This window comes from Amborella trichopoda, chromosome 4, assembly GCF_054954075.1.
Source record: "Amborella trichopoda isolate Santa Cruz 75 chromosome 4, AtrichopodaSantaCruz75HAP2 v2.0, whole genome shotgun sequence".
NCBI classification, from domain to species: domain Eukaryota; kingdom Viridiplantae; phylum Streptophyta; class Magnoliopsida; order Amborellales; family Amborellaceae; genus Amborella; species Amborella trichopoda.
In genome coordinates this window covers 38,465,435-38,592,534 of record NC_142339.1, presented here as the reverse complement: position 1 = coordinate 38,592,534, position 127,100 = coordinate 38,465,435, and the positions used below count along the sequence as shown (strand labels likewise).

Genomic DNA, 127,100 nt, shown 5'->3' with positions numbered 1-127,100 from the left:
TATAATTAATTGTGCCATTGCTAGGTTACTTTGAGGATCGTCGCCCTGCCTCCAACATGGACCCCTATGTGGTGACATCCATGATCGCAGAGACCACCATCTTGTGGAACTCTTAATCATTATTCAAGCGCAGCTACAGATGTCAAAATAATTATATTCATGGGCCTTGTGTTAGACCTGGGGAGCCATACATTGTTTTTTACTCTTTATTATCATTATCATCATAGCATTATTCCAATTATTTGGGGTAAATAGCAAAAATGATGGCTTGTGCTTTTTATTTACTAAGAATATAAACTTGTGTTCCGATATTTGTCCGTGTAGATGCTATTTGCTTGTGATACATTATTGTTAATGTGCATATGGGAAATGCTTGATAAGAGTTAGTCTATGCATTAGGGAACATGATTCCTCAACTAAAAGTTAGTCTTATATAACAGTTTTTATTCCATCAAGTGGACTAGTTTGGTCCAGGGTGGACCACAAAGGCAATCAGTTGCAGAAGCGATAGTGGCTGAAACATTTGGCGCCATTCGGACCTCGCAATTTTCTTTGCCTCCCATTATTCGGAAGAATAGATTCCTTCTAGGACAGTATTTAGAGGACTTGAGAAAGCTCACGATTTTATACGATATGTATATGTTCAATCAGCCTTCGCTAAATCGAACCGGGGTCTGGAATGGGTTTGGAAGCGGTTTAACCGTCCTAACCGATAAACCGGCCGATTCATTCGTTCTAACTTGGCAAGTCCCGGACAATCAAAAAATTGTTGAAAAAAATTTAAAAAAATACAAAAAAATCTACTAAAACATGAAAAGCATATAAAAAATAATTAAAACAAAACATATTCAAATGAAGTTGAAAATTAATTAAAAAAAAAGAAAAAGATTTTAACCCGTTTTATATTTTCTATGGGCTATTTTTAAAATTTTCTAAAAAATTATAGAAAAATCTAAAAGTGAGTATTAATAACCAAAACAATTTTACATCTTTACCATAATGTAAAGAATATTTAAAAATACATTACAATTTAAATTTCTTATTTTTGAGAAATTATATACATTTTTTTTAAATTTTTTGTTTTTTAAATACCAATTGATCACCCTAATTGCCCAAAACCGGAATTGGACTATGCAGTTAGCAGTTAGATCGGGCGATTTTGCGCACAATGTGTTCAATAAATAACACGCATTTAGTCACTTTTTGTTTAATTTGGGGTTCTATGGGTTTTTTATGGGATGAGGAGGTTATTTCGGATAATAATTTTAGAGAGGGGCCCAATGCTATACAGTAATATGAAGCATGCGGTTAGCATATTCTAGAAATACAGGCTTGGCAATAAATATAATTTTTAAATCTTTAACAGGGCGATCATGAAAAAAGAAATGAAAACTAGAAATGATAATTATATTAAAAAACATTTGGATCGTTAGTTACAATTGTTTTTAGATGGACCACCTATTTGCATCCATCTTTGAGATCGATGCTTTATACCTCTGGACCGCATCTTGTAGAAATGCAGTCCACCCCACATTAAACAATTGTTCTAATATGAAAGCTCAATGTAAAGACTCACAACCGCCTCCCGTAGTTCACATTGGATGGAGTAGAGCCTGGGCTAAATTGGTTACGTCCTAGGCTCAATTCCTACCCAAGGGTAGGGGCCCTCTCCCACTGGCTCACCCAAAAAACAAACTAGCATATTATTCGAGTCCCAAATTATATCGTAGCATACTTTTCCTAATGAAATACTAGTAAAATATATGTAATATTAAGTATTAATCATTGAAAAATATTTTCAATAAAGCACGGCCTTAAAGAGAGAGTGCAATGAATTTATTTTCACAATTGAATATCCAATAAAATATTTATAAAATTGATATTAAACATTAATTTAAAAAAATATTAATTAACACTTATCTATTTGACATATAATTGAAATGGAAAAAATGGTAAAGTTAATACCCAATATATTAGTTCTTTAAGACATAATATCTTACTACCGCCGATATCCCATGCGTCGTTAGTAATCAATGCATACCAAAACCATTGATCTTCTTATAAACAAAAGGTAATAAACAGTTCTCTATATCGATCGACACCTAACTTCAAAAAGAATTATTCCCTACCTATATTTATTGTATTATTAATTTAGAAAGATTTTTCAAAATTCCCACAAAAGATCAGCTATTTCATGGTATTATGTCGCTTATTGAAAATTCCCGTAAAAGAATTACAGTATTATGTCGCTTATTGTATGATTTTTATTAAATATTATATTGTTTACTAGTAAATTTTATGGAAAATTATAAAAAACCCTCAAGACTATACTTACGATGCAACTTACCCCCAACCTAATTTATTCTCTCAGTTTTTTCCCAAAAATATGCTTTCTATACAAATACCCCCCAACCAAAAAAGTTCCTTTTTTTTTATTTATGGAAATGCCCTTCCCGTACAAAACTAATCAATTTCACCACTTATAAGGCCTTCACGTGTGGTACTGCGAGTGACAGTACTTCTAGAACATCTGCTATCAGACCGCGCTTTGAAACTGCCAGAGCGGCATGACTAATATAACCTTTTCTGCCGGAGCTCTTTATAACTGTCGGAGCAACCACTGCCAGACCGTGCTTTTAAACTGCTAGAGCAATGTGGTACTACCGGAGCATGCATTGAAACTGCTGGAGCGACAGGACTTCTAGAACATGTAATGTCGGACCGCGCTGTGAAACTATCGGAGCGACATGACTAACAGAACCTTTTCTGCCGGAGAGCTCTTTGTAACTGCCGAAGCGACAACTGTCGAACCGTGCTTTCAAACTACCTGGAATGATGTGGTACTACCGGAGCATGCATTGAAACTACCGGAGCAACAATACTTCTAGAACATGTACTGCCGGACTGAGCTTTGAAACAGCCAGACCGCGATTCGAAGTACAGCCACTCCGACAGTTTCAATGCACACTCTGGAAGCACCACACGTGAAGGCCTTGTAAGTGGCAAAATTGATTATTTTTGTACTGGAAGGGCATTTCCGTAAAAAAAAAGAACTTTTTTGGTTGAGGGGGGGGGAGGGTGGTATTTGCATAGAAAGAATACTTTTGGGAAAAAAGCGCGAGAATAAGTTGGGTTGGGGGTAAGGTGCATAGTAAGTGTAGTCTTGGGGTTTTTTTTTTGTAATTTTTCCTAAATTCTATTTATGCTATTAAACATAATTTTTATTAATTTTTATTAAAATATTATTAAATTTGTATAAGCCCTTGAGAAAAGATAAATTCAAAAAAATAAAATAAAAATTATTTCCTAAGTTATAAGCTATTAGCTCCCAGCTGTCACATCTTTCATCGCATTGTTAAAAATTTATATCCCCATTTTAATTTTAATATTTTTTTTATAATTCAGATTAAGATGAAATTTTGGTGTATAGATCTAACACTACTTCGCACCAAATAAAAATATAAACCAATTACTTTCAATAATTTAAAATTACCAAATTACCCCCCTCTTTTTTCAGAGGTATTTTGATTATATATATATATATATATATATATATATATATATATATATATATATATATATATATATATATATATATATATATATATAAGATTCTAGGGTGAGCCCATGGGCTCATGGAACAGTGTAAGCCCAACGACCTAGATTGAATCTGGATCGATCTATTGGTTCGGATTGTATATCGGTAATATAATTTTAATATATTTTATATATATCAAAATAGCATGAAATTTGGAGTGTAGACTCTTCTTATCAAGGCGCACCTAATACAAATATTAAAAAACTAATTCACATAAATAAATTGATCAAAATACCCTCAGAATTTTTTAGAGGTATTTTCATTAAGTTAATTTATGCAAATTATTTTTTTGATATTTTTATTATATTCTAGTTTTCTTGAAGAACTGATGTTCCAAATTTCAAGTAATTTGGGTATGTACAAAAAAAATTAAAATTTAATTACGAAATACAATTGTGATCATTGGATCAGTCCATATTCAATCTGAGCCGTTGGGCTTACACTGTTCCATGAGCCCATGGGCTGACAGGAGCTTTTTCCATATGGGAAAAGATGTCGTACACCCAGGCATATTGTTACAGTAAACGCCCACGGCCCAGATTGAATCTGGGCTGATTTGATGCTCACGGATGTTCAATAGTGTTTGAATTTTAATATTTTTTCTACAAATCCAAATCACTTGAAATTTTAGACGTGTGTTCTTCTCATCAAAGAATACCTAATAAAAATATAAAAATAATAATTCATAGAACAAATTGACCAAAATATCCCTTGAAAATTTTCTATATCAATTCAGCGATTTGTTTGCACCCGAAACCATGGTGGGAGTAAAATCCCCTACCTGCAATTTCGAGTATAAACAAACATCCAAAGTCAATCAACTTGAGAGACATCTCAATGCTCTAAGTCAGTTAGAATAGTCCTAAGGGCTTGTACCTCAGAAACCTTATGATATCAGAGGTCTCGATCAAAGTGGATTAAGGATGGGGACAACACTACCAAATACTTTCTTGTCATCATAAATTCTAGAAAGAGAACTAACAACTTGGATGGCATCACTATCCTTGGTATCAATGAAGGAGACTGTAAGGTTAGGGAGTCTAACATTGTTGAGTTCTTTGAGAAAGTATTTTCTTCTCAGTCAAGACTTCTTTTTTCAATGGAAGACCTTCCTTTTATTTAAACAGGTAGAACTCAGAATTCAATCCCAGTTGGAGATGCCTTTCACGATGGAAGAACTTAGAGAAACTGTTTTTTTTTTTTTTCTAAAGATAAGGCCCCAGGTCCTGATGGATTTTAGGTGGCCTTCTTCCATCCAAGAGTTCTAGGACATAATGAAGGAAGACCTAAAAAATTTCTTTGATGAATTCTACAATGATGTCACGGTTATTAAAGCCCTGAACTCCACATTTATTGCCCTTGTGCCTAAGAAGAATTAGATTGAATCCCTCCAAGACATTAGGCCTATCAGTCTTCTAACTTCGGTGTACAAAATCTTAGCTAAAGTCCTTGCCAATGGATTGAAGAAACTCATTACCATGGTTGTACAAGGACCCCAATCAATCTTTATCAAATGAAGACAAATTACGGATAGTAATTTGATCACTAGGGAAGTGATCCACTCTACTAGGAGCCAAGTCGGCTCTGGTATTCTTTGTAAATTGGATTTTGAAAAAGCATATGATCAAGTTGAATGGGGATATTTAGATGACATCATGAGATTAATTGGCTTTGGGCTAAGATGAAGGCAGTTGATTAAAGGATGTCTGGTTTCATCTCACTCTCAGAGGACTTAGGCATGGTGATTGTCTGTCATCGTACATTTTTACTTTGATAGGCCAGTCTTTTAGTATCATGATGAGAAATGCTGTGGAAGCAAATGTTATTCAGGGACTGAAAGTCCGAGGCTATGGAACTTCTCTCTCCCACCTCTAATATGCAGATGACACCCTCTTGTCAACCAGTTCCTATTTCGATCAGATTTAAATTATTTGGCTATTCGTTAAATGCGATGAGCTGATTTCAAGAGCAAAGATTAATCTATCCAAGTCTCAACTTATTGGGATTAACTGTAGAAATGAGGACTTGTGAAGATGGGCAGCATGGTTAGGATGTGGGCTTGAGTCCCTCCATTCAGCTCACCTGGGGTTTCCACTCTTTGATGGGAGATTGTCTATTGCTGCCAGAGACCCTATCATCTAGAGTATAAATTAGATGGGTGGAAGAGTAGATATCTTTTTTTGGGTGGAATGATTATCTTGATTGATTCTACAATGGCTAACTCGCTAGTTTATTTTCTCTCTTTTCAGAGCTCTTGCTGCAATTGCTTAAAAAATTGGAAAGATTAATGCGAAACTTCTTGTGGAGTGGTTCCTCAGAGCAGCACAAGTACAACCTGATTAAATGGGAGAATGTTTGTCGACCAAAAAGGGAAGGGGGTTTAGGTATTCGGAGGTTGAAACACTTCAACGATGCACCCCTGACCAAATGGCGTTGGAGGTTAAGTTCAGAGCCAAGAATGCAATGGCAAGATATAATCCTGGCTAATTATAGAGTTGATCAGGCAAGGCAGTTCCCCAAAAGATTACCTATAGGCAAATCAGCTTACACAATCTAGAAAGGTATCGATTCAGTTAGAGGCTTATTCATGACATATGCTAAAAAGAAAGTTGGGAATGGTTGTTCAACAAAATTCAGGCTTATGAAATGGTTAGGGAAGATGTCTTTAAAAACAAGCCATTCGGAAGTTTGTAAGCTAGTTGTGTCTAAACATGCGACAGTCTCAGAAATGGTGGAAGGAGAAGGCACATGCTGCATATGGAATATTGCATTGAGGAACAGAAGTACAGATCTCATTACTGAGCAGAAGTACATGTCTCTCTTACTGATGTTGGACTCTTTTGTTTTTTTCCCTCAGAGGGGTGATGGACTCATATGGGAACTCACAACATATAGCTCGTTCTCTGTTAAATCCCTTCTATGATGAACTCAGTAATGACATAATTTTTAACTCTATAAATCGACTTACCCAAGTGTGGTCAATTAAGGCTCCTCTTAGAATTAGAGTTTTCTTATGGTTGTTAGAGCAGGAAAAGGTTTTAACTGGAGACTAGCTTAGAAAAGGGGTAAAATTCTGATGAATGTATGTATTTTGTGTAAGGAAGACGCAAAGGACTGCAATCACCTCTTCCTCCATTGCCCTTTTGTTCATTCTATCTGGAGTTAGTAAGCCACCCTCTCGAATTGGTAGTGGGTTATGCCTAAAAGGAACTTTGGATTTTTTTCAATGATCTTCCCCCCTTTTAATTGGATTTGCATTCCACTGTGGAGAACACTGGTGGCTGCTATTATGGGGTTTGTCTGGACGGAAAGGAATTTGAGAACCTTCGAAGGAGTCACTAAAGACGCTAATTCTATCAGACAATAGGTGATGAGAGGAATTGTTTAGTAGGCTAATTTTCTTTTGAACTTCAAATGCTACTCCAAAGAGCTCTTCCTCCAAAGTTTTCTTATCTTTCACTCCTCAAGCCAAAGAAGGTTATCAAATTAGCTTGTTGATCCCTGCCCTTACGAGATGGTTGAAATTGAATTTTGATGGTAGCGTCAAGTCTCAAGTAAGGGAGGCCAACTTTTGGGGCATTCTATGCAATCACCTAAGTGAAACTATCTTTTCCTACAACGGCCCTTTGTTGTATTGTGATAGTAATGAAGTTGAACTCCACGCGGTTAGGGAAGGAGTGGTGAGGCTTAATGATCACCATCAACATATTATCATTGAGGGTGATTATGCAAATGTGATAAAATGGTGTAATCATCCACTCTCCACTGCATAGCTTTGGACTTCTATTATGGATGAAATTCAGTTGGCTATTACAGAAAAAGATGTTCTTTTTTGCAATATAAATCGAGAGAAAAATGGTGTTGCAAATGCATTAGCTCATCTCCTTCCTTAACTCTCACATTCCTCTTCTCTCACTTCTCTCTTCCGTCTCCCCTCTCCCTTCTCTTTTTTACCTTCTTTGCACAATTGTAATTCCAAGCTTTGCCCTTTTTAATGAAACTTAAGTTAACCCTAAAGAAAACATAGTTGTAGTAAACTTCAAAAAATAGTGAAACAAAAGCTAATTCTATATTATTTAAAATGAAATATAACCCATGTCAAAAAATCGAACTAATTCTAACGACAATAAAAATTACAAATAATAAAACCATTAATAAAGCATTGTATGAATTTAAAATTAAAATTACCAAATTAAAATTAAAACTACCTTAAATTTTGAGTCCAAAATCTGAATATCTGTGCTTAGGGTGAATTGGACCGTCATAGCCGGATCTACCTTTGAAATTTTTAGGTACTTATATTAATGTTAACATTGTATTTAGGCTTATCCTTGAACCCATAATACTATCGCTAAACAATTCAAAGCCAACACCTCGAGATAATAGACGAGGTGAGGTACTAAATTGAGAGACTAGAGCCTAATGAAGAGGCTCTTTTATAAATATATTTTAATAATCAAATATTGTTATTGTTTGGAACATTATCATGAACTATGTCAAAATTGCATTTTGAAATATTCCATATAGAGGATTGCACAATGTGCTTTTCGAAAGGAACATGGCCAGGAGGACACTAGATAAATTATACTTTAATTAGTTAATAACTTCATGGCTTAGTAATTTCTAATATAACTAATATGTATGGTAGACTAATTGTCACACCCCATGAATTTACAATACTATTATTCCTGAGATGTGACGGACAAAACATATATACATCTATTGATAGGACAAATTTACAGTGGCGAGGTCTTACATAGTAAATAAAGAAAGCTAGCACAACAACAGTATCTTCCAAGGTTGATCTTGACTAGCACTCAAAATGAATCCGTAGTTATCCTGAAAAAATGTTTACTATAGTTTGATGAGTTTGGCTACTCAGTAAGTGATCATCATAATCCTAAAAATAATCATGATTGAAAGATATCAATATTTTCCAAAATGAGATCTATTAACAGAAATGCATCAACAGTTTTATTTTCAATAAATACATAATTAAGTATAATCCGTGTAATTGAAATGCTTATAACACTTTTAACGGCAGTACATAATTCAAAGGATTTCACAAAATACCCTACTGGCGTCCCAAGTAGGTCACCTATATACCCCATCAGCGTCCTGATAGGTCCACTTAATCCCTATCGGCGTCCCAGATAGGTCCACTTAATCCCTGCAGGTCCACTTATACCACACCGGCGTACCGGATGAGTCCACTTAATCCCTACCGGCGTCCCGGATAGGTCAACTTATACCTCACCGGCGAACCGGATGAGTCCACTTGCATACTTAAATTATTTCTAAATCTCTTTAAACATTCGAAACCAGCAATATCATGTACTCAACATATCACTGAAACCATTAATATGAATTTCACTTAAACCATTAATAACAATCACTCTCTATAATATTTCAAAAATAACCAATCAAATATTTTGGGCTCAAATTTAGAAAGTTAGCAGTTTGTAAAGGCATTCTAGCATAATTGCCAATTTAATATGTATAGAAAAACTCTTATAAAAATTCAAGAATACGGAATTATCACAATTTATGGAATATCAATTCACAAATAAACATTTCACAACAATACTATAATCAATTGCAAAAATGTCAATTTTTAAATAATAAGGCAGTCATTTGCACATGAATTTTACAATGTCTAAATATTCAAAACAGTAGAAAGAAATATCACAATTTTACTAAAAGCAGAAATATCACATTTATTTCTAACAATAGACAAGAAAAATAAATAAATTTATTTTTCTAATTTACAGCATTCAAAATTTCTAACATAGATAAAATATCACAATTTTTATTAAAAAGATTATTTTTCAAGATAATGAGGTCACGTGCGTATAAAATTTATCGCGCCTAAAATTCATGATAATAAGCAGAAATAATTATTTCATTTTATTTTTAAAAAGAATGGATTATTTTTCGAGACAATGAGGTCACTTACACACAAAACTGATAAAATAAAGATCCTTGACGGAAATATCACTATTTATTGAAAATAGACTATTTTTCAGAAAGACGATGTCACTTACCCACAATTATTTGAGAGGGAGCTTCCGATAAAAAAATTCGGTTCGAGAGAGAAGTTCACTGTGTTTCGACCAGAGAGAGAGATCTCAAAATTTTGTTTTAGGGTGGAAGTGCTCACATCCCCTATTTAAATTCTTATAACGTATTATTATATTATTTTATTACGTTCTACCTCATACCTGAGGTGTCGCGTTAAAAGTCTGCTTTTATCGTACGAAAACCACGTTCGCTAAAGGACGTTGCCAGCTGCAAGCAGCAGGAGGCAAAAGCAAGCAAAGCAAAAGTTAAACCAAAGTAAAAGTTTTGAAAATAGTGATGGTCCCCAAGGACCATCATACTCAATCAGACCATCACCTATTAAAAGCATCATTTCCCCCTTTTTTTTTTTTTTTTTTTTTGAAATTTTAGGATTGTTACATTCTTCCCTCCTTAAAGAAATTTAGTCCTCTAAATTTGTGTACCTGATTACTGAAAAAGATAGGGGTATTTTTCTCTGATTTCGTCTTCTCGTTCTCAAGTCGACTCTTCTCTTGAATGGTACTGCCATAATACACGGACTAAAGGAATCTCCTTGTTACGCAACACTTGCACCCTTCTATCTAGTATCAAAATTGGCTGCTCAATGAAGGATAGGTCCTTCCTGATCGGTAAAGGTTTATATTTTAAGATATGGGACGGGTCGGGCTGATATTTTCGTAGTAAAGATACATGAAAGACATTATGGACATTTGCCAATTCGGGTGGTAAGGCAAGTCTATAAGCGACACCTCCGATTTTTTTCAGGATTTCAAATGGTCCGATGTAACGTGGGCTCAACTTTCCTTTCTTGCCGAATCTCATAATGCTCTTTATTGGTGAGATTTTTAGGAAAACTCGATCACTTTCCTCAAATTCAAGATCTCTCCTTCGGTTATCGGCATAACTCTTTTGTCGACACTGAGCTGTCCTGAGCCTTTCACGAATTAATGCTATCTTATCTGTGGTTATCTGGACAATTTTGGGCCCCAAAAGCTTTCTTTCACCAACCTCGTCCCAACATATGGGTGACCTGCATTTCCTTCCATACAGGGCTTCATATGGTGCCATCTGAATACTGGCTTGGAAGCTATTATTATAAGCAAACTCAATCAGAGGTAAATGGTCATCCCAGCTTCCTGTAAGGTCAATAACACAAGCCCTCAGCATATCTTCCAAGGTTTGGATGGTCCTCTCCGATTGTCCATCAGTTTGGGGGTGAAAGGCAATACTAAAGGCGAGTCTCATCCCCATGGCTGACTGTAGTCTAGCCCAAAATTTAGAAGTAAACCGAGTATCCCTGTCCGATACAATACTGATAGGAACTCCATGCAACCGCACTATTTCTTTAATGTACAGCTGAGCCAGTCGATCCAAAGTGTACGTCGTGAGAATCGGTAGAAAGTGGGCAGCTTTGGTTAACCGGTCCACAATGACCCAAATGCTATCATGTCCTGAATTTGTTCTAGGCAAGCCAGAGACAAAATCCATAGAGATGTGCTCCCAGTTCCATTCTGGTACGGTAAAGGCTGCAACAACCCAGCGGGCCTTTGATGTTCAGCTTTTACTTGCTGGCATGTTAGGCATTTAGACACAAATAGTGCTACCTCTTTTTTCATATTATTCCACCAAAAGGTTTTCTCCAGGTCCTGATACATTTTAATACTTCCGGGATGTATCGTATAACGAGAATGATGTGCTTCTTCTAAGATAGCTTTCTTTACACTCTCATCATTCGGGACACAAACCCGATTTTTGAATCTTAGCAAATCCTCACTACATATAGAGAATTCATCTCTCTTTCCTTGCTTCACCTCTTCTATAATTGTTATAAGCTGAGGGTCTTTCTTTTGTGCCAATCGAATCTGTTGGATTAGTTGGGGTTCCGCCTTAATATTGGCAATCATACTTACCACACCATTAATGGACGGAGTTGGATGCCAATCCACTATTTCTTCTAACAATTGCATTTCTTGGATCATTAGATGAGCTAAGACTCCCGTAGATTTTCTACTTAGACCGTCGGCCACAACGTTAGCTTTTCCTGAATGATAATGGATTGTACAATCATAATCTTTTAAGAAATCCATCCATCTTATCTGCCGCATATTTAAATCCTTCTGAGAGAAAAGGTATTTCAAACTCTTATGATCCGTGTATATTACGAATTGCTCACCATATAGATAATGCCTCCATATTTTCAAAGCGAATACTATTGCAGCTAGCTCCAAATCATGAATTGGATATTTTTTCTCATATTCTTTCAACTGTCTGGATGCATATGCCACTACTTTCCCATATTGCATTAATACACAGCCCAAACCTTTATGTGAAGCATCACTATAAATCACAAATCCCCCACTCCCCTCAGGAATAGTTAAAATAAGTGCTGAAGTTAATCGAACTTTTAGTTCTTGAAAACTCTCCTCACATTCACTTGTCCACTCAAATTTGACATTTTTCTGTGTCAATCGAGTCAATGGGATTGCGATTCTAGAAAATCCTTCTATAAATTTTCTGTAATATCCTGCCAATCCCAAAAAGCTTCGAACTTCAGTCACATTACTTGGCTGTTTCCAATTAACAACGGCTTCAACCTTTAAAGGATCAACTGATAGACCTTCCTTTGATATGACATGTCCTAAAAATGTCACTTGTTCAAGCCAAAATTCACATTTACTAAGTTTGGCATATAATTTCTTCTCTCTTAATATTTGCAATACCATTCTTACATGCTGCTCATGTTCCTTCTGATTCTTGGAATAAATTAAAATATCATCGATGAATACCACAATAAATTTATCCAAGAAGGGCTTAAAGATCCGATTCATCAAATCCATAAATGCAGCTGGTGCATTGGTTAATCCAAAAGGCATGACTAAAAATTCATACTGGCCATACCTTGTTCTGAAAGCTGTCTTGAGTACATCTTCACTTTTAATCTTAAGCTGATGGTATCCAGATCTAAGATCAATTTTTGAAAACACTTGTGATCTTTGTAATTGATCAAATAAATCATCAATTTTAGGTAATGGATACTTATTTTTCACTGTCATTTGGTTCAACTGTCTATAATCAATACACAATCTCATAGTCCCATCTCTCTTTTTGACAAACAGTACTGGAGCACCCCAAGGTGACACACTGGGCCTGATAAAACCTTTATTTAATAATTCTTCCAATTGTTGTTTCAGTTCTTTAAGTTCTGCAGGAGCCATTCTGTAAGGTGCCTTAGAAATTGGTGCTACTCCTAGCAATAATTCAATGGAGAATTCAATTTCCCTGGCAATTCTTCAGGAAAAACGTCGGGAAATTCTCGGATAACCGGAGTGGTATCCAAATGTATTTCTTCCTTCCTATCTTCTTTGATATAGGCAAGAAAGCCTTGACACCCTTTTCGAAGGAGGCGATTAGCTCGAATACAAGAGATTAAATATGATGGGGAGTCTTCTTTGACACCATTGAAGTAAAATACTGGTTGATTCGGAATACTAAAGGTAACAATTTTCTTATAACAATCAATACTTGCATGGTATGCAGAGAGCCAATCCATGCCTAAGATTACATCAAAATCTTGAATTTCTAGGAGTATTAAATCAACCAACAGTTCCTTTTCTTCTATCTTTATTACACATGATTTGTACATTATATTGGTGTTTATTGAATCTCCCATCGGTGTGGCTACCTCTAGAATGTATTCTAATTGTTCTGGTTCTACCTTTAAGTGGCATGCAAAGTGTTGTGACACAAATGAATGAGTAGATCCAAGATCAATTAAAACATGAGCTACTTTTTGGAAGATAGTAAGAGTACCTTGGATCACTGATTTTGAGGCCTGAGCGTCTTGCTCGGTAATCGCAAATACTCTTCCCTTCATCTGAGGCTTCGGAGCTATCTCTCCCTGCTTTGGAAGCTGTTGTGTCTGTAAGCTAAGACATTGTTTAATCTGGTGTCCCAATTTTCCACATTTAAAACAGGCTCCGGTATTCCAATAACAGGGCTTGATCCATGATTTTTTCCACATTTTCTACATGGTTCTATTGGGTTTTGAAATGGCGAGGGCCTTGGCTTCTTGCTTGGCCTTTCAAACTGTTGTCGATTAGATGATGTAGGTCTAACATGACTGTTCTGATTTTTCGTCTTTTGGTAATCTTCAAAATCTTTTTCGACAATTTGGGCACGATTCACTATTTCAGCATAAGTTCTTAATTTCAAGACTGATATTCTGCTTCTAATAGCTGGCTTGAGACCCCTTTCAAATTTCTTCACCTTTCTTGCCTCATTATTAATCATATGTGGTGCAAACCTGGCCAATTCAGTAAACTTGGCCTCGTACTATGCTACTGTCATATTTCCTTGAATTAATTCTAGAAATTCCATTTCTTTTTGGTCTCGAATAAAATCTGGGAAATATTTTTCATTAAATGCCTCTAGAAATACTTCCCAAGTCAAGGTTTTATTTTCTTTGACCAATACTCCTTTTGCCATTCGCCACCAGTGTTGTGCCTCACCTTCTAACATAAAAACTGCCAAGGCCACCTTCCTATCATCAGAACATTCCATAACCTCGAATATTTTTTCCAGTTGCATAATCCATCCCTCGGCTTCCAGTGGGTTTACAGCACCCTTAAAAGAAGGTGGGTTTAATTTCTTAAATTATTCGATATTGCTCCCACCATTTCCTATAACTAACTGCCTGGGTGGATTGTTGTTTTCCATCTGATGTTGCATTAGAGCAACCATATTTTCCAAGGCTTCGTGAATTCCTTCCATATTGGCTTCAGCTATTCTGGATCCTGACTTTATCCCGGTCTGTACACACAATAAATGTGATTTTAAGTACATTCTTTTTAACTTTCCTAAGGATCTTAAACCTAATGCTCTGATACCTTAATTGTCACACCCCATGAATTTACAATACTATTATTCCTGAGATGTGACGGACAAAACATATATATATCTATTGATAGGACAAATTTACAGTGGCGAGGTCTTACATAGTAAATAAAGAAAGCTAGCACAACAACAGTATCTTTCAAGGTTGATCTTGACTAGCACTCAAAAAGAATCCGTAGTTATCCTGAAAAAATGTTTACCATAGTTTGATGAGTTTGGCTACTCAGTAAGTGATCATCATAATCCTAAAAATAATCATGATTGAAAGATATCAATATTTTCCAAAATGAGATCTATTAACAGAAATGCATCAACAGTTTCACTTTCAATAAATACATAATTAAGTATAATCCGTGTAATTGAAATGCTTATAACACTTTTAACGGCAGTACATAATTCAAAGGATTTCACAAAATACCCTACTGGCGTCCCAAGTAGGTCACCTATATACCCCATCAGCGTCCTGATAGGTCCACTTAATCCCTATCGGCGTCCCAGATAGGTCCACTTAATCCCTGCAGGTCCACTTATACCACACCGGCGTACCGGATGAGTCCACTTAATCCCTACCGGCGTCCCGGATAGGTCAACTTATACCTCACCGGCGAACCGGATGAGTCCACTTGCATACTTAAATTATTTCTAAATCTCTTTAAACATTCGAAACCAGCAATATCATGTACTCAACATATCACTGAAACCATTAATATGAATTTCACTTAAACCATTAATAACAATCACTCTCTATAATATTTCAAAAATAACCAATCAAATATTTTGGGCTCAAATTTAGAAAGGTAGCAGTTTGTAAAGGCATTCTAGCATAATTGCCAATTTAATATGTATAGAAAAACTCTTATAAAAATTCAAGAATACGGAATTATCACAATTTATGGAATATCAATTCACAAATAAACATTTCACAACAATACTATAATCAATTGCAAAAATGTCAATTTTTAAATAATAAGGCAGTCATTTGCACATGAATTTTACAATGTCTAAATATTCAAAACAGTAGAAAGAAATATCACAATTTTACTAAAAGCAGAAATATCACATTTATTTCTAACAATAGACAAGAAAAATAAATAAATTTATTTTTCTAATTTACAGCATTCAAAATTTCTAACATAGATAAAATATCACAATTTTTATTAAAAAGATTATTTTTCAAGATAATGAGGTCACGTGCGCATAAAATTTATCGCGCCTAAAATTCATGATAATAAGCAGAAATAATTATTTCATTTTATTTTTAAAAAGAATGGATTATTTTTCGAGACAATGAGGTCACTTACACACAAACCTGATAAAATAAAGATCCTAGACGAAAATATCACTATTTATTAAAAATAGATTATTTTCAGAAAGACGATGTCACTTACCCACAATTATTTGAGAGGGAGCTTCCAATAAAAAAATTCGGTTCGAGAGAAAAGTTCACTGTGTTTCGACCAGAGAGAGAGATCTCAAAATTTTGTTTTAGGGTGGGAGTGCTCACATCCCCTATTTAAATTCTTATAACGTATTATTATATTATTTTATTACGCTCTACCTCATACCTGAGGTGTCGCGTTAAAAGTCTGCTTTTATCGTACGAAAACCACGTCCGCTAAAGGACGTTGCCAGCTGCAAGCAGCAGGAGGCAAAAGCAAGCAAAGCAAAAGTTAAACCAAAGTAAAAGTTTTGAAAATAGTGATGGTCCCCAAGGACCATCATACTCAATCAGACCATCACCTATTAAAAGCATCATTTCCCCCTTTTTTTTTTTTTTTTTTTTTATAAATTTTAAGATTGTTACACTAATCTTTGATCTTCTTTCATTTCAGTTGAATGGTAAGATTTATATGGACTTCTACCCCTAAGATATAGAAGATTGCAATGATGGCCTTACATCGAGCTTGTTCTGCCATAAAGTGAGAGAGATACTAGAGGACATTCTAATGGATTCAGGCATCAAGGACGAACATATTCAAGACGGAGAGCCTGCACAACTTAGTATGTGTCCAATACAATCTCAACTTCACGAAGAAGCATCTGAGGGAGGCCACTAGATATAACATGATCAACATCAATCAAGAGGAACCTTCAAAGGAATGGCTCATGGAACGGGAGAAAGCAGTATTAAACAAGAGGATCTGGAAGAAAAGGTTACCGATTAACGTAATGATGTTGAAGTGCTAGGGACCAACCACAAAGACATGCACATGCAAGACGAACAGGTGGAGGGGTACGAGGTTGCACATGATGGCAGGGCATCATAGATCATCTGGTGAGCGATATAGCCAGAGACTAATCCAATGTTGACATAGCCAGCTACTCAGCAAGGGTGTTGAATAAAATAAAAGCATAAGAGGGAGGGACATTGGCCAAGGTGCAGGGTAGCATGGAGGCTGGATGAGTTTTAGCGACTATGGCTTTGGGACTAATTTAACTAATATTCCTGTCTGACAAGACTTTTACCTATTAATAACCAACCTTTTCTATAAGGCAGAGGGCCTCCTCCTCTCAGGAATCGAGTTTAAATTGTTCATTTTTCAAAGTTTAGTACCATGGATCCGATCGCATCAATACCAATCCTTTTTTTCTAAGGGACTGCTCTTGCTATCTCACATATTTATGTCAAGGCCCAGAACCCCTTATATTGTGACCTAGGAATACCGTAATTTCACCAACACAGCTATTATCTATAATTAATCTTGCATTGGAATGATATATGTGAGATATAAATGCATTTCCTACACATTGTATTTTGTGAGTTTGAATTTCACACCATATTACTAAGGTATTGTGTAGCATTTTCTATGCTGAATTTCTCTTGTTAAAATACAAGGAAATTAATGTAAATATACATTTAAAAAATATCTCCAAAGTTTTTTAGAGGTCTGTGTCAAAATTTAATGGTGATCCTTTGGGGTCCTACTCACATGGGTGTGGGAGGGTCTCATAGTATCATTGCTATATATATATATATATATATAATGATTTCATGCAACAGTTGCATAGTAAAATTATGCAACATTCAAAAACCATGTTATGTCCATTTGTTTGATCCAAAATTTGCCATATACACTCTTTTCGTTCTAATGAACAATCACAAAAGCTAAAAAAATTGAAAACACAACGTAGAAAGTATTTTTTTAGCCCAATTAACATAGGCCGTTCATTTTGGTGAGATGCTTAGATCTAGGTCTTAGAAAGATTTTTCATTTCCAATTTTTTTGGATCGTTTTATTATAATGTTAAAAAATAAAAAAATGATTTTGAGCTTATAAAGGCCAAGATCTCAAAATTCACCAAATGAGTTGTCTAGGTTCGTTTTTGGAGGGGACTCATTTTGACCATATCTAAGGTTCAAATTGAACTTTGTTTTTGGGGGGGATTGATTATTGAGATGAAAAGAGTGTGCGTGAAAAATTTCGGGTTATACGAATGCCATAAACATGGTTTTTTAGAAGTATTGTTGCATTATACTATGATACAACTGTTGCATTAGACCATTGCTCTCTCTCTATCTCTCTCTCTCTCTTTCTCTCTCTCTCTCTCTCTTTATATATATATATATATATAGGGAAAGTCTTCCCAACGCCTATAAGCGAAAATGAAGAGTGATTTCGCCTACCCTCATCATCTTCTAAAGTTTATCACACGGTCACAATTATCTGGTAGTGTTTCATTTTTCATTTGTTTTATACAAATCTGAATAACCTGAAATTTGGAACATGTGTACATCTTAGTGAGGCGCACCTAATAAAAATATAAAAATAATAATCCGCGAAAATAACTTGACCAAAATACTCTTGAAATATTTTGAGAGTATTTTGGTCAATTTATTTCATGTAAAATATTTTTTTGATATTTTTCATAGATTCGCCTATTTTTTAGGAACACACGCTCCAAATTTCAGGTCATTCCGATTTGCAAAAAAAATGAAAAATAAAAAACTACCGAACAATTGTGACCGTGCGATAAACTTTGGACGGTGATGAGGGTAAGCGAAATCACTGTTCATTTTCACCTATATGAAAGATACTACAAAATGCCTATAGGCGAAAATGAATAGTGATTTCTCCTACTCTCATCACCGCCCAAAGTTCATCGCACGACCACGATTGTTCGATAGTGTTTCATTTTTTATTTTATTTTTTACCAATCAAAATGACTCCAAATATAGAGCGTGTGTTCATAAAAAATAGGTGAATCTATGAAAAATATAAAAAAATTATTTTATATGACATAAATTGACCAAAATACTCTCGAAATGTTTTAGGGGTATTTTGATCAATTTGTTTTCACAAATTATTATTTTTATATTTTTAGTAGGTGCACCTCACTAAGATGTACACACGCTTCAAATTTCAGATCATTTTCATTTGCAGAAAAAAAATGAAAATGAAACACTATTGGGCAATCGTGACCGTGTGATGAACTTTAGACGGTGATGAGGGTAGAAGAAATCACTGTTCATTTTCACATATAGACGTTGGGAAGATTTTTTCATATATATATATATATGGAAAATGTTGGGATTAGCCCAGCCTACTAGCGCATATGAACATATGAGCCCAACGGCCCAGATTGAATCTTGACCGATCTGAAGATCACACCTCATTTTTTATTTGAATTTTTATTTTATTTTTGTGAATAAAAATAATTTGAAGTTTTAAACGTGTATTTTTAAAAAATAGCAGAATCTAATAAAAATATCAAAAAAATAATTTACAAGAAAGAAATTGATCAAAATACCCCTGAAATTCTTCGGGGGTATTTTAATCAATTTATTTTTTACAAATTATTTTTAAAATATTTTTATTATGTGCGTCTTGATGAGAAGAATAGACGCCTAAAATTTCAATTTATTTGGATTCGTAGAAAAAACATTAAAATAGCACTATCGAACATGCGTGATTGTCAGATCGGCTCAGATCTGAGCCGTTTGGCTCATATGTTCATATGAGCTAGTAGGCTAAACCTAGCTTTTTCCTATATATATATATATATATATATATATATATATATATATATCAAGACGCACCTAATAAAAATTTATGGGCAAGCTTTCTTTACTTCCCCTATAGCATAGAAACTCTATCCTCCTCTTTATCCAATCATCCATTCTGAATATAATGCTAAGATTGCCCCATTCACAATGTCACATCTCTACACTATTTTATTTTTAATTTTTTTCTATAAACTATTTTGACACCAAATTCTAGACGTCCATTCCTCTATTAAATTTGCACTAGCAAAAAATATAAAAAAAAATAGGCAATGATTTAATGCAACTGTTGCATAGTAATATGATGCAACAACATTAAAAAACCATCTTATGGCCACTTGTTTGATCCAAAATTTGAAATATACACCATTTTCATTCTAATAAACAATCACAAAAAAAAATATTTGAAAACACAATTTAGAAAATATTTTTTTAGCCCAATTAACATAGAACGTTCATTTTAATGAAATGCTTAGATCTAGGCTTTAGAAGGATTTTTTCATTTCCAATTTTTTTGGATGGTTTTATTATCATTAGATGAACAATGTTAAAAAAGAAAAAAAAATGATTTTACATTTATAAAGGCTAAGATCTTGAAATTCACAAGATGAATGGTTTAAATTCATTTTTGGAAGGGACTCATTTAAACCATATCTAGAATCTAAATTGAATTTTTTTTTTTTTTTGGAGATTGATTATTGAGATGAAAAGAATGTGTGCAAAATTTGGTATCATACAAATACCACAAACAAGATTTTCTAAAAGTGTCATTGTATTATACTATGATACAGCCGTTGCATTAAACTCAAAAAAAATATTTTCAATAAATAAAATGACTAAAATACCCCTAAAAATTTCAAAAGGCATTTTGATCATTATATTTTATCAAAAAAACATTTTTAATATTTTTTATAAGTGCGCCCCAATGAGATGATGGCACATACCAAATTTCATATTCATACAATTTGTATAAAAAAAATAAAAATAAAATACTTTACGATGTCAAATCTAATATCAAATGGTGGGTTACTCTCTTGATCAAAATTGAACCGTTGGATTGTAAGAAAAAATAGAATTTCTATACTGCAAGGAAAGCATAGAAACCTTTCTATATATATATATATATATATATATATATATATATATATATATATATATATATATATATATAACATTTGCTTTTAGTACAAAGGGATCACAAGCAATTTTGTCTTTCAAATTTACTAGTGACTAAACTCAAAGCCCAACAAAAAATGTCTCGAATTTTGCAACATCCCAAACCATCTTGAACATCTAATGACTACTATTAATTGTGACCTCTTTGTACTAAAGATAAAAAATCTCATAGAATACAATCTCTTTTATTATATATTGCGAGAAGAATGACAAAATTTAAAGGAAAGCCACAAAAACCGGGCAAGAGGTTAATACAAAGTGGGAGGCTAATCCCTTCATATTTCCTCCTATTGATGGTTACATCACCACGGTTTAATATCATTTTACTTCGAAAAATAAAACAAAAAATAAACATGTAAAGCTCTAGATCAGATCCAACAGTACACAAAATTCATCAGGTCTGCCAAAGGAATTCGAGCCAAGGGGACAATAACACCCAATACACAGTAAACTGAATGGAATACTGGAATCTTACAATGTACACCAAAACCTAACGGATACAACGCCACTGGATTCCTGATCCAAGTTTCTTCTCCTGGCTCACATGGTCACTTAAAAACAAAACCACATGAGCAATATGTACGTAAAGAATTAACAATGATAACAGCTTCAGCAAGTGCTCAAGCTTTCCCTCCTTCCCATCCCATTATTCCATCACCCTTCATTGTCAACTACTAAGATTTACACTTCAAATACATCCGACCTCTACCCAGCCAAAGTGGTGGATGACTGGGCTTATCGATAACAACCTTAGAGAGAAGATGGAACCAATGGAAGCGAATTCCAAATCAAAGCCTAGGCATTGGGTACAGTAAAGGGTGTAGTTATGATGGTGCTTTCCATGGCATTCTAGATGGAGGAGGATTGACATCTGATCCGATGGGGGCCGGTGGGCCTCTTCTAATCTGTGACTCCTGCACACTCGCACAAACCATTCAGTAACTGATGATACTAGTTGAAATCAGTCTAATTGGAGAGAGAGAGAGCGCAAACAAATATAAGAAGAAAAAGTTTATATAAGGTTGCAACCTTAAAATGTAGAATTATAGATGCACCTCAAAAATCTATCGGAAAATGTTGTTTTAATATTGGAAAACCCTCTAATTGATCATCTCGACATCAAGATGAACGAATATAAAAAAAAAAAACGATTTTAAGTGCCAGAAATAGTGCATCTTGCAATACATTATCTAGACCGTCCATTTTCAAGATTTTTATATGTTTATAGATCTACTTGATTTTAACCATTTCTGGAGTTTAAAATTTTATAATTAGATATAAAAATAGATTTTCAAATAATCCTAAGAATTTTACACCAAAATTACATATTATGATAGAATTTGGAGGTGCGCTTTAATTTGATTATTTAAGGTTGCAACCTTATAGAAACCGCACCCATATAAGAATGAACAGAATAAAGAGAGCAGTTTTCGTAGTCAATTACAATATTCATTAGAATTTGTAAAAAGAACATTTCAATTAGTGATGATTACAGAAATAGAGATTTGTCAATTTCAAAACGAAGGGGGTTAGTAGAACAGTTATACTTTCAATGTTTGTGAAAACTTTCTATTGCGTTTTGTGTTTAGCTTTTCCAATGCCAAATAGCACGTTCTTGTCATTGCATTGAGGGAAAGCCTTCCACTCCACCACCCCCTAATAACACCCCCCCCCCCCCCAAAACCCTCCTCCCCCATCATCACCCCCCAACCCCCATAAAAGTAAAAAAAAATAAAGCCCACGAGGATATAAGAAAAAAACTGCGTTGCAACACATGTACAGGACTTTTCTTGTCACCATTAAAGGGCTGCAAGACAAAGCACTCATACACAATGCATGCACCTGCATGTGCACATACACACGAGCAATAGGATTGAACAAGGACAGTATGAGAGTTCAGATTGTAAACCTGATGTAAGTTAGATGAACTAGGCCGACGGGAATGCATCATACTCTGAGCTTGTAACTTAGAATGCATGCGATGCTGATGCTGCACGTGCTCAAACTGTTGAAGCCTCGATGCAAAATTGATGGCATTATGCATGCTCCCTGAATCCTGGTTCTTCTCCCCATCTTCAGAACCACCCCCAGGGGTGTAGGATAAAATCTGGGTGTAAGGATTTCCAGATGCTGTTCTCCTGACTGTGCTCACAGTACCACTTGATTGATCACCACTGAAGGCGTATGCAGGTACAGTTCTTAATCGAGTTCGTAAAATTTTAAAAGCTGCACTTTGCTACATTAAGCAATAAAAAAACAAGTAATAGTAAGTAGCGTATTTCCCAAAGCAAACACGCTTCCATGAGAAGAGTTGTACACTGAATGATTAGAGCAGCTGAAATTTCATCAACGCCAAAACTCATGATTCACATGAATAAAGTCACAGAAGCTTCAGGTAACTGCACAAATGCACTTAAAGCTGCTGGCCTCATCAAGTATAACATTCCCAAATTTTGAGGAATTTTAGCTCAATGCTACCAAATTTAGGATGAGAAAATTAGTTTCTTAAGAGATGTAAACTCTACTCCCTTTTCCTTCAATTAACCTCAGACTATCTAATGTTTCACAATGAACATGATGAGATTGTATATGAACCACTGGTGAGTAAGATAGATATCGCATGAACCCACAAATGCTGTTGACCATATTTTATGACTAGGACTGCATAACAACAAATGAACCCCATCTCATAATTAGAAAAGGTAGACAAAATGAACAGTTTCAACAGTTTCCTACTTCAGCATATTTTAGTATTTCAGAAAGGGAAAAGAAGATAAGTTCTTCTCAAACAAAAGAGAAAAGAAGATAACTTGGAATCTATATGAGGTCCAAAACCTCATAGATGATTCTAGTATTAGATTCGAATGGAAGTCCAATGTCCCCAAGGCACTTTAAGGACTTATATTCAAGTTTGGCAAGAAGAAATTGAGATAATTTGGATCGGAAGACTATATCTTCCAATTCCCTATATAATATCCACATCTAAAACTTGCTGAGCTACCACCAAATGCACGCTTGACATTTCCAACTTATCTAATCTTCTATCAAAAAAAAGTCATTTACCAATATCAGATGTTTTTCATACATTCCACCACCCAAACAACTACCTGTCATTATTCACGAGCAGTGATTTGAAAAGCGGACCGCCCAACGCCTAGGCGGTCCAGAAGGCCTGGGCACATCGCCTAGGCCTAGGCCTAGGCCTAGGCCTAGGCCTAGGCAACCAAATTAGGCGGACGGTCCCTGGGTGCCCGCCCAAGGCTTGCTCGCCACCCAAGGGCGGAAATGCCATTTTTTTAGGGCATTTTTTGGGTTTTTTTGAAAAAAAATTTAGATTTTGTGATTTTCATTTGATCGAAGTGTTTCGCAAAGTTACGGGAAACGGATCCAAGCATCACCCATTAAGATTAGATTTAGTTTTGGAGTATTTTTTGGCCTATTAGAGAGTGTTTTTTAAGATTTTAGCAATAGAAAACATCTCAGAGGTGGAAGTTCAGAGATCAAGCAATCAAAGTAAGTGTAGAACTTTATTTTTTAGATTGCTTGTATTATTTTGAGATGTCTTCTTCAGGATCAAGTCGAAGTGGTGATCCGGGTTATAAATATGGATATAACCTAAATCTGAATGATAAAAATTGCATAAGATGCAATTATTGTGAAAAGAATACAAAAAGAGGCATAAATCGATTTAATAAACATCTTGCTGGTATTAAGGGGAATGTTGCCCCCTATAAAAATGTTCCTAAAGCTATCAGAGAGGAGATTAACCAATATAGGAGTTCAGTAAAAACACAAACAGGAACAAAATCCTTGTCATTTGGATAGGTCTATTTCTGGTTATGTTAGAAGAAGTGATTCGGTCGAAAGTATGGTTATAACCCGAAACCAAATGTTAAAAATTGTAGAAGGTGTAATTTTTATGAAAATGATACCAATGGGGGTATTAACCAATTCAAGAAACACCTGGCCGGAATTAAAGGGAATGTTGCTTCTTGTAAAAAGTTTATGAAACTATTCAGGATGAGATTAAACAATATTTGAATTTAGTAGAACCAGAAAAGGAAGAAATGAGCCTTGTTCTATGGAAATATCCTCTCCAGGTTCTTTTAGAAGTGGTGATCCGGGTTGCAAGTATGGTCATAACCCGAATCCGAATGACAAAAATCATATTAGGGGTAATTATTATGGAACAGATACTAATAAGGATATTTACCAGTTCAATAAACACCTTGCCGGTATTAAAGAGGATGTGGCCCCGTATAAAAATACTCCCGGGGCTAGCAGGGAGGAGATTATACAATATTTGAGGTTAAGGAAGCAAAGAAAGAAAAGGGTGAAGAGGCACCAGGGTGAAGAGGCACCAAGTAGAGCAGCCAAAACTCCTAGGGCCTCATCTGCACAAAGTAAGTGGGAGGTAGAAGAAGAGGGAAAAAAAGCAAATTCAAAAGAAACAGAGGAAGACGAGCATTATGTTGAAGAGGGAGATGACTCTGATGATGATGGCCTCATATTTGATGCATATGATGAGGCTTACCCTACTCCTTTTGATGATGATAATAATGACTTAAGAAGGAAGGCGCTTGAGTGGCTTGACTCTTGGTGTTGACTATTGAGTCTTACACTGTATATTTTCTTTTTCTTATTTTTAATTTCTAGTTTCTACACTCTAACTCTTGTGTGTATGCTTTTATGTGTATGCTTCTATGGTTCTAGAATTGTATGGAAAGATGGATTATGGACTATCTAAATTCTCCTCATTCATGAAAATATGGACTATGGATTATGTGTTAATATATTATATAGTTATACTTTTAGACTTAGATACTTAGACTGCATACATTTTTTTTTTCTACTATGCCGCTCAGGTTATAGGCGCCCACCTAGGCATTGGGCGGACCACCCCCCCTCCCGGCCGCCTAGGTGCCGCGTAGCGCTTTTTGAAACAATGTTCAAGAGTCTATTCTTTTCCAACTGCTAATTAAAAATTGTGGGCAAAGGATAGTGAGTTTTCAAAATTCCTTATTTTGAAAGTTGGCTGTGAGTTTAATGTCATCCACTCCACGAAAGTTTATTAGAATTGGGCATTGGATACTTGCAAATTCTTCTTTTTTAGGGAAAGAGTATGGTGGACTTGCGGGGAAATTACATTTGGTCTTAAGGGAGAACTACCAATCTAGGAGGTTTTTTATGACCTGAAACTTTATGAAACAACTGATTTACCTTGTGATTGATTTCCACAAAAACTGATTTTGAGATCGTAAAATGCTAGGCCAGATTGCATCGAATGGACAGTCCATATCAATCTTGATGGAATTGATTTGGAGCATCTTGAGCTCCAAATCAATCTATAAAAAAAATGACCTTACAGATGAATAAAAATCATTTGCTAGTTTTGGGAACAAAAAAAAAACCCCTTAATATGGTGCTTTGGCCGCCAAATGCATAATTTGACCTTAAGGGAGCAACAAATCCTTCTTTTTTTCCTTTTGTTTCTCAGTTGTATCATTGTAAGAATGCTAGCCACTTCTTTTAACCAGGTTCACTCCTGTCACTATGTTTCAAGATCAAAAGGATACAAGCCTCTAAGTTCCACTGTATTGAAGTCAACTGAACCAAAAAGTGATGATAAGCTCAAAAGCATTAGACAAGGGGACAATAAACATAATAAAATTGAAGCAATCTCTATAACTCTTAAACAGTATATGACACTTGGAAAGATGTCCACATATATCTTGGAAACAACAAAAAAAACTAAGAAATTACCTGTGGAAGCAACATCAAAAGGCCATACAAGGACTTCAACAACCATGTGTATCTTCCAGGATCAAGAAGCTGCAGTGATTATAATTTCACCATTAGCTATTAGCCAAACATTCAGCTTCATAGAGCATTGAGAAGTTATTCAATTTGTGGTATAAAAAGAAAGTAAAACAGATACCAACTGATCCTAATCTAATAAGTAGAAGTTAATCAGACAAAACCCAAAGGATGTCTTCCTAAATTTCCCAACATGACAATATAACAACTGCATCATAAGTGTAGTTCCTAGTTCATTAAGTTTTAACATTTAATATAAGGAAAGTTCAGGTGTCAAAAAATAGATGATCTATCTCATAATTACTCGAATCTCTCCGCTGAGGTCACAATTCCAGTTCGGAATCCCGATTCGGCAATTCCGATGAGGGATCTTCACAGAAACCACTTCCTGGAAGTTAAGAATCCCAATTCCGTAAGTTAGGAATCTCTTTTCATACCTATTTAAGAATCTCCATCCCATTATTTGTGGAATCTCAGTCCCAAATTTTTTGAATCTCGATTCCAATATTTATTGAATCTTCATTCCATCTGATTCCACATGTGATGAATCTTGATTCATTATGGTTTTGAATCTAGAATCTACAACATAAAATACCTCAATTCGTAGGAGCAACGAACTGTGATTCAATCAACATGGAATTTTGCTTCGACCTCCATAAGATACTTGTTCTATGTCAAAATCTCTCAACCTACATGTTGTTTTTTAATTCATGCAATAATGTATCCATGTGTGTGCTTGATGTCTAAACTAAATTTCTTCCCTACCACAATGTCATAATGTGAATTAAAGCAAAAAAATAGAAATAAAATAAAATAAATAAAATGATAAAAAAAGCAATTTAAAGTACATAATGTCCAATTTCCTGAATGGTTACCACTTTTTAAAGGTAAGTGGAGTAGAAATCTTCATTCAATTCGAATGCTTCTAATAGTGCTAGGAGTGGCTCAAATCACATTTCTAATAATACTAGGATGGACTGCATTTTTCTTTAAAGTATAATTGGTAACTACATCACATACAATAAATACCATGGCATAGAAAATCCTATTTTGTCTATATAATGATCAAGTCAAGGTCACATTTAGAAATACATGGGATAACATTTGTATCTTTTGTAAAGTTAACACTTTAAAGAAAAACATTTGTATCTTTTGTAGATAATTTCCCTAGTGGACTTTCAAGAATCAATACATGGACTTCAAATCTGAGGAACCCTTCTACAAGTCTAATAAGAGACATTTGATATCGATTGCTTAAACTGTGAGATGTTGTAGATATAGGAAACTTGTTCCTATGGGGCTTCATACTTGACCCCATAGAGTTACAAATCTCGATAGCCAGTTCGGATCACACTCGATTCTAAACTAATATGATTCCTGATTCCAAACTGGTATGAATCTTGGTTTCACATACATTAGAAACTCAGTTCCAAATATATCACAATCTCGATTCCAAAGTGGTGCGAATATCGATTCCACATACATTGGAAACTTGATTCATAAGATTTCAGAATCTTGATTCCTTTGGGGTTCAATTCCAAGGAGGTCAGAATCTTGATTCCATATGTAGTGGAATCTCAATTCCAAGGAGGTCAGAATCTTTATTCCATATGTGGGGGAATCTTAATACTATATGTGGTGGAATCTCGATTCCATTTTGGTCAATTCTCAATCCCCAAAATATAGGAATCTCGCTCCCCGCAATTCCAATTTGTACGGATGTCGATTCCAAAAATAAGAATTTTCTAATCGGCTGCGATTCCACGATTCCGATTCCGATTCCTAAAACGATTCGGGTTTCCAAGTACTTCCGACAACTATGATCCATCCAATAACATCAAGCAAACCAATCTCAATCTCCTCTGTCATAAGCATAATGGTATCTAACTTTTCATAATGTAACCTAATAAATGGGACCCAAAAGTTTGCCAAATTCCAGTGACTAAAATATAAGAATGCCATCATATTAGATTACATGTATAAAAAGTATAATGGTATTCGCGTTTTGGTTTTTTGTTTGGAGTAAGTCAGTGCTGCGAATAAATCAAGCCAAGTGGTGTATCCCCATGTGGGTATGAAAATATCAATTATGGAAATTTCTTATGCTGAGTAACTTACTTGGAATACTTTTAAAATGTTGCTTTTCTAGAAAAATCCCTAGGAAAATACATACATACATAGATACATACATACGCATGCACATACAAAAACTACAATTTACAAAAAGGTAAAGCAACAAACAAAATGGCATTCATAGACTTTTTGTTTATTAAATTTCAAATGAAAAGCTTTACAATAAGTTTACAACTTAAAAGTTCAATTTTATAAATTATAAATTCCAAGTTCTATAAATTTTGACAATTATGAAGAGACTTGTTAGGTCATAAGAAGTTCATGTCCCAGGAGCAGCTTTTATAGAATACGTTAAAGAAAAACGAAATCTGTCACTGGCCAAAGAAGGGCACGTTCACTGTTAAAGGTAAAGGTCCAGTGACCTGAAGCATCGTCCCGATTAGATGCAAGTTTCAAACCCATAACACTCAATAAAGGTTGTTGGTATACATTCAATGGGTTTAAGTATTTCAGAATTGGATCAAGTTCGAGCCCAGTTGCGTTGGATATTCTACTTTGCATATGCACTCCATTTACAAAACCAACATGCAGCCAGTCATTGCTTCATGAGGAATGACAAGACACTTGTACAATATAAAGGGTAACGCAATCATGAAAAACGAAAAAACCTACACTAAAGGGAAAGAAAAGACAAAAACTAAGGAAATCAACCTCGGTTTCGCCCCAGATGCACCCGAAATGAAAAATCTAAACCCAGATATCCATTGAACATGACAATAGACACAGGCTCCTGACAACAAGACTTGGATATCAAATCATCAATTCCTGTGATTATAGGCTAGATAATGAAATATGGCATTGTCGGCTTGGAGTGTATAAACTCATCGCTAAGAAGGCAGTCATGAATTGTCTGCAAGGTAGATAAAAGAAGGCATGTGATCACGGGGATCAGGAATTCTGATATTATATATGTTGGAAGGACAGAAATGAAAAGTGGGTCCAGGGGGTGGATGATTGACCTTTGCCAGATTAAAATGGACCGGCCTCAACATCCTAGAGAACACCCAAAGTTTCATCTACAGCCCACAAGGCCTCCTTGCTTTTATTTACAAATATCAATAGGCCATTTTGCTGTACCACAGGGTGAGCTGTCAGCTATGAGTGGCAGATGAATACAAGTTTCAAATAATTCGAAGTACTATCAGACATGGACATTATCAACTTTCAAGAGGAACAAAATATCAGTCAGTAGCAGGTTGCCATTAGGAAGTGATGGAATTAAAGATGTCTACTGTTTAAGGTTGAGGATGGATTTGGAGCACCCTTAGGATTGGATTCAGCAGGAGTATGGTGGGAGTATGAGGGGCGGAGATGATATAGAAGGCAAATAGGTCTTCAAGACCATGAGGATAAATAGTTGATGGGCATCAAGACGGCCAAAAGGGTATTAGGTATAAGACAGACAAAGGTAGAAAGAATAACCTCGTACCAGCATTACATAGACACGGTCACAGCACCAAACCTATCAAAATTGCACAAAATAAAAATGTCATCTTGACACTTCTTCTGAAACTCCAGTAAGTTGCTCATGCTGACACTTCGGATGAAGTGACTTATACTTTTTTAGAAGTAAATGGCAATGTCCATTGAAACTACAGACAAAAATTATCAGACACTTTCAATAGAAGTGTGGGCAACTTCTTTTGACACTTTATTGATGTGCCTGGTATTTCCAAGTGCAGCACCCAGGAAACACCTTGTATCATGGGTGGAAAGCCTCTGCTAGAAGAATCACACACAAGTGTCTGACCTTTCTACTCTTACATGGAAAACTCCCAAAATGTACAGGTTGAATGCAGGAAGACATGGCAGCAAGTGTCGACACATGACACCAAGAATAGGGTTGAGTGTTGGAGCAACATTGCCCCTTACAACTTTCCTGATTTATACGGTGTAAAGTAACTAAGATGCACAAAATACAAGGGATTATTTCTGCCATTAGATTTCACAATCTACCAGGAAGCTACTACATGGCCTCCACAAAGACCAGCATTCAAAGAAGTCACAATTATAAAGGTACATCAAAATATTACCTTTAGGTATATGATATGCAGAGGAAGAAGGCTTTGATGCTATGAATCTCTCCGCCTAGAGGGACCATTAGGCTCCATTTTCCTCAATGCACCAAAGGCAACCATGGACAAGCTGGTTATCCAGGAGTGACTCATGTTGAGTACAGTGAACTTGAAAAATGCTATGTGGGGCTTCTAGGAATTATCCATTCAAAATGGGATAGCACAATCACAGGAATTAGATTACGGAAGGAGAATACAGAAAAGCGATTGTTATTGAAGGACACGATCAATGTCATTACATGGATAAAAGAAGGATCTGGTGCATGGAAATTGGCTCTCACTTATTCTAAAGCCAAAGACACCACGACAGAATACCATAGTCAAAGTGCCTCATGTTCTGAGAGAAGCAAATTCAATAGCAGATAGACTAACAAAGGGCTACTAAAGGTGGTTTTCTGCCACATTAAATGATAAAAAAATTTTCTTATATCATACACTTAGATTGTAAGTCCATTTCCAATAATGAATTATATTTACTTATCAAGAATAAAGCTCAAATGGGTATATCCTCCTGGATACGCCTGCGTAATTTTGCCAGTTTGCAAAAAATAATCAGAGAAACAAATTTAAATAAAAGAGAAGTCCAAGTGGCCCTACAGATAACAAAGACATAACAAGAACAACCTCAAAGTTGCTTGTGTTATGTCCAATTGTGCTAGACCTGATGCATCCGACACCAAATGTAAAGTAAATATAAAAGAGAAAAGTAAATATAAAAGAGAAAAGTAAATATAAAAGAGAAAGATATAAACTTGGCTATTTCAGGTGACATAACCCCAATCTTTAAAAATTACAACTGCTCGACCCATTAGAGCAAAGGGAGAAAACATATCATTTTGAGTTTTTTGTAAGATTATATTTTTACAGTCAACAGCTTTTCCTGAATAAAGTTAGTGGTACTTAATTTCCTTTTAGTTTCATGATTTTCACCAGGCATACCGATAGCTATTAACAAGGTAAGGTTCCAGACACAGCCCAAGCTCAGATAACCTGAATAATCCCTAATTCTTATATACAGCACATTAACAATGTACATGCAGGGAATGGGGTTGGGGCATCATCGCTTAGGAGGGTTGATGCCTCAACATAATGTCCCACCCTCCAATCTCACCGTTAACATATCCAAAACAAAACAAAAACAATGTACCTGCAAACGTAAGTACGCAAAGATTGGAGTTTCCAGCAAGCGTATCAACTTGTCTAGTTGAACCAAGAACTTCACGGTTATGTCCTCCTCCACAAGGGACTGGATTACAGAACTTGCATGGTGATAAGCCTGCCAGAGAGGCCCAGAAATTTCTTTTTAATAACCATAAAGGATGACTGCAAGAGTTAGAAAGAAACAGTAAAAAAGAAAACAATGTGCCCACCTGAGCTAGAAGGCAAAGACTTATTGTCGCCATGGGTGAATGGCACCACGAAGAATACAGTGCTACAAATAAGTCTTTACCAGTAGAGTTCATTAAAGACTGCTTAAGGAGTGCTCGAAGTTCAGATAGTTCAGATGAAGTAAGTAAAATCAAGTTCAGAGCCTGAAAAATACCCAAAAAAAAAATGCAGGAGTTAGAAAATAATTCCGACATTAAATCAACATGCAGTTATTAATAAGCATCTAATATGATAAAACCTGAACCAAGATGGATGCAAAATCCAAGTCATCTTCACCCTCTAGAATAGTTGAAAACTCTCTGTAGACCCGTTCGGCATCCAAGAGAACACATAGATGACGCACTATAAGTGCACCACGTCTAGATAAAAGAAATTGTTAGTGAAAGCAGTCACAAGCAGCATCTCCAGTAACCTAAAGTGAACTAATGTGACCAGAGAAAACCACAGTAAGAACCTCACCTCTCAAGAAGAGATGGCTCATTCCGAAAGTTATGGACAAGAAAAACAATAAGATGGCGGAAGTGTGGTGCATCTCGTGCTATGCATGCATGCACCTCAAGAACCAATAACACCACCTGCCAACGAAGCCAAAGAAAAAATATTTAACAGGGTTTGGCCACAAATTAAGTCCAGAATTTTCTATAATCATGTGAACACTATTATTTAAATTACTAAAATGTATAAATGTTCAATGAGCAGTTCTCTCAGTCAAATAATGTTTAGTTCTAACACGTGCGGGGAATTGGATATTCAAATAAGAGAAAAGGTATTTTCCTTTAAAAAAATAAAAAATACCAACAAGAGAAAAGGTCTAATCTGCTTATATGTAAGACCGGCTGAACAAGAAATGGGGTATGCAATAATTTGAGAATCATAACAACACTCATCGACCATGCAACCTGGCCCTCACAACAAGTATGATCCATGTATATTTATGTACATTTCTTTAAGTTAACCACCAGATTTACGCAGTAATTGAATGGTAAATTCCTCTGACAAATAATGGAATGGCAACTTGAACTCAAGCTCAGAGCATACAAAAAATTGTTTCCACGTATAAATTCGATTAGTACGCTCCAAGTGACACTACTGGATTCATTGATAGACTCCATCTTTCAGAAATTAGGTGATAACAATCACAACCATCACTGACTAAAATTGTTAATACAGAGGACAATGCCTGCAGTGAACTTGAAAACTATCTAACTGTGCAGCAACTAAACTGCTTTCATCAAAGATAACAAGAACTTAAAGCAACCTAACCAGATTATTTTTCCAGACAGACAAAACACAGTGAAATGAAGAGCTTATTTGCATTAATAAATTCGCAAGAACAATTAATAAATTCACAAGAATACAAATCAATAAAAAAAGGACCCGGTTTTTATGCGGCCAAGCCCGCATATGTAGAAATGCGGGCTTCGCAATAAATATATTTTTTAAATATAATTTCATCCATTGATTTAAAAAACGGACCACCCAGAGCCTAGGTGGTCCAGAAGGCCTGGGCGCTTCGCTCAGGCCTAGGCTGTAAAACTGGGTGGTCCGTCCCTGGGCAGCCGCCTAGGCGGTACGGAACCCGCCTAGGCGGCCCCCTAGTGGCCAGCCCTGGGCGGCCGCCGAGAGCCTACGCCCCGCCCAGAGGCGGAAAAAATGATTTTTTTTTTTCGTTTTGTTATTTTGAAATATTTAAAGGTTAAGAACAATGGCTTTTAGGTTCATTTGAACCCTAAACCCACAAGAAGTCCCTTTAGACTAAAAAAAACCTCTAAAAAACTACATTTCATTGGATCGATCATCGAAGTCTTTATCAAAGTTTTGGAGTTCAAGCAACCAAAGTAAGTGCATTTTTTAGATTGTTTGCTTTATTTTGAGATATCTTCTTCAGGAGTTAGTCGAAGTGGAGATCCGGGCTGAAAATACAGATACAACTCGAATCCAAATGATAAAAATTGCGTTAGATGCAATTTTTACGAAAAAGATACAAAAGGAGGCATAAACCGGTTTAAGAAACATCTTGCCGGTATTAAGGGGGATGTTGCCCATTGTAAAAAATTTCCTGAAGCTGTCAAATAGGAGATTAATCAATTTTTAAGTTATGTAAAACAAAAACAAGAACAAAATCCTTGTCATAAATCTATTTCTGCTACTCCTAGAAAAAGTGATCTCCTAGAAAAAGTGATCTAGGTTGGAAGTATGGATATAACCCAAAACCAAATGATAAAAATTGTATAAGGTGTCATTTTTGTGAAAAAGATACCAATGGGGGTATTAGCCAATTCAAAAAACACCTTGCTGGTGTTAGAGGTAATGTTGCTTCTTGGACAAAGGTTCCTGAAGCAGTTCGAGATGAGATTAGACACCGTTTGAATTTTGAAGAATCAAAAAAGAATGAAAATAAGCCTTGTTCTATGGAAGTATCTACTCCAGCTTCTAGTCATCGAAGTGGTGATCCGGGTAGGAAGTATGGTTATATCCCGAATCCAAGTGATAAAAATCGTATTGAATGTAATTATTGTGGAAAGGATACTAATGGGGGCATTTACCAGTTTAAAAAACACCTTGGCGATATTACGGGAGATGTTGCCCCGTGTAAAAATGTTCCTGAGGCTACCAAGGAGGAAATTATACAATATTTGAGTTCAGAAAAGCACAAAAAGAAGGGTACAGCAGCCAAGACTCCTAGAGCCTCATCTACACAGACTACACATACTAGTAAGAGGAAGGTAGAAAAAGAGGAGGGGTAAGAGGCAAATTCAGAAGAAACAGAGGAGGATGAACGTTATATTGAATAGGGAGATGACTCTGATGATAATGACCTCGACTCTGATGCATATGATGAGGCTTGCACTATTGATATTCCTTGTGATGATGATGATGATGATGATTGAAGACTCTTGCCTCTTGGTGCTAAGTGTTGAGTCTGTTGACTCTTGTGTTGAGTCTGTTGACTTTTGTTGGACTGTATAGTCTAGTGTTAAGTGACTTGAGTCTGTTGACTTTTGAAAGACTGTATATTTTCTAAATTTCTGTATATTTTTGTTGTGTTGACTTTTATATCACTTGTATGGTTTTACAGTTTACTGTTTTAACAATATGGATTATCAAAATTCTCTTTTCGACTTCTTTTTTCTTTTTTCTTTTTTCTTTTTTTTTCAAGTTGGATTGTTGGAATATGGTATATTGGAACAATGGGATTTTTATTTTTTTTCAAATGGGCAACCGCACAGGTTCTAGGCGCCCTCCCAGGTTCTAGGCGCCCGCCTAGGCACTAGGCGGCCTGGACGCCCAGACCACCTAGGACCCGCCTAGTGCTTTTTGATACACTGATTTTATCGTAATTTTTATAAAGTATATAATCTTTAATATAGAGATCATGAATATGATAAAAAAAATTGAAAACTAGAAATACTAGTTAGATTAAGAAAACATTTGGACCGTTAGTTACAATTGTTTTTAGATGGACCACCTATTTGCATCCATCTTTAAGATGGATGCTTTATACATCTGGACCACATATTGTAGAAACGCGGTCCAGCCCGCATGAAACAATTTTCCATATAAAAAAAAAAGGCCAAACCAGAATGATTTGTAAGCTCAAGAACCATGCATATATTAAAGTTTAAAATCCTCAGAAATCTAAGTATATTTTCCCAAGAACCTCATCTTTGTGCTTCGTAATGCTTCAAAGATTTAAACTACATCCTTATGAAACTTAGCTACAAAGCTGCTTGAAAGGAATAAAGAATGGAATTTTTTTTTATATAATAAAAAAAAATTGTGTTTCTACTCTTCCAACACTGTAGCCACAATAATTGAGTCTCAAAAAAAAAAAAGAAACATTGGAACGAAACAATAATTGAAACATGAATTGCACGTGCCTCTTGCTAATAAGATATAAACCGACATTTCATCATCACCTTTATCATCATCATCCGAACCTTATCTCAACTATTTGGGATCGACTACATGAATCTTGTTCCGCCATTCTGCTCTATCAAGGGCCCTACCCTCAATCAAACCATAGGTCACAATATCTCTTCCATTACTTCCATCTTTGCCCTTTTGGGCCTTACTCTTGCCGTTTTAGAGCCTTCCACTTGAAACAAATAGCCCCTCCTAACCGGTATTGTTCAAGGGCAACATTGCACATGGGCAAACCACTTAAGGTATAATCCGACATTCAACAGTAAATAAGAAGAATATTAGAAGAGCATATCTACTAGCACCTGCTCTAAGTAAATATCTTGCCACTACATTAGCGTTTTAAGGGTAATGCTGAATGGTATTGACTAGCATTTTAATGGAAATGCTGAATGGGAACCTTCAATTTCTTGAACAATTTCGGAATGTCCTCAAATATGTTCATGTTTTAATAGATTGGACCTCGTTTGCTAACCCAAAGAGAGGAGTTCAAGGAATCCCTGTATATGAGCAAACGGTTATAGGGCTCCATGAAGATCCTGACCCACTGAGAAGAGACTAAGCCACTGTCTCGCTAGAAGCGGCACCCCTAATAGCCCGACATGTGCCTCGTTATCTCTCCTATACCAGCCTGTCCCAAACTCTTGAAATAGCTCCAATAAAAAATATCCTTCAAAACCTCCCAAGAAGGTAGCCCACACTTCCATGACCCTATATTGACAAACATGAGGACAAAATATTGTCCTTCCATCCCCACAAATAAAATCCTAGCCCCACAAGCATGCAAGACTTTGGTGCTACTCACATGTAAGATATCCAAATGCCTATCTTGCAGGTTCTACGTTACTTTCCTTATTCTAGGTTGAGATTGTCAAACTAACCATGCATAACCCAAATAAGTATAAAAAAGATGCCTACCAAAAAGAAAAAAGATGCTTACCAAAAAGACCTTTTGGAAGAAGCATCGTAGCTTACACATAATATAAACCAAATATAAAAAATTACGAACTGCTCATTTTTAAGAAAGATATCAAGTAATCTATCTAATTTCATGAATATTTCCAAAATGTTTTGATGATAAGATAATGGCATAAGTCTCTCTGAAGAATAATCCTTGGCTAGCAAAATTACTTCATCTGAGGGATCTGATAGAGCCTTGAGAAGAGGATCAAAAATAGATTCCAAGAATGATAGAACCTGTTCCAGACAAAATACAAAAGTATAAGTATTTCCCATATTTGAAACAGTTTACCTACAGAAAACTCAAAAGGCACAATCATACAGTGATAACAACATTTAAGTTTCTTTCATCAACAAAAGCTGAACAAACATGCACCACATATGTGATATGGGGAAACAAACAACATACTGCTGCTGCAAAAGAAGGAAAGTTCCAAGATACCTAAAGCACTAACAAAGTACAAGTACAGCATCTCTAAATGCCTAAATATACAATGCAAGAAAGGTGAAAATAAGCAGACAGAAGATGCAAAATATGTCAATTGATTACTACAGCACAAATGCCACCAGTGGCTATCGTGTCTCTATATAAAGGTAAGAGCATTGAAACTAGGCAGAGAGGAATGCAAAATATGTGCATCGAATAAGTTTACCTTACCCATGAAAAAATAGCATTAATACAGAACAAAAAGCAAACCACCATCGACAGATAGCATTATTACAGTACTCATAATGACATATCAGTTGAGGGGAACTTCAGAAATTGAAAAGACAAGGGCATGGGCATTCACATTAAAACAAAACAATATTTACTGGACAACATTCATATGATATCAACTAAAATTAATAAAAGGAAAGAGGAATAGGTTGTTAACTGTAGAAGATCTCTAATCTAAACAAAAGAGTTTTCAGTGTTAAGGTTCGATTAGAGAGAAAGATAAAGTTACTGACTCTCAAGGAAAATAGATAGATGGTCATGACCATCATAATTACAATCTTTAATGTCCTACAAAAAGTTAAAACTTTCTTTTTTGATGAAGTTGCACTTTTCTCTTATCTCTGAAAAAAGTGGCACTTTTAGGTTTGGGAACATTAATAAAAAAAATAGTCGAAGCAGAGGCATAAGACCTCTACAAGCATCAACAGTTGTTCCACGAAATCTCAACTATAGTTTGGAGCTACTAGAAATACTTCAAAGCACTAATAAGAAACACTAAAATTCAATCAGAAACCGAAATAATAACATTTTAAACTATTGATTCAATTTAGTTATATTGCAACAGAGAATCTCGTACAATCAATTAGCTTGCAAAACATCTCATCTAAGTATCTAACAAACCCAACGACAAAGCACCTATAATCCATCATATTCCAGATAAAGATCAATAAAAAATCACGTAAATCGGGTGTGAAACTGTGAATGCATGAAAACTTCATGCCCAACCACCCAACAGTGGAGGAAAAACAATTAAGTTAGCAGTTGTTTACATTATTCTGGCAGAACCTCCAGTTATCTTAGAGTTTAAGCTAATCCATTTAATTCACAACAATCAACAGAACAAATACAAAACATTATATATATCCTTTTTCCAAAGCCAGACAAGCAATAAGGACCCCGCACAGATGATGTACATAGACATCCCTACTCTTTACTCTATGAGATCAAAATGACGAGGAGACAAAGTAGCACAAAACAAAAATTCAACCAACATACAAGGTGACCAGAAAGGCAAAGTCAGAATAAAATTACCTCTAATCGATGTCTGGACAGAAGGGTCGAGATCCAGTGCAATGCCTCAATTCGAGTAGCCTCCCATTCACTAGATAATTGTCTGAAGTGCACAAATTAATAACAGTAATGAATTACACACTGTGATAAGTGATGTAAAACCATGACAGATATCCACAGTTTCAGAAATCAAAATACACAAAAACTTTGATGTATAACATAGCCCGGTGGTCTTTCAAGGACATAGCAGGCATATTATATCATATACTATAGAGGTTTAGTAACCTTTAAACCTAGCTGTTTCCCAGATGACAAAAAATGCACCTCCTTGCAATCGAGAGAATAGCTCCTATATCGAATCCCTCAGCCGGATCAGCCTTAATTGCACGGAGTTCTTCATTTGTTTCACGAGCAACCTAAGTAAAGATAAAGTAAACAATATCGAGGGAAGAAACATAAAATTTGTGTCACACGCTATACAAAAGGATCATGAAGCTATCAGAGTTTGCAGTATGGGGAAAAAGAATATCAAACATACCACTCTAATTTTCTCCTCTTTATCAGATATGCAGGGAAGAATAGCACCCAAAATATCAGCATAATAAGGAACCAGCTGGTCTCCACCAAGCTTTACAAATTCATTTATCTGCATGTTATTCCCAGAAAAAAAGAGTGAGAAGTTAACATATGGAATGACAAAGCAACACAGATAAATTTAATACAACAAAAACTGTCTCCCACTATGCAACATATTTATATCATCACGTGGATAGTGCCCATCACAGACTTGAACCGGCCCCCCTTATTGCTCCAGTCTATATTTGGAAAAGAACATTCTAGGAATCCAGTCAGAACCTAATTTTTTTGAATTCAGTGATAAACTGGGAACTAGCCAAACTTAATCCAGAACCCATCATTTCTTAACGACCCCATCGGGCCATTAAGCCCCCCACACAAAAGAAAAATTTTCTTCTTCTGAATGTTAACTTGACACCTGGTGAGAATGGGACTCTATACGTCATGTCGCAATTCTGACCACCTCTGTCTAAAGCCGGTTCTCCCTCATCTTTCCTAGTTAGATACAAGAAGCAATTTCTATTAGGTGGCTCGTTTTTACACACGCTTTCAAGAACAACACCCATTTGTACAACTTGGATTATTTTTTTGAGAAATCAACTCAGATTATTCATCTATATAGATGGGTAGATATGGAACATGCAAATATGTGCGACTTTTACAAAATAGGTCTAAAAGCCAATGTTGCAAAAAATGGCCCACCTAGCCCTACGTGGCCACACCACACCACCTCAGCCCCTAGGCCTAGGTGGCCACACCACCTCAGCCACCTAAGTGCCCCGCGTAGGCCTAGGTGGGCCTCCTGCATGCCATGACCTATGCGTGTGCCCAAGCACCCATGGTAGCACTCAAGTAGGAGCATCGTGCCGCAGCCGATGGGCATGCCTTTGTCTCCGAACTATCTTTAGGATTCATCGAACCAAAAAATAAAATAAAAATAAATTTTTTGGATTTCTCAAAATTTTTTGAGATAAAAAATATAAGAAGTTCAAGAATTTATTATAAGATAAAAATTTGTTTTGAGATAAAAAGTATTTTTGATTTCCACTATACTGAGAATTGGAATGTGTATGGAGTCTATGGGCTAATGCGCTTGTGGTTGTGGTCATGCATTTCGGTATTTGGGTACTTTATGTGTATTGGACCCAACATGGAGCCGTAAGACACAATTTTTAGCCATATGCATTGATATTCCAGTTTTGGATTTGTTATTGCTATTACTTATTACTCTTTGTCGTTGCCAGTTTAATCTTACATTCACAAACTTATTACAACTGTGAAAAGTGCTTCAGAAATTTCAATGTGTGTGTGCATGACAACTATATGTGCAGAGTGTTTTAAAATGTGGAATGCACACGCAGTGCTCTAGAGGTCCGATGCGACTCGGTGCGGTCCCAATGCGGGCACATACCTCTAATGTGGTCAATAAATTTTAAAAATTAAAAATTAAAAATTACAAAAATATACTAATCAATAGAAAAAAAAACATAAATACAATTTATGTGATAATAGATATTTTAATTTATTCAATACCTATAATATATAAGTTGTCTAAAACTTTGAGTCCCCTAATAGCCTAATAAAGAGTAATATAGTTTGTTGTTCTAACTTCTAATCTTTAATAATACAAATGTCTAACACAATTAACATGTAAAACAAAGAAAGACATTCCATCTCATATTTTAAAATATCCAAAATTTTAAACTTTAAAGTCTGAATTCCAAAGAGGCAAAGACGAAAAGTTTATGATATATAAAAGAAAAAGATAATCAACTCTCAACTCTCAATTAAACAAGTCATCAAATACTTGAATTTCTTCCATCAATTTCTCGTCTCATTTTCTTTTTTTCTCTTCCCTTTTTGTTTGGGGGGCTATTTATGTATGCTCTAATCTCTTCCCTTTTTTTCTATTTGCTTGGAAATACATTAGTATTCCTTTTAGTTTAGCATATTTCCATGCCAGATTCTTTTTACTTGAAGAATGATGAAGACAATGCCCCAAAAAAAAGTATTAGAAAATGAAAAACTTACCAAACAACCATAGGAATCTCAATGTAGGCAATGCAGCCGCATATACGGGTGCTGCACTTTAGGCAGCATATGCATCACATTTTTCCGCATATGCAGCATAATGTGCTCGAGGCCGGCCGCATTTTAAAACAATGTATGTTCACTTGGAGCACACATGTACTTAAATATGTGTGTGGGGCCACTAAGCCTAGGCAGCCTGACACCACACATATCATCTAGGATTTGTTTAGTGTTCTTTTGAACATAGATAAAAACAATCTCCTAATTTTATTACCATTAAAATACTAGCAAGGTATTATCAGTTAGTCTTTCAAATATACAATATTTTGGTGACATTACTTATGTACAAATCTATTTTTGACAAGGGAAAATTTCAAGTTCTCCTGTAGGAGGCCCAAAACAGTGTCCTATCACATTATCTAGCCATTTTGGCCAGAATTTTCGTCCATCTCCTGCGAGCTAGTTGAGTGATTAACAGAAAAATTTCGCCTCCACCACGATTGATAGAGGTGAAACTCGCACATAATAAGACTTCCTCCAGTTAAAACCAGGAAACACAAAGCAATAATTATCCAAAAACTACTCACGCGCTTCTTTCCGAATCTATTAAATAGACCCTTCCTAATTTAAGAGGACTCCTAATTATAATGCAGCTTCTAATCATGAATTGGTAACTTGCCCTTGATATAAAAAAATAAAAAATAAAAGATAATAAGACAATTCGTCCTTTAAAAAAGGATTATTCTACCCCTAAACAGCCACTACAGCTTCCAAGGGCCATAACGTTGTGTCTATATCAAAAACTATTATTACCCCTTTCTGAAATGGATTTGATTTCTGAGCTCTTTGATGCCCAAGCCCACAGTGCCGGTTTTGCCCAACAAACTTGGCATAGAAGAACTTCTAAAGCCCTAAAATCAGTCTCTAGAGGGTGTTGAGCGAGTTTCACATAAATAATTGGAAACACCATTCCCTCACCATCATTTTGGGGACTGACTGGTCATTTTCATCTTTATTTTAACTTTTTCGCAACTTAAACTCTAAAGGCTAATAAATGGATGATGGAAATGGGATAGGATAAAATTGTGTTAGTCCTCCAATAGGAAGAACAAAATTTTTCCTTTTCATTAAATTTCAGACCAGAATATAAAACTAATACAATGAGAAGTTATTTGTGAAAGCATGTGTGTAGATATTGTTAGCCCATTAGGTAAAAGAATAGTATCAGCCCTACAGCCCCACTTCAAGCTTGAAAAGTTTGAGGACCACAAGTACAAACATTGTTTGACTTTTAATTTTGCCATAAGTCAGTTTGACCAGAAATTTCTAGGACATATGCTTCTAACATAGGCAAACAAAACAATAAAAAAATAATACTCAATAAAAAATTGACCTAAATACCCCCACCCTTGATGGCGAATAAAAAATTGACCTAAATACCCCCACCCTTGATGGTCTATTAGCCTAATTTACTATTGCAGTTTTTTTTTTTTTGGTACCTTAGATCAGGTCAACATGCCCCCAAAACTTCAGGTCTATTGGATTTAAAAAATAAAAAATAAAAATTAGATAGTGAACCAAGATGCAAGCCATTAAATCTATCCAGATTCAACCTAGGCCAATCAATTGATATTGTTCCATCAACTAGTGGGCTAACAAAAGTTACTAGGTGTGTGTGTTAGATCTCAAACTTCATTTTGGCAAGTCCCAAGCCCGGACAAGAAAGGAGGAGGGTTATGTTAGGTCAGCAGCCAATATAAAACTTTTGCCACATCCCGATCAAGAATTTTGATCCAATATATTATATGCTCACTCTAGTGCGTTGTCTGACGTGTTGCACCAGCAGCCACGTATAGTGAGAAATGAGCAAAGGTTAACTAGGGTCTTCCCTAGAAGAGATGTGCCGTTTGAAGCCTGATTGAGGTGATAAACAGCCCATGTTATTTTTGACCAGCACGGGTAAAGAAGCTGGTTTAAGAAACTAGGATTCGTATGGCTACATAGGATGTAGGAACTCTATCAATTAAAAATATGAAGTTAGTGGATAAAAGGAGTGAAAAGTTAGTGGATAAAAAGAGTGAAATGAGATTTAACATTGCTTACTAAGTGGAAAGGGATAAAAGCGAACGAAATTTATGGGCATTGTAACAATCCTAAACTTTAAAAAAAAAAAAAAATAGATAAATATAAATAAATAAATAATTTTTTATAGTGTGATGGTCCATATAAGTATTATGGTCCATAGGAACCATCACCACTTTTGTTAACTTTTTCCTTTCCTTTACCACGTCCTTTAGTTGACGTGGGCCTTAAAGGTTTCACGTTTAATAGTATTGTCACACCTCATGTATGAGGTGGAGCTTAATAAGATAATATAATAATGTCTTACGAATTTAAATAGGAGAGGTGAGGACTCCCACCCCAGAAAACTTTTGAGATCTTTCTCTCTCTAGTCAAAACACAGTGAGCTCCTCTCTCAAGCCTTTTATCGGAAGCTCCCTCTCAAATATTTTAGGTAAGTGACTTCATTATCTTGAAAAATAATCCGTTCCTTTTAAAAATGAAATGAAATAATTACTTCTGCTTATTATCACGAATTTTAGGTGTGATAAATTTTATGCGTAAGCGACCTCATTATTTTGAAAAATAATCTTTTTAATAAAATTGTGATATTTTATCTATGTTAGAAATTTTAAATGCTGTAAATTCTTAGAAATAAATTTGATATTTCTGCTTTTAGTAAAATTATAAGATTTCTTTCTACTGTTTTTGAATATTTAGACATTGTAAAATTCGTGTGCAACTGACAGCCTTATTATTTGAAAACTGATATTTTTGCATTTGATTATAGCATTGTCTGTGAAATGTTTATTTGCAAATTGACATCCCATAAATTGTGATAATTCGGTATTCTTGAATTTCTATAAGAGTTTTTCTATACATATTAGATTGGCAATTATGCCAAAATGTTTTTACGACCTGCCACCTTTCTAAATTTGAGCCCAAAATATTTGACTGGTTATTTTTGAAATGTTATTGAAAGTGACTGTTATTAATGGTTTCAGTGAAATTCATATTAATAATTTCAGTGATATGTTAGTATATGATATTGCTACTTTCGAATGTTTAAAGAGACTTAAAAATACTTTAAGTATGCAAGTGGACTCATCCGATTCTCCGGTGAGGTATAAGTGGACCTATCCGGTATGTCGATAGGGATTAAGTGGACTCATCCAGTACGCAGGTGAGGTATAAGTGGACCTGCAGGGATTAAGTGGACCTATCTGGGACGCCGATAGTGATTAAGTGGACCCATCAGGACGCTAATGGAATATATAGGTGACCTACTTGGGACGCCAGTAAGGTATTTTGTGAAATCTTTTGAATTATGCACTGACGTTAAAATGTTATACACATTTCAATTATTCGAATTATACTTAATTATGCATTTTTTAAAGTAAAACTGTTGATGCATTTCTGTTAATAGATCTCCATTTTGAAAATATTGATATCTTTCAACCATGATTATTTTTAGAATTATGGTGATCACTTACTCAGTAGCCAAACTCATCAAATTATGGTAAACATTTTTTTCAGGATAACTGCGGTTTCATTTTGAGTGCTCGTCAGGATCAACTCTGGAAGATATTGTAGTTGTGCTTAAACTTTCTTTTGTTACTTAGTAAGAATTCGTCATGGTAAATTTGTCCTAAAAAGAGATGTATATATGTTTTGACTGTCACATCTCAGGAATATCAGTATTGTAAATTCTTGGGGCATGACATTTATGGTATCAGAACAATAGGTTTAAGATTCTTCGGAAATTTAAAAAGAATGTACTTAAAATCACATTTATTGCGTGTACAGACTAGCATGAAGTCAAGATCCAGAATAGCTGAAGCTAATATGGAAAAATTCACAAAGCCTTGAAAAATATGGTTGCTCTAATGCAACATCAGATGGAAAACAACAATCCACCCAGGCAGTCAGTTACGGGAAATGGTGCGAGTAATATCGAACAATTTAAGAAATTGAACCCACCTTCTTTTAAGGGTGCTGTAAACCCACTGAAAGCCGAGGAATGGATTATGCAATTGGAGAAAATATTCGAAATAATGGAATGTCCTGATGATAGGAAGGTGGCCTTGACAGTTTTTATGTTAGAAAGTGAAGCACAACATTAGTGGCGAATGGCAAAAGGAGTATTGGTCAAAAAAAATAAACTTTTGACTTAGGAAGTATTTCTAGAGCCATTTAATGAAAAGTATTTCCCAGATTTTATTCGAAACCAAAAAGAAATGGAGTTTCCGGAATTAATCCGAGGAAACCAGACAGTAGCACAGTACGAGGCCAAGTTTACTGAATTGACCAGGTTTGCACCACATATGATTAACAATGAGGCAAGAAAGGTGAAAAAATTTGAAAGGGGTCGCAGACCAACTATTAGAAGCAGAATATCAGTCTTAAAATTGAGAACTTATGCCAAAATAGTGGATCGAGCCCAAATTGTCGAAAAAAATTTCGAAGATTACCAAAAGATGAAAAATCAGAAAAGTCAAGTTAGACCCACACCATCTAATCGACAACAATTTGAAAGGGCAAACAAGAAGCCAAGGCCCTTGCCACTTCAAAACCTAATAGAACCATGTAAAAAATGTGGGAAAAAGCATGGATCGAGCCCTTGTTATTAGAATACTGGAGCCTGTTTTAAATGTGGAAATTGAGGCACCAGATTATAGAATGCCCTAGCTTACAAATGCAACAGCTTCCACAGCACTGAGAGATAGCTCAAAAGCCTCAGATAAAGAGAAGAGTATTTGCAATCACCCAACAAGACGCTCAGGCCTCAAAATCAATGATCCAAGGTACTCTAATTATCTTTCGAAAAGTAGCTCATGTTTTGATTGATCCTGAATCTACTCATTCATTTGTGTCACCACACTTTGCATGCCACTTAAAGGTAGAACCAGAACAATTAGAATACATTCTAGAAGTAGCCACACCGATAGGAAATTCAAGTGACACCAATATAGTGTACAAATCCTGTGTGATAAAGATAAAAAAAAAGGAACTGTTGTTGATTTAATACTTCTAGAAATTCAAGATTTTGATGTAATCTTAGGCATGGATTGGCTTTCAGCATACCATGCAAGTATTGCTTGTTACAAGAAAATGGTTACCTTTAGTATTCCGTATCAACCAGTATTTTACTTCAGTGGTATCAAAGACGACTCCCCATCATATTTAATCTCCTGTATTCGAGCTAATCGCCTCCTTCGAAAAGGGTGTCAACGCTTTCTTGCCTATATCAAAGAAGATAGGAAGGAAGAGATAAATTTGGATACCACTCCGGTTATCCAAGAATTTCCCGACGTTTTTCCTGAAGAATTGCAAGAATTACTGCCTGACAGGGAAATTGAATTCTCTATTGAATTATTGTCAGGGGTAGCGCCAATTTCTAATGCACCTTATAGCATGCAACCTGCAGAACTTAAGTAACTTAAACAACAATTGAAAGAATTATTAGATAAAGGTTTTATCAGGCCCAGTGTGTCAACTTGGGGTGCTCCGGTATTGTTTGTTAAAAAGAAAGATGGGACCATGAGATTGTGTATCGATTATAGACAGTTGAACCAAGTGATAGTGAAAAATAAGTATCCATTACCTAGAATTGATGATTTATTTGATCAATTACAAGGATCACAAGTGTTTTCAAAAATTGATCTTAGATCTGGATACCATCAACTTAAGATTAAAAATGACGATGTTCCCAAGACAGCTTTTAGAACAAGGTATGGCTATTATGAATTTTTAGTCATGCCTTTTGAATTAACCAATGCACCGGCTGCATTTATGGATTTGATGAATCGAGTCTTTAAGCCTTTGCATTTATGGATTTGATGAATCGAGTCTTTAAGCCTTTTTTGGATAAATTTATTGTAATATTCATCGATGACATTTTAATTTATTCCAAGAATCAGAAGGAACATGAGCAGCATGTAAGAATGGTATTGCAAATATTAAGAGAAAAGAAATTTGCTTGAACAAGTGACATTTTTAGGACATGTAATAACAAAGGAAGGTCTATCAGTTGATCCTTCAAAGGTTGAAGCCGTTAATTGGAAACAACCAAGTAATGTGACTGAAGCTCGAAGCTTTTTGGGATTGGCAGGATATTACAAAAAATTGTAGAAGGATTTTCTCGAATCGCAACCCCTTTGACTCGATTGACACAGAAAACTGTCAAATTTGAGTGGACAAATGAATGTGAGGAGAGTTTTCAAGAACTAAAAGTTCGATTAACTTCAGCACCTATTTTAACTATTCCTGAGGGGAGTGGGGGATTTGTGATTTATAGTGATGCTTCACATAAAGGCTTAGGCTGTGTATTAATCAAATATTGGAAAGTAGTGCCATATGCATCCAGACAGTTGAAAGAATATGAGAAAAAATATCCAATTCATTGACTTGGAGCTGGCTGCAATAGTATTCGCTTTGAAAATGTGAAGGCATTATCTATATGGTGAGCAATTCGAAATATACACGGATAATAAGAGCTTGAAATACCTCTTCTCTCAGAAGGATTTAAATATGCGGCAGATAAGATGGATGGATTTCTTAAAAAATTATGATTGTACAATCCATTATCATTCAGGAAAAGCTAAAGTTGTGGCCGACGCTCTAAGTAGAAAATCTACGGGAGTCTTAGCTCATCTAATGATCCAAGAAATGATATTGTTAGAGGAAATAGTGGATTGGCATCCGACTCCGTCCATTAATGGTGTGGTAAGTATGATTGCCAACATTAAGGCAGAATCCCAATTAATCCAACAGATTCGATCGGTACAAAAGAAAGACCCTCAGCTTATAACAATTGTAGAAGAGGTGAAGCTGGGAAAGAGAGAAGAATTCTCGATATGTAGTGAAGATTTGCTAAGATTCAAAGGTCGGGTTTGTGTCCCGAACGATGAGAGTGTGAAGAAAGCTATCTTAGAAGAAGCACATCACTCTCGTTATACGATACATCCCGGAAGCATTAAAATGTATCAGGACCTGAAGAAAACCTTTTGGTGGAATGATATGAAGAAAGAGGTAGCACTATTTGTGTTCAAGTGCCTAACATGCAGCAAGTAAAAGCTGAGCATCAAAGGCCCGCTAGGTTGTTGCAACCTGTACCCCGTGCCAGAGTAGAAGTGGGAGCACATCTCTATGGATTTTGTCTCTGGCTTGCCTAGAACAAATTCAGGACATGATAACATTTGGGTCATTGTGGACCGGCTGACCAAAGCTGCCCATTTTCTGCCGATTCGCACGACGTACACTTTGGATCGACTAGCCCAGTTGTACATTAAGAAAATAGTGCGGTTGCATGGAGTTCCTGTCAGTATTGTATCGGACAGGGATACCCAGTTTACTTCTAAATTTTGGGCTAGGGTTCAGTCAGCCATAGGGACGAGACTCACCTTTAACACTGCCTTTCACCCCCAAACTGATGGACAATCGGAGAGGACCATCCAAACCTTGGAAGATATGCTGAGGGCCTGTGTCATTGACTTTAAGGGAAGCTGGGATGACCATTTACCCCTGATTGAGTTTGCTTATAATAATAGCTTCCAAGCTAATATTCAGATGGCACCATATGAAGCGCTGTATGAAAGGAAATACAGGTCACCCATCTGTTGGGACGAGGTTGGTGAGAAAAAGCTTTTAGAGCCAGAAATTGTCCAAGTAACCACAGATAAGATAGCATTATTTCGAGAAAGGATCAGGACAGCTCAGAGTCGGCAAAAGAGTTATGCCGATAACCGACGGAGAGATCTTGAATTTGAGGAAGGTGATCGAGTTTTCCAAAAGATCTCACCAATAAAAGGTATTATGAGATTCGACAAGAAAGGAAAGCTGAGCCCACGTTACATCGGACCATTTGACCTGGAAAGAATCGGAGGTGCCGCTTATAGACTTGTCTTACCACCCGAATTGGCAAACGTCTACAATGTCTTCCATTTATCATCACTACGAAAATACCAGCCCGACCTATCCCATATCTTGAAATATGAACCTTTACCGATCAAGAAGGACGTATCCTTCATTGAGCAGCCAATTTTGATACTGGATAGAAGGGTACAAGTGTTGCGCAACAAAGAGATTCCTTTGATCTGTATATTATGGCAGTACTATTGAAGAGAGGAGTCGACTTGAGAACGAGAAGACGATATCAGAGAAAAATATCCCTATCCTTTTCAGTAATCAGGTACACAAATTTAGAGGACTAAATTTCTTTAAGGGGGGAAGAACGTAACAATCCGAAACTTTCAAAAATAAATAAATAAATAAATAATTCTTTATAGTGTAATGATCCATAAAAGTATTATGGTCCTTAAGGACCATCACCACTTTTGTTAACTTTTTCCTTTCCTTTACCACGTCCTTTAGTTGACGTGGGCCTTAAAGGTTTCATGTTTAATAGTATTGTCACACCTCATGTATGAGGTGGAGCTTAATAAGATAATATAATAATATGTCTTACGAATTTAAATAAGAGAGGTGAGGACTCCCACCCTAGAAAACTTTTGAGATCTTATCTCTCTAGTCAAAACACAGTGAGCTCCTCTCTCAAGCCGAATTTTTATCGAAACCTCCCTCAAATGTTTTAGGTAAGTGACTTCATTATCTTGAAAAATAATCCGTTCTTTTTAAAAATGAAATGAAATAATTACTTCTGCTTATTATCATGAAGTTTAGGCACGATAAATTTTATGCATAAGCGACCTCGTTATTTTGAAAAATAATCTTTTTAATAAAATTGTGATATTTTATCTATGTTAGAAATTTTAAATGCTGTAATATCTTAAAAATAAATTTATTTTTCTTATCTATTGTTAGAGAATTTTAGATACTGTAAAATTATTAGAAATAAATGTGATATTTCTGCTTTTAGTAAAATTGTGAGATTTCTTTCTACTGTTTTTAAATATTTAGACATTGTAAAATTCATGTGCAAATGACTGCCTTACTATTTGAAAACTGATATTTTTGCATTTGATTATAGCATTGTCTGTGAAATGTTTATTTGCAAATTGACATCCCGTAAATTGTGACAATTCGGTATTCTTGAATTTCTATAAGGGTTTTTCTATACATATTAGATTGGCAATTATGCTAAAATGTCTTTACGAACTGCTACCTTTCTAATATTGAGCCCAAAATATTTGATTGGTTATTTTTTAAATGTTATTGAAAGTGACTGTTATTAATGGTTTCAGTGAAATTCATATTAATAATTTCAGGGATATGTTGAGTACATGATATTGCTGCTTTCGAATGTTTAAAGAGATTTAGAAATACTTTAAGTATGCAAGTGGACTCATCCGGTTTGCCGGTGAGGTATAAGTGGACCTATCCGGCACACCGGTAGAGATTAAATGGACATCCGATACGCCGGTGAGGTATAAGTAAACCTGCAGGGAATAAGTGGACCTATCTGGGATGCCGATAGGGATTAAGTGGACCTATCAGGACGCTGATGGGGTATATAGGTGACCTACTTGGGACGCCAGTAGGGTATTTTGTGAAATCTTTTGAATTATGCACTGACGTTAAAATGTTATACACATTTCAATTATTCGAATTATACTTAATTATGCATTTTCTAAAGTGAAACTGTTGATGCATTTCTGTTAATAGATCTCCATTTTGAAAATATTGATATCTTTCAACCATGATTATTTTTAGGATTATGATGATCACTTACTGAGTAGCCAAACTCATCAAATTATGATAAACATTTTTTTCAGGATAACTGCGGTTTCATTTTGAGTGCTCGTCAGGATCAACTCTGGAAGATATTGTAGTTGTGCTTAAACTTTCTTTTGTTACTTAGTAAGAATTCGTCATTGTAAATTTGTCCTAAAAAGAGATGTATATTTGTTTTGACTGTCACATCTCAGGAATATCAGTAATGTAAATTCTTGGGGCGTGACAGGCATAAATTTTGGTATGTAGGAAAGATTAATAATAGAAATGGCATAGGTATCATAGTTACCGGAATCTCTCCACCGACCTCACGTTTCTGGTTTCGAAACCTGATTTCGCGTTTCCGTTAAAGAATCTCCAAGGAAATTGTTTTCAGAACCAAGGAAACTCGATTCCTTAATTTCAGAATCTCTATTTGACACATCATTAGAAATTATTTTTCAGAACCAAGGAAACTCGATTCCTTAATTTCAGAATCTCGATTCAACACAAATTTAGAAACCATTTATCGGATCCAAGGAAACTCGAATCCTTAATTTCGGAATCTCGATCCAACATATCTTTAGAAACTTCAACCCTGTAATTGTGGGTAGATGCTCCCATATGTATCGAATCTAGATTACAACGAGGATTAAATCTTGATTCCATGTCAATTGGAGTAAATGTCTTCCTTCGAATGCTTTTAGCGGTTGCATGGTTTCATTATTTTACTTGTGCCACCCTGTATGGCTTTTACTTTAAATTTAAAATATAACTGATAAATACAACACATATAATTAAAAGTAAAACCATGTCGTAGATATAATCCTATTTTGTCTTTATAATAATGAAGTCAAAATCACAGTTTAGAAATACTTGTCTTTTGTATATAATGATCGTAAGTTCGACAGTCAACACAATCACTTTAAAATTTGGAAAACCTTCTAATGAGAGACATCCAATATAGGTTCTAAAGTTGATGATGCACAAGATGTGTTGTGGCTTCCTTCTCCATAAAAATGAAATCTCGATTCCTAGTAGGGGTCGTCAAACGCATTCCATAGTCCATATTATTATAAATCTTGATCTCAAACTGGCATGGATCTTTGATCCATATACTTCAGAAACATGATTCCAAATATGTTAGAATCACGATACGAAATAGCAGCATATCTATGTTTCATATATGTCAGAAGCTCGATTCCATAGATGTCGAAAACTAGATTCCACATATTAATGAATCTTGATTTCTGGAGTGTCGATTCTAGGGGGATGGGAATCTCGATTCCATATGTGGATGAAACTTGGATCTATATCAATTGAAATACGATTCTCAAAAACTAGGAATCTCGTTCCTAGCGATTCCTATTGTACAGACAAGGATTCCTAATATATAAATCTTCTAACAGGCCATGATTTTGTGATTCCGATTCCTAAAACAATTCGGGCTCCCAGGCGTTTCCAACAACTATAGTAGGTATAATAGTCGACAAAGATTTAAAGGATAATGCAGTATAGGTTAAGAAAGTAGGTGATAGGCTCTTGCCAATTAAAATTGTATTAGGAGGGAGATAAATCAATATAATTAGTGCTTATATGCCACCGGTAGGATTATAGGATAAAATTCAAAGACAATTTTGAGAGGACATGGATGGACTAGTACAAGGAATACCAAATGGAGAGAGGAACTTTTTAGGAGAGGACTTAAAAGGCCATATGGAGAAATATGAAGGGTACATGGAGGCTATGGATTTGGAGAAAAATTGAAATAGGTGATGTTATTCTTGATCTTGCTATGGTTTATAATCTAGCAATAGCAAACGCCTACTTTAAAAAGAGAGATAAAACACTTAATAAATTACAAAAGTGGATAATATAAAAGTCAAATAGACTTTTTACCAATTAAGAAGACAGAATGATCATCATGTGAAGACTATAAGGTTATCCCAAGAAAGAGTTTGCCCACACAATATAGGCTCATGGTTATTGATGCTTGCATTAAGAGATAGAAAAGGAGTGACATTAATGACTGCCTAAGAACAAGGAGGTGGAACTTAAAAACGAAAATAGATTTCTTTAAGAATAAATTGATAAAAGAAAGAGAATAGATTTATGAAGACGAAGTTGATGTTACGTGGAATGAGATGGTAGATTGTATAAAGAAAATGGCAAAAGAAGTTTCAAGAGAATCTATAGAGAAAAGACTTTCAAATAAGGAACCATGGTGGTGGAATGATGAGTTTCAAAGGCTATTAACGAAAAACAATTATGTTACAAAGTTTGCAAGGGAATAGCAATGATAAAAATTTAAAAGATTATAGAAATGCCAAGAAGAACGTTATGAAAATAATAACGCTAAGCTCAACCCATATGAGGATCCAGATAATAAACTAAAGACAAAATAAGCTGAAAAATATATCTTCAAATTAGCATAAATGAGAAAGGATGTTTAATGACCTAGATCACGTTAAATGCATTAAACGTGAGGATTAAAAGGTAATGGTGAAGGATGATGAGGTGAATAAAAGGTGAAGAATCTATTTTAGAATGGTTAAATGACGACCACTTTGGGAGCACAACATTAGGAGGAAGCATTGACAAAAATGATGCCGAGGTCGTAGATACTTTTATAAGACTAAGATGTTTGAAATGAAAGAAGCTTTGAGAAGGATGATTACAGGAAATGCTTTAGGACCAAATAGAGGTTAGGAAGTGCTTGGGAGAGATTCTCATAGCCTGGTTGACCAAGTTGTTCAATAACATTTTGAGAACAAAGAAAATGCTAAACAAATGGAGAAAAAGTACAATGGTACTAATTACAAGAACAAATGAGACATACAAAATTGTACAAACTATCGAGGGATCAAATTTATAAGCCACATCATGAAACGAGTGTATCAAGAAACCAATTGGGATTTATACCAGGGAGGTTAACCATTGAGGCTATTTTCCTACTTAGGCAATTGATTGAGAAGTTTAGGAGAAGAATAAAGACTTCCACATGTACGACATGGTACATAGGGAAATAATTTGGTAGGTATTGTAAAAGAAAGGAGTCATATATACATATTCTTGGGTATGTTTGGCTATGTTCTACTCAATCGTGCAAAATAAAAAATTTATAATTTATTGTGTGGCTATGTTTGGCTTTGTTTCTAGCTTTTAATTCAAGAATGAAAATTTATAGTACACTTTTGTCTACGTTTGGAGTTATTTCCATTGTACGATGCAAATTTATTTATAATATATTTTTGTCTATAATTTTTTGGCTGTTTATAATTTATAATGCAAAATCAAACATTCTTTATGCATGTTTGGTTATTTTTTGCTTTTTATAATGTATAATGCCAAATTGAAAATATTACTACATGTGCACCTAAGTTTGCTATGTTTTCAATTTGTAATACAAAATTTGGCAATATTTCTCAATGTTTGGCTATGTTTCTATTTCAAAAATTTAGCTAAACTAACAATTCATATTTCCTAACATATTTTTTTGCTAAGTTTGACTGCATTGAGTTTTTTTATACTTTCAGGTTATCTTGAGTGCTGACTCTTGAGTTGTCACATACTCATACTCACAAGGTCGGCTCCTAGTTCCACTGGGAAACAGATTCGAGAGAGTGCATTGTTTGAGGATTGCCCCCATGGGAAGGTGGATGCAAGGTTACGAGGATTGCCCCCAAGGGAAGGTGGATGAAAGGTTCGCATTTGCCCCCAAAAAATCCACCTGGCTCCCGAGGCTCCAAGGTTGAGTTCACTCATGAACTGGTGTCCTAATTTTAATAGTTAACATATTCAAAAAACAAAAAAACAAAACTCGTGTGCTAATTTTTGGATTGCAGGAAACCTAGATGAGATCCTCATCACAAATCACCTCTTTTTACACTGTTCTTGTGTGTTCGTACATGACTTGTGACTTCTTACTGACTTGTTGAAGGCTTCCTAACCAATGCCAGAACCAGTGGATGGTCTCATAGGCAATCTTTAGTAATGTAAATTGCTGCGTAAACAAGTTTGCCTATGCTCATGTCCATCTTCTAGGGTATATGGATTATGGAAAGTAATAATTAAAAGGATCTTCACTGTGCAAGCATTTAAGTTGTGAACAGCTTAAGACTTGAGGAATGCATCACTGTTGTAATTTTGTGGGCATTCACCCTCCAAGGTTGTGTGGCGTTAAAGCAGGGGGCAATTGTTAATGGAATACAATAGCTAGAGTTTCCAACCCTAGAATCACACCTGGGACCTTAGTTAAAGCATACATAAGACAGCTCCCATAAAACCCAGGTACACAAGGAAAGGTCGCATAATTAGGGAAAGCCTAGGTAGAAATCTTAACAGAGAGAGAGACCATCTCTGGGGATTAACTAACATCATGTTGGATATTTTCAAGAAAAGAGAATGTGGGCCCCCATTTTATTTCCATCTCCTTAGACAAGCCAAAACAAGGTGGGTTACATCAGTAAAGGAGCTAGGGGATTCCAAATGAGGTACCCTTTCTCCTTGTAACCATTTGACATGTTTTCTTGTTTGTTTATTTTCCTTTTCAAGCACCATCCCCATGCCCCTGTTCTTCAAGTAATTTAATGCAACCCTTCTAATTCCAAAGTCATCCATCAAAATATAGAGAACATAATAATAGTCATTAAAGCATTATGATATTTCTCATTTCTCATAGGCATGTCAATGGGGTAAAAATAACTCACTGCATCATAGCCCTTTGCTATTTGAATATTTTAAATTTCTATGGGGATAGAGCCCCTCAGCCCCCATACCTTGCTCATTCCCAATGTTCATTGCTACATTTTTTTTATAAAAAATAATACTGAATTAAATAAAATTAAATGTCCAAAAATACACACGCATGAAAAAAAATGGAATGAAAATCCCAGAAGCATATAAAAGAATATTTCAAGAGCCACACAGAAAAAAAGAAAAAATTGAAGATTCGTTCTCTTTTTATATTCTCCTTTTTTATTATGTTACGTACTTTCTAAAATAGTCAATATTTCATTTGGATGCTTTTGATATTTTTGCGCTCTTCTATTTTTCCAGAATTTTTCTATTTTCATTTTATGACTTCCATAGTTGTTTCTTTTTCCCCCAGTTTTCCTTGAAAATCAGGCCTACATGCATATCGCACAAAAATCACTAAGAGCAACCCGTACAGAATCAATGTACAGTGATATCATTAATAGAACTTCAATAGCTTAGCGGCAAAGAATTTGAAAACTTGAAGATCCCAATGAACAAGTTACGCACCCATGTGATGGCAGTTAACCGCGTAAACTCATCTGGGGAAGATGCTCTCTGTACTAATATCTCGGCCATGCGCCCGTAATCTACAGACTGAAGAGTAGCACTGCTTAAGTCAGAAAATTAATGTATTAAATACACTCAAGGACACAGGCACACAGCCTGAGAACTAATGGATCAGACATAAGGATCTACAGAGAAAGAGACAATCCTATCCCAAATATTCACATGCATAAATCCAAAAAATTGGAGAGTAAAAATTTGTAACTCAAGCTTCCTCACTAACTGAGACACATTACAGAACCCAATATTATAGAAAATGCAGATTGTTTTTACCAGGACGCATCCTGCTTAATTAGCACTTTAAAACATCCAAATGTTTCCAGGAATGCCTCCTAGCCATTTAAAACATAGTTGGGACAAAAGGAAGGGGTAAAAGGTCGAAAACCATATAATTATCTGCCACAGCAAGAACCAACACTTACTGGAGAGTTTTTAATCTCTTGTAGGAACTCTGAAAGTGCAAAATCAGCTTGCTGCCGAATTTCATGACTTGAATCACTCAACATGTTGAACAGACCTAACAGTTTGATTCAGATTTCACAAGTAAGCAACCAACAATTGAAATTCAGGAGCGGTGCTTTACAGGAACATGTTTACCATCAAGAAAATCTGGAAGAAAACCCAGCATATCAATGTCAGGTACGCTGTCCAAAACTGTGATCCATCCCACCAAAAATTGACGTACATAAGGATTCAGAACATTCATGCGCTCCCTTAGCAAAGGTATAAATTCCTCAATGCTGGAAAGAGCAACGAAGTGTCAGAATAAAGTCCTGAAATCATTGATATTTCCTCTTTCACCAATCACCTATGTCCAGTTCAGCTAGTGCAAAAACAAGATGAACTATAAAGTAAGAGAGTGCACCTGAATTGGTCACTTTCAGTTACAATATCCTGATCATCAATTAAACCCATATTGTAGTTACAAGAGCAATCACTAAGACAACCAACACGAAAGCATGATGAACAAGATAAATCATAACATCAGCATACCTTCACAAGCCGATCTAAAAGATGTGCAGCACTCTGGACATTAGCATCTGAGTCTGCTGATAGCTTGCAAAGTGCATCAAATATCTGATTGAAAAATACAATGAAGTCACCTCTTACAACCTACAAGAACGAGCAAGAATAAGGCTTAGATAAACCCCAATGTCTAAAAAGCATTCACCAGAAATAGACCACCCACTGATCCACCTTTGCTATGTTATATAGTGCTTCACAAGCATAATATCGGACCCTGCTATCTTGGTCTGAAAACGAATTCAGCACGGGCGGAACAATTTGCTGGAAGGTCACAATATCACAAAATACAGAGTCAAATTCTCCAGAAACAGATAAATAGTTCAAGAGCAACCAAGATACTCATTGCAAATATTGAATGTCAGATTTAGCATTATTACCCTACATGCAGGTTTCTTAATAAGTTATCTCAAAAAACATCAACTAAATCAAGGCAACAGGACTAAAAGAAGATAAATGAGTGAAGACAACACGAGAAAGAATTCCTATGAAATCGTCTCAAAAAGTTTGCCTGTTCTACCAGATAAAAGAATAAATACCTACATAAATTATACATATGAAAAGAGGGACGAATGCCCTACAGATGACAAACCTTGCCTCCAGGCTGTCCAAACGCCCCAAATCCAAAACAAACGAAATAATAATAACACTGGACAAAAGATACATGCATATTTCTGAAGAAATATGATTAGCATAAATCATGCTCCAGGTCTCAACACCATTCCATAAACCATACTTCCCTGAAGAACAAGATTTTGCATTCCTGTTCACTTAATATACAATTTCCTCCCTTTGAGATATTGACAGTTTTTAATAAACCAAGCATACCAAAAAGGACATGACAAAACGTAGTAATGGCTTCCCAAAATGGAGAAGAATTAGCAGATATTAGAAAGGTGTCAATATCATTATGTTTCCATACACACAATCCCGTAGTAAAATATCTGCGTAGGTAAAATAAAACAACTATCCACGAGATCTGGGATTTCCTTGGGGGAACTGTGAAAGAAGGGGAGGCATGCCAGGTTCAGAAAGTAACAAACGGCAGGACTGCACCATAGTTAATGGAATCTGGAGCGGGAAAGGAGCATCAAATCATTTCCTGCGAGCAGCTCCCTAGTTACGGAGTGGCATGAAAGCATCCATACAAAAGATATTAAAAATAAATATTTACACTAGAAACTATGGTTAACTTAAAAAATAATTATAGGATTTTGATATTCAAGTTTCTTTCAAATTCGGTCTAGACTGAAAAACAACTCTACCAGGCAAGGTCCCAAGCCGTTCATATACCGGTCCCAAGCCCCAAGAAAGGAGGGTTGGGTTGAAGGGGCAGCCAGCATTAAACTTTTTACCACATCTATTTCATGAATCCTAACCAACGTTATATGCTCATACTAGGGCGCTCCCTGTAAGCCACGCGTTGTACCGGCATCCGAATGCAGTGAGAAATGAGCAAAGTGTTAGCTAGGACATTTCTTGAAAATGACGTATCGCAACGACGTCAGGTTGCAGTGATAAGTCGGCAAGGGTTCCTCCGCCATTTTAGACGAGTGCGGGTAAAGAAGCTAGTCCAAAAGAATAGGATTTGTCTAGCCACATAGAATGTAGAAACTCTAATAATTAAGAGTGTCGAGTTAGTGGATACAATGAGACAAAGAGAACTAATATAGCTTACTTACAAGAAACCATGTGGAAAGGGGCAAAATTAAGAAAATTGATGGATATATAAGAAACTTTAATAATAAAAATGACGTAAGTATTATGGTAGACAAAGATATAAAGAATAAGTGGTACATGTTAAGACAGAAGGTGATAAACTCTAGTTAATTGAACTTATATTAGGAGAGGAGATGATTAATATTATGCCCCACAGGTAGGATTAGAGAATAGAATTAAAAGACAATACTAGGAGGACACTGACAGAGTAGTCCAAGGAAAAACAAATGGAGAAAGGACTTTTTTAGGATGGGACTTTAATCGTCATGTAGAAAAAGATGGATATGAAAGGGTACATAAAGGAAAGAAATGAGATGGGTGATGCTATTCATTGATTTTGCCATGGCTTACGACCTAGCAATAGCAAACACCTAACTTTCGAAAGTGAGATGAACATTTAATAACTTACAGAAGTGGAACATATAAAAGCCAAATAGACTTCTTTCCAGTTAAGAAGGCAGATCAACCATCATGTAAAGACAATAAGGTCATCCCAAAAAAGTGTTTGGCCACACAACATAAACTTATGATTATGGATGTTTGCATAATGAGATGGAAAAGGCGTGAAATCAATAGGTGCCTAAGAACTAGGTGGTGTGATTTTATAAGGGAGAAAATAAATTTATTTAACAATTAGTTGATAAAAGATGGAGACATCGTTAATGTTATGTGGAATGAAATGGTTGACTGTATTAAGGAAGTGGCAAAATAAGTTTTAGTAGAATCTAAGCGGAAAAGACATTCAAATAAGGAAACTTGGTAATGGAGTGATGGACTTCAAAAGGCTAGTAACGAACAACAATCATGTTACAAGGTTTGGCAAAGGAACAGAACTGATCAAAACTTAGAACAATATAAAAATTCCAAGAAGAATGATAAAAACTAGTAAGTAAAACTAAGATTAAAGTATATGATGATCTATACAATAAATTGGGGACAAGAGAAGGTAAAAAAAGATGTCTTGAAATTAGTAAACATGAGGGAGGAGAAGTGTATGGATCTAATCTAGGATATGTTAAATGGATTAAGAGTGAGGATCAGAAAGTTTTTGTGAAGGATGGCGAGGTGAATGAAAGGTAGAGAATTTATTGTCAAAAATTGCTAAACGACGATCACTATAAAAGGGCAGTGTTTGGAGGAAAGTTTGACATGATAAGGTCGAAGGTCATAGTTACATTCGTAACATTAGGATATTTGAAGTGAAAAAAGTTTTGAGAAAGATGAAGATAGAAGAGGCTTTAGTGCCAGAATGGTATATCCCAATAGAGGGTTGGATGTGCTCAGGATAGACTGGCGTATCCTGCCTGACCAAGTTGTTCAATAAGATTTTGAGAACAAGGAAAATACCAAACAAATGGAGAAAAAGTACAATAATACCTATTTACAAGAACAAAGTCGACATAAAAAATTGTATGAACTATCAAGGGATAAATTTATGAGACACTATAAAACTATGGGAGAGAATGATTGAGCAAAAACTATGACATGAAACGAGTGTGTCAAAAAACTACTTCGATTTTATGCCTGAGAGATCAACCATCGAGGCTATTTTCCTACTTAAGCAATTGATTGAGAAGTTTAAGGGAAGACAAAAGACGTCCAAATGATCTTTATTGATTTAGAGAAAGTATGTACAGAGATAATTTGGTGGGTGCCGCAAAAGAAATGAGTCACAAAAGGATATATTAACATGGTTAGGGATATGTAAGAAGGAGCATTAACTAATGTGTGGACAACTAGTAGAAAGATAAGTGAGTTTCCTATGACAATAGGCCTACATCAAGAATCAGCTTTGAGCCCATATCTCTTCGCTTTTATTATGGATGAGTTAACTAAGCCTCTACAGGATAAAGACCGGTGGTGCAATGTTCAACGATACAGATTCAAGCACCTAGGCGGCCAAGCATCCAAAACACCTAGGCGCCCACCCAGAGATAGGATGGCCTCACCAAAACTGAACCAAACCCCCCCCCACCCTAAAAAAAAAAATTAAAGGAGTTATTAGGGCATGGTTTTAAGTCTTTGGGAGTTTTTAAGGCAACTTTAGATGTCCAAACTCCTCGTGAAATAGACAAAAATGTAATAGTACAATCACATGACAGATTTATGGATACAAGTCTCAAAGAGATTGTAACTTGTAAGACATTAAAATTCTTGAAATCCAAAATATAATTATCGAAAACTAGAAGTCTAGACTACAAACGACACACAAAGTCAACAAGAAAAAATCAAACAACAAATACATCGAGTCATCAACCAAATATGTAAATATATCGTAAAAAAAAAAAAAAAAGGTCAAAGAAAAAACACATGATTTGCAATATAATACGTTGTAGCAAAATAAAATCAAAACCCTCTTTCAAATATGATAATACTTTACAAATATCAAAATCAAATCGATGTTGGTGCAAACTTCATCTATTGGGTCACCAAAAGTCCTAAAAATCAACTACTAGAAGCTCTAAATCCACCCACAAACTATTGCCTTTGTTTTGGGAAGAAACTGCAAAAATCTAAACTTTATCGATCTTTCAATAAATCACAAAAGAACAGTTTTTTGGGGACTTTTTTCTCATCCTAAAAGCCACGGTTTTTATTTTGGTGGTTTAGAATACCCCCCAAAACCCTTTTCCCCCCTTTTTAGGGAACAAAAATGACATTTTTTTACCCTCGCCAAGGGTTTTTTTTGCCCTTCAGTAAATTGTCACTGGGCGGGCGCCCAGACTATAGCGCCTAGGCAGCACCTTGCCCACCTAGGCAGCGCCTTGCCCGCCTAGGCGGTGCCTTGCTCACCTAGGCGAGCACTCAGAGACAGGCCGCATAATTCTACCGCCCAGATAGCACCTAGGCTTTTTTTGAAATTTTTCGCCTAGGCGGTCGAGCGGCCGAATTTTCGAACGCTGTTATGGTGTATGTTGTTTGTAGATGACATAGCTTTAATTGATGAGACTAGAGATGGTGTCAACACAAAGTTAGAACTTTAAAGGGATGCTCTAGGATCTAAAGGTTTTTAAATTAGCTCAACTAAGACATAATACATGGAATGAAAGTTTAGTAATGATAGGAGTAGAAGCGAGGAATCAGTTAAGATGGATGACCAAGAAGTACCTACTTATTTTTTACATCCTAGGTTGATAATCCATGAGAGTAAATAGATTGAGGAAGATGTCGTGCATATAATTACAGCTGGGTGGATGAAGTGGAAATGTGATTCCTAATTCTCATGTGATTGTCGCATAGCAATGAAATTGAAGAGGAAGTTCTATAGAACGGCTGCAAGACAAGTCATGCTTTATGGGATGGTATGTTGGGCGGTCAAGAAACAACATTTTCAAAGAGTGTGTAGCTGAGATGAGGATGTTAAGATGGATGAGTGGTAAGACAAGAAAAGATAAAATTTAGAATGACTACATCAAAGGGAACTTAGGGGTGCCTCCAATAGGTGGTAAGATGAGAGAAAGTAGAATTAAGTAGTCTGGCCATGTGCAGCATCGACCTAAAATAGCTGGGTGGATGAAGTGGAAATGTGATTCCTAATTCTCATGTGATCGTCACATAGCAATGAAATTGAAGAGGAAGTTCTATAGAACGGCTGCATGACAAGTCATGCTTTATGGGATGGAATGTTGGATGGTCAATAAACAACATTTTCAAAGAGTGTGTAGCTGAGATGAGGATGTTCAGATGAATGATTGGTAAGACAAGAAAAGATAAAAGTCAGAATGACTACATCAGAGGGAACTTAGGGTTGTCTCCAATAGGTGGTAAGACGAGGGAAAGTAGAATTAAGTAGTCTGGCCATATGCAGCATCAACCTAAAATAGCACGGTTAGAAGGGGCAATTTTGTTCGAGTGGAAGGCTCTAAAAGAGTAACGGAAGGCCCAAAAGGACATGAATAGAAGCAGTGAGAATAGATATGGTGACCTATGGTCTAACTGCGGTTATGGATCTTGATATAGCGGAATGGCTTAACAGGATTCATGTAGCCAAACCCAAATAGTTGGGATAAGGCTCAAATGATGATGATGACTAAACAATACTCCTTCCCTAAGACCCATAATGTACCTTGAGACGCATTTTGCAGGTCCAACAATAGAGCCCACTAAAAGAGACAGGGGGCTATACTTTAACACCTTTAGTTAAAAGAGCTCCCAAACAAAAAAGGAATATGTTCCAAAAGAATGGAATGCATATGAACAATTTTTTAGTCCAAAATTGTGGAACCATGTTACAGGAGCGAGAACGCCACCTTAGATGGAAAATCCCAGTAATTATGGATGTTATCGAGTCCGAATCAGAGTGTACAAAAGACCTAGATTTAAAGAGTATGAATCAGAGTATGAGGGCACCAAGATTCGTAAGCTTCCGAACAGTTAGAAAATGGAAAGAAGGGAATAAGTGCTACCTCTGAGGGAGGGTGTTAAGACGGTTTTAGGCAGTGATTAGGTCTAGAAAGATCATGCCGGCTGGCAGTGAGGAGATCAGAATCGGAAGATGCTAATCAATGATTCCCTTCTAGCAATTCCGGAACAGAATACATGTTGTTTCCAAAAGATAGGCTACATCTAATAAGTTAGATTTTGTCGAGTGATGTACAAAGTATAAACCACGAATCGTCCTGGTAGGAGGTGTCCATATTGAAACATTGTTGTGTATTTTTTTTTTATGTTGTTAAACCGTTGTATTACAAGGGAGTTAACGATTACAACAGTCTGTCGAGGGCACAGGCCAGGCCCCTCGGCAAAAAATAGGCTTCCCTAGAGAGGATAGCCCTATACAAAAAATGGGTGAGGCTTATAACAGTAGCCCAATTTAAAGATTGTACAAAATCATAAGAAACCAAAAAACGAGGAAATCCAAAACTCCTTTATAAGTAGGATAGAGAGACATGAGAAACCAAAAAAAAGATGAGCTCTCATGGACCCGAAACAGTTGAAAACGCTCTATCTTTAGCCAGTTGATCCGTCAGGGCGCTTGATTCCCTCGAAATGTGCTTCCATAAGACGACCGTATCCCTGCAAGTGTGCATAATTTCATCATAAATCGAAGCAAGTTACCATGGAGGAGGAGTAAAGCCTGCAGCCCAAGTTAAAATGTTTTGGGCATCTCCTTCAACAATCAATGGTTGACCCCATGAGGGGACGATCATCTTGTGGCCAGAGAGGAGTGCCATGGACTCAGCAAGTTAGGAGTCCGTGTGGCCAATGTTCTTGGAGAAAGAGGCCAGAATATATCGAGACATTGTTGTTACCATAAACAACCTAAAAATGTGTCCCGAGAAGTGGCAAAGGAATAAATGGATTCTCTCAAGTATGAATTAGAAAATGACAACTCCACAATTGCGCTTCTCAGAAGCTTTACAAAAAGCATTCAAAACAGGAAATAGCTAAGCTGCTACAGGGATGTAAAGAGGGTTTCAAGAATGGTCACCAGCGTAGAACTGCTGATAGATCAATGATTAGCAAAAAATAGGAAAACTATTATTACGTTTGCCTTGAGGCAATCAAGGAACTAGAGAGTGAGACACAACATCTCTCCAACTTGAGGTTTGTAGGTCAAATTTGACAATTGCAACCTGAATACCTAAGATGGAAGGTGAAGATAAACTTAAGGTGACCATGTTGATCCCGTCTAGTATAAAAACTAAGTATAAGAAATACTCAAAATCTAGGAACTAGAGTAGAAACACATCATCTCTCCAACAAGAGGTTTGTAAGTCAAATTTGACAGTTGCAACCAGAATACCTACTGATGCACCTCAAAAATCCATTGTAAAAGGTTGTTTCAATGTTGGAAAACCCTCTAATTGAGCATCTCGACATCGAGATGTATGATTATGAAAGAAAAAAGGATTTTGAGTTCAGACAATAGTGTATCCAACACACACATTATCTAGATCGTCCATTTTCAAAATTTTCATATGTTAATAGATCTACTTGATTTTAACCATTTTTGGAGTTTAAAATTTTATAATTAGATTTTGAGATAATCCTAAGAATATTTTACATCAAAATTATATGTTATGATCAAATTTGAAGGTGTGCCTTAATTGGATTGTTTAAGGTTGCAATCTTATGGAAACCACACCCTTTCATAAATACTCAATTGCAATTATTCAATCATAACTTTATAATATATGGTGTGTATGCATGTGTGTATGTGCATCTACATGTGCTTAAAAATATGTATGATGTTATATCTATGGAGAGAGAGAGAGAGAGAGAGAGAGAGGTCGTACAATACCACATCCAGATGAGGAATAAAAAAACATGGACTTACTTTCTAGAAGAATGAACATGTGACCACAAGGTCACAGTCAAAGAGCAAAGTTAGATGATACAAACAAATGGGCATTTTTGGTTTTGGAAACCTCCAAGACACCATCAAATTTTAATTTTAGAACAATCTTGTAGGTTCTAGAAATTTGGAAATTTTTAATGAGAAAAGAGGGAAATCAATCAATTACTGGTGGAGAATTGGAACTCCAAGTGACTTCAGAGCAACAGCTAACTAATCATGGAAATTTTGAAATCTAAGTTGCTTCCCTTAGGGCTTCAAGAAATAAAGATCTCTTTCTTTTTCTCCAAAGAGAAAGGACTTTCAACTCCCTCCAGTACATGTGAGAACACACAAGGGGGGGGGGGGCAATGGGGTTGGTAGTTAAAACTGCCTAGACAATAGGCTTTTATATTCTAAGAGAAATATGCATGAGTATAGAGTTCCGAACAGTCTAGCTTTTGTTTTTTTTTTTTTTTCTGACATCGTTACAAACGAATGGAACTTGAGATGTTGGGCTATGAAAACCCAGCCTCCACCATATGGACCCACGCCCTTTTCATATTCCAAGCAGTTTAGTTTTGCATTGAAGAACCTCTCTAGGCAATCAAGAACATAGAGTTCTCCCAGTTGTGTAAGTTACTCAGGAAAATTATAGAATTATCTAGTAGTAATATCAAAATTGTGAAGAAACATTAATAAGAGAAGTCTATACGTATCTGAAGTATTGGAGAGGTTCTAGTGGAAATAGATTGTCTCAAATGTTGGGATGTGCTGATTTGAAGACACAATCAGAGAGAGCTGTTCTTGCTAAAATCATTGTTTGATGTACCTTATCATGGATGAACAAGTCAACTTCTCCAGCCTGCTTGATAGGGAGTATCCCTGCCCCTCCAAGAGTCCTTTGTATGGTTGGCTGGCAGCAATCCACAAAGTATGTACAGAAGAACACTTGCAAAACCGAGGTATGCAATTCCTAATGGATGGAGCATGTTTGTGCCAAGGAGGAGAGTGCTAACCATCTGATGGTCCATTGTCCCTTTGCATGTGAGTTTTGGAACGATATGTTGGGATTATTGATTTCTGTTGTGTTCCCCCAGAATCAATAGTCAACACTTTAACTATATGGAGCTCCTACCTGTACTCACAAAAAGATGAAACCCTTTGGATTGTGTAGCTATCTTTTGGGCATTTGGCTTGACAGAAACAAACAACCATCTGAAGGTAAATACTCGAGCTCAAGAACTGTGGGAGAGGATTCCAAATATAAGTACTGCATGGGCACTTGCAATGAAGCGATTTAAAGGCACTAGCACTCAGGATATGGCTCGATGATGGCGGGTGGTGGAATGAAGTTACGTCAAGCACATAGAAATAAGTGTGACCAAGGGGTTATCTGAAGTTGAATTTAATGAAGTTCATTTGGAAATACAGGCCTCTAGGGGATTGCGCAAGCTGTTACGAGCCCATTTCGCAACCACTCAGTTTGTGTCTGTAAACCCACGGGACATGATCTGCAAAGGGGCAGAGGCAGCTGCCCTTCTCACAGGGCTCAAAATCTGCTTACAAAATCTTTTAGATCCTTTAATGGTGGAACAGGAGTCTAAGAATGTGACAAGATGGCAAGCAAACAGAGCCCATATCTATGGAGGTTGGCTGGTGTTATTGAAGTCCATCATATCTCAAAGAAGGTAAATGGACTGGCAAAAGAATTGGTCCAGGACAGGAATCAAAGAGATGATCCTTATGTTGAACCTAGTCCCCTACCACCCCCAAGTGATGTTCCCCCACCCTCTCTCAACCTTTTTTTTGCTGTCTTTCTCTCTCTTTACAGTAAAAGAACAGAAAATTGTTGGGAAGTTTCTCATACAAGAACACTAGATAGGCTAACAATTAGTAAAGATTGTATGAAGTTAGAAAGTCCAAAATAAGTTGAGAAGCTACAAAAAGGACAAACTTGGGATTTGCAATCACAGGTAAGATCTGTTCAGGATCATGCGATCATTTTCTCATGGTGCATCTGCATAACTATGGAAGACAAAGGAGGAGAGCGTTTGTTTTACTTGCATAGTTATAATGAAGAATATCAATTTTTTAATAATTGCAAAGGAGTGCATTAATATGAGAGAGAGAGAGTGAGAGACCTAGTCAGCTGTTTGACCAATACAAGCCAAAAATGTGGCTTTAGCTTGATTATTCCCATAATCTATAATCAATCAGAGAATAATTTTTTTTTGAGAGAATCAATCGGGGAATAAATTAAACCTACGACATTAACAAAGCAGAGTAAAGCCAATTGTATATGAGCCAGATCTAAGACAATATGCTTGTCACATACATTTTACTTCTTCGCACAAATGTACCAAACAAGGAGGCTATGTAAGCTTTCATAATGCACATAAATGATATTTCACCACCCCAAAATTCCCCATTTAGAAGAGAAATGAGAAACTTACTGAAGCTCAGTGTCTTAAGCACTCTAGATACAAATTTAAAAGACGGTCATAATTCACACATAAGACTAACTCACAAGTAGTGTTGCTTCAAATCATGAAAACAAATTAGCTCTTACTTCAAGATGTTGGGCGGCTTCCGATGTCAAACCCACTGTCGCAGCTGCAAGCCCTATCAGACCCCCCTAAAGAAGAAGAGAAAGGCAAAGAGATACAAAACTTGTAATACACACTTGTAATACACAGATCAATCAAGATGAAATCAAATCAAAAGATCCAATATACAGGGTACAGAGGTTTACAACATCAAAATCCCACCAGATACCTTCCAACCAGGAATCTAATATATGACACCATAAAATAAAATAAAAAAAACAAAATTTGGTTATATGAATAATGAATTATAATATTGTTCACCCATATAATGTTAGAACCATGTTTTTTCTTAAGTACAAATGGTCTAAGAACCAATACCCTGCTCAACTTACACTATATAATATACATACATGTCCATGTCTTCACATGCATGCATAACATATGTGATCACAAGCAAAAGTGGCAATCTATCCTAAAAGCCACAAATTTCCATTGAAGCAAGTATTCTAGCATGAAAGATCGATGACAGCAATGAAACAAGTATAAATACATTTTATTATGCTTGTGAAAAATCATTTACAGGGAATTGATTGTTCCCAAACTTTGTTCGCAAACTCACGTGAGTTTGCTCAGACCAACCCGAGTCACTCTGCTTGGCAGGGTGCCGAGCCTGTAAAACCCCCAACTCGGGGGGTTAAATAAATTCTACAATATTCGGGCAAGTTATTGTAGCAACAGGCCCCAGTACTGTGAAGCTTGTGCAAGTTTTTTATGGACTTCGTGCGTCCATCAAATCATGCCAAGTTCGACAAGAACACAGAAATATGATGAGAGGCCGAAATCTGCCCCCTTTCTTCTTTGCTTTTCATCATGGAGACACCCATTTTAGTCCAAATTTTGGCCATACAACATAGATCAGATTTGAGAAAAAACCATCAAATGTGACGGATTTGAAAGATTGAAGATTTTCGACGTAGGCTCTGCCTGATTTCCAAAAGTAAAGAATTCTTCCCGAAGGTTGGACAATCTTTGATGAAATTTGTTTCCTAAGCCCATTTTTTGAGTTCTTAATCCAATCATGGGCTTCTTTCTCACCCAAAAAAAATAATAATAATAATCTAGAACTTCGATATTTTATTTCAGATTTATTGTTCACTGAAATTTTCTAGAGCTCAGATCAAACCAAATCCGAATTCGAATAGCTAATCTGGTTAAGGGTTTTGATTTGGGATGTCTGAGGATGTTTTGCCGAATTTTTAAATATTTTTCAGGCCTTCTGGTTCACTCGGGGCAAACTCAAGTGAATCCACTCAACCCCAATTTTTTTTCAATTTTTAAATATTTTTCAGGCCTTCCGGTTCACTCAGGGTTCCGGTTCACTCAGGGCAAACTCAAGTGAATCCACTCAGTCTCACCCAAGTCACTCAGACAAGTCAGGAACCAAGTTTCACCCTTAAGTCAATTTTTCAAACCCTGCTCCCTACCTGTTTGCTAATAGAATACATCCTAACAAGGCAGCTACTCACTTCCACTCCAAGACATCGTAAGCATTGAGCATCAACTAAATGCATATGATCAATAAAATGAAATTTATATAAAAAATACTCAAGAGGAATTTCAACAAAAAGAATGCTCAAAGAAATAGAAAAACCAATCTTTCTGATTAAAAATAAAAAATAAAGACTACTAACGAGACCAGATGTGGACAACGTGCATATTCATACAAACTAGTGTAAAAGGACCATACTGGTCAAGCTGATTTGAATTGTTCGATCCAGGATTTGGCCTTATGACAGTCAGGTCACATATTAATCCCAATAATTTGTCAAAACCAGTGGCCAACAAGCCAGACCAGCTAGTTGTACTAGTTTTTTGTAAGCTGGGCATGCTTTGCACTCCTTTCTTATAACCATAAACTGAATTTTATAATTCTCTGATAACAATAAATGCTAACATAGAGAATATTACCCCCACTGAGGACTTTAATGGGAATCTTGAGTCAATAAACCTTATAATAAGATTTTATAGTAAAAAATTTAAATTTTCTTAGTATTGGTAATATACCTATCAACAAATATAACATCTGAAATCTCAGCTATTGTTTGTTACTGACAAATGGAACTTTTCTTGGTGTAATGTAAATAACTTTCTATTGAATATTTTTTGTGCCCCATGAGGTCGTCGAAGGCAGGAAACTAGAAACTCATTAAGTTATAGTCTTCATATACTTGACAATTGAGTCATTTCACTAAACTATTAGGTATAACAAGTGACTAATGTCACACTCAAAGACAATGCAGTAGTAGTACTCACCAATGTTGAAAAACGCAGACTCGACCGGGGACTTGACATAGTCCCATTCCAAACTGACTCAAAAATACTCAGCCGAGTCTTTTCATAACACACACACAACAGATACATGACACAGGCCATGCCAAATCAACTCGAAAAGACTCAGCTCAGTCTACTCATAGCACACGCATGTACACACGCATACAAAAACAACATGAGATCCGTCCAAGTCTAATCAGACTCAGCTAAGGCTCCACAAGTCCATTAGTAGATTTTCTAAACACTGCTAGTGATAATGTCATCATTACTATTTCACTGTTGAGTCGCATATTTTAAATTTTCCTTTTCCTTGCTTTTTTATTTATCTTTTGGTTGGTCCCCGGTTCAACAAACCAGACTAGACCCGTCTTTGGCTTGACAACCAATAGGTCCTGATGATAACGATACATACAAAATAGACCATGCATCTACATGAATATGCACTAGTCCTAAACAAAATCTTTGCTTCAATTTCATTGTTTATGCTTATGCATAGATCCATGAAAAAGAAAGTCCAATAATGTCTAATGTATTTCTATGACATATGTACCTGTATAGGGCGTAGTTCATAGGTCCACATGTGAAAATATAAATAGATGCATATGTGAGGATAGATAGGGCTCTGCATTTTATGAAAAGGGTGGGTGCCAATGCCACTTAAGAGCAAACACATATAACTAAATAAGCATGTCTTTGAATGCATGTGCATGTAACCATTAGTACATAAGATGCATTATTAGAAATGATGTATCGATTAGTATGCACAATTGTACATGAACACAAAGTGGTATGCCTGTCGAACAAATATAGAAACCAATCATAATTTTGCTTCCAGTACAAACCTTTCGCTGATTTGCTTGTGGTGAATACGTAAATTCAGTTGTCAACAAATTGATCAAAGCTGAAATTTTTTCATGATCTCCATTTGCAGCAAATTGCTTGACGATCCCTTCAACCTGTAGTAGACAAATGCGTCAACTAACAACTTCACAGCAAAAATTATGAGTATAGTGATACAATTCCTCAGAAATCTCAAGCAAGTAGATGACATGCTTTATACATAAGAGTTAAATGGACATGTGTTATGCACAGAGTTCAATGAACAAATAAACAAATAATTTATTCAATTTTTTCTTTTTTTTGAGAGAGAGAATTAATTGATTGAATAACTTCTTTTGAGAATTGATGGAATAAATTTTAATCAGTGGAAATTTATTTGGATAACCTTAAATGAACACCCACCGATCCGGTACTTAACTATAGGTTTAATGAGATAGTATCAGTGCCCTGTGATCCTACCATACGTATTTTACCATAAGCAAGTGTGGGTGAGTGAACATATTGCCCTTGCAGGATTAGTTTGACAAGAATGACCATTCATCTGAGCATGCCAGAGTACATTAATTATCAATTGCAAACAACCCATACTCCCATATGGGTAGGTCCACAAATGGTCTCTGCAACCATGAGCTTCTTAGCAGATAAATAATAGGTAGCCATCGAAAAAAATAAACGAAACGAATGATAGGCACTCATCCAAAGGAACTTAATTACACAAATTAATGTTCAGAGTTATTTTTAAGCTCCTAAAGAGGGGGAGAAAAATACAACTACAGATGAAAACAAAAAAGTTATCTGCTTTATTATGCTTAACAGATTCATCAACAGAAGTAATCAAAACTATCAAATAAGATATGATAAAAACAATTAACTCTACAAGATACACTATCAAACAGTATACAACAGGGAAAGCAGCAGCAACACAAAAAAAGGGATTAAGATCAATGAAAGAAAAAATAACAACAATACGTTGTGGAGAAATTTCTTTATGATTCTGTTAATCCTTGAATAATGACTGTAATCACTGATGTCTCTAAAGCTCAGACCATCGGATTCTTTTTCATGCAGTGGCACCAATAATTGCATGAGATTGTACATCAGGTTTCAGAGGAACCAGATAACAAACTAAAATTTACCTACTTTACTCTATTAGCATATAAAAGAAAACGAAAACTAGTCAAAAAAAAAACGAAAATTCAATGGCTCAAATATTCCCATGAAACATCAAATTTATTCACAAAATAAGGAAAGGCATCCGTAGATAGCACAAAAACACCTAATTCCCTTCATACGCTTCATAAGCCAGATCTACGAACCCCAATTTCAAGGGTAATTCAAGATGAAATGATCAAAACAACAGCAAACAGAAGCTCACCTCGAGAGCAGCATTTTTCCTCTTCTCATAAAGCTTATCTGCGAGATTCCTAAGAACCGCTGCTGGAATAAGCGACGTAGCATCAGCCATGGCGTTGAGACCCTGAAGCAACTAAGGATCCCTCGAAAAATCACCCCTTCAGACCAAATCCAACAATTATTGCCCGCTGAACCAAGCCGATCCACATAGCAACGAGAGGATCTCCATACCCTTAGTTGCACAGGAAGCAACAATTTCCCAAACAAACCAGATCAAAACGCTGGAATCCTCCTGGCTGTGCGCTAATTCAAACGAAGAAAATCACAACGAGCTAGTTATAAGACTAAATCAGAACCCAGAATCATTCACTTCCATTGTGACTCTACGAAGGAAATTGCCATGGTCTACTGAAGAAGCAGCTACGAAACCCTAGGTTCCCAATTTCATGTGCGAGTTAGGGTTCTTCGAATTATCAGAGCTTTAGATTGCTGAGGCTTCTTCAAGTGGGGAAGAGAGAGAGAGAGAGAGAGAGAGAGAAAAGTTTTTAGCTGGAGTTCCCCAACAAGAGGCGTGCATGATGAAGAGAGGTAGGCTAAGCGAAACGCGCCCTGCGTTTAGCGTTGGTGGCGTGTGTATACGAGGAGTCCATGTCCGGCACGTTTCCTCGGGCTTGCCTGTGCATGTACTGGACCTGACTTAAACTACTGGAGAAGTGTTTGCTGAGTCGGCCGACCCACACTATTTTTGTGCACTCTCCCTACAAAATACTCTTCAACCAAAATTTTGGATTAAAATTTTTAAGGTTCGATAATCACAACCATGAAAATTATTTAAATTTCAAAATGTAAGAATATTATTTTTTGAATTCCTTTTCTCACCGTCTATTATAACCTCTGGACATAACATTTTTTGACATCCATCTTAGACATGGACGTTTGATAGACGAGGGACTGCACGGTAATAAGTGTGTCTGCTGACTCACTGAAACAATGTCCTAAAATTACTTGTGGCGTTTAACTTAAAGGCTTAGGTTGTACCATAAGAAGAAAGGCCGCACTTTAAAACCCCGCTAGAATAGGTAGTCTTGGCGCGTGAGGCGGTTGGGATGCCTGAACAGCACTTCTTTTTTGTCCTTATGATGGTAAAAAAATTTTAAAAATATTTATGCTGATGTTCTTATAACTTACTTCTTATCAGTCACAACGCCTTTTAAAAACTTTAATCTTACGTTCCGGCTCATTTTTTAAAAAAATTATTTATCTTCGAATTGTTCATACTCGGAATCTTAAAGATTTAAAGTTCAATATGATCTAACAAATTCCTTTTGGGTCTTTGAGGTTTTGACGTTTCAAAGATCAATTTCGAACCTACAAGGTCAAAGTTGGTTTTGTTGGTTTTTTTCATGGAAATCAACTTCGGACATTCAATTGATTTGAATCTTAAGTAGGTCTTTTACCTAGCAGGAACACGTCGCTTTCCACTTATTTGAAACCTTGAGTTGGTCTTCCCAACACCTATAGGGGAAAATAAACAGTGATTTTGTCTACCTTCATCACCGTCCAAAGTTCATCGTACAGTCACAATTGTCCGATAGTGTTTTATTTTTATTTTTATTTTTACAAATCCAAATGACCTGAAATATAGAGCGTATGTACATCTTAGTGACCAAACCTAATAAAAATATAAAAAATATTTTTTCACAAAAAATAAAGTAACCAAAATACCCCTGAAACATTTTGGGGGTATTTTGATCAATTTTTTCATATAAAATATTTTTTTTTATATTTTTCGTTAGATTCATCTATTTTTATGAATACACACTCCAAATTTCAGGTCATTCTGATTTGTAGAAAAAAAAATGAAAAATAAAATACTATCGGACAATCGTGATCATGCGATGAACTTTGGACGCTGATGAGGGTAGGCGAAATCACTTTTCATCAACCACTATAGGTGAAAATGAACAGTGATTTCGTCTAGCCTCATCACCGTTCAAAGTTCATCGCACGTCACGATTGTCCGGTGGTGTTTCATTTTTCATTTGTTTTCTCCAAATCGGAATGATCTGAAATTTAGAGTGTGTATACATCTTAGTGAGCCACACCTATTAAAAATATAAAAAAAAAAATTAGCAAAAAAAAATTGACCAAAATACACTTGAATCTTTTCGGGGGGTATTTTTGGTCAATTTTTCATGTAAAATATTGTTTTGATATTTTTCGTAGATTTGTCTATTTTTTATAAATGCACGTTCCAAATTTCAAGTCATTCTGATTTATAGAAAAAAAAATGAAAAATACACTTGAATCTTTTCGGGGGGTATTTTTGGTCAATTTTTCATGTAAAATATTGTTTTGATATTTTTCGTAGATTTGTCTATTTTTTATAAATGCACGTTCCAAATTTCAAGACATTCTGATTTATAGAAAAAAAAATGAAAAATGAAACACTACTGGACAACTGTGATCGTGCGATGAACTTTTGACGGTGATGAGGATAGGCGAAATCAATAGGCATTTTGTATTATCTTATATATATATATATATATATATATCTACAATCTAGTGTTTCAAGTGTGTCTGGGTCACGTATCTTCTCTGTCTTCATATGGTTCTCACAGACAGTAAGACTTCAAAGCAATATTGTGTGGTCTTGGCCTCACTTAGAGAATGTAAAAAATGTCTGAAAATAGAGCATCTCTCTATTTTGGTTATTATAGGATTATTCCCCTTTCCACTTATTTAATGGGGTATCTATAGATATATGTTCATGATAAACATGGTTAGACTTTGAGCTTATCAAATATCGGTAGGTTGCAGCCATTCCTCTATAAAAAGATCTTAAAAGGATAAACTCAATCTGAATTTAAACTCAAACTATATCAAGTTATCATAAGGATGGGCTTTAATTTGAATTTGAACTAGAACTAATTCATGTTGTTATGAGGATAAGTTAGCTCAAATTTGAACTGAATTCAACTGGAGATGCAATGATTCCCTTTGAGAAAATATCAGATTTAATGATTATCTGTTATCACTGACAATCAATTTGGAATGGGGGTTAGTACACTTGCTTCTAGATGGTGCTACTTCCTGATGGTGAATCATTTTGACCTAAAATTTTTACAAACTAATAGATGACTTAGAGATGAATATAATTGTCCAAATGTAAGCACAAATAAATCAGTGACGAGGGAGATACACCCAATCAAAGTTGAATCATTTTAGCAAGTCAAGCCATTGCGATCCCAACTACTTTCATCTTGGGGATTATAGACCCCAAAACTTCAATATTCTTATGGGGGAGTTTATTGAGAACACCACAAATTTTCATGAGAAAACTCCAAGTACATTGGGAAATATCTCAGACCGGCTGTCAGATTGTTACACAGTTTTGAAGCTGCAACCGTAGTTCCAATTTTTTAATGGGAGATTTATGGGTTATCTATGAGTATTGTTTTCCCATGGTTGATATTTGACAAGGAATTGATTCGTAATCAATCCTCTTAAGTTTCATCAGAAAACCCATTATAGATTGGGAGAAATCTCAATTTTAATAGTTGGGAGTCATCATGTCTGATGAACATTTACTTGGTAGCCAATGAATATAAACCTTGACAACCTTTATACATAGATGAGTGGTTATGAGCTGAAACTTTTGGAAGATGTATATCATGCCTCATATATGATTTCCCTAGCACCGGCGATCAAGTTATCCTTGCAACCATTTAGAAATTTATTAAATGAAGTCCAAATTATATGGAACTTGGATGAAAGGCATATGATGCTTGAATATGCATATTGTTTGTTCGTAATTGGCCATGGGGCCTCACATGTACCACATATTTTTTATTATCCTAATTAATATTTTTTTTAAAATAATTAATATATTATTTATTATTCATCATAAAAAGGATTTTTCGAGAGAGAGAGAGAGAGAGAGAGAGCCTCTTTCCAAAAGTTAATGGATAACTCCCCTATCCCTTAGATTTTAAGGGTCATCTTCTCATATGTTCCAAGGAAAAGCTAAACATTGGAATATATGCAACCCTCTAGTTAGTTGCTATTTTTTGAGACAATTCAAGCCTCAATTTACTGCAGTTCAATGCCTAAAATAACCGCTTTTTTCTTTTACTAATCCCAACCTCAATAATCCTTTAATTTGACTAAAGAGGTTAGTCCTTTCTATGCTCAAATCTAATTTTAAATTTTTTATTTATTTTTATTCTTATTATTTTACTTTTATTTGCATTCGTATATTTCATTTCAACTCTACCTCATAACTTACAAATAATAGGGCTTCTAAGCTAGTTATGGTGGAGTTATCAAAAGTTGGCAAGCTTAATGGAAATTATTTTCTATGTGGAAAAGAAAAGTTAGTTATATTCTCTTCCAGGATATGGTATATCATTTTCTATATTCAAATTCACCAGTTTTAGGGTATAATGCCAATGGTCAAGCTAGAATGCACTAGAAAAATAATTAGAAGATAACAAAGTAGCTAGGACCATAATATTAAGTGTTATAGAAGATGATTTGATTAGGTTATTTGAGAACTGTACCATAGCTCAAAGCATGATGGGTGCCTTATATGGAAGTATAAGATGACTTCTGGAACCCTTGTCCAACTCTTGCTAGAAAAGTATGACTCTCGCAAGATAAATGAACAGGCACAATAACCGAGCATGTCAACAAAATGACAGTTCTCACAAATGACCTTGTTGCATCTAGGAATCCAATCCCTAACCTCATGCAAGTGTCACAATCTCCCTCCATCATGTAGTATGTTGTGATCACTTTGAATCGCTCTATACATAGGATCATCATGTTTGCACCTCCTTATTGAAGTTGAAAGAAGAATGAGGCAGAAATCAAATGAGGTCCACTTTGCTCAAAATTTCTCTGATTTTTATTCTTATAAAGGAATAATAAAAATAATAAAAGGTATAAGGGAAAGAGAAGAAATTTTAAAAATCTAAAGAAGCAGGCTGATAGGACATGTTTTTTTCGCAAGGAAGCTAGTCACATCAAAGCCAATTCTCCTAAGTTGAAAAATAAAATTTAAGAACTAAAATAATAATAATGCTCGAATAACAATAATCAAAATCAGAGAAAGGACTTGATTTGTATAGTCTCAAAATCATTGATTGTTGACTATGATTTGGGGAATTTGTGGGTCGACTCAGCCTCCACTCGACATGTTTTAAAGGCCAAGGAAAGATTTCATAGATTTGAAGAAGATTGTAGCCAATAACTAGTGGATTCTATGGGGAATGACACCTATTATAATGTACTTAGTGTTGATACTTATAAGTTGTGTCTATCGGGAGGAACAAATCTCTTATTTATTGATACTTTGTATGCTCCCAATATGATGCACAATTTGATTTATGTTCCTAAGATAGACAAGAAGAGTTATGAAATTAGGTTCTGGTTATTAAAATTATTGAGAATTAGTATATGGTACTAAAGTTGGTCATTTATATAGAAACATTAATGAAAATTCCTTGTATATTCTAGTTATATGGATGTTTTCCCTTATGCTTTTGTTTGTTTTTGGATGATTCGTATTTGTAGCATTCAATATTGGAACTCATAAATAAAAAACAAAATGGTTGAAAGAGAATAACTCCTTAACTTAGATTTGTTTTTTCAAAGTATGCTAGCCGTATATTTTTGTTATAAGCCTTTTCTCAAAAGAAGAAGGCCAAATATACTCGGATATACATGGGCCAATTAAAATGTAAAAATACATAAAGGTATGAAATATTTTATAGGGGAATGATATCATGTCACCGTGACATTATAATATAATGAAACCATACTTCTAGGAAACCATGTTTTTGGCATTTGTATGACCCCAAAACACATAAAAATTCTCTTCATCTTAATAATCAATCCTAAAAAAAATAAAATTCAATTTTCACCCTAGATATGGTCAAAATGAATCATTTTCAACAATGAATCTAGACCATTCATTTGGTGAATTCAACATCTTGGCCTTCACAAACTCAAATTATTATTATTTTTAATATTGTTCATCTAACGATAATAAAGTCCTCCAAAAAAATTAGAAAAGAAAAAATCCTTCTAAGGCCTAGATCTAAGTGTCTTATCAAAATGGTTGGCCGATGTTAATTGGGATAAAAAAATAATTTCTAGGTTGTGGTGTCAAATTTTACTTTTGTGATTGTCCATTGGAATGAAAAGAATGTATATTTAAATTTGGAAAAGGTTTATATAAAGGTTGCAACCTTAAAATGTAGAACTATGGATGCACCTTAAAAATCCATTGGTTAATGTTGTTTTTAATGTTGAAAACCCCTCTAATTGAGCATCTCGACATTGAGATGCGTGACTATGAAGAAAAAAAGAGGATTTTGAGTCCTAAAAATGGTGCATCTTGCAACACATTATCCAGACATTCTATTTCAAGATTTTCATATGTTTATAGATCTTCAAAATTTTATAATTAGATTTGAAAATAGATTTTGAGATAATCTTAAAAATATTTTACATCAAAATTATATGTTATGATAAAATTTGAAGGTGCACCTCAAATGGACTGTTTAAGATTGCAACCTTAGAGAAACCACACCCTTTAAATTTTAGGGTCAAACAAATGGCCCTAACATAAATTTTGATGATGTTTCATTATATTACTATGCAACCAGTGCATGAAATCACTCCCCTATTTTATAATATTTGTATATGATTATTCTCATTATGGATATGTATACTAATTAGTAGAAAGTCAGATGGGTTAGAAACATTTAGAGAGTATAAAATTGAGGTAGAAAACCGACACATAGATATATTCAAATCCATAGGGGTGGTGAATATTGTTCTAACTTATTTGCTCAGTTTTATAAGGAGTAAGGTATAATTATCAAACCATCATGCCTTATACAAGACAACAAAATGGTGTATCCAAGAGAAGTAAATGACTATAATGGACATAATCAAGTCTATAATGAGCCACTTTCAGATTTATCACATCATTTTTTGGTTGAGGCTCTCAATATTGCAATGACATTATTAAAAATCTTTCAACTAAACTCATTAAGACTTAGTCCCTTATGAATTATGGGCCGGTAGAAATCAAACCTTAGTATCTTAAGAGTTTGGGGTTCTTGGATCTTACACCACCACAAAATAGAGATAAACAACAAAAAAACTATAAAATGCTCCTTCATATGTTTTTCAGAAAATTCTAATGGCTACCAATTTTATAACCGCAATTCTAGACCCTAAGTTGAGAGTCGTGATACTCATTTCTTTGAAACTATGGATGATGCGTGTACCCTAAACCCTAAGGAAACCTACTGACTTAAGTGAAATTGATAAAAATAAGGGTCTCAAAGATCTTATTACTCAGTCTCCCTTTACAATTGGTGAGCATGGTTCCTTGAACTTAATGTACTAGATAAACCAAAAAGAACTAGAGTCCCACCTACCACTTTAGATGAATTTCATGTGTTCATCAATGAAGACAACTATTCTTCAATGAGTGGGGATATAATAGATGAACCTCAAAACTATAGTGAAGCTAGACAAGTATAAGCTTAATCAACTGTGTCCGGTTAGGATTCCTCCCTTTTGTATCAAATATAAGTTGAAGTAGTGTGAGTGGTATCAAAATGATGCCCACAACATCGACGAATGCTTTGGCCTTAATTACGTCGTCCAAGACCTTATCAATTGAGGCACTATAAATATCCAAGAGAAGACTTAGCCTATTTCCCTCCCTTAGAAGTGGGCATCTTTGCTAGTCCTCTCTGAAAACATCACCCATTTAAATAAGGAAACAACGCCAACCACCCTAATAACGTCCCAAAATATAAACCCACAAGGGGACCAAATCATCCTTTTAAAGAATGACAGCCTAGGGGCAGAGGACTTGAGCCTGCTCATGTAACAATCCTAAACTTTTGAAATAAAAAGAAATAATAAATAAATAAAATAAAATTAAAGTTTAAATAACTCTTTATAGTATAATTGTCCATATGAGCATTTTGGTCCTTAGGGACCATCACCACTTTTGCTTCCTTTTTATACCTCATATTCTCTTTATATGTGCCACGATCTTCTCCTTGCGTGGACTTTCCAAGATTAACATTTTAACACCATCTTACACATCATATAAGATGTGGACTTTTGAAGTTGGCAATTAAACACCCTCCTTACACCTCACGTAAAATCCTTTTCCAATAATACTTTTTTAAGGGTGCAGTTTGCATACAGATGCATCCGTAGGTGTAGAGGTAAGGTGTACCTTCAAATTTTATCATGGTATATACTTTTATGTATAATGTTATTAGGATTATCTCAAAATCTATTTTTATATCTAATTATAAAATTTTAAATTTAAAAAATGGTTAAAATCAAGTAGATCTATAAATATGTGAAAATCTTGAAAATGGATGGTGTAGATAATATGTTGTAAAGTGCACTATTTCTGAGACTTAAATTTTTTTTACTTTTCATGGTCATACATCTCGATGGCAAGATGATCAATCAAAGGGTTTTTCAACATTAAAACTACATTTTCTGATGGATTTTTGCGGTGCATCCGTAGTTCTACATTATAAGGTTGCATCTTTATATAAATGTTTTCCTTTTTTAAAATATAAAAGGGTACGATGTGGGTTTAAAAAGAGGCTGGGAGTCTCTCTCCCCGCAAGACGTTCTCTCATGCTCTCTCTCTCTGATAAATATTGATCTCTCTCTCTGGGTTAAAAGCCTATGAAATTCAAGTCAATTAAAGCAAGGATTGAGCTCTCTCTCTACAACACGCTTTCTCTCTCATGCCCTCCCTCTTAGTAACATTGAACCCTCTCTGTGGATTGAAGGAAGTAGTGAACTCTTTCTCTCTCTAGCCGAATTTTGAGATACTGGAAGTTATCTCCCAAGTATTATAGGTAAGTGACATCATTGTCTCGAAAAATAATCCTTTTATTAAAATTGTGATATTTTTGTCCACTGTTAAGAATTTTAGACACTATAAGTTTTATGTGTAAGTGATATCATTATCATGGAAAATAGTCTGTTTTAGCAAAATTATGATATTCCCGTAGCTGTTATAAATTTTGGTTACTTCCGCTTTCAATAAAAATTGTAATATTGTCAATACTGTAAGATTTACGCATTTTTGCATTTAACTGTATTTTTGTTTGTCCGTGAATTTTAAACGCTATAAGTTGTACTAATTCCTGTAAAATAATTATTTGCGTAATTGCATTCCACAAAATTGTGATATTTTCATGTTTAACTTTGGATTTCCATAAAAGCTCTTTCTATTGATAATGAATTGTTTATCATGTTACATTTCAGGAATGTCCTACAGAACTGCTACCTTTCAGAAATTATTGCAAAAATGTTTGACTGGTGACTTGCATATATTTCAATGAAAGTGATTGTTTAAATTACTTCAAGTGAATTCCTGTTAATGATTTCAATGATATACTTTGCATATATGATGTTACTGCTTTCTAATGTTAAAAGAGAGTTTCATAGATAATTTGAGTATAAGTGGACTCATCCGGTATGTTGGTGAGGTATCATCGAACCTATAGGGATTGTTAGGACCTATCCAGCTATACTGGTAGGGACTATTTGGGCTCATCTAAGGCGCCGATGAGGTATGATCGGACCTGCAAGGATTGTTATGACCTATCCGGTTATGCCGGTAGGGACTATTTGAACTCATCTGAGACGCCAGTGACGTATGATCGGACCTGTAGGGATTATTAGGACCTATCCGGTTACGTCGATAGAGACTATTTGGACTCATCTGGTACGCCTTTGAGGTATGTTTGGACTTGCAGGGATTGTTTGGACCCATCAAGGACGCTGGTAGGGTATTATAGGTGACCTACTTGGGACGCCAGTAGGGAATTTTGTGAAATCCTTTGAATTATGCGTTTCTGTTAAAGTGTTTATATGCAGTTCAATCATTTGGATTATGTTTAACTATGGATTTCTGAAAGTGAAATTGTTATCCATAAATGCTTCGCTCGCATTGTTTTTAATAGATCTCCCGTTTTGAAAGTATTGATATCTTTCAACCATTATTATGTTTGAGGACTATGATGATCACGGAGTAGCCAAACTCATCAAACTATGGTAAATTCTTTTCAGAGTAACTGCAGTCTCATAGTTGAATGCACAGCAGGACCAGCTTGTGAATAAATTGTTGTCATAATTAAATTCTCCTTTATAAATTTTATTTAAATTCACTGTTGTAAATTTTGTTCTATCAACAGATGTATATCTAAACCTTTATGCTAATATTAGTAATGAGTAGACTTTGTACAGACTATTGAAATGGAAATTTTGTTTTAGCACAATAAATGGTGAAGTTTAATATTTTGTTAAGAATCGACTGTCACATATCAAGGATTCTAGTATTTAAAAACTTGTGGTGTGACAGCTCATCCTCCCAAGTAAGGACCCAATCTCAGCATGAGATGATGATACCTTTTAAAGCATCCCATGCACCCAATCCCTCTAATGGCCCTACACTGGGGTAATTATATTAGAACTTTTTAAAACCCAATTAATTCATTAATACATTGTAAAATACACTGGGGTAAATAATAATACAACCCTTTTTAAAAGGAATAATTAGATGAGTTTTCCAGTCGAACAAAGATATAAGAACTAGAAAATTGAGAGTGATTCCAAATTTAAAAATTCAATGTTCAAGTGGAGCAACCTTAATGGGATTTAATAGGTGTTCATCAACCATTATCAACGAAGTATTGAATATAAAACTAGGGGCAACGACAAGAAAGATTAGGACCTCCTTTCCGCTTAGAGATTGAAAAAGATGATCACATTCACGAGGGAATATGACAACATCCTTGTCTAATATATTTATAATATTATGACTTCATATCACATAAGTAAACCAGAGAGGTAATACAATCAATGCCAAATTCACCCTTAATGTATCATATTATGGAAACAATAAAGGTTTTTACATATAGACTGGGTACGTGAGGAGTTATAGAAATTTCCAACCTGTTACAATTTACATCGACCCTCTATAGGGGGTCAAACACTCTTGATTATAGTCTTGAAGCTTATACATTCGTAGATTTAAAAGGAAAATATATAGATGAATGGAGAATATCAATGCCAAGGGTGTATGGCCCCTATATAGTTGACTATATGCACGGGTATTGTCCACATAGCTGCTCCTTTTCAAACTGAGGCTTCAAGTGATTCAAGTAATCAACAACTTTATCTCTCTTTGATGATGTTCACACCAGAGAACAAAATATGGCACTATGGAGGGCGTATCTCTTGACTGTCAATGCTATAACTTGATGATATACAATCACTCTCTTGTCTCACCCTCTCTCTCTATCACGCATAAAGATGAGAAATACAAAGATGTGTTTATGGATTCAGAGATCAATCCCATCCATCCTTATGAGGTGGGTTTAAATAGGCTTTCTGATGTGATTATGATGAAGGTTCGTGAAGCATATCCACCTTGTTGACCATAACCAATCATCTCTCATGATTTGGTTTGAAATAGTAAGCTCTTATCTTTGTTCAATTTTGAAAATACCTCCTGGTGGATTTTAATGATAAGCTTGGTCCTTATTTACCCTCGATCTTGTCTTGATGTTTGAATTTAAAGGTGTAACTGACAATATCCATTCCATGAGAACATCAAAGAAAGTGGTTATTTCTAATTTGTCGCCTACAAGTGTGCAAAATAATTTGACATATGTTGCTCTCTGATGATGAATCCTTTCACCATGACATTTTGTAGAAAGATAGAGAACTCAGAGCCAAACCCAATGGATTCAAACTTCACCTCAAATGGATTACCGATGAGGGAGATATGGCTCGTTGAAGTAGATCCACTTTTGCTACAGATTGCTACAATAGATCTGAGGACTGCAAGCTCAATCGCCTTCACCAGATGGAACTATAAACCTTGGGAGTATGATATTTTGTAGAGAAGACTATGACACACATCTCAACAAATTTTGGGCTCAAGATTCTCCATATATTGGGAGAAATTATGCAGTTGCTGCCAAGCTTTTGCACAATGTTTATGCTTATTGTTGTGAAGCTTACTACTCTCACTTAAGAGATCCATAAGATGTTGCACTTATATGGCTTATAGAGTACTAAGTCAGGAATCCAATGGTATGTTGGAATTATAACCTTTCAAGGACTTAAATTCTGATATTTTCAATGGCTCTTAACTTCAATGGAAGTAGAAGAGCAACATGACTCTAGGATCTTGGTGCATTGGGCCCAAAAGTCATGGAACCCCACTTTGGCTATGAGGAAGATTTGTATATATGAGAGGTATCGATATGATTGAGGGTTACCTCTTCATCATGGTCGGTTGTTATGTTTGTGTCTCATGATTGAGGGATGGGTTAGGGCGATGTGATTCATGTGTTTATATGAGCTCGATGACAAAATAGCCATGTATATGAAGGTTAGGGCCTATAGAGGACATTGGCCTAAATCCCTGACTCGTAAAACCTTCTTGTAGCATGTGTATGTACAATCACAATCCATGGGAAGCCGTTCTTCCAATGATCTATTGGATAGAGGTATGCATATGTGCCAAGAGAGGAACCCTCGCATCATGCATGTCATCTAGGGGTGCACCTGAAATCCACTTGTACTTGGGGATTCAGGGTCACAAATTGGTTTGACTTTGATAGGCTAAGATCATGAGCCCTTGATTATACATTTTAGGTCATGAGTATGTTGGGTTATACCGAGAATCTAGCTTTGGGTTCTAGGTCTAATCGAGTGGAGTGCTTTGATTCATAATTCAACTCCAAGGATCTTAATTTCCCTTGTAAATATTAAATAATTCCAAAATGATTTATTTTGATGTAAAATAATTAAAAATGAGTTTTGTGGGGTTTTTATTTATTTTTGTAATTTTACTGGGCAGATAATTATTTTTCCAAAAGTGTTTAAGAAAATGACAAATAAAGACAATCCCCTGGAACTTTAATTTCGCATTTCAATGGAATTTTGTGACAAAAAAGAGAAAGAAATAATAGTTTATAGGCAAGTGTTGGCAAAATGTTGGTAATGCATTTCTCTTATTTCTTCTTGACATAGCCAAACAGTAGCCATGTATTTCTCAGGTTACATCTAAATACTACCCAAACAGTAACAATCCATTTGCAGGTAATGTATTACGAAGTAATATATTACGTCAGTAATATATTTTCAGGTATCCAAACGGCCCCTAAGATTTTGGAAAAGTTATTTTAACAAGTTTAAAGCTTAAAACAAGGGGTTTGAACACATATGTGGAGGTTTCTATAAGTGTAATAGGGTTTATAATTACAAGCTTGACCCTAAGGGTATATGGTAAATGTGTAATTAACTACCTAGCTTTTGTGGCTTGATTTTATTAGCTCCACATACTCTTATAAATAGAGGGAATTTTTTATATTTGCTTTTTGCTGGAATATTTGACAAATATCATAAGGGTATGCATTCCATCTTGATTTTGGTTTTATTAAATATAAAGTGCAAGGGTACTTTAATAACAAAGGAAATTGAAATAAATTAAAAGAGAATAAAAGTATTTAAATCCATACCACACATCTTGATGGCATGATAGTGGACGGTGGGCTAGGATCAAACTTTTTTTTATAGTCATTAAAAGATGACATGTAGGACCAATATTCAACAATCTAGATGCATATCCACCATTAAGGGTTAGAAGCTTATAAATACCCCATTGAGTGGAAGGTCACTTTCTCTCTCCAAAAGTGGCATGCCACAGTCTTTCTCTCTCCTCTCATTTGTGGAATGCCCATGCCAAGTCTCCTCTTCCTTTCTATCTCTAATAAGTTATTTTCAAGATAAGGTGAGATAGAGCTCCATTGAATGTCCTACATTACTCCATTAATAGTGAGAGTGAGCTCCATTGAAGGTCCTACACTACTCCATTAATGGTGATCCAAAGTACAGAGTCAAGTCATGGATGACCTAGTCTTTAAGCCTTCAACAATTTAGTAAGGTATGTTTCTTTTTCATTGATTCTCATAGTTTATCGTTACTGTAAAATCTCAATTACAACAAGCTATCTTCATCCTTTTATGATTAGATCATTGATCATTTAAATGTACTTTAATCCGTCTTTATCTATGTAGTTGAAGGCATCATCTATGCACAATTTGATTATTTTCCATGAGCTTTCCCTTTTGATTTTTGGAGTAATTTTGACTAATATTTCTCTGAGACTTTCATGGTCATACCAGTCACTTAGATCTTCATTTTGATCCTTTAAATTTTGTTTTTTATAACAGAAGACTATACTAAAATTTTGAGGACTGAATTGTGAATGCAATTGAACCAATTTAGTGAGCCCGATTTTGTCCCACGTTTTTTCCACTTGATTTGATCTTTAGATATTTGCAAATCCTTCTATGTTTTAAGTGTGTATTAGTAAATACTTGGCTTCCCTCTTGATAGATAATGAATTGGTATGATTTTGAGGTATGTCATGCATGTCACCCAATGACACATAATTAAGATGGAAAGCTGTAAATTGAGCACCCGAGAGCTCTGATTGACTTCCCATGGTCATGATGCATGACACACTTGAGAATTTTTATGTTGATATAATGGAAATGATGTGATGAGTTTTATGAGTTCATTGATGTATAATTTTGCATTGTAAGTTTGAGTGGTGCAGAATTTTCTAATGCACATTATACATGCATTGTTTGATGATCTCCTTTTGGTCGCTTGTTTTGTTCATGTGTAGGGGACGCTAATTGAGTTGCATCCTCTCATTTGAGAGTATTTTGAAGTCAATTACTCATTGTAGTTACAGTGACCTTGCTGTAATTTGATTTTGCTAGTTGTATTTTCAAGTGCATTGGAAAAAGTTATTGTCTTATATCTTGTCTACATTACACTCCAAGTTAAGAGAATTGGTTTCTATATACTCACATGGTCTAGGTCCCATGAGAATACTCCTTATAGTTTGGGAGAATCAAATTTTGTGATGCGGGTTATTATGGCTTTCTGTCTGGCAGACGATGTATAAGGATCGGGCTACTGATGAATACAAATGAGGGGTTAAACCATCTCCAAATGACTTAAAACTTAGTGATGATTGATATTATACTTCAAATATAATTTCCCAAGAGTTTCTGATCAATACCCAAAATATCATGTTCGTGGTCGCTAGTCAAGGCATTTATGGCCACCGTTGAATTATGGATGATGAACTAAATGATATCTAATTTGTATGATTCTGGGACTAGAGGCATATGGGGCCTCATTGAATATATATGCAAGGACACACCGCAATGTGATATCATATGATAAGGTTTCCTTATGATTCAGTTGTCAAACACTCGTTCTTTGGCAAATGGTGGATTCGAAGATGTACCATACTGTATCCAAACTCTTCCAATATTGTGTAAAAAGCCATGGCCTTAGGAATATATGTCCAGAGTTTGTCTCTATTTTAAATGATTAGATGGTCTTTTATGACCGATCATTAGCCAAGATACAAATATTTGACTGATGACAGGTTCAAATGCATATCATACCGTATCCAAACTCTTTCAATATCGTGTGGAAAGATATATTGTGACCTTGAAGATATGACCCGAAGCTTGTCTCAAATTGAGATAATTTGATACCATTTACTATTATTGGTTGTTAGCTAAGGTATATGAGTTGATCGATGAACAAGACTCTTAACGCATATAAGGGCTGTCATAAAACAAGTCCTAGGCACATCATGCTCCACTATCATATCAGAAACATGCCTCATAAATATTTTCTAAAAAGCATATCCATTGGGTTTGCATAATAACCCAGGTTTGCATAATAACCCACCATCTGCCAATGTACATAGATCTGGCATCTATTTAATATTTATTTTATGAATTTCACCCTCAAGCTTGTATGTAAATTCCTCTAGCCGACGACAAAAAATACACCAAACAGAACCACCCTAGACGCTGCACATGCAAGAGATCCAAAAAACGTGTGGCATTCGGACATGACATCCTTTATCTTTTTTCTTTTGTGTCCATCGTACCATGCATGCTTTACAGCCTTCAAGGTTGCACGTTCATTTTTGGAGTCTTGGTTCAGGATTAAATAATTACCCATCATCCCATATTCATAACAACTCATAGAGTTCCCAAGCATCATTGTCTTATTTTTGGAAGGGTGTTATCTCTTCATCTTCCCTTTCATGCTCTAATAAATAGCCTCTTTAACTTAGAATGAACTCATTTTCAACCATGAGTTCTCCATCTCACAACCTATCATGGAGGATGAAAATCCAAGTATGGAACCAACTCCTGATCCTTCCCCACCAGCTGTCATGGCCATTGAGATTACGCACAACCGACCTTCAAGCCATCAACGAGGAAGACACCAAGACCATGAGCCAACTGCTGTAGTAAAAGCCTCTTCCTCCTTCGATGATTTTGAGAAAGAGGCCCATGATGCTGCCCTTGAGGTTGAAGGAAAAGAGAACCTCGACCATGAAAAAGTCTCTCATCTCCAAGAACTGGTGAAAAAGCTCCGTAGGGAAGTGGATCATTACCAATACTTGGCTGAATATTACGAAGGAGAGGCCAACCATGCGAAAACGATATTGGCCTCAGTTCAAAAGGAAGGTGGTCAGGATTTTGATGATCATTTGCATCCAGGACTGATATGACGTTGGCCATAAGAAGGAGCTATTAGGCTTTAGGATTTTTTCTTCTTTTTTTTCTTAATAAATTGTATGGGGCTTCATCCCTAAATTGATCTAATGAATAAAGCACTTTTTTAAAAAAAATTATTGCTTTACGCACCATTGACATTTTATGTATAGCTCATCTCTTCCAACCTACACGTCTCGTAAATCAAGCGCTCGTAATAGTCATCTTCATGTTTCAAAAATTGCTTGCTTGAAAGTTTTGGTGTGCTAATAATTCAAAGGAAAATGTTTGATTGATTCAAAACCTTACCTTTTCTCTTTTTTTGCAATTTTTTGAAGGATTTGAAGCCCTTAAATTTTCAAAAAAATTCCTAGGAATTATGAGAGGACAAATATGTCCTTTAAATTACATTCAAGGATAATTCAGTCCATTCCCTTATATGCCATAATTAAACCAACTTAAAAGGGTGGGATTCGATATTGAGAGTGATCATTTCAACCGAATGACCAGTGGTTTGCCTCCTCTCTCTCATCTTCTTCTTTCTTCTTTTTTCTTCTTTATCATCCCTTTCGGAATTAGGCAAGCACCCTGCAACCCTTGGCGAATATTCTGGTAAACCCGATCATTCCCATATTTTCTGGTGGCTTTTAGCTTGTCCCAAAGGTTTCAGCCTCAACTACCCATCTTTTCCGGCCACCGCAATCCCTCAAGAAGGCATTACCCATTGTAAATCTCTCGGAGCCCCTTTTATTTTCTGAAGACTATTCGAGTCGGCCAAAGCCATTGGATTCCTCAAAGACCGTTTAATTCCATAAGCATAAGTTGTAGTTGTGAGCTCAATTTCAAGACTTTCTTCTTCCTCAACGTCCCAAATTTTCGACAAGTCCCTACGAAGAACCATGTAAATCCTCTTGTACAAATTTCATTATCGTCATTCCCCATCGTTTTATCCTCATAGTTAGGTGCCTCGATCTCACCCTCCGGATTTGGATGATCTGGTGACACGTATCTCAGGTTTTAGGGGAATCTGGGACATGAGATCGCTCTCTCGAGAACCTTGCTCAAGAACAAGGGCACATATACCAACCAATGAGAGAGGAATTTAAGGTGGGTTCGGGACTTACTCGGGCTGGCTCGCATAGGCGCTCTCTTAGATTATGAAAAAAGCCCTCCAGTCCTACAACTTGTTCGAAATCGCCTTCTTTGGCCTGTATTCTCCTGTTTTTGCAATCACACACACATGGTTAATTTTACAAGACAAGTGGGCCAAAGGACCCCACCTTGTCTTTGGGCGAATGTACATAAGCACACACATTCAAAAGAGAAAAGAGATGAGATGATGAGATGAGAGTTGAGGGAAAGAAGAAGAGAGAAGAAAATAAAAGAAAGAGACGTTTGACCGGGTGACTAGCCTAGCACAGTGACTAGATTGGCTGATGATTGACCTGATGTGGTAGCAAGATGGGCACGGTCACGTGGACCGCCATAGTGGCAATACTACTCGACGATAGAAAACCAACACCAACCAGCTTGACACAACGGCGAGCTCGACATGGCAGCAAGACGAGCACGATAACTTAGACTAGCACAACGGCAATACTGCTCGACGACGAAACTACCGTGATAGTACTAGACTTGTCCCTTAATCAATTAGAGAAGAAGAGGAAGAAGTAAGAGAAAGAAGAGAGATAAGAAAAGTAGAGAGATAAAGAAAGAGAAGGAGAAAGATAGGAGAAGTGGAGGGAAGAGAAGATAAAGAAGAGAATAATAGAGTAGGGAAGAGAAGGGAAGAAGAAGAGAAGAGAGGAGACGAGAAGAGGGAAGAAAGAAGAGACAAGAGGATAGAAAAGAAAGTAAAGAAGGCGGAAGAAAAAGGAAAGCAGAAGAAAAGAAGAAAGAAGAGAAGAGAGAGAAGGAGAAGAGAAGAGAAAGAGAAAGAAGAGAGAGAAAGGAAGAGAGAGAAAGGAAGAGAGAGAAAGAAGAAAGAGAAAGAAGAAAGAGAAAGAAGAGAGATAAAAGAGAAAATGAAGAGAGAGAAAGAAGAAAGAGAAAGAAGAGAGAAGTGAGGTGAGAGAAAGAAGAGAGAGAAGAGTGGTTAGATGTCTCGATCTTGCCTTCCAGATCTAGATGATCTGGTGGCACATATCTCGGGTTTTTGATGAACCCGAGATTTGAGATCGCTCTCTCAACTCCTTGCTCAAGAGTAAGGGCAGGTATACCAACCGATGGAAGAGTAATTGAAGGTGGATTCGGGACTTACTCGGGCTAGCTCGCACGGGTGCCTCCTTAGATAGTGAAGAAAGCCCCCCACATGATTTAGTTGGTTCAGAATCACCTCCCTTGATTTGCAATCATCTTGTTTTCTGTACAACACTTCTATGGTTAATTTACGAGACAAGTGGGTCAAAGAGACACACCATTGTCTTAGGGCACTGTACGTTCATACGAGAGGGCGATGAAGCGTAAGGTTCAAATAAAGATAGCAAAGGGAAGAAAACTTGACGAAGAGGCGAGACTAGCATGGCAGCTGAAAAGTCATCCACTCGGAGTGGTAGCAAGACGGACATAGTCTTTAGGACCAGCAAGGCGACAGTACTACTCAAAACCGAGACTGATGTGGCAATACTAGGCTAAGTCTACCCTCAGTCAAGTGAGGAGAGAAAAGAGAGTGAAAAGAAGACACGAGACGACATAGAGATGGGATCCCAACGGGGCTAGGTGGTGCCACTCACGACCGTGGAGTAGCAGTGTCGTGGCGGCGCTCTACACTATTGCTCGTGGTTAGAGAGAGAGAAATGAACTACGGACTACACTAGGCATTGCCGTTGGAAACATAAGGAGACAACATGCCCCCGCGCTAGTGGAGGTAGTCTCTAATGAAGCGCGTAACGATAATCGTTTGTGAAGCGCGCGACGTTAATCCTCACGAGCGCACGACGATAGGCGTGGGATGCAAGAAGGATGACAACAAGCATCGAATACGTGAAGGAAGGTCACAGATGGCGATAGGCGTTGCCGAGGCCTCTAGCGGGCGGCGATGGGTATCACCGTCTACTATAGACACATAACGAGGAAGGATCCCTGCTGGCGGCAACAAGTTTCACTAATTGAGTTCTTCACTAAGATGTCGAAACTACATCTATGGATGGTGATAGACATCGCCGTCTACAAGCCTCATTGGAATGGGGAGATAGAAGAACAAAAAGAGAAGGAGACTCGCGCATGGCGCTGCCATCCCCGTGCGTGGCCTGTGTGACCTCAGGGGAGGCATGCACGACACTGTCACTGGCGCGCATGACCCCTGCGGGGAACTTAGATGGAGAAGAGGGAGAATAGAGGAGAGAAGAGAGAGAGAAGAAGAAGAAAAAAAGGAGAGAGAGAATATTTACCTCGAACCTAGGGGTATCGGTTAGAAGTTTCTCTCACCTCACTCTCTGGAACGTGACCCAACAATGAGAAGAAAGGGAAGCTTGTATTACATAAAAACTCTCTCTTTTGTGAAAGGTTGAGTCCTCTGGTGTGTACAATGATGGTATGTATATATAGAATTTGTCGAAAATATGGGTGGACTATCAAAAGTAGCCCTAATTGCTGGATATTAAGATTAACTTGAATTAAAAGAAAGTAGAAAATAGGGTGCACAATGGCAGATTTGCCCATTTCAAACAACTTGTCGAATTTCAGAACAGTCCCTATGTTGCCCTAGAACTTGCGTGATCTTCCACGGATGATCCGGGGTCATTCTGATGCCCGGTTGATCGTAAGATAATTGTTTTCTTGTAGGGCTCAGCATGACAATCTATTGGATACCAACTTCAAGCCATGGATCATGTTTTTAGTGCGCGATCATGTGACTTGAAATTTGAATAGATCTGGACACTTCGGATCGATAGTGTACTCGTTCCTTGATGTTTTTCGATGGTTTCTTCGCTGAATTACATTGAGCATGCCGTTATGATCACGGGGCAACAAATGCAGCTCGATTTCGTGCCCGAACAAAGACTTTTGTAATTTTGGCCGGAATATGGAATTTCGGTGACGGGATTTGCAGTAACTTCATTGGCTTCGTGTGTAGAATCCAACCTTTCATCATGTACGAGGATCGCGTCAGTGATAGCCTGAGACCTTATGCACACAATGAAATTAGTTTCACATCGATCAGGCTCATGAGTGGCGTGATTTGGCCCCTCGAGCCAGGTACGACACTACTGAATTTCCTACACTTTCTTCACAGATCGGCAACTTCTATCTAGCTTTTCTTCATGCTCATGTATCATCGCGGGTAGTGCCACATATCGAAGCGCTCGTCTTAACTAGACAAACATGCTCACTGAATTTGAGCATGATCCGACTTGGGACGGGCTAGATATGAGAGTCGAAAATCACTGTTCGTGACTGCCCCTTCCATGGCGTGGAGTTGTACGGTGGCTGCGTGGGAATAGCATGCGACCCCTCTTATTTCACTCTTTTACCTATAACTTCTTCTTGGAGTGTCCGTTCGGGCTAAAAAATTTGACCCTTAAGGATTTTCAACCGTGCCGAATTCACTGGTGGTGGTCCCACAGCAATTTGAGACACCAAAAATGTAGCTCTAGTTATAGGGGCCGTTTCAAGGTGCTAGAGGCTGATTCTGCCGGAACAGTTTCTCAGTCTGCACTGCCTTGGACATGTCGGAATACGACGAAACTTGGCAGGGGACTTTTGAGAGACCTTATGAAGATCTTGGCTGATTCTAGATCTATTATGAGAATGTCAGAATTTCCACTGTTTGCTAAGCTTTATTGAGAGGGGGCCCATTGTTGATGAAAAATACCTTCCAACAACATGCCCTGTCGATTGTTTAACTTCGAAAGAATTGAGAAGTGCAATCATTAAAGAAGTTTGAGGGATCTTGTCAAATTTCTCACCCTCAAGGGACTACCAGGCCTTTTCTGAAGGCCAAATGCTATGAACCTTTGGTCGGCATTATTCGCTGCTACACCTGGTTTGCTTTTGATGTTCAGGGTACCTTTGTAGGTCTCATCTAAGGGGGTCCAGTCAGGGGCTTCTGACCCGCCCCGAAAGTCTGGTCCAATGTAGGCTAGGGGGTTTTGACGAGGCATACCCTAAAGTCTGTGACAGGTTAGACCCTGGCTTCATTAGTTTCTTGCCTTCATGATGATCCTTAGCATTTTCAGAGGGATATTTTGGTCATCGTCCTCACCCTCAAGGACTCTTATTGTTATTGAACTGGGGAGATCTTATTCGGCTCTCATTCCCTGATGAGCCATGTCGTTGGGAGATCTTATGCGGCTCTCATTTCCTGATGAGCCATGTCGTTGAGAGATCTTATGCGGGTCTCACTCCCTGATGAGCCATATGGTTAAAGTGCAGGGGATCTTATGTTGCTCTCACCCCCTGATGAGCCATCTTGAAGTGTGAGAGAACTTATGCGGCTCTCACTCCCTGGCGAGCCATCTGGTGTTGCGATTGGATGCTGGCTTATGAGGATTTTTGGCAGACCTCATTAGCCAGGATTGTGACTGTTTGGAAATTGAATGTCGGCTGAGGCTGTGGTCATGCGTTAGCCTGTCTTGTCGGTCCAAGTGCCCTTTTACGGGTTTTCACTTGAACAAGCGAAGTGGCACCATAAATATGGTTTTCTCTAGCTTCTATTATTTTTGGGCTCTTTTACCCATGACCTCACGGTCATATCCACCATTTTCATCCATTTTTGCTCACGATGCTTTTTGGGGTTTTCGCCGTGCTTGGATTTTGTTTTCCACGGAACTCTTTTACTCATGGTTTTGTGACCATGCCCATCCATCATTTTTACTCATGATGTTCTCTCATAGAGGTGTACACCATGCCCTTTTTTTTTGTGAAGGCATGTTTTTAGGGTCATGCCTTCGAGACCTGTGTGAAGCCTTTTAATGTCATGCGGTTAGGATGTGTGATGAATGGCATTCTGTAGAGGCCATGGAGTGAGTATGGTGGTAGTTTCGACTCATTTTGGGGAAATGGCACGTGGCTACCTATGAAGGGAGAATGGTGGGTGAAGAATGGTGACCCACTAGTTGACGGCGAATATGGATTGTGAAATGATTTACCGTTTCATGAGCATGGGTAAGGCTCACTGGGGAATGATGGATGGTGTACACACATGAATGGGTGGTTAGTGGAAGGCATCCGTGAAGATGCACGTAAAGGGTGTCTGCACGTATGTGGACTCACTGGGGAGGTAATGAAGGTGGTGCGCGCATACGACGGGTCGGTTAGGGAAGATGTGCGTGAAGATGCACTTAAAAGGGGTATGCACATATGTGGAGCGTCTTTAAGGTTATGCCTCCTGGACCTATGCGAAGCAGTTTAACGTCACGCGGTCTGGACGTGCATTATGGTTTAAGGTCATATGGCTTGGACCGTGGTTATGCAGTTTAAAGTCATACAACTAGGACCATACAGTTTAAAGTTGTGCAACTAGACATCCGTTATAGTTTAAAGTCATATAGTTTGGACCGTGACTGTACAGTTTAAGGTCATGCAATGTGGGCCATAGTTGTGCAGTTTAAGGTCATGCAATGCGGATCATAGCTGTGCAGTTTAAGGTCATGCAATGCGGATCATAGCTATGCAGTTTAAGGTCATGCAATGCTGACCATGGCTGAGCAGTTTAAGGTCATGCAATGAGGATCTTGGCTATGCAATTTAAGGTCATGTAATGCTGACCATGGCTATACAGTTTAAGGTCATGCAATGCGGACCATGGCTGTGCAGTTTAAGGTCATGTAATGCAGACAATGGCTGTGCAGTTTAAGGTCATGCAATGCGAACCCTGGCTGTGCAGTTTAAGGTCATGCAATGTGGACCACTGTGCCGTTTAAGGTCATGCAATGCGAACCATGGCTGTGCAGTTTAAGGTCATGCAATGCGGATCATGGCTGTGCAGTTTACGATCATGCAATGCTGACTATGGCCGTGCAGTTTAAGGTCATGCAATGTAGAACATAACTGTGCAGTTTAAGGTCATGCAATGTGGGACCTTAACTGTGCAGTTTAAAGGTCATGCAATGCGGACCATGGCTGTGCAGTTTAAGGTCATGCAATGCGGACTCTGGCTGTACAGTCTAAGGTCATATAGTTTGGACCATGCAGTTTAGGGTCGTGCATCTGGACCATGGTCGTACAGTTTTGAGTCATGAGATAAGGACTATGCACTTTAAGATCGTGCAACTAGACCACTGGGGGTAGTTCACGACACTGCTGGCTATAAAAGGGGGAAAAGCTCTTTTTACTGTTTTACCCGAGGGTAAAACAATAGAAGGATTTTTAGAGAGAGAGGGCTAAAGCTTTTGACAAAGGTTTTTCGAAGAGAAATTCTCAGCCAAACTTTGCAGAGATAGGTGGTTAGGAGCTTTTTTGACGAGCTTTAGGAGGTCGTAAAGCTTCGTGTTGTGATTGCGAACCTCTTCGGGAAGTACCGGGGCTTCCTAAGCAAGGAACAAGGTTTCTCGGGACCTTCGCACGATTTGCAGAGGTGCCCTGTCGGGGTTCGAGTACTTCTCCGATCGTTCTGCTATTGAAGGGGAGGTCGTAGAGAGTTTAGAGGGCTCCTGTCAGTCCTTCGGTTATTGAAAGAGAAGAAGGAGGGGATGCATTGAGCTCACCAAAAACTTAGTGAAATTTCGATGAGTTTTGGTGAACCGCTGAAGTGGGAAATCAGGGAGAAGGGAAGACCGCAAGGTCAGGGAAGCTTTCGGGGATTTCCGGTGGTCCTCCGACCCTTCTAGTAACAAGTGGAAGGTGGGGCAGGGTCTTTTCGGTGGCGACGAAGTACTTTGTCGGGGAAATGAAATGCTGGTAAGGGAAAAGGAAATGCTGGTAGGGGAAAGAATAGGGTCAGATGGGGTTTTTCCGACTGTCGGAGGAGTGTTCCTAGCTAAACCTGAAGGGTTGTGGAGGAGATGAAAGGTCACGAGAAGGTGGACGGTCGTCACGGGTAGGCAGCTAGGGAAACCGAGGAAGCACAAAGGGTTAATGCCCTCTGGGAATTGGGGATGGTGGGAACCGAAGTACAACAAGGGCATGCATGACATTAAGTCGTATGCGGTGTTGCCTTCTCACGTCCCTAAGCCACGTACGACGATAGCCACGTTCTCAAGAGCATGCTAGTCACGACGATGGTCTCACACGGCGTTGGCTCTCCCTCGGTGATGGTAGAACACGACATTGTGTTGCGCACGGTGATGGCTGCGTATGGTGTTGAGTCATGTACGACGATGATCATAGACGACAATGTCTCGTGGGGGTCAAGAGTGATGGAAAACAAGAAGGCTATGCCACCGCAGTCTGTTGGAAGCCAAATCCTTCAGCACAGCGGTGAAACCTATGTTTTGGCTTGTAACCATCCTCTTTGGTGGCACTGAAGCTAACTTGTCCAAGTGGTTTTGCTCCTTCTTCATGAGCATAGGATTTCTTTGGTGGGTTTGCTTCTTCTTCATGAGGAGAATATTTATTTTTGGCCTGTAGCTGCCTTCTTATCCCCGAACGCAAGACTTTTATAACTTCCATATTCATGGGCTTTTGATTGTAACTTGTAACTCTTTTTAATGCAATGAAAGAAGTGAACTTCTTTGGATTGACTTAATGTTCTTCTTTTCCATTTCCTTCTTTTCTTGCTACGCACACAGCATTTTGGGGATACATCAGGGATAATACTTCTTTACGTATCATCCGTTGATTGGGGGCATTGCCTCTCCTCCATCCGAGTTTGCCAGTACATAACGCCCGTTTGGTGTGACCATTTTTACTATGAACGGGCCTTTCCGCATGGGCTCGAATTTTCCTTTGTGATGCCCATGCATGACGATTGATCTCTTGACTGCTAAGACTAGCTCCCCCGAGCGAATGAACAAACCTTGACAGACTTGTCAAATGCTCTCTTCATTCTTCCTTGATTAAGCTCGAGGTTCTACTGGGCTTGTAGCCTCTTTTCGTCAAGGGCGTCCAACTCTTGGTAACGAAGCTTGACGCTCTCATCTTCAGTCAGTCCCTGATGTATGGCGACACGGAGTAAAAGTATTTAAACCTCAAGGGGTAGGACCGCCTCACCTCCATAGACTAGGAAATAAGGAGTGGAGTTTGTATTCCGAGTGGTGGTGCGATAAGCCCACAAAGCTTCAGGTAGCTTCTCGTGCCAATTTATCTTTGACTTTGAAACTGACTTCCAGAGTACCGAGCACAAAGTTTTGTAGAAATCCTCAGCCAAACCGTTGGCTCGAGGGTAGTACATAGTCGAGTACTTCCACTCGAAGCCGAACTGGTTGGCTAGGCGATCAACATGATGGCTTCTTAATTGGGGGCCATTATCAAAGATTATCTGGTCCGGAACTCCGAATCGGTAGATGATGTGATGACGCATGAAGTTGGCTACCGCTGTCCCTGGAACCTGCTTGAGAGGGATCACTTCAGCCCACTTAGAAAAGTAGTCTATCATTGTCAGAATGAAGGCATGACCCAAGCCAGAAGGGGGATCAATGGGTCCTACAATGTCCATACCCCACTGGGAAAAGGGCCACGATGTCACTGTCGGGTGGAGAGTCTCCTGAGGTTGATGAATGAGGCTTATGTGGATCTGGCACACTTGACATCTTTTGGCATAATTTTGGGCGTCAGCAACCATGGAAGGCCAATAATAGCCAAGTCTGCGTATACGCTCGTAAAGCTTAAGGTCAGACTGATGCAGCCCACAGATGCCGGAGTGCACTTCCTCAAGCACTTTACTTGCTTCTTGTGCATTGACACATATGAGGAGAATTCCGTCAAATGACCGACGAAAGAGAACGTCCCCGTCAAGAAGGGTGTACTTGGTGGACATCTGTCGTATGCTGTTGCTTTCCACCTGATCCTGAGGTAGCCTTCCATGCTTTATGAAGTCCATGATAGGCTCCCTCCAGCCTTCTACTTGCTCAACCTCTACACACATTGAGTCGAAGAATTCGGGTTCTTGCTCCCTGACCTTTTATCCTTTATCTTGGGAATTTTCCTACTCTGCCTTAATAACATCCTTGGCTGTGAGGAGTGCCTCGAATGGGTAAGGCGGCAATTCAGGGAAGACATCCCTCTCATCATATGCATCTCGAGGTCGGGTCTAAACCTTCTCAATTTTTGCTTCATGGGTTTGATGGTTGGATCAATATCAAGGCGATGGACATCAATCTGAAGGTTTAGACCGGGCATCTCATGATAATGCCAGGCAAAGGCATTCCGATTTGCTTGGAGGAGGGAAATTTAACTTTCTTTCTCTTCTGGGGATATTTTTGCTGAGATGAAAGTTGGCCTCAGGTCGGCTTCATCCCGCAAGTTGATCTCTTCAAGCGCATCAGCCATGGCCTAACCCCCTTCTTCCCACTCTTATGGAGCTTCGTGGAGCTCCTTGTCAAGGGAGTCACAAAGATTTTCATTGACCTCGCATGTAGAAACCCATGATCCCGACATCTCGGCTTCTAGGAGGGGTATAGTGTGGGAGACTACCGGTCTCTAGCTGGTCCAGATGATAGAAGGGTCAGTTTTGAAAGGGGAGTCCATGATCTTATGACTGGGATTACTTGGTGCTTGCCCCGAGCTGGGTGCTTAATGCACTTGGATCATGTGGCAGGCCTCTTTGGAACAGGAGCTTGAGGGTGACACGATCTGTGCTTGGGTTGACGGGGCATCTGCAACTGTCGAGAGTCCTGTCACTTAGGCCAGCATCTCTCTGAAGCGTTCTTGCTGCGATGTGGTGAGGCTGGTGTCTCTGAACTCTCTGTTTAGAGTGTCAAAGTCCGGGCACTTTTGAGCTGCACCTGTGGAGAAAATAGAAGAGGAGGGAGGAGGAGAAAAATTAAAACGTTCTGGGCAGCTTTTTACGTCGTCACCGGACTTGAATGTTTGTAGGGGATATTTTAGGTCATGCCCAGGCTTTGACCATCGTGGGGTGCTTTTAACATCGTCACCCATATTGGAGGAATCTTGAGCTATTGGTGACTCGGTTATGTCCGCTTGATTGGACGAAAGGACGAGGCGAGATGCACCTGGGATGACGTCCTGCAAGGTTGGCAATGGGGGAAGGGGCCTGAGAAATTCTTCCTCTACTGGTGGTTGAAGAGGATGATTCCTTTAGCGAGCCGCCCTAGGTGCCCGCCTTCTCCTTTTGGATCCCTGAGGGGGTGTTTAGACTGCTCTTTCTAGCTGGTCAGTGTCTTAGCTTGATAGACTGCCTCACGTTTCAAGGATTTGAGCTTGTTCTGCCCATGCTAGACTTCCCAGGGCTGAGAGGTCGAGGGCTCTGAAGGGTCTGGTGTTTGCGCATGAAGAGCTTGTAGTGTGACTTCCTCTTGAACGGGCGCAACGGTCTGGACGCGTTCCGGGAGAACCACACAAATGATGTGGCTCTGCTAGACTTTCTCTGTGACTATATCTTCGAACCCAGAGCACTCATTGAGTTCATGGCCCCATACTTGGTGATATGGCACCAAAGCTTTTCCGTGCCTTGAGCAAGATGCCTCGGCTGCTTGACGGGCTTGGGAATGAAGAGGCCTTGTTGGAGCATTGCCTTGATGAGGGCCTACAAATGATCTTGCTCAATATTTTGTTGGGCTTGAGTCGGGAGGCTTTCTTGCACAGGCGGCAGAGGGACTTGAGGGTGTCCTCTCGGGCTACCTTGAACTTCCTAGCACTGCTGCATTTTCTCTGCTAAGAACTTATGGAAGCTAATGCACTCGCTGAGCACTCGCTTATAGAAGACAGTCGGGGAATCGGTCGAAGAAGGGGACCTAGAGGCTTCTAGGCATTCCATTTTTCCAAGGATGGCTTGCATCATTTTCTCGAACTTATTCCTTCACTCCTCCTGAGCATCTTCTGGGTCATTGATCACCATGACATTGACTGTCTCTTCTGGAGGGTCAGAGCCTGGTGGCGTAGTAGACTGCCGAGGTTGGTGAGTTGTACGTTGTAAGTCAGTTTGGAGGGGTTCAGCCTACCATGATTGGACTCGAGCCTTGTATGTCGATCTTATGAGGACCGATTCTCGGAGGTATTGGGACTACGACTTCTGGGCAGTGATGACCGAGCAATATTCTTCGATCTGCTAAGGTTCTAAAGTTTGGAGAGGGAAAAAGGGATTACGAGGCAGGAGATCACCAAGAGTGACCTCAACTGCCTTAGAGGCGTCCTTGGTCAGGATCTGTAGGCCTCTTTTCTGCTTAATCCTTAGACGACTGTGGACCTCATTCCAGAACAGAGCCTAAGACCTGGACTATCCCGCCTTCTTTGAACATGCAAGGGCTGTGTCTATCAATTGAAGCAGAGAATGGGGTCCCAGGATAGCAGGCAAGCTAGGTTTTTGCCTTGGAGGTTGGAGTCCTCTATCTGACGTGAGGTCGTTGCCTCGACTTCCTTTGTAGGGCCCATGTGCACGGCCGACCTCAAGCTGGATCACGATGGTCCTCTTAGGGAAGACCTTTGAGTACTAGGGCTCGAGATGGTTGCTTGTCGCCAAAAGAGCGGCAGGGGATCATGACTCTGCCTGAGTCTAGATCTGAGAGGGACCTGCAAAGATGGTGCGTGTGCACCTTTGGGGTTAACCGTCCGGGTGGCTTGGGGGTCGACCCGGGCTCAGTCAATGGGTTTAATCGGAAGAGGTCGAGACCCACGAGCTTGTGTCTGCGAGGGACGAGGCCGAAGCCCATCTTTCACAGGGTGAAGCTGTGTGTGCTGGGACGGAAGACTGAGTGGTTGACCCTCATGTGATCGAGGTGGCATAGAGCCAGTGCTGCCTCGAGCTATGGGAAGCAAATGCATGACACGTAGGGTTTGGCCCGAGAAGGCCTAGCCCTGGATGCAAACTCAAGGCAATGTGAGGGTCGCCCCGATGTGTTGCTCAAGTGGATGGACCACAAGCCCTCGAGTGTGTGCGAGAGGTGGAGGCCATAGGGTCTCCGCCTCGGTGTGCCAAGCCTCTAGATCTAGAGGTTCAGAGAGGTGAAAGGATATGAGGGGTTGCCTCGCGGCGAACCTCAGGAGCGATGGCAACTTGCTTGCCTTTTGCGGGAATGGACAGGGTAGCCTTTCGGCATACCTCAACAATATGACTGACAATAGATTTGCCAGTAGCAGGGTGTGCGACAGTTGATGTGCTACCCATGCAGGAGAGTCAACCAGATCGGGAAAGCGAGGGGGCAGGAACCTTTAAGTCCCCTCTCGCATCGATCCAGGTGAGAACCTAGGAGTCGGACTGTAAGTCCTGACTTAGAAGGAGAGTGGGGAAGGAGGCTTGAGCGGCTCGCTTCCCCAGGACAGCCACGAGTGCGAGGATAAAGAAGTCCCCAACCTTGATAAACGGGTTGAACAACCCAGATGCCACAGAGATAAATGAAGAAAGTAAAAGAGGATACTGGTCAAACAAGAGTGAACCGACTAAAGGGTAGTAAGTCCCTAGTGGAGTCGATAAGCTAGTTAGGTGTCTCGATCTCGCCTTCCGGATCTAGATGATCTAACGGCATGTATCTCGAGTTTTTGGAGAACTCGAGATCTGAGATCGCTCTCTTAGAACCTTGCTTGTGAGCAAGGGTAGATATACCAATCAATAAGAGACGAATTGAATGTGCGTTCGGGACTTACTCAAGCTGGCTCGCACGGGCGCCCTCTTAAATCATGAAGAAAGCCCTCTAGCTGATTTAGCTGGTTCAAAATCGTCTCCCTTGACCTGCAATCATATTGTTTTCTTTACAACACTTGTATGGTTAATTTGCGAGACAAGTGGGTCAAAGAGATCCACCCTTGTCTTAGGGAACTGTACGTTCATACGAGAGGGTGATGAAGCATAAGGTTCAAATAAGGATAGAAAAGGGAGAAAACTTGACTAAGAGGCAAGACTAGCATGGCAGTCGAGAAGTCATCGCTTGGAGTGGTAGCAAGACGGGCATAGTCTTTAAGACTAGCACGACGACAATAATACTCGAAACCGAGATCGATGTGGCGGTGATAGGCTAAGTCTACCCTCAGTCAAGTGAGAAGAAAAAGAGAGTGAAAAGATGACAAGAGACGGTAAAGAGATGGGGTCTCGACGGCGCTAGGCATTATCACTCACTACCTTGGAGTAGCAGTGTTGTGGCCCTTGGGCGGCGCTCTACACTACTGCTCCTTGTTAGAGAGAGAGAAATGAACTACGGACGATGCTAGGCATCGCTGTTAGAAACATAAGGAGACAACACGCTCCCGTGTGAGCGGTAGTAGTCTTTAATGAAGCATGCGACGATAGTCGTTTGTGAAGCGTACAACGGTAATCGTCACGAGGCGCATGACGATAGGCGTGGGATGTAGGAAGGATGACATTAAGCACCAAATACGCAAAGGAAAGTCATAGACGGTGATAGGCGTTGCCAAGGCCTCTAGTGGGCGCGATGGGAATCGTCATCTACTATAAACGTGCAACAGGGAAGGATCCTTGCGGGTGGCAGCAAGGTTCGTTGTCTGGGTTCTTTACTAAAATGTTGAAATTACGTCTGTGGACGGCGATAGGAAGTGTTGTCTACAAGCCTCACTGGAAGAGGGAGATAGAAGAGCAGAAAGAGAAGGAGACTTGCCCATGGTGCTGACATCACCATGCACGACCTGTGTGACCTCAAGGGAGGCATGCACGACAATGCCATTGCCGTGCATGACCCCTACGAGGAACTTAAATGGAGAAGAAGGAGAAGAGAGGAGAGAAGAGAGAGAGAAGGAGAAGAAGAAAAGGAGAGAGAGAAGGTTTAACTCGAACCTAAGGGTACCGATCAAAAGTTTCTCTCACCTCACTCTCTCTCTCGAATGTGACTCAACAATGATAAGAAACATAAACTTGTATTAAGTAAAAACTCTCTCTTTTGTGAAGGGTTGAGTCCTCTGGTGTGTACAATGATAGTATGTACATATAGAATTTGCCCTAAACATGGGTGGACGATCAAAAGTAACCTTAATTGTTGGAAATTAAGATTAAATTGAATTAAAAGAAATTAGAAAATCGGGTGTAAAATAACAGATTTGTCCATTCCTAACAATTTGTTGAATTCTAGAACAGTCCATGTGTTACCCTAGAACTTGCATGATATTATGGATGATCTGGGGTCGTTTTGATGTCCGGTTGATCGTAAGATGATTGTTTTGTTGTAAGGCTCGACATGGCGATCGATTTGATACCAACTTCGAGCCATGGATCATGTTTTTAGTGCACGATCATGTGACTTGAAATTTGAATAGATCTTGAAACTTCTAATCGATAGTGTACTCGTTCCTTGATGTTTTTCGGTGGTTTCTTTACTAAATTACACTAGGCATGCCATTACGATTACGGGGAAACAAACGTAACTCGATTCCATGCTCGAATGAAGATTTTGCAACTTTGGAATTTTTACCGGAATCTGGAATTTTAGCGATGTGATTTGTAGTCACTTCGTCGGCTTCGTGTGAAGAATCCAACCGTTCATCATGTACGAGGTTCGGGTTAGCGATAGTCTGAGACTTTACACACACGATGGAATTGGTTTCACATCGATTGGGCTCGTGAGTGGTGTAATCTAGCCGCTCGAGTGAGGCACGATGCTGCTGAATTTCCCGTACTTTCTACACGAATCAGTAATTTCTCTCTAGCTTTTCTTCGCACTCGAGTATCGTCATGGGGCGTGCCACATATCGAATCGCTCGTCTTAGCTAGACGAACATGCTCATCGAATTTGAATGCGATCTGACTTGGTATGACCATCGAAAGTCACTGTTCGTGACTGCCCCTTCCATGGCATGGGGTTGTAAGGTGGCCGCACGGGAATAGTGTGCGACATCTTCTATTTCACTCTTTTGCCTATAATGTCTTTCTGGAGTGTCTGTTTCAGGCTGAGATTTGATCCCTAAAGGTTTTCAACCGTGTCGGAACCAATGGTGGTGGTCCCACAACAATTTGAGACACCGAAAATGTAGCTTTAGTTATAGGGCCCTTTTTAGGGTAGTAGAGGCCGATTTTATCGAAACTGTTTCTTAGTCTGCATTGCCTTAGACATGTCAAAATACGACGAAATTTAGCAGGAGAATTTTGAGAGACCTTATGAAGATCTTAGCCGATTCTAGGGTTATTCTGAGACTATCAAAATTTCCACTGTTTGCTAGGCTTTATTGAGCGGGGGCCTCATGTTGATGAAAAATACCTTTCAACAAAGAGAGGTGAGAGAAAGAAGAGAGAGAACAGAGAAGAGAAGAGAGAGAAAGAAGAGAGAAGAGGGAAGAGAAGAGAGAGAAATAAAGAAGATAGAAGCATGGACAACGATGAATTTCTACCGTTCATGATAGAGAAAGAGGAGAGAGATAGAACATAGACAGCGATGGATTTCCTCCATCTATGATAGAGGAAAGATGAGAGAGAAAGAACATGAATGGTGATGGACTCCCGTCGTTTGTGATCGAAGAAAGAGGAGAGAGAAAGAACATGGACGACAATGGACTTCTGTCGTTCATGATAAAGAGCGAGAAACAAGAATGAGAAAGGAGTGTCATGCGCAGCGATGAGCATCGCCGTGCGCAACATGGTAAAGGGGAAACTTGGACAAAGGCCCGGCCTGTCATTCGGGTTAAGGCCCGGCTAACTATGCATGTCTCAAGAGGATAAGGGAAAATTAAGAACGTTAAACCCAGCGATGAGCATCGCTGTGCATGACTGGAGAGGAGAGAGAAAATAAATAACATAGTGAAGGTAAGAAAGATAGGGAGGAAGAAAGAGAATTTTAGGAAAGAGGAAGAGGAAAGGAAAGTAGAGAGAGAAGCAAGGAAAGAAGAGAGAGCAAAGGGAAGTGAGGTGAGAGATTGAGAGAGTGCTAGAGGAGAAAGAAGGAACGAGAGAGAAATACATTAGGAAAGGGAGAAGAAGAATGAGGAAAGAGGAGAGAAGGGAATACACACGGCCCTGCCACTGCCGTGTGTGTTAGAGAAAGAAGAAAACAAAAAGAGATATTCACGGTGTTGCCATCGTCGTGCATGTTCAGACAGAGAGAAAGATAGAGCAGAGAGAAGAAAGTAGAGAAAGAGATTCATGCACAACATTGCCATCGCCGTGCATGTTCAGACAGAGAGAAAGATAGAGCAGAGAGAAGAAAGTAGAGTAAGAGATTCATGCACAATGTTTCCATTGACGTGCATGTTCAGAAAAAGAGAGACAAAGAAAAAGATAGAGCACAGAGAAGAAAGTAGAGAAAGAGATTCGTGCATGGCGTTACCATCACCGTGCATGTTTAAACAGAAAGAGATAGAGAGAAAGATAGAGCAAAGAGAAGAAAGTAGAGAAAGAGATTCATGCACGACATTACCATCACCATGCATGTTCAAATAGAAAGAGACAAAGAAAAAGACCAAAGAGAGAATGAAGAAGAAAGGAGAAGAAGAGAGAAATAGATAGAGACGAGAGGAGACGAGAGAGAAAATTACCTTAACGAAGGGTACCAACCATTTTCTTCTCTCTCCTATCTCTCTCTCTCTCTAAGATGCACCCACGAACTCAAAGTAAAAGTATTAACTTTATTGATCAATTGAAAGAATGAGGGGAGCCACGGAAGAACCCTTTACAATTAGGTTTAGCATGTACTTATAGAATTAGGCCCAAACATGGGTAGATGCCCAAAAACTACTCCAATTGATGATAATTAAAATTTAATTAAATTAAAAAAAATTTCTAAAAATGGGTGCAAAATGAATGTTTTGCCCTTGCTTAACAATTCATGGAATTTCAAAGTAGTCCCTGCTGCTGCCCTAGAACATGCGTGATCTTTCGTGGATGATCTAGGGTTGCTCTGGTGCCGGTTTGTTCGAGAGATGATTGTTTTCTTGTAGGGCTCGGCATGGCGATCGATTTGATACCAACTTCGAGCCATGAATCACGTCTTTAAGCCACGATCGATAGTGTGCTCATTTCTTGATGTTTTTCCATGATTCGATGTATTGCACTGAGTATGTCGTCATGATCACGTGACAACAAATGCAGCTCGATTTCGTGCCCGGACGAAGATTTCACAACTTTTGGGTTTTGGCAGGAATCTGAATTCTGGAAGTCGAAATTTCCAGTCATTTCGACACCTTCATGTGTGAAATCCAACCGTTCATCATGTACGTGGTTCGAAGATATCCCTAGACCTTACGCATGTGATGGAACTGGTCTTACATCAATCCAATAAACGAGCACCGTGATTTGGTTGCTCGAGCGAGACATGTCGATGCTGATTTTCCTGCAACTTTCTTCACAAATCAGCAACTTCTCTCTAACTTTTCTCCCCACTCAGGCGTCATCATGGGGCGTGCCACATATCAAAACTCTCTTCTTGACGAGACGAACACGCTCACAAAATTTAAGGTCAATCCAGCTTGGGATGAATAAGATATGGCCCTCAAAAAGTCACTGCCCGACACTATAAAAATAGTCACCTTTAATGGTGATTTGGTATCAGGAGGGCACACGAGAATAGTGTGCAGCCTACCCCTTTTTGGTCTTTTACCCATAAAATTATCCTGGAGTGTCCGATTAAGCCGAATGAATTAAAATAAAGTAAAATAGAAAAGTCTCGATTGAACTGAAAAATATTTTTTTTGTATTTTTAAAAATATTATTTTGATCTGAACTTTTTTTTGTAGTTGCAAAAGAGTCCTTATAACATATCCACAAAGTTCCAGTGCTTTTCGGAGACCTTTGATATTAGCAACACTAGAAGTGTTGCCTAGAAAAAGCAGGGTTTTGAAGCACCAAAATCCAGGATTTTGGTCACAGCCGACTTTTGGGACCTTTTGTGACTGAAAATAGTGAGTAAAAATCGTATTTTGAAGCTTGGATCAAATAGAAATAGCCCCACACTAGGAGCCAAACTGTTTACGATGAAAGTCTGACAGATCTTCGAATGAAGATCTCTCAAATTTTGACACCTTAAACTAATTAAAAAGATGTAAATAAAGTGGTAGAGAAAGTGGGATAGATCGAATTCAGATCTGAGGATAAATTTGCCGAGAAACGAGCAGATGTACTCTTAGATCTGTGGCAAAGCGAGCATGATCTAGAGCATTAAAATACTATTTTTAAGACAAGTTAACAGATCAAAAATAAATAAAAGAAGAAAAACAGTAAAAATAAGAAGAAAGAGTGAGGAATAAATAATACCAAACCAGGCCGGATGGCCTGGGATTCCCAAACCTTCAAGGGCTTGCCCGTATTAGAACCGGCCCTCTGTGCCTCTCGGATGCGGATGTTGACCAGCAGATATCTGATGTAAAGGGTTAGATCTAGGGTTGTTGTGCACTAATTCTAGTTTTGATCTAGGTTTTTGTGCCGTAGGTCTAGGCTTTCTCAGTCTTGGGGATTAGGACTTCAGGAGGCTTGGGTTTCTGTCTTCTCTAGGGTTTCCAATCTTGAGATTTTTCTAAAGCTGTCTGTCTTTCTGGGGTCTGGAGGAGAATTTCCTTGGTTTTAAGGATTTTGTGATCTCCAGAGGTTGAATATGTATTCTGAGATTTTTTCTAATTTTTTGAGATTTTTGGGGAATTTTCCTAAATTTTTAGGAATTTTCTAAGGGTTTTTCCTATTTTGGGTAATTTTCCTAACTTCAGGAATTTCTAAGGTTTTTTGGTCTCTTTTTCTCTATCCTTTTGGGTTAGGGAGAGGAGGTATTTATAAGATTCAATTTGTGATTTTTCTTAAATTGTTTTGAGTATTTTCGAAATTTTTTGGATTTATCTTAAAGTTTTAGCCTTATCTAATTAAAGAAAACGCGTTTACTACATCATCAGATGTGTTGAATGTGTTATCAGCCTGCGTCTGGGCCTGTCGGGCCTATATAGCACGGCCCACATCCCGACAATTGGGTCTCACAGGGACTACTTTTCATCCGTAGGTCCGATTCAAGTGATTCTTGGACCGTTAGAAAGCTCTTGGGCTCTACTTCAAATTGAGATAGGATTTGGATAGTTTTAGGGTAGTTAAATTGGGTCTAATAGGATAATATGGTCATAAGGGTTCAAAAAACCATAGAATTTACCAGATTTAAAATGGGATGTCTAGACAGATACACTTCAGCCTTGTTTATCAGTGTCCAGAGCCCTTGCACCCTATAGTGGCATCATGGCCCTTCTCATGGGGTATGGACATTGTAGGGTTTATTGACCCTCCTTCAATAACGGGTCATGTCTTTATTCTAGCTGCAACAGGTTACTTCTCTAAATGGCTGAAGCGGTCCCCCTTAAGCAGGTTCCTGGGACCACAGTGGCTAATTTCGTTCGACATCACATCATATACCGGCTCAGAGTCCTGATCGGATTATATTTGACAATGACCCTCAGTTCAGAAGTCATCACATCGATCGCTTGGTTAACCAGTTTGGTTTCGAGTGGAAGTACTCAACTATGTACCACCCTCGGGCCAACGGATTAGCTGAGGCTTTCAATAAGACCCTGTGCAACATTTTAAGGAAATCGGTACCGAAGACAAAGAAGAACTGGCACGAGAAACTTCTTGAAGCGTTGTGGGCCTATCGCACTACCACATGAAGTTCCAGTGATTCCACTCCCTATTCCTTGGTTTATGGAGGCGACGCAGTCTGACCGCTCAAGATTCAACTACCCTCATTATGGGTCGCCATACATCAAGAACTGACTGAAGATGAGAGAGTCAAGCTTTTCTATTAAGAATATGATGCGCTTGATGAAAAGAGATTGCAAGCCCAGTAGAATCTTGAGCACAATCAGGGGAGAATGAAGCGAGCCATTGACAATTCAGTCAAGGTTCGCTCATTCACCCGTAGAGATCTGGTTCTAGATGTCAAAAAGCCGATTGTTATGCAAGGACGGTGCAAAGGGAAGTTTGAACCCAAGTGGGAAGGTCCCTTTATAGTGAAAATGGTATCACTAAATGGAGCTTACATACTGGCACATCCTGATGGAAAGGAAGCAACGTCCCCTATCAATGGGTCATACCTAAGGAAATACTAAAAAAGACTCAATGCACAAACAACAAAGAGTTAAAAAAAAAGACGGTAAAAAGAATACAAGCAAGACAGTTCAAACAAGGTTTAACTCTTTTTATTGCATTTGAAGGAGTTACAAGCTAAAAAAGCCCATTATTAAGGAGGTTACAAATCTATCATGCAGTATTGCTCTCACAAAGAGAACAACTACGGTGGAATGTCGCTCTTGCATCAAGGAAAAGAGAACAGCTGCCCCCAGCGTTGCTCTTGCATCTGAGGAGAGGACAGTTATTGGGCAAAAATTGCTCTCATATCAGAAGCGTTGCTCTTACATCTGAGGAGAGGATGGTTACAGGCCAAAAATTTCTCTCTCCATCAGAAGCATCGCTCGTACATCTGAGGAGAAGAGGACGTTTATAGGCTAAAAATGGCTCTCATAACAGGAGAAGGTGGATGCGCTTTGATGGGGTATACTAGACATACGAGGCAGACTTCTCTGGCAAGGAACTGGCCTATGATGGAGAGCATACCCTGTTCACACTGAGGGCCCTTCCACAAAACAACATGGACTTCACTGTTGTGCTGGAGGACTTGGCTTCCAACAGGCATCATAAGCCTAGCCTTACCATTAGCCATCGCCCTTTTCCTACCCAAGTCATCGCTGTGTGTGACAAACATTGCACGCAACTCTTCGCCTAGCATAACCACAGTTGGAAGCAACTTACTGTCGTTCATGAAAGGATCGTCAAGTGAATAGCCACCGACGCAGGTGATCAACACCGTATGCGTCATGTCGCTGACCATGCACGACTGAGGCACTGATAAGTGCCGTGTGAGGCTAGCGCCTCGCTTGTGCTTCTTGAGGACTAATGCCGGCTGTGACTTAGAGGGGTAAAGCCGATTGTGCACTTTCTCGAGACTCCTCGTTTCTTGCGATGACTCGAATCCCTGGCAACCTTTCCTCTCCCCGCGACTGTCCGGCTGCCTGCAGCTGTTCACTTTCCCTGCGACCTTCGGTTGCCTACCGGGAAACCGTCTCCTTGCTCACTGAAAACCAACTGTGACACCTGTTCCACTACTTCCCGACACCGAAAAACACTTCCGCTCATCACCGCTACTTTCCCACTATTACTCGGTGACGCAAAACAACCAGGAAACAATCGGGAATCCACGAAAATGCCCCAGCACACTTGCCTCTTTCCCACCTCTCCGGTATCCCAAGAATCACCGTCGGAACCTCAATTCGCCTTGGCAAGCTACCTGTTCCTCAATTCCGACGACGACAACCACCGCGACTATCCCTGTCTTCCCTGTCAGTGCTCTCGCCTCACAGTCATAAGCTTCTGCTGATCGTCAGACTGCCTGCAAAACACTCACTCGAGTACTCTGTTGACACCAGAGTTCTCGTTAGAAGTCCTTTCTTCTCTCTCATAGTTATTATTTTACTTGAGATAAAAACAGTGAAAAATGGGATTAATCCCCCTATATAGGCAAAACTTCACCAAGGTAGCCCTCTCAAAGCAAGAATACCAGACAGGTCCCTGAAGGCCAATCGGCGATTGGCCAGACCAAGTCGGGCTCAGACCCGAGGCCCGAACAGAGGCTTACCTCCACTTGTGCAACGCCGGGCATCGACCTTCAAACGGGCCGAACCGGACCAGGCCCAATCCCGAGGCCCGAACGCAGGCTAAACGACGGCTGTTTTCTGTATCGCCGAGTGTGACTAATGCTTCGTGTAACCAACTCTGCACGTGCTAGTACTACTGTCGCCTGTGACCACTCCCATGCATGCTAGCGCCACTCGTGCTAGTGCTATGCGCCAATGACTATCGCCGCTTATGTTGCTGCTGTCTGTGGCTAGCGCCGCGCATGTCTAAACTTGATCATCACTGTGAGCATTCTACTACTATCCTTAGTGGAGTTGCTTCCAAGCCGTTTCACCCCAGGCCATGACTAGTCATCCTCAATGAAGTCAGGAGCAGGCCACTGTCCCTCATCCCCAGTAGGAACTACACCCATACTGTAGCCCATTATTCCCCAGCGAAGTTAAGGTCATGCTTACCCCTTTAGTCCCTTGTGGGTCAGTCGCGTACCAAACTATCCTATCCTTAGGAATTGGGTTACCTTCCATGAGCCTATTCCCCATGGAGTTCCTTAAGGTGTCATACTTGTCCCCTAATCCTCAGTGTAGTCTGCTTCCCATCTAAACCCCATGTTATCATTTTACCCCCAGGAAGTCAAATTACTACCCACAAACCAATCCCCCATAAAGCTTCAGCTACTGGGTGACCCACACCATGGTCTGAGCTGTATGACCTTAAATTACACAGCCTTGGTCAGTGTTGAATGACCTTAAACTGCACAACCTTGGTCTAGATGCATGACCCTAAACTGCATGGTCCAAATTACATGACCTTAAACTATAGAGGAGGTCTAGTTGTACGACCTTAAACTGCATGGTCCTAGTTGAATGACTTTAAATCTGTATAACCATGGTCCAAACTATATGACCTTAAACTGTAGTGGATGTATTTTTTACATGACCTTAAACTGCATGGTCCTAGTTGCATAACTTTCAACTGCATCACGGTCCAAGCTATATGACCTTAAACCATAGTGAACATCCTGGCCGCATGACGATAAACTGCTTTGCACAGGTCCCGGAGGCATGACCTTAAACTCGCCCCAACACACGTGCACACGCCCTTTACGTGCGTCTTCATGCACGTCTTCCCAAACCGACCCGCTCATGTGCAGACATCACCTTCATAACCCTCCAATAAATGCATTTCCCTTCATTACCATTCATCATTCTCTAGTGAGTCTCACCCGTGCTCACAAAACAGCGAGCCATCTCGCCATCCATACTCGCCGTCAGCTAGTGGGTCACCACTTTTCACCCACCATTCATACATCATCTATCTTTCATACTCGTGTCATCTCCCCAAAGTGAGTCAAACCATCACCATGCTCACTCTATGACCTCCACAGACTGTCATTCATCTCCACTATGGTCCAACTACATGACCTTAAACTGTAGTGCACTTCGTGGCCGCATGACGTTAAAAGGCTTCGTACAGGTCCCGAAGGCATGACCTTAAACACGCATTTACAAAAAAAAGAAAAGAAAATAATAATAATAATAATAATAATAATAAGGGGCATGGTGTATACCTGAACAAGGGAACGACATGACTAAAAATGACGGATGGGCACGGTCACAAAACCATGAGTAAGAAAGTTCCGTGAATAAAAACCACGGCACGATGAAAACCTGAAAGGGCACCGTGACTAAAAATGAAAAATAAGGGTGGACAGGGCTGAAAGGTCATGGGTAAAAGAGCCCCGAATAAAAGGAAGTTAGTGAAAACAGTCTCTATGGCGCCGCTTCCTAGTCCAAGTGAAAATCTGTAAAGGATGCTTGGACCCATAAACAGGTTGATGCAGCACTCGCCTCAATAGGCTGCTTCAGCCCACATTCAAAAGAAAAATCCCTGGTGTCACAATACCAGGATCCAAAAATACCAGCATCAAGCAAGATTCTGACAGCCTGAGTCCATTTACAAAAAGGACTTGAAAGACAGAAGACTCTCCAAGAATACAAGACAAGTATCATGAAGAAGAGCACTATTCCCACGAGGTTACAAACACACTCCAAAATGCTAAAGACACTCCAAGAAGGCCAAAGTCAGCTAGAACTTGGACTTGCTATGCAAACAAAATTGTAAGCTGTAGGTAGGGGCTATACCCATAGTTGGTCACCTCGATAAACTGAGGTACCCTGCCCACCGAGTACAATCTGGTGCACCACGCAGATGGACGCCAACTAAAGACCCTTTCGCAGAACATCTACAACAAACAGCAAAACAAACAAATCCAGACCAAAATGGGAAAAATGCCCTTCAGCATGGCACTTGACCTCCAGATGGGCCTGATTTTAACCAACGAGGTCCGTACAAAATCCTCATCTGTCAGAATCATAATTAGTCCCTTGAGGGTGAGGACTTCGACAAGATCCCTCAAAAAAGTCTCTTCTCCCCCTAAAGTCTCCATGGATGGACCGATACATTGCATCCAAACGTCTGAGCATCCTAGTTACAACATTGTGTGGATCTCCTTGGCGTTCACGTGGTCCAGTGGCTAGGAAGAAAAAAGCAATAAAGTCGAAGGAAATTTTATGAATTTTATCATTCTCACTTCTCTCGAAGCACAACATTCGGTGGGGCAAGCTGTTTGAAGACATTTTTTAACACCTTGGGTTGCCGATGCAGAATAAAAAGAGAAGCTGGTCAATAAAGCCTTGACATATAGTAGAATTCTTGACGATCTCAAAATTTCCCTAGAACGAGTCAAAATGTTCTTAAGCACTTCAAAAGGCCACCTGCTAAGTTTTGTTGCAATCCGACATGTCTAAGGTAATGGAGACAAAGAAACAATTTTGAAATAAATCAGTCTCTACCACTCTAAAATGGACCCTATAACTAGAGCTCTATTTTCAGTGCATCAAATTATTATGGGACCACCTCTATTGGATCCAACACAGTCTAAACCCCATATGGGTCAAGTTTCAGCTTAATCGAGCACTCCAAGATAAAGTTATGAGTAAAAGGTAAAAAAGGGGTAGGCCACACACTATTCCTGTGCGCCCTCCCTACACCAAATCACCATTAAAGGTGGTTATTTTTACAGTCTTGAGCAATGACTATCGGGGCCATATCTCACTTGTCCCAACTCGGATCATGCTCAAATTTTGTGAGCATGTTCGTGTTGTCAAGACGAGCGTTTTAATATGCGGCACGCCTCGTGACAATGCCTAAGAGGGGAGAAAATCTAGAGAGAATTTTTCTGATCCGTACAGAAAGTTGCAGGAAAATCAGCAGCGACACGCCTCGCTCGAGCAGCCAAATCATGGCACTTGTTCATCGGATTGACACGAGTCCAATTCTATTATGTGTGTAAGGTCTAGGTCTATTTATGATCCAAATTCCGTACATGATGAACGGTCGGATTTTGCACACAAAGCCAATAAAGTGACTGTAAATTTTGGTAATAACCCAAAAGTTGTGAAGTCTTCGTCCGGGCACAAAATCGAGTTACATTTGTTGCCAAGAGATCGTGACGGCATGCTTAGTGTGATCTAGTGAAGAAATCATGAAGAAATATCAAGGAACGAGTACACTATCGATCCGAAGTTTTCAAGATTCATCCAAATTTCAAGTCGCATGATCGTGGCTTAAAAACACAATCCATGGCTTGAAGTTGGTATCAAATCAATTGTCATACCGAGCCCTACAAGAAAAAAATCATCTTTCGGTCAAACGGGCACCAAAGCAACCCCAGATCATCCACGGAAGATCACGTATGTTCTAGTGCAGCAGTATGGACTGTTTTGAAATTTCATTAATTGTTAAGGAGGGGCAAAATAACCATTTTCATCCATTTTTAGAATTTATTTTAATTCAATTAAATTGTAATTAACATCAATTGAGATAGATTTTGGGCATTCACCTATGTTTGGGCCCAATTCTATAAATACATGCTAAACCTAATTGTAAAGGGTTCTTCCTTGATTCCCCCAGAGGCATTCAATTGATCAATAAGTTTGTGTTTCTTCTTTGAATTTGTGGGTGTGTCTTGGAGAGAGAGAGAGAGGAGAGAGAATAAAAGGTCTGGTACCATTCGGTAAGGTCTCTCCTCCTCTCATCTCTATCTCTTTCCTCCTCTCATCTCTATCTCTTTCTCTCTCCTTTTTTTATCTCTCTATTGCTTCCTCTCTCTTTTCTTTCTTCTTCTTTTCTCAACTTTTCTCTCTTCTTCTCTATGAACACGCACGGCTATGATGGAGCCGTGCATGTCATCTTCTTCCTTCTCTTTCTTTAGCCCACACGACAATGACAGCATTGTGTGTGTCCTATTCTTCTTCTCTTTCTTCTTCTTCTTGTTCTTTCTCTCCGTTTCTCTTTGACTGAATGTGCATGGTGATGGCAGTGCCATCCACAAACCTCCCTCTCTTTATTTTATTTTCTCTATCTCACACACACGGCGATGGCAACACCATGTGCGTTTTCTTCTCTCTCTTCTTCTTCTTCCTCTTCTCCTTCTTTCTTTATTCTCTCTCTGCTTTATCTTTTTCTTTGTTACTCTCTGTCTAAACATGCATGGTGATGGCAACCCTATGCATGAATCTCTCTTGCTGTTTTATTCTCTCTTTGACACCTACGACGGTGGCAGCGTCGTGCGTACCTCTTTCCTCTTCTCTTTCCTTGTTCTTCTTTTGTCTTTCCTAATCTCATTCTCTCTCTTTCCTTCTTTCTTCTCCGACTCCTTCCCATTTTCTCTCCTCACTTTCCTTTGCCCTCTCTTTATTCCTTTCTTCTCTTTCTACTTTCCTTTCCTCTCCCTCTTTCTCAAAATCCTCTTTCCTCCTCCCTATCTTTCTTGCATTCACTCTGGTTTCTTTTCTCTCTCCCCTTCAGTCGTGCACAGTGATGCTCATTGCTGGGTATGACGTTCTCAGCCTTCCTTTATCTTATAGAAATATGCGCAGTGAGCTGGGCCTTAACTCGAGTGGTGAGCCGGGTCTTAACCTGAGTGGCGGGTCGGGCCTCAATCCAAATTTTCCCTTTCTCATGTGGTGCACAGCGATGCTCATCACCACCCATGACATTCATTTCTCATTCATGTCTCTCTCTTTATCATGGACGGCATAAGTCCATCACCATCTATGTTCTTTCTCTCTCCTCTTTCCTCTATCATGGACGGCAGACGTCCATCGCCGTCCATATTCTTTCTCTCTCATCTTTTCTCTATCATGGATGGCAGAAGTCCATCGTTGTCCATGTATTTTCTCTCTCCTCTTTCTCTGTCATGGACGGTGGAAGTCCATCACCATCCATGCTTTTCTCTCTCTTCTTTCTCTCTTCTTCTCTCTCTTCTTTTCTCCCTTTTATATTCTCTCTCTTCTCTTCTCTCTTCTCTTCTCTCTTCTCTTCTCTCTTCTTATCTCTCTTCTTTTTCTTTCTTCTTCTTCTCCCTCTCTCATTTGACCAAGGGACAAGTCTAACATTGTCACGGTAGTCTCATCGTCGAGCAGTATTGCTGCCGTGCAGGTCTAAGTTATTATGCCCATCTTGCTATCACGTCGAACTAGTAGTTGTGCCAAGCTGGTCAGTGTTAGTGTTTTGCCGTCGAGTAGTATTTCTGATGTGCCGATCCACATTACCGTGCCTGTCATGCTACTACGTCAGGTTAATCATTATGCCAATCTAGCCACTTGTTAGGCTAGTCACTCGGTCAAATGTCTCTTTCTTTTCTGTTCTTATCTCTTCTTCCTTCTCCCAACCCTCATCTCATCATTTCTTTTCTTTTCTCCCTTGAATGTGCACACCTGTGTACATTCACCCAATGACAAGGTGGGGTCCCTCGACCCACTTGTCTTGTAAAATTAACCATGTGTGTGTGAATGCAAAACAAGAGAATACATGCCAGGGAGGTGATTCTGAACCAGTTGTAGAACTAGGGGGCTTTCTTCGTGATCTAAGACGCGTCCATGTCAGCCAGCCTGGGTAAGTCCCTAACCCACCTTAAATTCCTCTCTCATCGATTGATATACCTGCCCTTGCTCTTGAGCAAGGTTCCCGAGAGAGCGATCTCAAAGTTCCAGGTTCCCTGAAACCTGAGACACGTGCCATCAGATCCAGATGGCGAGATCGAGGCACCTAACCAATGTATCCCATAGTGTGTCTCAAATTGAGATGACTTGATGGTCTCTTATCATTAGTCGTTAGTCATGATGCACATATGTGATCGTTGATGGATTAGGAAGTGTATCATTTTGATATCATGTGGAGAGGTATATATGGGGCCTTAAGAGTATATATCCTAGAATCAGTCTCACATTGAGAAGGTTTGATATCTTCTATCATCAATCCTTGGTTAAGATGAATATATTTGACAACGTTAGATTAGAAAGTATATCATACGACATCAAATTCCTCCAATTATCATATGGAGAGGTAAATATGAGCTTTAAGAGTATATGTATCCTAGAATTTGTCTCAAACTACGATGACTGGCTCCTCTCACCATCACTAGCCATAAGTCAAGACATATGGGTTGACTAACGAATTAGGGTTGTAAAGGCATATTAGGCCTACATATGATGAGTCACGAGCATATCACATTCTTCATAACACATTAAGGGTATATCCTTGAAAATATCTTCAAGGATCACACTCATCGAGCTTGCATATATTATTGACTGTCTGTTAAGACTTTTATCTAGCGTTCATCAAGCACTTGTCTAAAATGTAATTAGTCTCTTATGGTGACTAAAAAACACACCAACAAAACCGCCTTGGACATTACGCGAGTGGGAGAATCCTGATAGTGTGTGACATCCGGTAATTTAGGTGATCATTCGACATAGTCTATCATTATGGCCATTGATGTATGTCTCAACTTCCTCACGAATTCCCTTCATTCTTGAAGTCTTGGATTAATAACAGAACAGATACCTATCAAGCCACTGCTTCTCAAAAAAGCAATATTATCCACATCCGTCAAGAGATAATCTCTTAAGCTTCCACATTGGTGCCTATAAATATCTGTTATTCGTGGGAACTCAACTCACATCACATCATGAGTTCCCCAAACTTTCCTCGTCAGCTCTCTATTTCTCTAAACCCTGACCTTACTATTGCTATCTTGAGGAGTAGGGACCATACCATAGACATTCCCTTGGCTGAAGATTTTGAAGAAGGGGCCCATGAGGCATCCTTAGAGGCTGAGGGTGACGAAGACCCCGATATTAAAGAGGTCACCCGCCTAAGGGAATCAATGAAGAAGCTCTGCCGTGAGGTTGACTACCACCAACATATGTTTCAATATTACAAGGGTGAGGCTGATCATGCTAAAGAAACCCTAGCCTTAGTCAAGTGAAAGGTGGTTAAGATCAAACTGATTCACATCAAAGAGTGATGCACAGGTCCTTGGACCTTGGAAAAGCTATCACTCTTTTTCTTTTTTCTTTTTTTTATCTCTTTTCTCTCTCTCTCTCTCTCTCTCTCTCTCTCTCTCTTTTGAATAAAATTATAAGAGCTTTAATCCGAAAACAATAATATCAATAAATCTCTTTATTTCTCGTATTATGTAGCTCCATTTTCGTTCAGTGCACATATTTTACTCTATGTATTGCTATAGACACCCCAATCCCAATCAAGGAAACTATGGAAGACCAAAGTACCTCGGGCAAACTACCCTGATATTTGAACCACTCACACCCATCCAAACACATCAGTTAATTGGACCCCATGAGCCTCAAATCGCTCAGCAGAGCTCAAAACACTAAAGAGTTCCCTTGCAAAACATAGCAAGGCAAATCAGAACCTAAGACAACAAAGTTGAAGGCAATGTAGAAGTGAAAGGTTCTGACGCCACTGCCTGTGGTGCCAGCGCCATTCCCAGTGGTGACACGAAAACAACCAACACACTAATCCGGCATGACGACACGAGAGGAGAGAAAATAATCCTGACGCCATTGACAATGGCGTGGTGCCCCTGAGAATAGCACTAGACCTTTGACAGTCAAAATTGAAGACAACATGACAGTCAAAATTGAAGACATCATGTGTTATTTTGGACAGGCACATGTTGGCAGGTACGCTTTCTGTATGTAATTTTAATCAAGAGTTCTAATTGATCTTGGATCTTCCCATTCATTTGTTGCACAATGACACTTGAATTTTGAGCCTGCACAACTTGATTGGACTTTGGTAGTATGTACGTCGTTGGTTGGGTCAATAGAAACTGATATAGTATATAAGCAGTGTGAGGTTGATATTGAAGGGCATTTGTTGCCTATAAATTTGATACTTCTAGATGTTCAAGACTTTGATGTTATTTTGGGTATGGACTGGTTGTCCACCCACTATGCCACCGTGAACTTCTTTGATAAGACTATAACCTTTAGAAGCCCGGGTCAACCTGAACTACATTTTAAGGGCATCAAGGATGTTTCTCCTTTACACATCACCTCAGCCCTTTGGGCCTCTCGCTTGTTGGCCAAAGGATGTGCGGGATACTTGGTTTATGTAGTAGAAAACCGAAATGTCTAGACTAAATTGGAAGAAATACCGGTGGTGAGAGAATATCCTGAGGTCTTCCCCGAAGAGTTAACTTCTCTGCCCCCAATTAGGGAGATTGAATTTGAATAGAGGTGGCCCCTAGTACTACTCCTATATATAAAGCCCCTTATAGGATGGCCCCAGTTGAGTTAAAGGAATTGAAGGAGCAATTACAGGAATTGTTAGATAAGGGGTTCATCCGACCCAGTGTGTTACCATGGGGCACACCAATTTTATTTGTGAAGAAGAAAGATGGGTCTTTGAGACTATGCATTGATTATAGATAGTTGAATCAGGTCACAGTGAAAAATAAATACCAATTGCCTAGAATTGATGACTTATTCAATCAACTGCAAGGGGCCCAAGTATTTTCTAAGATTGACCTCCGGTCTGGGTACCACCAGTTGCGTGTCAAGGAAGAGGATATCTCCAAGATTGTGTTCAGGACTCGTTATGGCTACTACGAGTTCTTAGTCATGCCTTTTAGATTAACGAATGCCCAAGTTGTGTTTATGGATCTGATGAACAAAGTCTTTAGACCCTATTTGGATAACTTTGTAGTGGTCTTTATAGATGATATTTTGGTGTATTCCAGGAATTAGGAAGAACACGAATGACATTTAAGAGTGGTCCTCCAGACTCTAAGGAAGGAGAAATTGTATAAGAGTGAATTGTGGCTCCCAAGTGTGGCTTTCCTTGGGCATATTATTTTCAAAGAAGGGACTGTTGTTGATCCTTGTAAGATTGAGGATGTGCTTAAATGGGAAAGACCAATGAATATATCTAAAGTCTATAGTTTCCTGGGACTGGCAGTGTATTATAGACATTTTGTGGAGGGATTCTCGAAGATAGCACTTCCCCTGACCCGTCTGACCTAGAAAGACGTCATGTTTGAATGGTCTGATAACTGCGAGAGAAGTTTTCAGGAACTGAAGAAAAGACTGACTACAACCCCGATACTGACCTTGCCTAAGGGGAATGAAGATTTTATACTCTACACGGATGCCTCACACAAAGGGCTTGGGTGTGTATTGATGCAACGAGGAATTGTTATAGCCTACGCCTTCAGGCAATTAAAGTCGTATGAACAAAACTATCCCACTCATGATTTGGAGTTGGCGGCTATGGTTTTCGCCCTAAAAATTTGGAGGCATTATCTGTATGGGGCCCAATTTAAAGTATTCACCGACCATAAGAGCCTCAAGTACATGTTTTCTCAAAAAGAGTTGAACATGAGACAAAGAAGATGGATGGACTTGCTCAATGATTATGATTGTACCATCAACTACCACCCAGGTAAGACCAACATCATGGCAGATGCCTTACGTAAGGTGCCTGTGGTGTCAATGGCTCACATGATGGTTCGAGAGATGAAACTACTAGAAGAGGCAGTAGAATGGCACCCAGCTCTGCCCCTTGAGGATGCGAACGGAATAATCTCGTGTATAACAGTAGATCCCCATCTCTTTCAGCAAATCCGAGTAGCGTAAAAGGAAGATCTTCAATTCATGAGAATTTTCGAGGAAATAAAATCAAAAGGTAAGGAGGATTTTGCTTTGGGTAGTGATGAAATGTTAAGATTTAAGGTTGTGTCCCTAACAATGAGAAGAAAAAAAGGGCCATTTTGGAAGAGGCACATCACTCTCATTTTACGGTGCATCAAGGGAGCACAAAAATGTATCAGGATCTAAAAATAGTCCTTTGGTGGAATAATATGAAGAGAGAAGTAGCACAGTTTGTTTCTAGGTGTTGGACGTTTCAGCAAGTACAGCCTGAACATCAAAAACCTGCAAGGCAGTTACAACCCTTACCTGTGCCAGAATGGAAATGGGAGCACATAACTAAGGATTTTGTGTCAAGTTTGCTTAGGTCAGGTATGAGGCATGATAGTTTTTGGGTCATTATGGACCGACTCTCTAAAGTCTCTCATTTCTAGCCGGTCTGCACTACCTATACCCTGGATAAACTGGCTCAGATGTAAGACTACATGGCATACATGTCAGTATTGTGTCCAATAAGGAAACTAGATTTACTTCGAGGTTTTGGAGTAGTCTGCAAACAACCTTGGGGACGAGACTCACTTTTAGTACTGTTCTCAACCCTCAGGCTGATGGACAGTCAAAAAGGACTATTCAAACCCTAAAAGATATGTTGAGGGTATGCATTGTAAATTTCAAGGGAAACTGGGATGATCATCTGCCTCTGATAGAATTTTCTTATAACAACAGTTTCCAGGCCAGTATCCAGATGGCACCTTTTGAGGCATTATATGGGAGGAAGTGCAGATCACCCATATGTTGGATGAAGTCGGCGAGAGAAGACTGTTAGAGCCAGAAATTGTTCAAATAACCTCAAAAAAGATAGCTCTAATTTGATAAAGGCTTCGAACACCTCAAAGTCGGCAAAAGAGTTATGCCGACAATCGGAGAAGGGACCTTGAATTTGCAGTGGGTGATCAGGTTTTATTGAAGGAATCACCAATTAAGGGCATAATGAGATTTGACTAAAAGAGGAAACTGAGTACACAGTTTATTGGACCCTTTGAGATTTTAGAAAGGATTGGAGTCGTGGTATATCGATTGGCCCTATCGCCCGAGTTGGCTAATGTTCATGATGTGTTTCATGTGTCACTATTGAGAAAGTATCAGCCCGATCCGTCCCACATCCTGAAGTATGAGCCGATCCCAATTAGGGAAGATTTGACTTATGTTGAACAACCAATTGAGGTATTGGACAAAAGAATTCAATTATTACGTAATAAAGAGATTCCCTTAGTCCGGTTCTTATGGCAGCATCATTCGAAAGAAGAATCAACGTGGGAACGAGAAGATGAGATCCGGGATAAATACCCCCATTTATTCCATCAATTAAGTTAACGATTTTGAGGAAAAAATCTTTTTAAGGGGGGGGGATGATGTAAGGACCAAAGTTTCCGGGCCACAGTGTTGCACTCGGTGGTAGAAGTCTATTGATAAGGGGAGCAACATCGTCCAACTGTGTAGAGACCAGCACTGACTATGTAGAGACCAGCGCCGGCTGTGTAGAGACCAGCGTCGGCTGTGTCGAGACTAACGCCGACTGTGTAGAGACCAGCGCCGACCATGTAGAAACCAGCATCGACTGTGTAGAGACCAGCACCGGCTGTGTAGAGACCAGCGCCTGCTGTGTAGAGACCAGCGCCAAATGTGTAGAGACCAGCACCGACTGTGTCTCTGATGTGCATGAGTTGCGAGTGCCACCTGCTGAGTGCATATTGTTTTAATGCTACTTGTCCAGGCTTGGCCCCACTTGGACAGCCACCCCAATCACATGGGTACTTAAGCCACTCCTATCACTCACTCACATGCCATTCTTTTTTTCATCTCTCTCTAAGGCAAAGGTTGGTGGGTAGGGGAGATAGCCATTGAAGAGCAACCATTACTGGAGTGGGTGTCTGTGGAAGAAGAGTTTTGAGAAGGCACCATTGTTGATCATAGGTAAGTGGATTCCTCACCATTGCATTGTGGCCATGAGAATGCACGAACTTATATGCCTAGGAAAAGAGTAAGAAAAGTGTATGTGATGTGAAGAATTTTATGCCTTGTTCACTAAAAATTGGGGCCTTGGTTCTATGGTGAATGTGGATGATGAAAATGAAAGTATAGTTTACAAATCCTGTAATTAATGCATGCTTATATTGTGAGATAACAGCTGCTAGCATGTCCTTTACCATGCAATAGAGATTATGGAACATGTTCTTGAGGCATGTGTAACCTCACAGTGAAATTTCAGGAATATATATGCGTATTGTAAGGGGATTTTAAACAGTCAAACGAGGTCTGTTTGACCTCAAATCACCGTCATTAGAAATATATGAGAGTCTAATAAGATGTTTGTTTTTACCCAATGTCCAAATTATTTATAAAAATGAAGGTATGATTCAAAATGTATGAATAGGTCATTGTTGACTATTTTCCAGAATTTGCACTGATACTGCTATGGTCATTGGTTTTAACTAGCCAAACGAGGTCCATTTTCAGTCAAACCACATTCATTTAAAGGGTCTTTGAGTGGGCTAAAACTTGCATGAATCAATTATTTTGAAATTCTTCTTAGATTGGAAGTTATATACTATTTTATGAAGATATGTCACTGTGGACAGTTTTGATAAAAACCAGAACTATCACTTTGTTTGGAATGAACTTTTGATCAATCAAATGGAGTCCAAATTCTTTAAAATTGGAATTTTTAGAAATATATATATATATCTTGGGTTGAACATTTATTTTTGAAATTTTTCTCAAATTCTTCACGGTTTAAGAGTTATAGTGATGCGAAGTAGGGTATCTTGTTGTTCCATGTACACAGCAGGGTACCGCGAATAAACCCTCTTCTTCTTGAACCTTTAAGAGGACAAATGAGTTCCAAATGTCTTTGAACCACCTCTGTTTGAAGGATAGTTGTGTCTAGTATAGAATTTTTTTTGGAACCATCTTCAAATTCTTAATGGACCAAAAGTTATGACCCAATTTGTGAGCGCACATCATTACCTACAATTACAAGAAATTGAACTATAAAGCTTAAACTAGAATACCGTTACTGCCACTATGATATTGTCTTTATGACACTGTTAAAATGTGATATTGATACTGTCATTCTAAGATACTGATATTGTCATAATGAGACATTGATACTATGATTCAGACCCCTACGTAATGGCGCATCCATTGGTAGTGGACACTGTTATATTGATATTGCAAGCTGTTAGTGGTGGATATTGTCATACTGTGACACCCTGTGATACTGCTATACTATGTTATATACATATTGAGACTGACCACTACGCAATGGGGCAACCCATTGGTAGTGTGATATGAGATTTTTGAGACTTTTGATATAAGGCATTGCACAATGGGTCATCCGCTGGTAGTATAATATGTGAATGGGCACCTACTGTATAAATGATGGTGCTAGTAGCTGCGACCTTTCCCTAACTCCCCATGATAGGACGGGAGTCAGGATGTGAATGTGAATATTTGAGAGGGTTTACCCCCCCCCCCCCCCCCCCCCCCAGATCTTTATGGGCACTACGTATTGGGTCACCCAATGTTAGTGTAACGCTCTCTCGCCAAAAGGGCATAAGGAGAGGGTCATGTCTTACAAGGCCACTGCCTATCAAAAACCCCAAAGCGCGCTGGGGATATGTGTGTGTGTGTGTGTGTGTGAGGGCATTATGAAGTGGGACACCCACTTGTCATTGTCCTCCCTTCTGAATGAGGGTAGAGGTTTCAAGCGGCAGGATTGGCTTACCCTAAGCAATAGAACTTCTATTTCAAGAGTAGGCTTTACTAGTTTTATAACTGTGATCTATTATTCCTATTGTTCTGCTTATAGTAAAGTGATTTATGACTCAGGCATTGTATATTAAATTATTTTATCATGATATTGTTAGAATATTCCTACTTGATACTTTGTGAATATGTGTGCACTGCATGTTGTTATCACTGTTATACTAGTTGGAGTGCAATGGTGTAGATCTGCTTACTAGCATGTTAGCTCATTCCATCTTATTTACATGATTGTTGAGTGAAGGGTATAAGTATCTGTGCTGGAGGCAAGTAAGTCGTGTTCAAGTAGCTGAAGCTCGAAATTTGACTAGTTGAAGAGTCGTCTTTTGAAGATTTTTCATAGTATGTTTTGGGTGGACTGACCATTGTGATGTAGACCTTACCTTATGTATTTTTGGGCCAGTAGTGCATTGAAGAAAACTTGTAAGAACTTTTGGGTATCAATGTGAATGGTTTGGTTGTACCTTTGGATGTTTTCTTTCATGTTTTACTTCTGGTTCCACCTGTTATATGCATTGAGCCACTCCCACCTGAGAGGTGTGCACCACCTTACGTCGCGGTCCTGCACACTATCGCCATCGGCTCGTGCGGTTTAGGGTCAGGGGGAGGAATCGTGACATTCCAAGCTTGAGAGTGGCGAATTCCCTCCTTTGGTGAGGCATGCTGGTCTCCTTAAAGCCTCAGAGTTAAGGGATAGGCGGAAGATAATACAATGTGTTTCCTCCGAGCTTGGCGGTAGGACAGAGTAGCTCATCAATTATCTTCGCCCTTTTAATTATGTTATTCTCTTGTTTTGAGGCCTTGAGCCACATGATGCAGTTTCCTTCTTACTTATTATGACTTTCTTCTTCTTTTTTTATTCTTTTGCTATGTAAGGCCTTAGGCCATGACATTTAATTCTCCTTTATTCTCAACAATGAGTGCCCCTCTTTTCTCTCATAGCTTGATGCCATGAACCATAACTTGTAACTCCTTTACCTATAAAATGAATGCTCCTTTTTCTTTGCTCTATTTTTGTTGTGTCCATCATTTTTTTAGGGAGGCATCTTTAAGGTCATGCTTCCGAGATAGCGTGTTGTACGATCATACACCAAGTCCAAGACTGACAGTTTAGCTTCTTGAGTAGCCAATCCAGGTTTGCATATGGATCCAAGAAATTTTACGTTGTACGGTAAGATAGTGTAGTGCAGTTTAAAGTCATGTGACCAGGACTATGTGTAACACAATTTTACGTCATGCTACATGGATGTGACACTATGTCACTTTTTCCTGTGATAATATGTAGGATAGGATCACCACATCCGTCATTTGAGGGTGAGTGCCCCGAAGGTTTTTCACCATACCCTCTTAATTTTTTACCCTTTTTCCCATCCTTGCAGGTTTTCACTATGGTCATCTTTCTTTCTTTTTCTTCTTTTCTTTTGACATAGTTTACTCATGGTGGCTTTTAGGGTGCACACCATGTTCATCATTTTCT

At 38.1% G+C, this 127,100-nt stretch overlaps 1 protein-coding gene across 12 annotated transcripts; it reads right to left on the bottom strand.

Annotated features, from left to right (window-relative positions):
• Positions 1 to 20,977: 20,977 nt before the first annotated feature.
• LOC18423782 (ARM repeat superfamily protein) lies at positions 20,978 to 73,123 on the bottom strand. 12 transcript variants are annotated; one of them, XR_016054450.1, is made up of 20 exons: positions 72,532 to 73,123; positions 71,159 to 71,272; positions 68,009 to 68,074; positions 57,615 to 57,704; positions 57,411 to 57,530; positions 57,283 to 57,311; positions 57,015 to 57,157; positions 56,840 to 56,934; positions 56,361 to 56,447; positions 39,295 to 39,402; positions 39,042 to 39,172; positions 38,778 to 38,859; positions 37,199 to 37,264; positions 32,603 to 32,718; positions 32,382 to 32,502; positions 32,125 to 32,286; positions 31,902 to 32,030; positions 26,493 to 26,561; positions 22,639 to 22,965; positions 20,978 to 21,643 (listed from the first exon to the last, which is right to left on the bottom strand). XR_016054450.1 is itself a non-coding variant. In XM_088865180.1 (20 exons), the coding sequence occupies exons 7-20, from the start codon at positions 57,121 to 57,123 to the stop codon at positions 21,554 to 21,556; spliced, it is 1,653 nt and encodes a 550-aa protein (XP_088721306.1). In that variant the 5' UTR covers positions 57,124 to 57,157; positions 57,283 to 57,311; positions 57,411 to 57,530; positions 57,615 to 57,704; positions 67,967 to 68,074; positions 71,159 to 71,272; positions 72,532 to 73,123; the 3' UTR covers positions 20,978 to 21,553. The 12 variants fall into 12 exon arrangements, 10 of the variants coding, with proteins under 10 accessions (XP_088721306.1, XP_088721308.1, XP_006828442.1 ...); XM_088865180.1 differs by having other exon boundaries at positions 39,081 to 39,172; positions 67,967 to 68,074; XM_088865182.1 differs by having other exon boundaries at positions 39,081 to 39,172; positions 56,361 to 56,460.
• Positions 73,124 to 127,100: the final 53,977 nt, after the last annotated feature.

What these genes read in the sequence shown, in the direction of transcription:
- LOC18423782 (XM_006828379.4), bottom strand. Translation starts at nt 72,621, where the DNA reads ATGGCTGATGCTACGTCGCTTATTCCAGCAGCGGTTCTTAGGAATCTC. An exon ending in TCTTCCAGATTTTCTTGATG is followed by an intron (nt 56,935 to 57,014) that starts GTAAACATGTTC and finishes TCAAACTGTTAG; the next exon opens with GTCTGTTCAACATGTTGAGT. An exon ending in AAGAGATTAAAAACTCTCCA is followed by an intron (nt 56,448 to 56,839) that starts GTAAGTGTTGGT and finishes GCTACTCTTCAG; the next exon opens with TCTGTAGATTACGGGCGCAT.